Raw genomic sequence first — 112300 nt, 5'->3', positions numbered from 1 at the left:
GAGAGAGTGAGAGGGAAGCAGGCTCCCATCAGAGCAGAGAGCCGGACGTGGGACTCGATCCCAGGACCCTGAGATCATGACCTGAGCGGAAGGTAGTGGCTTAAACCACTGAGCCACCCAGGCGCCCTTAAGGTGATTTTTTGATGGTGGTTCTTCAGGTCAACTCCTGGGGCCCAGCACCACACGTCCACCAGCGTGGAGCTAGCGGAGTCCAGGAGACAAATGTTGGCCGAGAAGTGGTGAAACTGGAGCCTTCCCCCAGCCCTGTCCTCTCCCCACCAGAGACCAGCTGGTTTCCCACGTCCCTCCCCTCGCTGGCCCAGGGAAGATGCCGGAAGGAGGGGATGGAGCCGTGGCCGGTGCCAGGAGGAGGCCAGACCTCACGACCACCGGCAGGAATGTGAGATGGGGCAGGCGTCACGACAAGCGGGAAAACCGTTTGGCAGGTCTAAGAACTGAACAGAGCGCCTGGATGGATGGCTGTCAGTGAAGCGCCTGCCTTCGGCTAAGGTCACGATCCTGCCATCCTAGGATCAGGTCCTGAGTCAGGCTCCCTGCTCAGCGGGAGGTCTGTTTCTCCCTCTGCCCCTCCCCCTGCTCGCGCTGGCACTCGAATAAATGAAAATTTGAACGTAGAATTACCACGTGACCCAGCAATTCCACGTCGGGGGTATACCCAGACTTGAAAGCAGGAGCCGAGAATGGTCCTTGGGGGTCTGACCTGATAAGGTTAACACCTTTTCCTTTAGGTCTTTGTGTGGTTTCACTGACTGTAATAAACATCTTTTAACTATGGTTTTTTAATTTTTTATTATTGTATTATTAGCCCCGGGGGTACAGGGCTGTGAATCGCCAGGTTTAAACCCTTCATAGCACATACCTTCCCCATGTCCGTATGTGACTATAGTTTTTAAATGAAATAAAATCATACAAGCTGGAAATAGACAAGCCCAGTAGTGACCAGGATTGCCTTGCATAAAGGTCAGGGTCCTGAAGTCCTGGGCTCTGGCCTGAACCGTCCAGAGAGGAATCTAGCGTCCCAAGCCGGCTTTGTATGGTTCGGGTCAGGGGGCCCGCCGGCCCACTACTCCCTTCATCTGTGGGGCTGCGGGAGCGATCCTCTGGGCCTGAAGCCGTTAGAACAAGAAGTTACACCTGCGCTCCCGGCGGCGGATTGGGGTTCCCCGGCTAGGACCTGCCTCCTCGGACCGGCCTCCGACCGCAGCTGGGAAGACCCCTGCAGGGAGGCCAGCTTCTGCTTCCCCGCGGAGCCTGCCCCCGCCATCGCCGTGCCCCTCCGCCGCCCGCGACCGGACGCCAGGACAGGCCGCTCGGGGTCCGGCCGACCTTCCGGCACCGGCCGCAGCTCCCTCCCGCTCGCCCCGCCCTCGTCTCGCGAGCACCCGGCCTGCGCCGGCGAGGGCAGGGGCCGACGGCGGGGGAGCCGGCCTGTCCGGCTGGGGAGCGGCGTCGCTGAGGAAGGTCCTGGAGCCCAGGGCCGGAAGGCGGCCGGACCGCGGCGGCGCGGGGGGGTCGCCCCTCATTCCCAGGCTTCGGGAGGGATCTGGGGCGCGCAGGGCGGCGGGTAACCACGCCTGAAGGCTGGGAGACGGGGTCCGGAGCTGGCCGGGTGGGAGAAGGCCCGGCACTGGGCGGGCAACCCGAGATTCGAACGGGGACCCGCGGGCAACGGGACGGGAGGCAGGACGCCGGCAGCACAGCGGAGCAGCGAACCACGCAACAGACCCGCAGCTCGCGGCCCACCGGGCCCAGGGCGCAGGCGCGGGGCGGGCCGGCAGGCGGGCCGCGCGCCGCCACCAGCCCCGCCCCCTAGCCGCACGCTGATTGGAGCCGCCGCCGCGGGGCGGGGCCGCCGCCCACGGGGAGGGGCCCGCGCGGCGCCTGCGCAGCACGGGGCCCCGCGCGCGCGCGGGCGGGTGGGCGGAGCGGGCCCCCCGAGCGGGGGCTGGCGAGCGCGGGGAGGGGGCCGAAAGGGCGGCAAAGCCGGCGCGTGCCCGGCTGGGGGCGGAGGGCGGGGGCCCGAGGGCCGGAACAGCCGCGGCAAGTGGCGGCGGCGGCGGGGACGGAGGCAGCTGAGGCGGCGGCGGCGAGCGGGGGTCCGGGCGGCGGCGGCGGCGGCTGCGGCGGGCCGAGGAGCCGGGCGCGATGGAGCGGAAGAGGTGGGAGTGCCCGGCGCTCCCGCAGGGCTGGGAGAGGGAAGAAGTGCCCAGAAGGTCGGGGCTGTCGGCCGGCCACAGGGATGTCTTTTACTATAGGTGAATGAACGTGCCGGCCGGGCAGGGCCCCAACGGGCGCCTCCCAGCGGCCTCTGCGGCGGCCCGGGCGCCTCGACCCGGGCTGCGGCCTGGGCCCCGCGCGTGCGTCGTGCGTGCGTGCGTGCGTGCCGGCGCGCGGCGGCCCCGGGCCAGTGCGCGTGCGTGCCGCGGCCCCGGGCCAGTGCGCGTGCGTGCCCTCCCCCTCCCCCGCGGCCGCGTGGAGTGCGGGGCGGCGCGGGCCGGGCGGAGGCCTTTGTTCGGCGGCCGCGGCGCACCGGCCGGCGGGGCAAGGGGCGCTCGGCGCGGGCCAGACGCCGCTGGGAGGCGGGGGTGGGGGCTGGGCTGTCCCTTGGATCACGCGGGGCGCGCGCGCAGCCCGCGGCGGGGGCGGGGGGACCGCGGGCTCGTCGGTGGGACGAAGAGCTGGTGGGCGGCGGCGGGGGCCGCGGACAGTCGGCCACCTGCCGTCCGCCCTCCCCCTCCCCTTCCCTGCCTGAGCGCAGCCGGACGCCTTGTGTCCGAGCCCCCGCTGTAGCGGCCTGGGGCGCGCTCAGGTCGCGGACACCCGCCACGTGTTGAAGGGCCCCGAAACCGCCCCGGCGAGGCCGAGGCGGGGCGGGACTGCTGTCCCGCCCACCCCGCGCTCGGGTCCCTCCGGGGACTTTGCCGGTCCCCTGGGGGGAGGAGCGAGGCCGGCGGGAAGGGAAGGGCCGGCGCCTCGGCCACGACCCCGGTGCGGGTTCCGGTCCCCGGAAGATCGGGGACCCCGTAGCATCAGGCACTGAAGCAGTGTGACTGCGGCAGCGGCTCTCGGGGACACCGTCCTTCGCTGCTGGCCGTCGTGCCCTGCCGTGCCGGCTGCTGTGCTTCTGTGCTGCTGATCCCGCGCGTGCCCGCGTCTGTGTCCCCGTCAGAGCCGGGCCGAGGCAGGTCTCCGGCTCCGGCGCTTCGCTGCGCCTGCTGGGGTCTGGCCCAGGTCCTTGCTGTGCCCCTGGGAGTCGGACCCGCACCTTCCTGACCTGGGCGGCGGCGGCAGCTGGCTGCCCGTTGCTCCCATGGTTGCAGGTGGTGACATGCGCTGAGAAGTGCAGGGCTCTGTGAGGGCCAGCCATGGGGTGCCGGGGGCGGCTGCGGCCGGTCAGGGAGGGCTTCTCGGCGGAGGCGGCGGTGGAGCTGGGAGGGGCTGTCCTGGCAGCCCGCGCGCTGTGCAGAGGCCCCAGGAGGCTGAGCCAAGGGCAGCGGGGTGGAAGCTCCTTGAGAACGTTCCTCCGCCTCCCGTCCCCACCTGTGTGTGCGTCTCTTGGGGCCTCAGCCCAGTGGGGTCTTCCTCTGAGGCCCTGACCTGAGCATGAGGGTCTGGCAAGGGGGGAAAGCCCTAGACGGGGGACAGATACACTGCCAGGTTCCCCTGGCCACTGAGCAGGAGGAAGTGTCGGGAGGGTTCCCTCCCATTCCTGAGTCTTTGAGCTGGATGACCCACCAGGCAGGTGGGTGTCGCCATCACTCCCATAGGGTGGGGGGTTGGGGGTGTGATCTGGAACCCATGGTGTTTTCCGGAACGTGGGTCTCTGGCCTCTCCACCTACTGGAGCTGCGGCTGAGCCAGGTGGCTGGGGGGGAGCGTGGATGGATTCTCCTCGTTCTCTCAGTGCAGGGGGAGGGAGGGCACGAGGGCCTTGAGTCCAGCAGACCTGGCGTGGGGTCCAGGCCTTGGCCCTGGGAACACGTGGGCCTCAATTTCCTCGTCCCTAGAGCGAGTGGGGGAAGGGGGTGTGTTCTTGGCAAGACTGTCATGCAGGAGGGGCGGAGCGACCCCCCAGATCGTTTCCGGGGGTGGAACAGCGGTCTGCAGCCGTGAGTTTCCTTTGTGAAAGTCGCGTCTGACGTCTTCTGTCCAGCAGGAGGTTGAGGGGCTGTGGCAGGTCAGTACCCCAACCTCAGGGATAGCTCTTTGGAGGGGTACGGAGTAGGGAGCGCTTCTCCAGGGGCCCTCACGTTAGAGGTAGAGCCACACTCAGGAAAGGCAGGAGGGACTTAGCATAGCGGCCCCCTTCCTTGGGGCAGCAGGCTGAGGTTGCACCTTGCTGCTGGGGTATCGTGGGTGCCCGCGCACTGCTCCTGGCCACCCTCGCAGCAGCCCTTCCCGTGATGGGAGGCCAGGCTGCGCGTCTGCGGCTGGGGCTCAAGGCTGGGGCGCAGCTCCTCACGCCTCAACCGGCCACCCGACGGGCCACCTGCGTCCCCCCGCCTCTGGCTGCTGGTGTGTGCCCTGCAGCTTCGGCCCCGCTCCCAGAGAGGCCACGGTGCTCTTGCTTCCACGTGCGCTTTCAGAGCCACGCGGGGTGGTGGTTCTCCATGAACCAGCAGCGGCGTTCTCGGGGTCAGAGCTGGTCCGCAGAGCCGCTTTCGCGAGCTGAGATGCGGCAGCGTGCGCCGTGGAGTGCTGTTCTTGGCACACCCTCAGAGTCGTGCAGCCGTGACACGTCTAGCTCCAGAACATTCCATCACCCCCAAAAGAGCTTTTTGTCCATTGGCATCACTGCCCCTGCCCCCGGGAGCCACTCTCTCTCTCGAACGGCTTCATTGAGGAAACGATTCACGTGCGTACGGTTCTCCCGTTTGAAGAGCACAACTGACGGTTTCTGGCACATTCATAGACGGGCATGGCCACATTTCCCTCACCCCGAAAGCCCTGGACCCTTAACCGCCAGTGCCCATTACCCGCAGCCCCTTAACCTGTGCTCTGTGTCCATTTGCTGTTCTCACGTACCGTTGCGGGGGTGGGGACTGGAGGCAGAGAAAGGCTAGTGCGTTCCGGGGGGTCCTTTCCTTCCTCCGTGGCCCTGACCCCGGTGCCTTCCTGCTGTCCTGGGCATGTAGGCCCAGTGTGCCCGCGAGCCAGCACAGTGTGATGGAGCAGTCCATCGTCCCGAAGCCAGGAGTCTGAGGCCCTGTGCGCTGGGCTCCCGGTCCTGGCAGAGGCGCCCGGGCCCTGGGGAATCGCCCAGCCTGCAGCCACGGCCCTGCTCGTCCAGAGGCCCCAGTGGGGGTGCCAGAGCCGAGTGCTGCTGGCTGCCGCGTGGCTCCTGATGCCGGAGGGGAGGGGGTTTCCGTCTGCTGCGCCTCCACGCTGCCGTCCAGGTCCCTGGGAGGCTCGGGGACAGGCGTGCTGTTGTGTGGATTAGAGGCACCCGGCCTGCCGGGTTCTTTCTGGGACGGCTCGGCAGAGATGCCCCCCGCGTGCTGCGGTTTACCCGCTGGAAGTGCACAAGTTGGCCGAGCCTTGTGTCAAAGTCCTGCAGTCCTCACCAGGGTTAACCTTAAGACAGTCCTTCTCCCCAGGTGGGGCCCCGTCCCTGTTAGTGGTGACCAGCCCCCTCCCCAGCCCCTGGCCCCCACGGGCCCCCTTCCTGTCCGTGGACGTGTCACACACGTGGACTCACCCCCTGCGTGGCCTGTGTCTGGTTCCCTCCCTGTATCTCGTGGGCCTGGGGTCTGTCCTTGCTCCCGCTCGCGGCCAGGGACGCTCCTGTGCGTGGGGGACCGTGTGTGCAGCTGTTTTCCCATCCCAGTGTGCATTTCGGCCGTTGTCATCTCACGCCCTCACCGAGTTCTGCTGCTCTGAGCACCGGTGTCTGTGCCGTCAGGTCGCTGGGCGAGCGGGACTGCCATGCCGTCCGGGTCCCAAGCGGCAGGCGGCGCGCCCAGTGGTTACTGATGCCCACTGGTGCTGTTGGTGCGTTGGGCAGGGCCCCAGAGGGTCAGCGCTCATCTGCTACAGACGGGGGCCCACACCGTCTGCGAGCTGAGTGGGGTTTTCGAGCGTCCCCGCTTCAGAGCACCTGGCCTTGAACTTCCCAGCAGGTCCCGCTGAGCAGCTCTTGGGGTGCTGGCCCAGAAGCCTGAGATTTGACCGCGCCCCCAGGATGCCCTAGTTCCTCCGTGGTACCCACGGGGAGGAGACTGTGGTTGGGGGTTGTTCCTCAGCCACCTGCGATCCTGGGTTCTTTCCCAAGAACATGGCCTAGTTGTGTTTCTGGAATGTTCTGAAATGGGAGCCAGGCTCCTGGGGCCGGGCCCCACCCTTCTGCACCAGGGCGTTGAGCCCCACTCTCAGCATTGAGGTCTGTTGGGGGCTCCGGCTGGGAGGCAGCCCTGGGGACGGGGCAGGGGTCAGCTCAGCGCGCCCTGCCTGCCACTGACCGCCTGTCCGTCCGCAGCCCCAGTGGGAAGAAGTTCCGGAGCAAGCCCCAGCTGGCGCGGTACCTAGGGGGCTCCATGGACCTGAGCACCTTCGACTTCCGGACGGGCAAGATGCTGATGAGCAAGGTGAACCGGAGCCGGCAGAGGGTCCGCTACGACTCGGCCAGCCAGGCCAAGGTGAGCTGCGGGGGCGCGGGGTGGCCGGCTGGCTCTGCCCGGCATGGCCCTCCTCGTGGGCTCACGCGCTCAGGCACACTTGGGGCGCACGGGTTGCTTTAACAAACGATCCACGAATGAAGGCACCTGGGGGGCTCTGTCAGTGGAGGGTCCGACTACTGGTTTCGGCTCAGGTCGTGATCCCGGGGCTCTGGGATCGAGTCCCGACGCAGGCTCTGTGCTCAGTGCGGGAGTCTGCTTCTCCCTCTCCCCCTGCCCAGGCTCTCCCTCGTAAATCAGTAAATGGGGCGCCTAGGTGACTTAGTGGTTGGTTGTCTGCCTCCGGCTCAGGTCATGATCTCAGGGTCCTGGGATCGAGCCTCGCATCGGGCTCCCTGCTCGATGGGGAGCCTGCTTCCCCCCCTCCTTCTGCTCCTCCCTCCTGCTCTCGCTTGCACAAGCTTTCAAATGAATAAATTTAAAATCTTTTTAAAAATCTTGGGGCACCTGGGTGGCTCTGTGGGTTGAGATTTCTGCCTTCAGCTCAGGTCATGATCTCAGAGTCCTGGGATTGAGCCCCACGTCGGGCTCTCTGCTGAGCGGGGAGCCTGCTTCCCCCTGTCTCTCTGCCTGCCTCTCTGCCTACTTGTGATCTCTCTCTCTCTCTGTCAAATAAATAAATATAAAATCTTTAAAAAAAAAAAATCTTGGGGTACCTGGGTGGCTCAGTGGGTTGGGCAGCTGCCTTCGGCTCAGGTCATGATCTCAGGGTCCTGGGATCGAGTCCCGCGTTGGGCTCTCTGCTCAGCAGGGAGCCTGCTTCCCTCTCTCTCTCTCTGCCTGCCTCTCTGCCTACTTGTGATCTCTCTGTGTCAAATAAATAAATAAATATTAAAAAAAAATCTTAGGGGCGCCTGGGTGGCTCAGTGGGTTGAGCCTCTGCCTTCGGCTCAGGTCATGATCCTAAAGTCTTGGGATCGAGCCCCGCGTCGGGCTCTCTGCTTGGCAGGGAGCCTGCTTCCTCCTCTCGCGCTCTCTCTGCCTGCCTCTCTGCCTACCTCTCTGCCTACTTGTGATCTCTGTCTGTCAAATAAATTTAAAAAAAAAAAAAAAATCTTAAGAAAAAAAAAGCTACTCTTGGGTGGAGAGAGAGGTTTCCACACTCAGTTCGTCGTGGTACTGAAGTCGTCTCTTTTGTCTGCTGAGAGGAATCTGGAAACTACAGGAAAGTAGAAGGAAGGAGAGAACCCACCATCACTCTGTCCTTGGGAGAGGCCACAGGTCCGAGGCCCCTGGCCATCCCCGGTGTGCCTGTTCCTCTGTCCCCCCAAACCTGGCCGTGCTGGTGTCCCTGCAGGGACTGGAGGGCAGTGGCTGGTGGGCCACACGCAGTTGCCCGGGGATCCTGTGTCTCTGATGGACGTGTGTGCTGCGGGACAGTCACAGCAGGGCCCCCTCTGCACCGTGCTCCAGGGAGAACATGGTACCGGAGGGTGCGTGGGGTCCACCCGGAGCCCCAGCACGCCCCTGCTGTAGGCAGCGCGGAGACTGGGCTGGGCTTGCTGTCACCCCGGCTCTGGGGACGCTGCGGGGTCCGCTGGTGACCGAGGGGCACGGGGTCTGTTCGCCAAAGCCCACAAGGAGGGGTCTCCCCACTGGGAGAGCCCGCTGAGGCCCAGGGCCGCCGCGCCAGCTTCCGTGTCTCCGTAGGGCAAGCCGGACCTGAACACAGCCCTCCCCGTCAGACAGACGGCGTCCATCTTCAAACAGCCAGTGACCAAGATCACCAACCACCCCAGCAACAAGGTGAAGAGTGACCCGCAGAAGGCCGTGGAGCAGCCTCGGCAGGTGAGCCCCCCGGCCCCGCGCATGGCCCCAGGCCGGGTCCTTGTGGACAGCAGGGCGGCGGGGGACCCGTGTGTCTGCCCCCACACCTTGGACCGTGCCTCTCCGCACACTGTCCCCAGAGTCCCGCGGTCCCGCCTGCGGGCGTGAGCTCCTCGCTCTGTGGGGCCACGGGATTCTCTGCCTCGCAGGCGGTGCCGGGCCGTGGTGGGGGCTCTGGGAGGCCTCGCAGCCCTGGGCGGACAGTGGACTGAGAAGCGAGGTTTCAGGCCGAAGGGGGTTCTGCCTCCCTGGGGTTGCCCCGTGGTGTGGGAACCGTAGATGGTCGGCATCGATGGCAGGGCCGACACCGTGGGTTGCGGTTTCCGTGGCCTTGGAGGACGGGCCTGGCGGGAAATCCTGCGGGTCCCGCCGCACCCTCACTCCCAGGCAGGTGCCTCTGGCATGTGGGGGTCAGAGGTCGTGCTGAGACCGCTGTCCCACGTGTGGAGGCTCCACTCTGGTCGGGGCTGGCCAGGGCTGCCGCTAGTGGGGACACGCCCCTCAGCCCTGTGTCTCTGCGTCTGGGGACAGCTTTTCTGGGAGAAGAAGCTGAGTGGTCTCAATGCCTTCGACATCGCCGAGGAGCTCGTCAAGACCATGGACCTCCCCAAGGGCCTGCAGGGTAACCGCAGGGGGCGAGCATGCCAGGCACAAGGGCTCCTGCAGGCAGGGGGGTGGGGGGCCCAGTGGCCCCGCAGGGGTGAGGCTCCCTCTGTGCCGGACAGGGCTGGTCCGGGCCCTGGGCCCCTGATCCTGGCGGCCAGCTGGCGGGCCTGCCGCAGCACCGGCGGGAGTCGGCTCACGAGCCGTGGAGGGCGGGCGGCCGACAGAGACGGGGCGCCTGTGGTTTTGTTTCTGCGCCGTGGAAACGCTGCTGCGCTGTCACGGGCGGGTGCGCCTCTGCTGCAGTCGCGAGGGGGCCTGAGCGTCTTTGAGGGCAGATCGGGGTCAAAGCCCGAGGCTCTGGGAGAGGGGCCTCAGGTGCCTGGCGGTGACCACCCGGCTGTGCCCGGCAGGCGTGGGGCCAGGCTGCACGGACGAGACCCTGCTGTCGGCCATCGCCAGCGCCCTGCACACCAGCACCATGCCCATCACCGGGCAGCTCTCCGCCGCCGTGGAGAAGAACCCTGGGGTGTGGCTGAACACGGCCCAGCCCCTCTGCAAGGCCTTCATGGTGACCGACGAGGACATCAGGTACTGCTGTGCGCGCGTCCCCCGCAGTCACGCGTCTGTGCCGGCGCGCCCCAGGGCTCGAGCGAAAGTGGCCGCGGTGAGGGCGGATTTGAAAAGCACCAGCAGACGCTTTCTCACGAGTCTTGAGTTCAGGGCAGGCCAGAGGCAAGGCGGCCAGCGGAGGGGAATGGGAAGCGTGCGTGTTCTCTCGGGACGTTCTTGGGAAGAGAAAGGGGTTGTTGACTTGTGCGGACAGGCTCGCGGCGTGGCCTGCCCGTCCTTGGGCTCATGAGGCCTTGCAGGTGCCTGCTGGGTGGGTTCCAGGGAGCAGTGGGGAGAGGGGTGCCACCAGACACGCCACAGGCCCCGAATGCCAGCCCAGGTTTATGCTGGACCCTGCGGCTGCTGGGGCTCGGCGGGGCTTCCCAGCCAAGCCGGGTGCAGGTGGGCTCCGGGCAGGAGGCCCCCACGTGCCGGAGCCATCTGGGAAGGCGTCCTGGGGAGGAGATAGTGTGAGTCGGCAGCAGGGCCAGAAACCACTAGAAGCTCCAGACGAGAGGGACCTGTGTTCTTGCAACTAAAGTATCGACACGCCGCTGAGTTCAGAGCAAGTTCATGGCTCTCTGGAGCCCACGCGCTGACGGGCTGGGAGCGCCGGCGCCGTGGCCGGGAGTGGCTCACCGCTGGGGTCGTTGTGAATGTGTCTCCCGTGTCCGTGTGGGGAAGACACGGAGTCCCCCACCAGCCCGTAGAGGAGCTCGTCTCCAGGGAGTGGAGAGTGTAAGAAAAGAACACAACCACCTGCAAAGACTAGCGGATTTTTATTTTTTTATTTTATTTTTTTTTTTTTTTATTTTAAAATATTTTATTTATTTATTTGACAGAGAGAGAGGTCACAAGCAGGCAGAGAGGCAGGCAGAGAGAGAGGGAGAAACAGGCTCGCCACTGAGCAGAGAGCCCGATGCGGGGCTCGATCCCAGGACCCTGAGATCACGACCTGAGCCGAAGGCAGAGGCTTAAACCACTGAGCCACCCAGGCGCCCCGACTAGCGGATTTTTAAAGCCAAGCCGAGTGTCTAGAAATAGGAAAAGCCACAGAAAGGAGAACGTCACGTCACGGGTTAGGTAGTGGACCTGGGCCCGTCTGGAGAGGAGATGGGGGGCTGCCGGAACATGGAGCCGGCATCGGCCCAGCTTGAAGCCAGACAGCGTGCTGGCCCCTATTCTGCTGAGGGTCCCGGCCACAGGGAGGGAACGCGAAGGGTCTCATGGCCTAGGCTGGCGGTCTTCTAGACAGCCGTGACAAGGCAAAAGACCCAAGAAAGTCGTGCTCCATCTAGAATTCTCCAGCAAAACTCTGGCACTCTCTGGACGAGTGGCCCTGGCTAGCCACGGTGACCGAGCACCGTTGTCCCTTTTCTCTTTGCAAACCGCGCTCGAGCGACAGTGAGGGGAGTCACGCGCACCCAGGCACTGGGCCCGGGGCGGAAGGCAGACGGGTGTGCCTGGGCAGCCGCTGCCTGCAGGGCGTGCCGGTGGGGGGCAGCCGGGGGGGGGACCCCTGCCCCCGGTGTCCACCAGTGGAGGCGGAGTGTAGGGCCCAGGAGCCCAGCCAGAGGGCTCCGTTGTGCAGCCAGGAGGAGGGGGCGAGGGCGGAGGACGCTGCGGGGTGGCGGGGCCCCGGCCAGCGCAGCCTGCGTGTCCCCAGGAAGCAGGAGGAGCTCGTGCAGCAGGTGCGCAAGCGACTGGAGGAGGCGCTGGCGGCCGACATGCTGGCCCACGTGGAGGAGCTGGCCCGGGGCGGCGCGGGGCCGCTGGACAAGGCCGGCGCCGACGAGGACGACGACGAGGACGACGACGAGGACGAGGACGAGCCCGACCAGGACCAGGAGATGGAGCGCGTGTAAAGCAGGTGTGGGCTGGCGCTTGGACGGGGCCACGGGGAGGAAGGCCGTGCCCCGTGCGGGGGGCGGCTCCCAGCCAGGGCGCTGACGGTGCCCTCTCCCCGTCCTTCCAGAGGCCCCGTGGAGCCCTGCGTGCGGGGAGCCCCCTGCAGACTCCGCTGTCTCTACACTCGGACCAGGCTGGCCGGGGATGATGCAGTCCCTCCTAGGCCTTCCCAGGCGTGTCCCCTCCCCTGGGGCCACGGGGACACGGCTGGAGGACAGTTCCTGCCTGACGGGCCCCCCACGTTTGCTCTCCTCGGAAGGGTCTGGGTCCAGAAGCGCCCGTCGGCCCTGGGCCTGGCTGCAGGGAGCCCTCCTTGGAGCCCTCGCTCCGCCCTGGACTCGGGGCCGGCCTCGTCCCCAAGGCCACGTCACACAGGACAGCTGCTGCGGGGCGGCCTGCGAGGGTCCCCAAGGGGTAGAGAAATATTTTTTGGAACAGTCTTGCTCCCTGCTCCCGGCATGTGACAGACGCTGCTCCAGGGTCCGCACGTCAGCCCTCCAGGAAGGGGGTGCGGGACGGCTGCCGTGTGCCCCACTGGCGGGCGGGACCGTGGCCGCTCTGAGCTCATCGGAAGGCGCACGCACAGCCCAGACGGTTTCCTTCAGTAAACCCATGTTCGAACGAGGCTGGATGTCCGCTCGCCTGCTCAGCCCGTGTGTCTGCTGCCCGTGGAGGCGAACTTTGCCTTTGTGTCGGGGAAGCTCACCGTCGACGGCGCAGCCGACCCTGCCCATGGTCAGCCAGCCACCGGCGCCAACCAACTCCCAGCCGACGTCCCGGGCCGGGGCTCGGAGGCAGCCGTGCCACCAGCCAGGGCTCCACGTCCCCCTTACCCCTGTGGTGGGGACGGTGACGCCCGGCGCTCAGCCAGAGCTGGTGCTGGGGCCACGGCATCTCCGGGGTCCTGTCCTGGGGTGTGTTCTGTGGGCCCAGCGTTTCCAGCACCCAGTGCCCAGAGCAGCGGCCTCGGAGGAGCTCGGGGTGCGGAGGCTGTTGGAACCATGTCACTCCGGACGCCGCCTCCTAGCCGGGGTGCCTTGGGCGAGGGGAGCCCTCCTGTCCCCGCTCAGCCCGGGCCCACGGCCTGAGACCGTCGGGCGGGACCTGGGCTGTTGCGTGTGTGCCTGTCACCCTGGCTGATGCGGAGAGCCTCGGAGGTGGCGGGAGGCCCTGGCGGTCCGAGGACGCGGGCCAGCACACAGCAGCGTCGTGCCCGGCCCATCAAAGCACAAATCCTCTGGGACCGGCGTGGGAGCGAGTGCAGGCCTGCGGGGGGGCCCGGGCCACCACTGGCCCCGGGGAGGGCCCCTCCCCTGCGGCCACGTGGCCTACTGCCCTTCAGAGGCCGCAGCTGTTGAGGGAGCTCTGTCTGGGGCTGGCCCCTGCGTGGGCCTGAGGTCCAGGTGCTGGGAGCCCCTGCCCAGTGGGGGGGGCTGCGGGGCCCGGGAGGCACCGTGTCCGGTGGGCGACTGTTGAATAAAGCCGTCTCGGTGAGTGTGGTTCGGAGCTTTCACTGTGCAGACCCGCGGCCCTGTGTCCGGGGAGACGGACTCCAGGCCAGGCCTTCAGCACCCGGTTTCATGTTGGTTGCCTTATTGTGAGCTGGTGAAGGGGGACCCGGGGGATCGATTGGCCTTTCCCAGGGAGGACAGGGTTCGGCTCCCAGCACCAGACTCAGAGCCCCCAGGGTGCGCGTGCGCTCCATCCCGAGTGTACAGTGGGGGGTCTGCCCCAGGAACTCGGGGCGGGGGTCCCTGGGGCCGGCACTGGCAGGATGCCCGGGAAGGGTGCCCGTAGGGAAGTGACCCTCCCGGCCCCAGTGCCTGGCCGCCACCTGCCCACGCGCAGGCCGCAGAGGGTCTGCCCTGCTGCCTGCAGGTCTTCTGTCCCCGTCTCGCAGCCAGTCAGAGCCTGGGCCTGAGCCCCGGCCACCGCACACTCCTCCCAGGCTTGGGCTCTAGCCTGCGGTCGGCCCCGCTCTCCCGGAGGGGCGCGGCTCCCAGAAGGGACACAGGCGCAGGGTGTACCAGGCTTGCCCAGGGGCCCCAGCTGGAGGGACCATCCTGGCTGAGAACTTGGGTCTTCCTGAGTCCCCAAGTCCAGACCCAGAGAGGCCTATGAGGGGCCATGAGTCCCGGGAACCTCAGAAGCTAGCCCGGGCCCAGGGTCCCAGGCCAAACGTCCAGCCACACAGCGGACAGGACAGTGGTCTGGGGTTCCCCACCCCCACAACAGGGCCCTCCTCACCCCAGAGCCCATGCTGACCCTCAGCCGGGGCCCCCACACAAACTCTTCCCAGAGAGACCCCCGGCGGCCTGGTCCCCAGCCGCGTCCAGCTTCAGCGTCTGCCAGCGCGGCATGCTGGGGGCCGGGACCACAGACCAGAACGACCGCCGGTCTCCGCCCGGTCCGCCCAGCTGCCCCCACTCCCAGGGCAGGCACAGAGCTCTCCCTCCGGGCCATGTTTCCCCCCGCCCGACACTGCTTGAGGGTCCCGGGACACCTCACCCATGTGAGCCTCCCGCGGCTGCAGCGACAAGCCTCCAGCAACTTGGCCGCTTGAGACCACACGGGTGGATTCTCACAGTTCTGGGCTCGGAAGTCCTAGTGGTGCAGGCAGGGCTGGTCGCCTCACCCAGGCCCCAGGGAGACCCGGCTCCTGCCCTTTCCTAGCCCGCGGCCCCCTCCATCCTCCCTGCCAGCAGCGCAGGGTCTACCCGTCTCCGGGACCCCCGCCCTCTGCCTCCCTCTGGTGAGGACGCCAGCCCCCCAGGAACCCGGGGTCACCCCCACCTCGGGGCGGTGATGAGGTCCCCTCTGCCACAGGAGGGGACATGTCCTGGGTCCCAGGACAACTATAGTTGTTCAACCACATTACCCAGAAGATGAGATTCCTTATCTCTGGGCAGCCTGTGGCCTGGCACGGCCCCCCAGCCTCAGCCTCGACCATGTCTCCCTTCCAAGCTCCCTCTAGCCCCAGCCTCTGTCCGCGCTGGCCCCTGGAGGGCGTGAGCACTGGCTTCAGAAGCCCAGGAACCGCTCGGCTCAGGATCCACCGAGTTTGCGGAGGAAGGGATCCTAGGGGTGACAGGAGGCAGTGACATGAACAGAGCAGGCTGCGAGTTTACTGGTCCAGACCTGGCCCGGCGGGCTGGAGCAGAGGGACCAGCTTGCTCTGGTTTCTAGAATAGTCGGACAGGATGGCTACCGCGGCAAGAGGACTCCGTTTCAGTTGGTTACAACCAGAACACCCCACTCCCACCCAGGCACCTGGAGAACGTTCCGTCACCTGGGACTGTGTGCGGCCCAGTGCGGCTCCAGACCAGGGACTCTCGGCCTTGGCCGGGGCCGGGAGGTGGGGGTGTCGCTCAGACGCTGCCTGGAAGACCCCGTAGGGCTTGCTCCAGATTCAGGCCCTCAGAAGGCGGAAACAGCCCCAGGGTCTTTCAACAAACAAACGGAAACTCCAGCTGGGAGTAGGAGTGAGGCCCCCATGCGCTGTCCTGGGGGCGGACCCCGAGCCCACGACGCCTGGGGAGGGAACCAGACACAGACCACCACCATGATTTCTTTTTTCCAGTGTGGTGTTAATTTTACGTCACTTGCCGCGACTGAGGGACACCCAGACATCTGGTGAACGTGAGTTCTGTGGGAGCCCGTGGCTGTTTCTGGAAAAGATGAGCATTTCTTTTTTTCTTTTTCTTTCTTTTTTTTTTTTTAAGATTTTATTTATTTGACAGACAGAGATCGCAAGTAGGCAGAGAGGCAGCCAGAGAGAGAGGAGGAAGCAGGCTCCCTGCCGAGCAGAGAGCCCGATGTGGGACTCGATCCCAGGACCCTGGGATCACGACTTGAGCCGAAGGCAGAGGCTCAACCCACTGAGCCCCCCAGTGCCCAAGAGATGAGCATTTCTTCAGCAGAGGGACTGAAGACCTCTCCTGTCCACGCGGGCACCCATTCCAGCCACCGGGGGCCTGAATGCGACCCGGGGTGGAGGGAGGGCGGACTGCTTCCTTCCCAAGCTGAGCCGAACGCCTGCTCCTGCCTTGGACGGCCCTGGCCACGGACGAGGACTGATCACGCCTCAGACCCTCTCGGGTCTCCAGCATGACTCCATAACCGTGGGAGCCAGTGTCCTTGTCTCCCCTTGGAGATCTCGCTTTCCAGTCTACTGCTCTGTTTCCCTGGGGACGCCCCCCACCCCGTGCGTGAGAGGTGAGGACAGGTCAATCCACCGAGCCAGAAAGCAGGCTCGGGGCCCCAGGGCTCAGGGATTAGGAGGGGGGCGCTGCCCATGGGGACGGGGTTTCTTGTTTGCATAACGATAATGTTCTAAAGTCGACAGTCTGACGATCACACAAGTTCTCGAATTTACTGTAAAGTAAATTCAACTGTCTACTTAAAAAGGCCAAGCCATGGGGCGCCTGGGTGGCTCAGTGGATTAAGCCGCTGCCTTCGGCTCAGGTCATGATCTCAGGGTCCTGGGATCGAGCCCCGCATCGGGCTCTCTGCTCAGCAGGGAGCCTGCTTCCTCCTCTCTCTCTGCCTGTCTCTCTGCCTACTTGTGATCTCTCTCTGTGTCAAATAAATAAATAAAAATCTTTAAAAAAAAAAAAAAAAAAAAAAAGGCCAAGCCGTGATGCACACGAATTATCTCTCGATTCTAGCGACAGGAAGATGTCAGGGTCTCGGGGGCCTGAAGCGAGTGCAGAGACCCAGCCGCTTAGGAAGGAGACGGAGGGTCCCCCGCCACGGCTACAGGGGGAGCCAGCGGCCTGCAGCGTGGACACACAGCTGCCTGGCCAGGGATCTTTAAAAAAAGACAAAAATGAACTTGGGCTGAGTTTAAGAAACGTGCCGGCCGTGCCCCAGGAGGCCCGACAGAGCCAGCCTGTCACCGCAAAGCCCCGGAAGGAGGCCAACCTGGTCCCGGGGGCTGGCGGCGCGGGGCGGCCAGACACGGGGGCTGCCAGAACCGTCCAGGGTGTCGACCGGGGAGAGTGGAGCTGGTCACTCGGACAGTAGGAACAGGTGTGTTTTCTGGAACAAACACAACACTGTTAACTGGAATTCAGACACACACTTGGAACGGAAGAAGACAGAGGTCTGCTTGCGCGGGGACGGTCTCAACGCGCCTGGTCTGCCAGGCTGAGCTCGCGTCCGCCCCAGACAGCCCCGGCGTGCGCTCCGGTCAGCGATGAGGCTGAAAATAGACACTGTCCAGGGAAGACAGTTCTGTGGTTTTATATTCTTCGGCGATTTTTCTCCCCTTGACTGTTTCTTATTCTTTCAGAATGTGCCCACGGAGGAGGAGGGCGCTGCTGACCCCCTGCCCCCAGCTCAGGCAGCATGGACACAAGCCTGGGCTCCCCCGCGGGCATCCTGGACCTGGGGGCCCAACCACGGCATTTCCCCAGCAACGTTTGAAGAACTGTTTTTTAAAAAAAAGCTGGGGCTCCTGGGTGGCTCCGTGGGTTCAGCCTCTGCCTTCCGCTCAGGTCATGAGCTCAGGGTCCTGGGATCGAGCCCCGCATCGGGCTCTCTGCTCAGCAGGGAGCCTGCTTCCCCCTCTCTCTGCCTGCCTCTCTGCCTGCTTGTGATCTCTGTCTGTCAATAAATAGAATCTTTAAAAAAGAAAAGTTAAAACCGAAGAGGCCAACCCTCACTAGAACCCTCCTGGGGAAAACCACCAGGCCCCCAGAGCAGACCCCCTGTTGCTGTTTTGGTGGTTTCTTTCCGCATTTTCCTTCATGCTGCTCTTTATCCTTGTTCCCCAGCCCCCGGCCGCCGGGAGCCCCCTTCCCATCCGTGGAGGGGCTTGGTCTGGGCGTGTCACACGCGTGGACTCACACCCCGTGTGGCCTTCTGTGTCTGGTCCCCTCCCTACACACCGTGGGCTTGGGGTCCGTACCTGGGGCCGTGCGTGGGGGCTTCGCTCCTGCTGGTGGCCGGGGACGATCCCATGCATGGGGGATGCGTGTGTGTCCGTGGACGCACGGACGGATGCCTGGGTTGTCTACAGCTTCCAGCCGCGGTGAACGCGGGGCTGTGCCCACTTCAGTCCGTTCCCCGTTCTGTGGGTTCGTGGCGGGCAGAGCGGCTCTGACATCCTGCCCCCCCAAGGGTCTGTCACCAGCCCAAGGGCAGCCCCAGCGGGGGTCCCGTCGCCGAGTCCCCACACGTTCACCAGTGCCTCCGTCGTGTAGGACACAGTAGAGAGGAGGGTGCCCGCCCCACCTCGCCCGGCTGTCGCGCCGTTCTCATTTACAGGCACTTGCAAACGCGTCTCTCAAAGGACACTTTTAAAACTTAAAGATATTCTTTTTTTTTTTTTTTGGTCACGGAAGGTTCTGAAATACAGCGAACAGACAGGTGCAGTCCAGGGGCCGACCCCCGGGCTGGTGGAGGCCGCCCAGGGCGCACGCCGCCTCCCAGATCCAGCCCTCTGCCAGAGGGGTCTCGGACGCAGAGCAGCGTTTGCAGGATCTGACCGTGACCTTTGTCTGCACCATCTGCCCTGGTCGCACACGGGCTGGCACGGAAGGGTGAGCAGTCCTCAGCCGCAGCGACTGTGCGCCCAGGGACCCTGTCCCAGGACGGTTTGGGTCGTCAGGCCCCGGGAGGTACTGTGGGCTGCACTGTGTCTCCCCAGAGAACACTGTTCCCGTCCCAACCCCTCAACCTGCGAATGGGAGCTTCCTTGGAAATAGGATCTTGGCAGATGTCGTTGGCTAAACTGAGGTCCCGCTGGGGCAGAGCGGTCCCGAATCCTCATGAGACAGAGACGGGGACGCAGACGCACGGGGAGAAGCCGCATGACCGTGGAGGCAAACCTGGGCGATGTGTCCACAGCCGGGGGACGCCAAAGACGGCTGGCCACGCAGGAGCCGGGAGAGGCAAGAAGGGACCCTCCTAGAGCCTTCAGACACCAGAGGGTCCTGCCGCACCTTGACCTGGGACTTCTGGGCCCCAGGACTTGGAGAGAATACACGGGTGTTTAAAGCCACCCAGTTTGGGGTAATTTGCTGAGACCACAGGAAAGTCACGTGCAGGGGGTGGCGCTGGTGGTTCCAGGGATCATGGAGGGGGTCCGGGGCCGCTGGTGGGCACACACCATCCCCACCCGAGAATGACCCGCGGGAGTGTCCGCAGTGCGGGGCAGAGCGCCTGTCCTCCATCACCGCCCACCAGCCTCAGCCCATGCCCCACCCCACCATTTCTGCTGTTTCGAACCACACCAGGGACACCACCCTCTGCCTCAAACTGCTCACCGGTCAACGGTTTACAGATTTTTTTTTATGATTTTATTTATTTATTTGATAGAGAGCGAGTGAGCACACACAAGGAGAAGCAGGTTCCCCACCGAGCAGAGTGCCAACATGGGGCTCGATCCCAGGACCCTGAGTACATCACCTGAGCCAAAGGCAGACGCTGAACCAAATGAACCCCCCAGGCGTCCCTAACACGTGCCACCACAGGGCCATTCCTGCCCAATCCCTACGGACACCAAACCGGCCAGCACTCGCCCGTCCTGACCATGTGGAGCGCTGGTTCCCCTCTCCTCCTCTGACTCCTAATCTCCTTGTCCAACGGCCTCCTTTGGAATTGGCCATAATCTCTGCTCCTGATGGCTGGCGGTCCACAGCTGAGCACTCGACAGCGCCCCAGCCCCACGTGCCAGTGCCCCTGTGCACACCGCCCGGCACCATTCCCTTCCACTCGCCCTCCCGAGGCACCACTCACTTCCTCCCTCGTTCTGCCGGAGTGCATCCTGTGGGATGCTGAGCGGATTGGTGAAGACTTCGCCAGCCGGAAGCAGCTTGCTCCAGCCATCCCTTTCCCCTGGAACCCAGGCCTTCTTTTTCCTGATCGTTCGGGATATGGCCTGGAAGCACTTGGGAGTCCCAGTTCCGCTAACTCACCTTCCCAGGACAAGCGGCAGGGTCCTGGCTATCCCCTTCTGTGATTTCCAACTTCCCTCCATTTCCCCCCTGCTCTCTCTGGGGTTCTTGGACTGTTCTTCTGTTTTCTCCCTCCTCTCCCAGTTCCCACTTGTCTTTGTGCCTGACTTTCTAGATTTCTCCAACTTCCAGTCGAACGACCTACTGTGCTAGCTGCCAAGCTCTCTCGTTCTGTCCTCCTCTGTCACCTTCCCGTTGGCTGGATGCCTGCAGTGTGAGCCAAGCCGCCCACCTGCCCCCCAAGGACACTGGTGTCTGGCTCCAACTTGGGGCAGGTCCCTTAGGTCACTGTTCCTGTTTCTCCCCCATCAATAGATGCTGCCTCCCCTCCCAAGACCCCCAGAGGCAGGCACATGTGTATGGGGCCCGGGAGCAGAAACCGGAAAGCAGAAAGGCACCCAGCTCGTCTGAAGACCTCCCCATGGGGACTGCTGGGGTCAGGGGGTGCTCTAAGGTACATATACGTGGGTGCATGACCTCCAGAGTGCACCCCGGAGCAAACCATGCTGTCTCTCCCTTCCCGTCTGACTTCTCCCAACCCCACCCCCAACCCCACCCCCCCCACCCCGCTCCCTCCTGAGCCCCCTTCTCAGCACTTACCCCCTTGCTTCCCTTTGTTTCTCCCTCACCAAAAGGGCAGCCCACCAGCTTCCACCCTGGCTGGGACGCCAGGAAGGGCCAAGGCCTGGCCCTGAGGAAAGGCACTGATGGTGTGTGCTGGGGGTAGCAGGGAAGAAGGGCCTGAGGTTGGCCAAGTGGGCCTGACCCAGCTGGGCCCTGTTTCTCAGGGACAGGGACAAGGTCTGTGGCTGGGGAAACAAGGAGCAGGAGCCCAGGTGCCAACCGATCACAGGAGCACCCAGATCTGGAGGTCGCTCCAGGTCCTCTGGGAACTTGGTCCCATGGGCAGGGGACGGGACATAAGTTATTATGAAGGAATTAAGATTCATGAGTGTTTAAGTGCCCAAAAGAGAAGCCTGGGACCCCAGGAGAGGAACTTGGGCTGGGTGTGACTTGGGGGTTCAGGATAGGGCGGGGGAAGGGTTCCAGGCACGGGCAAGTTGGCAGGAAGGCACGAGGGCCAGTCTGAGCGGGTGGGGGCAATTCGCACGGTGGCTCAGGCGCCACTCCGGGCAGGGGATGGGGACCCCGGGTCGCGGGGAGAGCCGCCGGCAGGCAGAAGGGGCAGGCCGCTCCCGCTCCCACCTGGGGAGCTGGTGTCCTCTGCCCAAGGCTCCCCAGACGGGCCCGGGGTCCGCCGGGAGGCTGCGGGAGGACGCACCGGCGGCGGGCCAGCCTGCTCCCAGCCCGGCGACCGGGAGAGCCCGCCCAGGGAGCAGCCGGGGCGCTGCTTCCCCCACCGCGGGCTGGCGCCGGCGCCGGACACGCAGGACAGGGGGCGCCCCGGGAGCGGGAGGGTCCTCCGGCCGCCGGAAACCAGCCCCTGCGGGGGAGCAACGCCGCCCACGTGGCGAAGGCTCGGGCTCCGGGGCGCCCACCGGGGGTCGGGCGCGCGCGCGCGTGGGGGGCGCTCGGGCCGCCGGCGGGGCCGCGCGCGGTGGTTGGGGCGGGGGGCGCGCCGGGGGCCCCGCGGGCACCTACCTGCGGCCGCGCCCGCGCCCCGCCACGTGACCGCGCCCCGCCCCGCGCGCGCGTGCGCCCTGCCGGCGCCCCATTGTTGGCCGCGCGCGCGTCACGGGGCGGGGCGGGGCGGCCGGAGGAGGGCGGCGGGCGGGCGGGCGGGAGGGAAGCAGCGTCCGCGCCGCCGCCGCCGCCGCCGAGCCCCGCCGCCGAGGAGCAAGCAGAGTCGCGCCGCCGCCCCGCCGCCCGCGGCCCGAGCAGCCCCGCGCCGCCGCCCCGCCCCGCCGCGCCCGCCCCGCCGCTGGATGCCGGCGGCCGGCGGCCCAGCTCTCAGAGGCGGAGCGCGGCGGCGCGGGCGGCGGCGGCGCGGGCGGCCGGCGGCCGAGAGGCGGGGGCGCGGGCCCGAGCGCTAGCGCCGCCATGCCCGGCTCCACCGGCCAGCCCGACGGCGGCGGCGGCGACCCCAGCCCGCGCCCCCCGCCCCCGCCGCCGCCGCCGCCGCCGCCGCCCCTGCCCGAGAGCGCAGAGGAGGAGGCCGCGCCCGACGACGCGGCCGCCGCCGCCGCGCTGCGCCTGGCGCTGGACCAGCTCTCGGGGCTGGGGCTGGGGGGCGCGGGCGGCCCGGACGAGGAGGGGGCGGCCGCGGGCGGCGGGGACGGCGCGGTGGCGGCGGCGGCGGGCGGCGCGGACGGCGGGGCGGCGGCGGAGTCCGCGCCCCCCGACGGGCCGGAGGCGGGCGCGCCCGCGGTGGCCGAGGCCGTGGCGCCGGGCTCGCTGGCGCGGCTGGAGCCCGACGTGAGCCCGCCGCCGCCGCCCCGGCAGTCGCCGCCGGACGTGTTCGCCGGCTTCGCGCCCCACCCCGCGGCCCTGGGCCCCCCGACGCTGCTGGCCGAGCAGATGAGCGTGATCGGCAGCCGCAAGAAGAGCGTGAACATGACCGAGTGCGTGCCCGTGCCCAGCTCCGAGCACGTCGCCGAGATCGTGGGTCGCCAGGGTGAGTGGCCGCCGTCTGGGGCGCCGCCCCCGGGGTCCCCGCGCCGCGCGCCCTGGGGAGGGGGACGCCGCAGCCCAGCCCTGCCCGCGGCCGGACGCCAGACCCTGGCCACGCCCCGCGTGGGCCCGGGCCTCAGTGGCCGCCTGTGCGCCTTTGTCCTGCCGCGGGCCGCGCGAGAAAGTTAGGCGCAGCCCGCGCTCCTCCCCTCCACGCTCCGGCCCGCCGCTGCCTTTGTCTGGGCGCCTCCGGCCGGGTCAGGCCCCTCTGTGCGGCGCCTCTGCCCAGGCCCTGGGCCGCCTGCGGTGGGATCCCAAGAACCTGGGGGCCCGGCTGGGCGGTGGGCGCTCCACACCCGAAGCAGGCACGGGGCGGGGCTCGCTAGGGCTTGGGGGTGGCTCCGGGCCGGGGCGGGGCGGGGGGTGGGGGGAGCTGCTGAGGCAGGTCAGGAGAGAAGTTTGGCGTACAGAGAGGGTGCCCATCTCCACTTGCCAGCCTCGGGGCCCTGCCCGGGGGTGGGGGGAGCACAGGACGAGGGAGGACCCCCACCCCGCTCGAGGATTTCGGGACATGTTTTGCTTAAGGAGCAGCCGGGAAAGCCGTCCGGAGGTCCAGACTCCTAGCCGTCCCTCTGGCAGGCGGGGGCAGCAGGCCTGGGGCGCGAGTGTCCCGCCAGCCGCATTGTCAAGAGTCCCTGTGGCCGCCCCATTGTTCTCTTTGTTAGAGAGCCAGTCTGAGATTTGCAGGGTGACATCAGGCCGGCCGCTGCTCATTGGCCCTGGAGCTGGAGCGCGGGGCGGGCTGGCCGAGGGTGGTGGGCAGTGCTCCCCGCCCACCCTCTTAGTCGCTGGCCCCCGGCCCCAACTTTCTCCTGCCTTCTGCCTGTAGCCCCCTGTTCCCACTCCCTGCTTGCAGGCTAGGTTCTAGAACTTGGGGTGGGGTCTGGGCGGGGCTTGAGGTGGAGCTCCAGGATACTGGGGCTGGCCTTTGGGGGCTCGGTAGCAGGAGCCAGAGACAGGTGGGGGGATTGAATTGCAAGGTGGCTTGTCTCCCTTGCCACCGGGGGCCAGAGAACCGCTGGGAGGCTCCAGACCCTGCCTTCTCCGAGTTCCGAGTGGGAGGGGGTGGTTTGGCCAGTGAGTCCTCTGGCTTTGGGTGCAGGTGCGGCCGATCACGTGTCATACCCCCCATCTGGACACCAGGAGGGCCAGGTGTGGTGCTGGGCTAAGGAACTAGGGCTTGGGGACCGGGGAGGGGGACAGGTGGTCCTCGGAGCCCTGTCAGCTGCCTCCCGCGAGCCAGCGCAGCAGGACTGCAGGCCTGACCGCTCCCTTCCACCGCCCCGCCACGGGCCCCTTCCCTGTCCTGGTCACCAGCACCTGCGCCGGGCCCTGTGCAGGACCGCTGCTGTGTGCTGACTGTCCAGGCACCGGTGAGGACGGGGGGGACGGCCGTGGGAACCCAGCCTGGGAGCTGTTGTCGGGAGTCTCTAGGCCAATCTGCCAGCCGGGGGAGCACGGGGGGGGGGGGGGGCGTGTTCCCTGTGAACGCAAGTGTTCTGGTGCGCCCCAGGGTCCTCCAGGGAGGCTGAGTCTGCCCCAGTGGAGGCAGGAGCCACGCAGGGGCCTCCGCCCCTCTGCCTGGGGCTGGGGAATCGGCCCCGCCCGACCTCCCAGGTGTGCACTTCGGTGCTTTGTTACTGGGTGCTGGCCCGGGGCTTGCTGGTAGCAGAGAGGAAGGCAGGCCCTGGGGGGTGCAGATGGTGCCGGCTCTGTGTCCCTGGGCAGATGAGCTCTCCTCTCCGTGATGGGGGGACAGCATCTCCCTCGGGGGTTTTTGTGAGGATCCTCCAGTAAGAGGGCCCTAATCCCAGCCCCGGGCTGCTGCACAGTGGCCCCCCCGAGTGGGGTGTGGGGTCCAGGGGAGGGAAGCACCAGAGAGCCGGGACACGGTGGCCCCTTTGCCAGCCCTTGACTCTCCCAGCTCAGGACCATCTGTGGCTCCCATCTTCTCCCAGCAGGTGTCAAGCACAGCCTGGACGAGTCATGTGACCCAGTCCTGACCCCTCCCTCCGGTCACCTGTCCAGTCTCCCCTTTGGGGGTTCCTGGACACGAAGCCTATCCCGTCTCTCCGTCCTGGCTCTCACTGGGCCAGAAGGCCCTCCTCCTCTCTCAAACCCCGGGTCCGCGGCCACTCCATCCCATAGAGGGGAGGCCGGAGTCACCCAGACCTGGGGTCTTACCTTTCCGGGATGCTCAGTCCCTCTTCTCTGAGCTGGTTTTTCCATCCTAGAAGGGTCCCTGCGGCCCCTGGGAACAGGACAGGTGGTCACAGCCCCAAGAGTTCTCTCCTCCCTAGGGCTGAGTGGCCCAGAAGGCGCCCTGTGTGGGAATCTCAACCTGCCCCTCCTCCCGGAGCCTCTAGAGACCCCCCGGAGAAGAGCCTCCGTAGCCCACGGTCACAGGAGGCAGCGATGCAGGCCGAGCCGGAATTTGAGCCTCAGTTGCTCCAGCTCTGTGCGCTCTGCAGGGGCCAGAGGAGGCCGGGAGAGAACCTTCTCCCTCCCAGGACTCTGGGCCCGGGGGGTGGGGGGTGCGGCGGGGAGCGGCCCCGTTGTATAGACAGGGAAAACGGAGACTGAAAAGAGTCCGCAGCGGTCACCTGGGGGCTGACGCCCACTTGCCCCAGGTGTGACTTTGGGCCGGGTGTTGTGGAGAGCCTCCCGCTAGGGGCGTGTGTGCGTGTGGGGCAGGGCTGGGTTGTGAGCACCTGCCTCGTGCCTGGAGGGCTGGGTCAGGAGTGAGTGAGGGAAAGATGCCCGTGGGGGGCCCGTGCGGCAGTCCCCAGGGTGCTTCGTGTCTGCTGCTGTCAGGAGGGGGCTGGGACTGGCCCCGCTCCGCTGGAGAAAGCCAGCGGCCCTCAGGGCTTGCCCTTGCTGACCCCCATGCCTGGCCCCCCTCCCACGGGTCTGGGGTGCTCTTTCTGGAGGCTGGGGACGGCATAGGGCTGTCAGTGGGCCGCTGTGCGTCTGGCTTGGGGGCCCCTTGTGTCGGCAAGCGTAGACCTTCTGTGCGTCTGGGGGGGTCCTCTGGGCTCCAGCTCCCCCCATGGACCCACCCTGCTGTGATTGGGGCCAGCGGCCCACTGGGCTTGGGGCGCCGGTCATTGTGAGGCTTTGTCTCCATGCTGTCCTCCAGATTTCTGCCTTGGCCGGGAGCCCTCCCCTGGCGTGCATCCTTCCAGGGGGGAGCCCTTGTGCTCCCCCTCACGGCCTTGAGGTGTCATTGATAAGTGTGTGGCCCCCCTAGGCAGTGCCTGGAGCTCCCGAGTTCCTCAACACCCAGCATGCAGGGGGGTCCGGACCCCAGAATGAGGTCACATGAGTGATGAGACCAGGCTCCACGTGGGGACCCGAGGCGCCCCTGTTTGGAGGCAGGGCCCCACTGCAGTGAGGAGGGAGTTGACCGAACAGGGGGCAGTCACCCCCATTTCCAGGCATACCTGCTTGTGTCCGTGGCCAGGCCAGGGGTCGGCCTTCAGCCTGTCGCAGCGATCCGTGGTAGCCAAAGGTCCCTGTGGGGCTTGGCCGCTGAGCTCGCCCGCTGTTGCCCATCCAGCTCGTCCCTGCCAGGGCCGGTGTGGGTCTGGTCCACTCTCACTGCCCCAATTTCTCGGACCTGGCAGCCCCCCCTGCCCCCCAAACTCTGCCACTTCTTAGGGTCGTGGCTTGGCTGGGGCTTGGGTCGATGGGCGTCACAGCCGAAATGCAGCCAGTGAATTGGTGTCCTCTGGGCCCCCGAAGGCTCCAGTCGGGGCCACCCTCTGGAAGGGGCACTCAGGACGGGGCCAGTTCGTGTGCCAGGGGACAAAGGCTGCTTCTCTGCGCAGAGGCCGTCCCGCACACACCTGGCTTCATCCCTGCTCTCTCTCCTGGCCTTGCCTCCCTGTCATGCACATGGACCTGCGGGGAGTGGACGCTTGGGCAGAGGCTAGGGTCCCCCGCCAGCCACCTTTAAGGCTCATGAAGGCCGGGTATCTGCCTGGGGTGCTGGGTCTGGGCCCTTCTCTTCCTGGGGAGGAAATGGAGGCACAGGACAGCCCCTCGAGAGGCCGCTGTCATCCCAGGGCCGAGGCCCTTCCTTACGGCGCTCCAGCCCAGGGGAGTTGGGGAAGCCGCACAGGAGGAACTGAGAAGCGTGTGCTGGGGCCGCGGTGTGGTCCACGTGGGCTTCTTGGAGGAAGGGGCGCTGGGCTGTGACTCGATGCAGAGAAGGGGGTGCAGGCACTGTTGCAGAAGGGAAAGGTCGTGGGGAGCACCCAGGGCTGGGGAGCAGCAGGAGAGGGGAGGACTGAGGCGTGGGGTGGGAAAGCTCCCCCGCCCCCAGCTACCAGGTGGGGAGGGAACCGCCCGATCCCAAGTGGAGGCAGAGGCTAGAGCTGCGGGTCAGGGTAGGTTTGGGAGTTGCCGATGAGAAGACGCTGCCCACGAGAGGGAGGACCCCGGGCGGCGGGGGCGGGCGGTGGCTCTGGACCCTGGACGTGGGATGGAAGCCGGCGCGCCCACGGCCCGCCCTCCCTGGGGGTTTCTCACCCGCTCACTTGGCTCTGCTTTGGCTCAAAGCCCTGGATGGGGCTGCTGTCTCGGCCCGGGGTGAGGCCACCCTCCACCCCCAGACGCCGGTGCTCGTCTCCCAGTGCTCCCTGAGGCCGAGCGGCGGAGCTGGGCCCACTAACTTTGTATCTTCTGTGCTGGGAAAAGTTAGCAACACTGTTCTCTCTGTGGGGCCTCTGTATTGAAACAATGTCCCTGTGTCCCTCCAGCCGCCCCAGAGCCCTAAGGGGGGTCTTCCAGACTCGAGGGCCGGGACTCAGGATGTCTCAAAAGGCCCCGGGGGTGAGCGTATCAGACGCCCCAGCCTGCGTGCAGACCCCCCTGCACCCCCCAGGGGTCAGGCCCCCAGTCGGAGCAGTGACAGCACAGTGCTGTGTCCGTGGGCGTCCCCTCAGAAGCTGGGTCCGTGGGTCAGGAGAAAATCCTGGGTGGTTTCCACAGTCTGACTCTGGGCTGTCCCGCCCGTCGGCCAGGGAGCCGGTGTCGCGTGCATTTGTGTCCTCGGACTGCGTGGCCACAGCGGACGGCTGCGAACGACAGGAACGAGTGTTCAGCGTGTTACCGGGCCGCAGTACAAAATCCGGGTGTCGGCGGCCGCGTTCCCTCCAGCAGCCCTGGACACCACCCGGGGCCGTCTCGCTCTCCCGGCTTCTGGGGGCAGAGCTGGTGTCCAGGCTTGTGACTGCCTCATGCGGATCTCTGTCCCCGTGCTCCCAGCTTTCCCCATCTTCTCTGTGCCTTTGTGTCCCCCCCATAAGGACACCTGTCCCTGGGTTCAGGGTGACCCTATTCCAGTACAACCTTGCGTTAACCTGTTACACCTGCAAGACATTGCCAAGTGAGGTCCTGTCCATGAGTACCAGGGGCCCATGAACTCAGGGGAGACGCTCTTCAGTCCGCGGTGGGGTCCTCATTATCTCGCCTTTGTGCCAAACCCACCATGACCTTGAGGTCTGGGACGGGAAGGGAAACGGAGAGCTGAGTGTCTGAGGAGACAGGGTGGGGAGGACCCTGAGGAGGGGCCCGTCCTCACTGTGTCCCCCGCCCCCACCGTCCCAGGCTGCAAGATCAAGGCTCTGCGCGCGAAGACGAACACGTACATCAAGACGCCCGTGCGCGGGGAGGAGCCGGTGTTTATCGTGACCGGCCGCAAGGAGGACGTGGAGATGGCCAAGCGGGAGATCCTGTCCGCCGCCGAGCACTTCTCCGTGATCCGCGCCACGCGCAGCAAGGCTGGCGGGCTGCCGGGCGCCGCGCAGGGGCCGCCCAACCTGCCGGGACAGACCACCATCCAGGTGCGCGTGCCCTACCGCGTGGTGGGGCTGGTGGTGGGGCCCAAGGGCGCCACGATCAAGCGCATCCAGCAGCGGACGCACACGTACATCGTGACGCCCGGGCGCGACAAGGAGCCGGTGTTCGCCGTGACCGGCATGCCCGAGAACGTGGACCGCGCGCGCGAGGAGATCGAGGCGCACATCACGCTGCGCACCGGCGCCTTCACCGACGCGGGCCCCGACAGTGACTTCCACGCCAACGGCACCGACGTCTGTCTGGACCTGCTCGGAACGGCCGCCGGGCTCTGGGCCAAGGCCCCCAACCCCGGGCGGCGGCCCCCCGCGCCCGCAGCCGGCCTCCGGGGGGACGGGGCCCTGGGCGCCTCCGGGGGCCCCGAGGCCTTCTACGCGGGGGGCCGCGGAGGGCCACCGGTGCCCGATGCGGGCCCCGCCAGCCCCTACGGAGGCTCGGGCAACGGGGGCTTCACCTTCGGTGGGGACGGCCCCGGGGCCCCTTCGGGTCCGCCCGCCCCCGAGGACTGTGACTTTGGCTTCGACTTCCTGGCGCTGGACCTGACCGTGCCCGCCGCCACCATCTGGGCGCCCTTCGAGCGCGCCGCGCCGCTGCCCGCCTTCAGCAGCTGCTCGGCCGTCAACGGGGCCCCCGCGCCCCCCGCCCCCGGCGCCCGACGCAGCAGCGGAGCGGGCACGCCGCGCCACTCGCCCACGCTGCCCGAGCCCGGGGGCCTGGCCCTGGAGCTCCCGCTGGCCCGCCGTGGCGCGCCCGACCCGGTGGGCGCCCTGGCCTGGCGGCCGGCGCAGGGCGCCCTGTCGTCCTTCTCCGGCGGCGCCGCGGGCTTCCCCGCTGCCACCTCGCTGCCCAGCGGCTCCTCCGCCTCCGCGTGCCCCGCCCTGGACTCCGGCGTCCCCGAGGGCGGCCGCAAGCCCCCCGCGGCCGCGCCATCGGCCGCCCAGACCCCGAGCCCGGCCGCGTCCGCCCCGGCCTTGGCGCGGGAGTGCGTGGTGTGCGCCGAGGGCGAGGTGATGGCCGCGCTGGTCCCCTGCGGCCACAACCTCTTCTGCATGGACTGCGCCGTCCGCATCTGCGGCAAGAGCGAGCCCGAGTGCCCGGCCTGCCGCACGCCCGCCACCCAGGCCATTCATATCTTTTCGTAGCGGTCGGGCTGGCCGCCGCAGGCCGGGGGGCGGCGCGGAGGGGGCGGCGGGCGCGGCGGGGCGGGGCGGGGCCAGCCTTCGCAGACCAGCTTTAACTCGGTCCCAGGCGTGGAGACGGCTGCGCGGCGGCATCTCAGTTCCTAACGAATAAACAGTATTGAATCGACAGGTTAAAATAAAACAGAGAAAAGGTCTGTTTGCACTTTTTATTTAAGACTCCCCGCCCGCCAGGGTGATCTTTTTAAGGGGTAAAAAAAGATAGATAGATAGATACGATTTTTACAACTCTCGGTTGTCCGTCTTTGGGACCTGGGTTTCTGACTCGCCGGCGCTGGCTTCGGAGGCCGCCGCAGCCTCTGCGGATCCCCTCGAGGACAAGGGCCACGTTTTTACTCCTCTGCGGGCTGACCGGCGGCCTTTCCGAGTGTCGGCCTTTCCGAGTGTCGCAGGGGACGGGCCGGAGGGGTCGGGGTGGGGGCGGGGCCGGCCAGAAATTTCTAACTTTGTGTTTTTAATTATTAATCTCCTTCTGCTGTGGTTTCTGTTGTCAGTTTTTAAATTTTTTTAAATTGTGTTTTTTTTTAAGCTTTTACTTTTTACCTCTGTGTATATGTAGGGAATTTATAGGGAAATATGTACTTTATGGAATAAATTTTAAGAACTAAAAATATATTTTATTTTAAATAAAGTAACGGACCTTTAATCTTACACAGCTAAATTACTGATTATATATTTGCTGAGCTGACTTAAGGGTTCAGAAAATTGTATCAAGAGTTTTATTTTTTGACTTCAAAGCCTTCTTAATAAAGTCTTTTTACTACACGTGAGCCCTTGGCATGGTGTGGGGTGGGCGGGCTCGGGAAAGGGAGATTCGGGGTGCCCAGAGCCAGCCCCTTTGTCCCCTAGTCTTGCAGATAAAGGAATTTGGCCCAAGGATATACCCCATGTCCAAACCCAGGCTTTTCTTTGGAAAGCCCAGCACTGTGCCTGGCTCCAGATGAGGGCCCTGGGTCTGGAGGGGAAGGCGGTGCAGCCCGGCCCCTCTTTCCCTGAGAGCCAGCCACCGGCCGGTATGACCGCTGTGGAGAGAGGGGGTGCGGAGCTCTGTGGTGTGTGGCGGGGGGGCGCAACTCCCAGTCCTGTTGTGCAGAATGGGAAACAGGTTTGGATCGGAAATCCCACTCCCAGAATGAGTTCTAACACCTCCCGGTCCCCAAAGGACATCTGAGGGTTGGCCACACGTGCCATCCCTCGCTCACTGGGTCTAGTTGGGAGCAGAGGACCATGCCCGTGGGGCCACTGGACAACTCGCGGTGGGGCTTACCCCAGACTCAGGGCTGTGGGATTGTGGGTTGAACCACCTGCAGCCGGTGGGTGCCACCAGAGTGAGCGGACGGTGGCTCTGAGGCACAGAACGGCTCCAGGGACAACCTCGGGGCCTGGGGGCTGCTGGCTTGAGCGGGCGCGGAGGAGGGGTGTGCAGAACAGCCTGCTGGGGAAGCTGGGAAGGCGTGGTGGCGCAACCCGGAGGGCCTCCAAGAGGAGGCGAGGGGCTCAAGAAGACAGGTCAGGTGGGGCAGCAGGAGGGGTGCCCCGGCGGGCCTCGTCTCCAGTGAATGGAGGCTGCAGCCGCCCCCTCCAGCTGAGGGTCAGCCCCTGGAGCCTGCAGGACCTGGGGTCGGTCTTGAAGAGCCATGCACACCCGGGAGTTCCAACCCACTCTGACTGGAGTGTCCCCATCTGTGAAGCGGGGACGCGCCACGCTCCCAACACTGGTGGGGATTGTGGGTGAAGCGGTTGCATCACGGGCCTGGAACCCGTGAATGGACCTTATTCACAAAAAGGGTCTTTGCAGATAGAAGGACCTTGAGGTGAGCTCCCCCAAATGAGGACGGGCCCAAAGTCTAATGACGAGTGTCCTTAGAAAGGACATACAGAGGGGGAGTCAAGGCTCAGACACAGAAATAAACCGTGCGAAGACAGAGGCGAGCCCAGGGGTGCCTGGAGCCCCCAGAAGCTGGAAGAGGCAGGGAGGACCTTCTCCCAGAGCCCCCAGAGGAAGCCAACAGTGAGGGAACAGATGCCTATTGTTGGAAGCCACCGACTTCGCAGCAATACGGTACAGCAGCCGCGGGAACCAGGACAGGGGAGTGGGGGACACGGAGCCTGGGGTCTGGGGTCTGGCCCACACTTCAGCGGGGTGGTTGGACACGGCTGGTGTGGCACCTGGTGAGCCGGGGTGAAGTTAGACCACAGCCACCATCCTGCAGGAGGCCATGGAGGCTGAGGCAGGCGAGAGTGCAGAGACCGCTCCCCCTGATGTTTTGGACACAGAGAGAAAGCAAACAGCCCCTCAAGGGGCTGAGGGGTCAAGGGAAAGACAGGACATCATGGGTGTTGAGAGTCAGTCCTTGGAAAGGAGGTGGTGGCTGGAGCCCAAGCAAGGGATTTTTGAAAGATGCAACGGGGGAGGACCTGATCTGAGGACGTTCTGTCCTAGAACTGTCCAGAGATGTCTGAGGGCTGTGCTCGCTCCCTACTGAGGGGCTGTGAAGCTGATCACTGGGAGGCCGGAGTCACTGCGGCCCTTGGGGAAAGCTGAGAGTTGGCCAGAGGAGGATGCTGGAGCTTGCCGTTTGAGGCCCTGGATCCAGCTGTGCCTGAAGGCAGCCCATCCTGACCTCTCAGTTATGAGTGCCAGTAAAGTCTCCTGCTTTGCTTAAGCCACTGTAAGCTGGAGTAACTCAAACACAAAACCACCTGCAGGGGCCATATTCCTCCCGGAAAGCTGGGGAGCATTTCCTGGGGTGAGGGGTACTCGGCCAAAGCAAAGCAAACACGCTATGCATTCGGCTTCTGCACCAACGGCCACACTCAGGGAAGCCAAAGTGAGAGTCAAGCTTCCATTGCCCTTGTGACTCACCTCTCTTGGTTCTTGGGCTCAGCCCGGCGAGGTGACCCTGGTCCAGTGTCTTCCGAGAAGGCGTCCCTTCTGGGTCTTACCAGATTTCAGGGAGACGATGAAGGATAAGCCTGTGGGTCCCCCGTCTGTGAGCCTGAGCCATCTACAAAGTGGGCTCAGTGTGGGAGTGACATGTCACCTGCATAAGCATGTGTGTCCCCGGCATGTCCCTGGGACAGAATTCATGTCACCCCGTGCCCACCACGTGTAGGGAAAAACAGAAGCTCCAGAGGCGGACATCTGAGTCCCATCCTGGCCTCCCACTGTCCCGCTTCCTGCCCCTGGGCACGGGATCTCCCTGACCTCAGTTTTCTTATCTGTAAAATGGGGGCTTAATCCCCTGCAGCTGAGTCCCCCGCAGCCAGCTCTGTGCTCACACGAGCACGCTGTGGCGGGGGCAGCTCGGACATAACCCCCAGGCCGGGAGCCGCTGCGCGAGCGGAGCAGGAAACGAGCAGGCAGGGCCTGAAACCCGGAGGCGCTCGGTACTTGCCGGCCGGTCGGACGAGTACATGGATGGCGGGGGAGTGGAGGGAGGGATGGATGGGTGGTGGACGGACCGACGGACAGACGGAAGGGTGGGTGGTGGGTGGATTGGATGTGTGATGTGTGGCTAAGTCGGCACTTCCGAGGAGGAGAGACGAGTACTGCTTGGGAATCCGGGGGAGGCTAGATAGAGCGGTTTGCTCGTCGGGGGAGACCTGCGGCAAAGGCTTGGAAGGGGTGTGGGATCGCTGGTCACCTTCAGGGAACAGAGTCGTCCGAGGGGCAGGTTCAGCTAATGGGAGACAAGGTGGAAGTGTTGAACTGGAACATGGGGCTCCTTGCATCCCATCCACCCCAGTCAGGCCTTCCCAGGCGGCCCCCACTTTTGCCACAGCCTACCTCACCCCGGGAGCCTCCCCGTTACAAGGAGAACGAAGGCCGTGCAGCCCACGCTGGACGTCAGTGGCCAACGGGATGTCCGTGTGAACGGCTGCATGCGGCTGAGGGCTCGCCCACCGGGCAGCGCTGGCCTGGAATGCTCCAGTCCAGCACCGTCTAACGATGGGACCACGATGGGAATGTTCTAGACCTGTGCTCTCCCTCACAAGAGCCACCGTCCGCACCGAGTGACTGAACATCGGAAATGTGGCCCGGGCAATTCAGAAAACAAACCTTTCCTTTTGCTCTAATTCAATTTTTTACAAATATTTTATTTATTTGACAGACAGAGATCACAAGTAGGCAGAGAGGCAGGCAGAGAGAGAGGAGGAAGCAGGCTCCCCGCGGAGCAGAGAGCCCGATGCGGGACTCGATCCCAGGACCCTGAGATCATGACCTGAGCCAAAGGCCGAGGCTTTAACCCACTGAGCCACCCCGGCGCCCCCTGTTCTAATTCAACTTAAACAGCCACAGACAGAACAGGGAAAGCATCTGGGGAAAGTACTTTGTTCTGCAGATTCTCAACTACTTTTAATCCGGGAAGCAGGAAGGCCAGAAGGCCTGGACGCTGCGGTGCCTGCGCGCGGCGCGGAGGTCCTGATCAGAGAGTGTCTCTAAAACAACCAAGGCCGCCGGTGGGGTGACCCTGCGCTCCCCGGCCGGCGTCCTCACCAGTCCTCACGCGAGGGAGACAGAGGGCGGGGGTCCGGAGACGGGCAGACCCCGCGCTGCCGGGGGGGAAGACGAGGGGGCCGCGGGCCAGGAAGAGTCCGGAGCCGGGTCTCCTCGGGGCGCTGGGGACCAGCCCTGCCCGCGCCGGGGTTTGGGGACTTCCAGCCCCCGACTGCCTTAGGGTCGGTGTGAGCCGAGCTTGCCGAGTCGGGAGGTGGTCCCAGGAGCCTCGCACAGCCCGGCGCAGGGTCACCCCGAAGCACTCTGGACGCGGCTGAGCCCGCGCGCCCTGCGCAGGGAAAGTACAAAAGGCGCCCCACCCCGGGGACCTCAGGGAGCAAGGACACGCTCAAGAAGCCCCGAGGCTAGGGGCACCCCAGGGGCACCGGGAGCCGCTCGGAAGAGAAGGGGCGCTCGGGGGCCGCGGCTGCAGCAAGTCCCCCCGAAGGCGCAGGGCGCACGGCGCGGTCGGACGCGCCCCCGGACCTTCGCGGGACACGCTCCCCGCGGGCACGGGCGGCGGCTGTCGCGGCGGCTGGGGCTGGGCTGGAACCAGACCGAACCCGAGATCGTGTGTTCGCTGACTTGGGCGCGGAGCGCGGCGGCCGGAGGGCCCGAGCCCCGGACTCGCAGGGACGCCCGCGCCGCAGAGCGCGCCGGTGCCTCGGGAGCTGCGCCCGGTGAGGCGAGGCCGCCGGGCCGCGGGCCGCGGAGCTTGACCCAGACCCGAGCCGCGCCTCCCGGATACGCGCCGAGGCCCGTTGCTCGCCGTAAGCAGCCGCGGGCGGGCGCGAAGCCGAAGCCCCAGCGCGCCCGCCCCGGCCCCGCACCTGCCCCGGCCCGGCCCGCCCCGCCCAGGAGCGCAGCCGCGTCCTCTGTCGCCACCGCGCGGCCGGGCCCGCGCATGACGCCCTCGCGCGGAGCGGGGCGCGGCGGTCGGTGAGTGGACGCCCCGGCCCTTCCTCCCCGGCCCCGCAGGGCTCAGACAGGCCCGCCTGGCTCCCCTTTCTCCGCTGCCCGGCCCGGCCCAGCGGCTCAGCGCGGCCACACGGCGGGCGGGCCCTGCGTGTTTGTTGATTGACTCAACGACAGGCGCCGCCCAGCGCCCACGGTTCCCTTTGCTCACACCAGATCTGGCCGCGTCCAGGGCTGGAGGGGTGACCCAGGGCAACCCCAACACCCCCTGTTAAAACTGTTCCCAGTAGCACAAAGGATTCCAGGTCGTTGCCCCCCCCCCCCATTAAATAGCATTTTTCTTCTCAGTGTTGGGGAGCGTCCTGAATGTCGTGGAGGCCGGGCTGCGGAGGCAGGCGATCAGGGGAGGAGGCCGAACGAGGTCCCGTGCTGAAGGACGCAGGCGGCCAGGCCCCGAAGTTCTGGGCGCCAGGCAATACAGTGCGTGTCTGATCCTAAAAGTGCATCTCATTGGGGCGCCTGGGGGCTCAGGCGGTGAAGCGTCTGCCTTTGGTTCCGGTCTTGACCTCGGGGTCCTGGGATGGAGCCCCGAGTTGGGCTCCCGGCGCAGTGGGGACTCAGCTTCTCCTCCTGCTCCTCCCGCTTGTTCATATTCTGTCCCTCCGTCAAATAAATAAATAAAATATTTAGAAAAATACATCTCATTTTTCTCCCATCTGGACAGAGAAGTTGAGATTTGTCAGTGGAGAAAATCGCACCTATTTACGCGGTTTGAGAGCTGGAAAGCAGATGAAGGTCAACCCGTTTGTTTTGTTTCCTAAATTCCACATATGAGTGAAATCACATGATAATTCTGATTGACTTATTTCACTCAGCAGAGTACCCCCTAGTTCCATCCGTGCTGTTATAAATGGCAAGTTTTCATTCTTTTTGATGGCCGAGTAATATTCCACTGTATATATGACCCACATCTTTTTTTTTTTTTTCAGATTTTTTTATATATTTGACAGAGAGAGAGAGAGAGATCACAAGTAGGCGGAAAGGCAGGCAGAGAGAGGGGGAGAAGCAGGCTCCCCGCCAAGCAGAGAGCCCGATGCAGGGCTCAATCCCAGGACCCTGAGATCATGACCCGAGCCGAAGGCAGAAGCTCAACCCGCTGCGCCACCCAGGCGCCCCTGAACCACATCTTCTTTATCCCACTCATCTGTCGGTGGACATCTGGGGTCTTTCCATAGTGCGGCTATTGTGGATGTTGCTGCCACAAACATTACGGCGCAGGTGCCCCCTTCGAACTAGTGTTTTTGTATCTTTGGGGTAAATACCCAGCAGTGCGATTGCTGGGCTGGAGCGCAGCTCTATTTGCAACTTCTTGAGGAACCTCCGTGCTGTTTTCCAGGGTGCCCGCACCAGCTTGCCTTCCCACCAACAGGGCAGGAGGCTCCCCTTTCTCCGCGTCCTCGCCAGCATCTGTGGTTTCCTGACTGGTTAATTTTAGCCATTCTGACCCGTGTGAGGTGGGATCTCATTGTGGTGTCTTTTTTTTTTAATTTATTTTTAAAAAAGATTTTATTTATTTGACAGAGATCACAAGAAGGCAGTGAGGCAGGCGGGGGGGGGGGGGGGGGGGGGGCGGGGCGGAGGGAGGAAGCAGGCTCCCGGCAGAGCAGAGAGCCCGATGCGGGGCTCGATCCCAGGACCCTGAGATCATGACCTGAGCGGAAGGCAGAGACTTTAACCCACTGAGCCACCCAGGCGCCCCATGATTTTCCTTCTTTTTGAGGCTGAATAACACTCCGGTGCATGGATGGACACATTTTGCTTAGCCATTCCTCGGTTGGTGGACTCTGGGGATGTCCCAGTATTGGAAAGCAGATGGAGCGAGGGGCTCACTGTGTCACTGGATTCGTTGCAGCTGGGAGAGCCTCTCTCTCTTGCTGAGCACGGTCTCCTGTGACTGACGGCGGCCTGGAGAGGCGGGTCTGCTTGCACCCCGGGTCCGGATACTCTTGCTGCCGTGCTGGTGGCTGCCAATGGGCCCAGTGTCTGTGGGGGACTCACAGCTGAGGCTGCACCCACACCTGCCGTCCCTCTGGCCGGGGGATTTCTGTGCTGGGGGTGGGGGTCAAGGTCACTGCAGCCCAGCAGGACCACTGAATGCAATGTCCTGCTCTATGGGTTTGTCTTTTTTCCCCTAACCTGTTAGACCACGGTCTTCCCCACTCACACCAAAGTCACTGGGGCCAGTCACTGCGGGGGTCCCAGACACTGGGGGTGCTGAGCAGCACCCCAGCCCCACCCCCCATGCCAAGATGCTCCCTTTCTCCTGACAGCGTCTCTGAAGTCTCCCCGGGGTACATCCCCCCCACCACCAGAACACCGTCCCCCTTCACCCCCATTTCTGTTCCCGCCGCTGGGTTGTCCCTCAAAGGACACAGGAGTGAAGACTCACCTGCAGGACCCATGGACCCAGGGAAGACCAGTCCTCGGCGGGGTCGGCTGGGCGAACTCCTGAAGCTGTCCCACCGGCCCACCCGCCCGGAGGGCTCCACGCAGCGACACTCAATTCCGCCTTATTCCAAGTAGCCCTTCCGAGGGACTATGTCCCGCCTAACACAGCTCATAGTTGATTCGTAAAACTCTTTGGTGTGGGAAATCCAAGCAGGGAGGAGAGGACAGGCGACCCACAGGACCTGCGCCGGTGACCAGTGGCTCCGAATCGCAGACATTTGCCTGCAGCCCACCCGCACCTGCGTGCTGCCCACCCGCACCTGCGTGCTGCCCGGGGATCTGAGTTCCAATGGGATAAGGATGCTCAGCAGAGCACATTAGAGACCTCCATTACGAACATTTTTTTTTTTTTTTTTAGATTTTACTTATTTCAGAGAGAGACAGAGAGCATGAGAGGGGAGTGGTCAGAGGGAGCAACAGACTCCCCACCACACAGGGAGGCTGATGTGGGACTTGATCCCGGGACTCCAGGATCATGACCTGAGCTGAAGGCAGATGCTTCACCGACTGAGCCTCCCAGGCGCCCTGAACATGAATTTCTCAATAGTAACTATTTGTCCCCATTCAGACTTCCCAGGGGGGTTACTGTGATCACCTAGCATCGGCTCCTTTCCGTGTCTGCACACACACTCCTTGCTGGCCGCTCCCGTCACCCCCGCAGTGGCTGAAGCCTCGTCCGCTCCTTGGGGGGGGGGCGCTTTAAGAAACAGCAAAGCCCAAGCCCCCAGTTCTGCTGTAATGGGCCTGGGTGTCATATGGGCAGCGAGGACTTTTTGTGGTACCACACATGTAAGATATGATTGACCATGTTAAGGGGTGCCTGGCTGGCCCCGTCGGTGGAGCCCGTGACTCTTGATCTCAGGGCTGAGTTCCAGCCCGTTGGGTGTACAGATTACGTAAATAAAAACAGAAATTTACCATTTTAATCATTTTAGAGAGTATAATTCAATGGTATTGAGTGTATTCCCAAAATTGTCCAACAGTCGCTTCTATCTCATTCCAGAACGTTCCATCAGCCCCAAAGAAGCTCCATCCCCACCAGCCTACCCCTATCCCTCCCCCAGCCTGTCCCTCCCCAGACCCCAGTCCCCACCACCCCTTCCCGCGCGTGGAGCGGCCTGGTCAGGGCGTGTCCTCGCGTGTCCTCGCACCCCGCGCGGCCTCCTGCGTCTGGTCCCCGCGCGTCGTGGGCTCGGTCCGCCCGGGGACGCCTGGCTCCTGCACCTGCGGTGGCCGGGGATGCTCTGCGGCCCGGGGACCCGCCGTGGGGGCCCGTTCATCCGTCGGCGGACACTCGGGCTGTTTCCACTCGGGGCGGCCGCGAACGCCGTTTCTCCGGCGACGGCGAAGTTTCTCGGCGCCGCGGACTAACCGCAGCCCGGCGCGCGGTCGCACGGGGCAGCGCCCGCCTCGGCCACGTGGCGGCCCTTCCGCGCAGGCCTCGCCGTCCTGTCGCCGGTGCAGCCGGACGTTGGTGCCGCGACCCCGGCCCCGTCCGCCCCCCCGCGCTCCGGGTCGCGCGCAGCACCGGTTCCCGCTCCCGCGGCCGGGACTCGAACCCACCGCCGCCCGGCCCGACCCGGGCTCCCGTCCGTCGGTGCGCTCGCGCCGCGGTGCGCGGGGCCGCACGCACCTGCCGAGGGCCGCGCTTTCCTTCCCGCAGCGACACGTGCCGCGGCGTCCTCGTCGGTCACGCGCGGAGACCCGACCGCGCGCGGGTGGGGACCCGGACCCCGCCCCTCTTTGTGACGTCACACACGCTGGCCGCGGCCGCAGCCAACCAGGCCCGCGCGGCGGGCCGCCTGGCCCCGCCCTGCTCGCTGGTGATTGGAGGAGGCGCTGCACCACGCGCCGCACAGACCAATGGGGACGTGGTCGCGGCGCCGGGCGCGGAGGACGCCGAGTGCCCCGCAGCCCGCAGCCCCCCTCCGTTAGCCGGGCGCCCCGCGGCCCGCTCTCGAGCAGCAGCTCGGGCCTGGGGCGCGGTGGCTGCCATTTCTTGTTCCGGCGTGTGCAAACACCCACAAGTGGGCGGTTAATGATTTTAATTCTCGAGGTGCACAGTTGCCCTGAAGAAGATTCCAGAAACTCGCAGCCGGGCGGGGTGGACAGCTCGCCCCCTCCTGAAGTTCTCACCCTCAAATAAGCTGGCCTGGGAGGTCGCCCAGTTACTACGTCCTGTGGGCGGGCTATTTGCTGCGCCGGCGCCGCTGGCTGCTCCGTGCCTGCAGGCAGGCGGGTACGGGTGCTTCGGGTGGGCACTGCGCAAGCGGGCAGGTACACATGCTGAGGGCGCTCGGTCGTTTCCCCCGGAAACAACCGTCTGGGCAGAAATGGGGCGGGTGCTCTGCGTGTCTGGCAAGTGTACTAGCTAGCGCTTGCTGGGTGGTAACGAATCAGCCCAAACCAACAGACTCAAAGCAGCAATACATACTTGTCTTTTTTGTTCATCGTTTCTGCAGGTAAGGAGTCCAGAAGCGGTTGGGCTGCCTGGTTCTGGCTCGGGGTCTCTCATGGGGTTCCTGTTCCACACATGGGCCAGCTGGGGCAGCCTGCTCTGAAGGCTCGGGGGGCTGGAGGACCCACTTGTGGGCGGCCCACAGAGGCTGTTGGCGGGAGGCTCAGGCCCTCGCCCCATGGAGCCCTGCCCAGTACTACCTGAACACCAGCAGGAGACAGCAGTGCAAACCGCCCCCCCCGTGGCCTGCAACCCCGAAGACCGCCGGGCAGAAACCTACAGCTTTTATGACTGAGTTTCTGAAGCCACAGACTGTCACTGCTGATATCCTACTGGTTACACCAGCCGGCGCTAGTCCCTGTAGAGGGTCTACACAGGGGTCTGACTACCAGGACAGGGCGACTGCTGGGGGCCCTCTCGGAGGCCGCCCACAGAAGACCATCTGTTGAGAGGAAGCACAGCAGGGCAAAGCAACGTGGCCACGGGACGCCAGCTTCCCTCGCCCTCCTCCGGACCCACTCTCTCCTTCGAGGTGACTCAGCTGGCCCGAGGAGGTCGTGGAGCCCAGGCCAGGCCAACAGGCCTTAATCTGGGACTTTTGGCAGCACTAAGCGGAGAGTCTGGCCGCTCCTGTCTCCCCAGTTTGCTGAGCTGGTCGCTCCAGCCTGTGCCAGGGGTCACCTTGTCACCAAGCCACAAGAGCCCACTAACAAATGAAGCCCTAACCACAGATGGTAGCAGAAAAGATGGAGAGAGGGGAAGAGAGAGGCAGAGGGAGACCCTAGCCTTCACCTGAGCCCCACATCCAGCCTTGCCTGCAAGCAGCTCTTCTGACCATTTCAGGGGTAGAGACCCGTCCGTCACGTCGCGCCTAACAGTTAGGAGGGGCTTCTGTCCTTTGCAACACAATGTGGTCAACAGATGAAGGGCACGTTCGCAACATGTCCACCCGCACACGGGAACATCCCCGGCCCCAGCAGGAGCGAGGCACTCCCACCCGCTGCTGGGGGGATGGACCCGAGCCCACGACACGCAGGGAGGGGACCAGACACAGGAGGCCACACGGGGTGTGAGTCCACGCGTGCGACACGCCCAGACCAGGCTCCTCCCCGGACGGGAAGGGGCTCGTGGGGTCCGGGGATGGGGGAGGGGATGGCTGCCAGGGACAGGGTTGTCTGGGGGTGATGGAATGTTCTGGAACTAGGGTGATGGCTGCACAACATGGTGAATACACTCAGTGCCCCACGTCGTGCAGTTTAAAGACGGCCCACTGCGTGTCATGCGAGTCGCACATCAATAATGACGACGACGACGACGACAGGAGGACGGGAAGACCAGGGTGGGGGGGCCATGTTTGCTCCTCCCACCCACACCCCTTCCTCTCACAGTCTCAAGGGCTCCAAGATTCCTGCCTCTTCTACACAAAACAATCTCTCGTCCCGTGTCAGGCCACACCGAAGCATGCGGCCTCCCGGACCCATCCCCCCGGCTCCCTCTGTCTGCCTCCCGGCCCTGACCTTCACGCCGTCCTTGCACCGGCAGCCCAGAGGCCGACCTTTACACGCCCGCGCAGAAACACACCCAGGCTGAGGGGAGAAGCAAGGTCACACTGACGGCGTCCTCGCTTTCCAGGGGAACACAAGCATGCGTAAACAGAAAGAGCCGGGTGACCCGCGACCTCCCCACGAAGGTTGTCGCTCTGTCCCCGACGGTCTGTCGCAAATAGAGCTTGTCCACGCTTTACTTTTGGAATTGGTCGTGAGTGGGCGAAGAGGAAAAGCCCTGTGTGGAGGGCCTCCGGGGCCCGAGTTCTGGTTCCGGCCCGAGGTGGTCACATCCCACAGCCAGCTGTCCCCCTCCGCCGGCCGCAGGCGCGCCCACGGGACGTGAGCTCCTCAGCGGGGCAGCGCCGGGCACGGGGTGGCACAGCGGCTCTGTCCCAGCCTCCCCTCTCCCCCACCGTGCGGGGCCTCTGACGGACACGGTGTGGGCCCAGCAGAGGGACAATGACAGGGACAGTTACGGTCACACTGTGTGTGAGGCTGTGCGCGGCACCCGATTCCCCGCTTCTCCCAAAACTGGGCGTTTGCGTCTTTGTTGCCTTTTTCCCTGATTATAAAGGAAACGTGCTTTGAGAGATGTAGCCTCGGGCATGGAAATTCTTCGGTTTCTCTCTCTGAAGCAGGGTCTCTCTCCGGCCCCGCAGACATCGGGGTGCCCCGGGCGCTGGCGGAGATTGGCCCATCTGTCTGCCACCAGGGGCAGCGGGCTCAGAGCCTGCAGGGCCGAAGCGTCACCTCCCCGAAGCGTGTCAGACCCCGCCACAGAAGCAGACAGCAGGCGAGACAGTCCACTTCTCTTTAATGATAAAAGAACAAAGCCAAACAGGAGTCTGGGTTGCATAGTCACAACCCGAGGCAGGGACCCTCACCTCCCACGGTCCCGGAGCGGCCCCCAGGGGCTCCGCGGTTGGAGCCAAGGGGCCGGTGCCCTTGCTGGGGGATCCTAGATGCTCTGTAGCATGTGCAGGGCGTGCACAAGGAGTGGCCGGGCGGCCAGGGCGGGGCTGGGGCTCTGCAGGGCGCCCGGGGAGTCAGGGGTGCCAGGCCGGCTGCCTTCGCAGACCATGAGCCGTAGCTCGTCGCCCCGGCCACCCAGCACCAGGTGAGTCCGGTCGCCACTGCCGCTTATCTGCCAGGGGTGAGGCAGCGGGGTCAGGGAGAGGGGCCCCCACACCGACCCCCAGCCCTGGCACTCCAGGGAGCAGGACAGGCAGACCCCCTGACCTGGGTCTCAGCACTGCCCCACCCTGCAGGAGCTCAGGGAGCCGGGGCCGAGGGCTCTACCCACGGGGAAAGGGAGCTCAGACGGGGCCTCCCCAACCCAGGGCCACCCCGAATCCTGTGGCCTGGGTCAGCCAGCTTCCCTGGCGGACGTCCTCGCCGGCTGAGACCCAGTCCGGCTCAGGGCAAGGGTGCTCACCCTGTTCTAATCTGGACACAGAGGGAGGCTTTACTGTAACCCAGTAATAGTGCTTTGGGGCAACAAGGAGAGCGTCGCACACCACTGCTTCGGCAGTCTGGGTCAGGCCCGGCTGTGCTCAGTCAGCGATCGCCAGGACCGCCGGGGCAAACCTCAGTCTAGACACGACTGTCCTCTGAAATGACATTTGGGCGGCTGCAAAGGGCAGCCCCGTGAGGACGGCCCGGGGGACATGCTGCCAGGACCGAAACCTTTCTGACTGCGTATTTTGTACTTAGAGGCCCCTATCCCCAGCCCCACCAAAGCTGTCTGTGCCCCCCGACCCCGCCGCAGAGGGCACCACACAGCCGGAGGACGCGGGCGCCCGCGCTCACCTGCAGCGTCCCGTCGCTGAACAGCAGCAGCAAAGCGCGCTCCGAGGCCAGGAAGCGCAGCAGGCAGAGGCCGGGGGCCGTGGGCGGGGCAGGTGTGGGCCGGCCCCCCTCCTGCAGACGGATGCAGCCCTGCAGCTCTGGCTCTCCCGGCCAGCCAGGGGCTGTCCCCACTTGCCCAGCCCCGCCCGGCCCTGCCCGGCCCTTACCTCGCGCAGCCGCTGCTGCATGCAGCGGGCAAACAGCCGGAGGACGGCCAGCTTGGCGCCCAGCGGGCTGGGCACGTCCCTGGGGGCGAACGTTTCCAGCTTCCCGCGGCCAAGCACATAGCTCACTCGGCTGGGGGTGGGATACAGGGCTGTCGCAGTCTCTCCCCGGGGCTCTTGGTGCCCAAGGATGCCTTCCCGCCAGCCACGCCCCTGGGATGGGGGTTTGGAGACCAGCTCCGCACTGACCCGCCTCTGTCCTACCTCTGGCCCCCGCCCCTCCCCAGAACTCCAGCCCCCTGGAGCCATGTCTGACCTGAGATCCCCGCCTGCCCCAAACCCATCCCTTTGCCACCTTCCCATCTGGCCCTAGTGGCCGCTCCGACCTTCCTGCGGGCAGCAGAAGTCCGGATTCCAACCCCGTGGCGTTTCGCCGAGGCCACCACCCCAGGCCACGGCCACTCCCTGCCTGACTAGTCCAACCACCCACCTGCGGGCTCCCTGGGTCTCTCCTGCCAACCAGGTCACGTGGAAAGTGTGACCTGGACCCATCCTTCCTGTTCCAACCACCACAGCAGCTTTCGGGGCCGCTGACTTCACATCCTCCCTGTGTCCCCACGTCACTCGGTTTCCTCACACCCACCAGGCTGGGTCCCATGTCCGAAGCTTTGCACATGCTGTTCCCTGTGCCTCCCATGCTGTTCCTGATGGCTCCTTCTCAGCCTTCGCGTCTCACCTGAACGTCACCTCCTCAGAAGGGCCCTCTACAGCCCTTACCCTGCAGCCCCCGAGCCCATCACCTCACCCAGTCCATCTGCTCCAGAAAACTGCAATCCTGCAATCACCCGAGTTACTGGCGTGGCACTGTTTCCCCTCCAGCAGGCAGTGAGCGCCCAGGGCATGTACAGTAGGCACTACTTTAATAAATACTTGAGGAACGACTGAAGAAAGATGGGCGGTGGGCCAGAGGCCTGTGACTTACTCCCCTGGGGGGCGCAGGGCCATGTGTGTGCCGTCCCGAAGCAGGACACCGCTGCCCCCGTCCGACAGGTGATAGCCGAAGCCGTACTTGCTGAAATAATCCACCCACTTGGGGGCCCAGAGGGTGGGCCGCTGCTCCCCTGGGGGGTCCGGCGTGGCTGGGCATAAAAATGAAGTGAACTGAGCAAGGGGTCCGGGAGGCCTGGAGAAGGAACAGTGGAGACGTGGGGGTAGGGAGCCCAGCCTTGCCTTACAGGGGGAGGGAGCCCCAGTTGCCTCTGGAGAGGAGCCCTTCCGAAGTGGAGTGGAGCTTCCGGAGTGGAGCGCTCCACCCCGCAGGCTTTGCGGGGTTGCATTTAAAAAAAAGCGTGTGTTAAGAGCAAATCAATCAGTGGCCTCTGGAATCCTGGGTCGGATCCTGGGAGAGCAAAAGGGGCATGTGCGGAAAACCGGGCGACCGGCGGCCCGGGAAGCTGCGGAGCGGCAGGCAGAGCTCTTGGGCTGCCCTCGCTCTAAATCTCCAGTGTCTTTCACTGTTGCTTCGGGATTTCTGAGCAATTCAGCGTTGGTTCCAGCTGAGGAAAGAGCCTCAGTGTCCAGGGTCTTTTTGTGCTACAGGAACTGAAGAGTAAGAAGAACCTGCCACTCGGGGCGCCTGGGTGGCTCAGAGAGTTAAGCCTCTGCCTTCCGCTCAGGTCATGATCTCAGGGTCCTGGGATCGAGTCCCGCATCGGGCTCTCTGCTCAGCGGGGAGCCTGCTTCCCCCTCTCTCTCTGCCTGCCTCCCTGCCTACTTGTGATCTCTCTCTGTCAAATAAGTAAATAAGTAAATCTTTAAAAAAAAAAAAAAAAGGAAAGGCTCTTGGGACAGTGAGCCAGGAGGGGCAGGACATGGGGGGCTGCGGGTTCCCGAACCCTGGGATGGAGGATGGACATCCCTGTGCCCTGAAGCCTCCCTCAGCTCTACCCCGCAGGGGAGCCCCAGAAATACCCAGGGGCCCCTGGGCAGAGCCGGGCACTTTTCCTGGGATGTTAAGGGACAGGTGGCCCCTATGGGCCGGGCTGGGTTCCTACCTGGGAGGCCATGGTCCAGGCAGAGTAACAGGTTTCTGATGGCCACCTCGACCTCCTGCCTCTGGCTCCCCTTGGGCCCTGAGGAGACAGATCTCTGCAGGGGCAGACCTGTCTGTCGCCCACTGCGAGGGGCCTGCCCCAAACTACAGAATCTGGGAGCATCTTATTTAAAACCCAGAAGCATTCTGGCCATCGCCCATTTCACAGGTGGGAAAGTTGAAGCCAGGAACAGGGTTCCCACCCGGGCAAGGCCCAGTGGTTTCCCCGACCTCCATACTCTCACTCCCCACCAGCGTGCGGGGCCTGGGAGGGGCCTGGGATGGAGTGTCCGCTCACCCGCTGGGTCACTCCTGAGGGTCCCTTGGGTGAGTAGGCGGACGGGGACCTCGGGGTGGAGAGCCCCTCTGTCCAACAGGGAGGCCTGGGGAAGAAGCAGCCGGGGTGAGGGGAGGCAGGCCCCGCCCCCAGGAGAGGCCTAAGGCGGGTGAGGGGCTCCACGCTCCTCACCTGAAGACGGCGCCCCCCAACTTTTCCCTCTGCCCAGTCCGCCGGCCTCCGCACGTCCCCTGCCCTGAGCCCTCACCTCGCTGCCGCACCCCACGGAGTCCGGGTCTGAAGCACCTCCTTGCGGACCCGACGCCTCGCTGGGGGTCAAGGGGCCTGAGGGAAGCATGAGGAGTTTGGGGGGCAGAGCCTGGGCCCACGCGGCGGACGGCCCCGCCTCCCGCGTCCACCCCGCGCAGGTGCGGAGGAGCCGAGCAGGTGGGCGGCAGGACAGGGGTGGGAGACGCCAGCCCGCCCAGCAGGCGGGGCGGGGGCGCCACTCACCGGGCCGGCGCTGGGTCAGCAGCAGCGCGCCCACCTTCCGGAAGAGCCTGCCCAGAGGCTGGGGCGCGGTGAAGAGGGGCGCGCTGTGGCAGGAGCGGGCCGGCAGCCGGGCTGGAGTGAAGCCCTTCGGAGCGGGCGCCGCGGGTCAGTGCGGGCTCCCCGGCCTCGACGCCCGCCCCCCCGCCCCCCGCCCCCCGACCCCAGGCGGGCCCCGCTGGGGACAGCACACACTTGTGTGAAGAAGTCGTCCTGGAGCAGGTGGTCCAGACCGGGCCGCTCCGCCGGGTTGGGCGCCAGCAGGCGGGCGATGAGGCGGCGGGCGTGGGGCGACAGGTGGGCCGGCTCGGGGTAGCGGCCGGCCCGGATGTTCTGGTACATCTCCGACAGGGGAGCCCCGGTGAAGGGAGGGGCACCGGTCAGCACCGTGTACCTGACCCGGGGGGTGGGGGAGGCAGGAAGCCGAGTGCCTGCTTGGATCTGATCCGCGGGTCCAAGGTTGGCGCACCCCGGCCTGCGCACCCGCCGCCCAAACTCCCCGCCTCTGGGCAGGCTCTGCGTCCGCCTTCCCATACCCGCCCTACAGCGGCACACACCTGTCCACATCTGTCCTAGGCTCCCGCCTGCCCGTCCCCCATCCGGCCTCCTGTCTCTAAGCTTCTGCCTGCCCCTACCAGGCCCTGCCGGGGTCCTCCTGCCCCTCACCCAGGCCCGGGGGCTCCCCACGCCCGCTCACATGACGCAGCCCAGAGCCCAGATGTCTGACTGGCAGGAGTGCCCATTCCTGGCGATGACCTCTGGAGCCAGAAAGTTTGGGGTCCCGCAGAGCACTCTGCAAGGGGATAAGGGGGGCTCAGGAAGGCTGGGGCCCCCATGCCAAGCGGGTCCCACGTGTGCCTCCGCAGAGGGACGGTTCAGAGCCTCGCACTTACCGGTGGCCATGGCCCCCGGGCCCCACCCTGGCAGCCAGCCCCAGGTCTCCAATCTTCACCTCCATGTTCTTGCTCAGGAAGAAGTTACCTGCCAGAGGGGGCCGGGCCCACAGTCTGCGAGGGCGGAAGCCCCGCCCCCAGCTCCCCGGCCCGCCCCGGCCTCCCCACGGCCTCCCCCCTGCGCTCGTCCCCGCTCACTGGGCTTCAGGTCCCGGTGCACGATCCGCCGCTGGTGCAGGTAGCGCAGGCCGCTGACCAGGCCCCGCAGGTAGTAGCGCACCTCTGGCTCCGTCAGAGTCCGCCGCGCCTCCAGGACGTGCGCCAGCGACTGCGGGTGCCCGCGGGCGGCAAAGGCAGCGCCGGGGACACAGGGAACACAGGTGAGCTCGGATGCGCCCCGCAGAAGTACAGGAGGCGGCCCGGCGGCCGCGGGGGAGTCTGAGCGGCTCGGAGGCTCCGTGCAGTGGGTACATGCGGGGCACGGGTGACCCCCGGTGTGCTCAGGAGGGCTAAGGTGGGCTCGATGGGGGGGTGCAAGGTGGTCCCCATGGCCACGACGAAGAGGAGATGGGCACAGGTGTGTATGATGAGCACAGATGGGCCTGGTGCGGACACTGCGGGGACAGGTAAGTACGGAGAGACATAGGGGCGGCCACAGATGAGCACAGCAGATGGGGGGGGCTCCCTGTTCCCTGAGCACAGCAGACCCGGGGTGGGGGGCTCCCTCCCCGCCCAGCCCCTGGGGCACCTGGTGGCCACAGTACTCCAACACCAGGTACACGTGCTCTCGGTCAGCGAAGTGTCCGTGGAGGGCTACGATGTTCCGGTGTTTCAGGCGGCTGTGCAGGGCGATCTCCCGTTCCACCTGCAGCCATGGCCCCACGTGTCCACGCCCCGCCGTACTCCGGCCCAGAGCGTAACCCCATCCCCCCAGGGCCGGGACCTCTCTGGGGACCCCCTGCGAAGTGTGGAGCCCCGGGGCACGGAAGGACTGGGCCTACCTTGCCGTGGGGGCGCAGTCGCCCGGCCGCGCCCCCGGCACGAGGCACCACCTTGAGGGCAAACACGGCCCTGGTGGCCACGTCCACCAGCTCGTAGCAGCGGCTGAAGGCCCCCTGCGTGGAGAGGGGTGCGCCGCTCAGCCGCCGCGGGGGCACAGGGGAGCAGACGGGTAGCCAGGCCTCGTCATACACACACACGAGGTGCACGGACACACAGCTCACACCCTCACACCCGCAGCCGTAACCACAGGAACCCAGGGAAAACGCAGGCACACGCACACAGACGTATCCATCTCCGGATACATCCAGCCGCCGGACCACAATACGGCAAGTGCGCGGACACGCGACGCGGTTCCACTCCCGGAGATGGAGAGCGCGTTCCGACACGGGCCTGGAGACAGCCCGACGGAGTTTCTGCAAAGGTCGGATACCTGTAACACGCGAGTGCGCGTCCACACCCCTGGACGCACAACCCATGGGCACAGCACAGGGCGCCAAGGACCGGCTCCCGCCGCACAAGGTACACTGTGCGACGGGCACTACACAGACCCCGGCGCCCGACCGCGCCCGCAGACACCAGACCCCGCAGTCGCGCCGACACACACGGGCTCGCAGAAGTCCAGCCTCGGGCGCCCGCGGCTCGCCGGGGCTCGAGACCGCGCGCGCACGCCCCTCCCCGCCACCGGAGACCCTCCCGCGGACTCGCGCAGCCGGGGGTCCGCACCTCGCCGATCAGCTTCCCGCGCCTGTAGACGCGCCCCGAGCTCGGGTCGCGCAGGAAGGCGGAGACCGGCGGGCGGCAAGCGCGCCGCCGCCGCGGCCCGGGCTCCATGCCGCCGGGGACCCCGCGGGCGCTCGGCGCTGTCCCTGGCGCAGCCTCCGCCCGAGCCCCGCGCCGCGGCTCTGGGGGTTGCGCGCCGCTGGGGCGCGTCTTATTGGCTGAGGGGGCGGGGCGGGGCCGGGGCGGGGCCGGGGCCAGACGCTGGAGGGGGCCGGTGTGCGGGGAGGGCGGGCGGCGGGCGCGGGCGTGCCGGGACACCGGGCTGGCAGGTGTTCCAGGGACCGCGGAGCTCGCCCCCCCGCGCGCCGGCCCTGCACCACCGCGGCGCGCCCGGCCCGGCTCGCTCTTCGGATCCTGCGCCTCCTGCTCTGCTGTGAGGTGTCAACGTGCCCATTTCCCCGGGAGGGAAACTGAGGTCAGAGAGCTTGTCTCCTCCTCTCAGAGACCGAGGGAGAGGCGAGTGGGAGCGGGGGCCTGACAGGGCTCTCGTGGCACTGGGAAGTCGTGGCCGGATCCGGAGGACAGAGAAAGAAGACCGGTACCTCCAGCGCCGGGGCTGCTTAGGAAGGGAGTGAGGCCGGGCTCAGGCAGCGAGCAGGGGCACAGCTGGGGTTTGGGGGTATCATATATGCAGGCGCTGAACCGCGAGAAGTAGCAGAATCTGGGGACCGCAGGGCAGAGGTGGGAGTGTGATCTCTGGCCTGCAGGGCCAAGGAGAGGCGGTGGGATGAAAGGACCGGCGGGCTGTCCTGGACCCTCCGGGGAGCCATGGCCCAGACTCAGTTCCAGGCTCCTGGTGTTCTCTCATGTCACTCTGACATCAGTTCTGGGACACAGGGACTGGCCTCGTCCCCATTTTACAGGTGAGCACCGTGAGGCCTAGGGAGACCGTGGCCTCCGCAGCCTGGAAGGGTCCGTGCCGGATTTGACTCCGGGCAGCGGCTTCTGGGTGTCACAGTATTAATCCCCGAATGTTACATAACATGAGGAGTGGGGAGGGATTAGCCGGGCTCCCTGTGGCTGGAATCAGGCCTTGGAATTTTCCAGAGACCAGATTTCGGAGTCTGGCCGGTCATGCTGCCAGGGACGGGAAACACCTTCTGAATGGTCACACGCCCAGCTGGTGTGTCAAGCAGGGGCACCCAGGGCATGGGGGCCTCTCGGGGCCCCCAGCGCAGGGCAGAGAGGATGACTCTGGTACCTTTGTGGGGGACCGGCCTCAGCAACAGGGTCGAGGCTTCTGGGGCACCTGTGGGGGCAGCTGGCTGCAGCCGGGAGCCCAAGTGCCATGCTAATGGGGACCAGGAGCCTTGTGGCAGGAGGAGGCTGGGGGGGTCATGGGCCGTCATATGACTGTCACCTCGCCATCTGCCGGCTCTCAGTCGCACCCTCCCTCTGGGCGTTAACTCAGGCATCAGCAGCAGCGCGCGGACCTGCCCCGGTCCCTGCCCCAGACGGACACTTCTGGCCGCCCTGGAATGACCGCCAGGAGACCACCAGACTGAACCACAGCCCGTCTGGGCGGCCTCCAGAGCTGAGCAGCAGCCGATCCCTGTTCTCAGCCCCATTTACAGACGGGAAAACTGAGACTCAGGAAGGCGTATTGAAGCCGGGGGTCACTGGACTGCAAGTGGCTGAGTCCCACCCGGAGTCCAGAGCCGCTGTCCACACCCCCATACCACCACCTTGGGCTTCTGGACCCTTCTTCCTAGGGGCCCTCGGAGCTCTGACAGGGACAGGTGGCGGGGCCCAGGGGACCCCTATAAGGTCCTGGCCGGGGCCTCACGGCTGGCCTGTCAGCGGCACAGACCCCTGCTCTGCCCACGCTCGGGCCGCCCGTTGTGTTTTCCTGGCTGAGCCTCTACCACAGGGCCAGGGAGACCTGCTGTTCTCAGCCTGCCCCTCAGCGGGGACCCTCTCCCTAACCACTCTAGAATGAAAAACCTTCCAGTAGAACAAACACAGTGTCCGCAGCAGCATAATTCACAACAGCCGGAAAGCGGACGGACACCCCCAGTGCACACTCACACACAATGCGCACATCACTTGGCATCGTCCGTCCCCCGCGGGAACACGGTGCAGCCTCAGGAAGGGGGACCCTGACCCCTGCCATGACGCGGAGGGACCCCAAGGACACGGGGCTCAGGGAGAGGAACCAGACCCAGAAGGACCCGTCCCGCAGGCCCCCACTCCCAGGAGGTCCCCAGAGGAGTCCCGTCCCCACAGAGAGGAGAGGGTGGGAGCTGGTGCTGGGGCAGGGGTGGGGAGTCCGTGCGTGCTTCGTGGGGACAGAGTCTCTGTGTGGGGGATGGAAGGTTCTGGAGACGGAGGGCGGGGTGACGGCAGGAGGGGGCGTGTGCTCGGAGACCGTGAGGTGGTGAATTGATGTTGTGCTCACTAGAACAACCACCGATGAAGGACACATCAGCTTCCCCGTCCTCCCCCAAAAGAAATCACAGCGTTAGGAGCATAACAATTCCTCCAGTTTTCCAGATGGGCAAACTGAGGCTGTTTGCCCGGCAAGCGAAGGTCGGCCGTATGGCAAGGGGGCTTGGTGAGCTCCCTGACGCTCCCGCGCCGACCGTGCCAGCTTCCAGAGGCGGGGGTGGGCTCTCGAGCTAGCGCCTGGCCTGGCCGCCCACCGCATGCCGCCGGAGCCCCGCCCGGAGCCCCAGGCTCCAGGCCACAGGCTCGCTTTGCCTTGGTCTCTTCCTTCACTGACCTGAGATGACTCCCCAGACTCAGCACATTTCCTGGGAGAAATTCTGGGAAGCTTCTCTCAAAATACCTGTGCAGGTGGACTGGTGGCTGCTGAGCCCGCCCCAGCGGGAACACTCCAGGAGGACTCCCTGGGGAGGTCAGAGGGACCACGCGTGGGCCTCGTCTGTGGGCATGTGGGCAGCACATTCGCCCTTTCAGGAAGGCCCGGGAGTGGGAGTGGGAGACTCTGGGCCCCTTCCCGGCCTCCCGGCCTCTGGAATGCCGTGGACTCCTTCATGCCTGTGTTGGTGACCCGTCACCCCACCTGGCAGCTCCCTGGGGACAGCTGGGAGCGGAGCAGCCACCATACTCCGGAAACCCCGTGACTGCGGCCACGCACTGCCTCCAGACCAGCTCAGCACTGTGGGGGGGCTAGACTTGTCTCGCCGTCACCCCAGGACCAAACTTGGCCCTTGCCTTTCCCAGCCCTGTGTGCTCGCTGGCTCCTTCCAGAAGCACTGTCCTCTGCTGTCCTTCCAGACGCCACTCTGCAGCCTCCTCCCCGTCCTTCCTTCAACCTCCTCAGTACCCTTTGTGGCTGTTCTTCCTTGTCCCACTCCCAGGGCCAGCAGCGTGGGTCTCAGGCCCATGTCCCTTATCTTCACTCCCTTTTGGTGACATGGTGCAGACCAGCAGGACACTGAAGTGGGAGGTTTGTTTCTCTACCCTTATCTCCATCTGAGCTCTGCCAAAAACAGAGCCTGAAGCAAGGGTTTGGTGCAGAGCAGGAGGGCTGGGAAGGAAGGGGCATGGGGCAGTGTGGGCCCCGGGGAACGCCTGTGGGTCCCTAAGGAACTGTGCACAACATTCTTCAGGACTGTCTACCCAATGGGGGATAAGGGGAGCGTCAACCCCCTGGCTAAGTCAGGAGACACAGAGTGTTGGGCCCTTGGAGACTCACACAACCAGGGGGTGGCTGGGAGGTGGGGACCCAGGGGCAGGAAGTTCAAGAAGACTTCCAGGGGTGCCTGGGTGGCTCAGTGGGTTAAAGCCTCTGCCTTCAGCTCAGGTCATGATCCCAGGGTCCTGGGATCGAGCCCCGCATTGGGCTCTTTGCTCAGCAGGGAGCCTGCTTCCTCCTCTCTCTCTGCCTGCCTCTCTGCCTACTTGTGGTCTCTGTCGTCAAATAAATAAATAAAAATCTTAAAAAAAAAAAAAAAAGAAGAAGAAGACTTCCAGAACCAAAATCACATTCAACCAAAGGTACGCTGATTCGCTCCCATGGCCGTCCACCCCGACCTGCTCACTCACCCCAGTCCAGCCACCCTGGCCTCTCTGCCGGTCCAAGATCCCATACCAACCTCAGGGCCTTTGCACATGCCCTTCTCTCTGCTCATGATGCTCCCCATCCCCAAGTCTCCTCCCAGCCTCCATTTCTCCATGTCTCCAGTCTCCATTTCGAGGACCTAGGCAAGGGCCATCCTTGTCCAGGAGGCCACCTCCGCCCTGCAACTGCCTCTGCTGCCCCTCACAACCTGAATTATGTCGTTCCCTTGCAGGTCTGCTGGTTTCCATCCCACTAGGCTGGGCATGCCACATGCAGACACAGGTCTGTGCTTGTTGCTTCTGTGTTTCCCATAGGTGCTGACTTGCTGGGTGGCCTCACATAAGCCTGCAGAGAGGACCTCCTCAGCGTCCTGAGTGGGCGCCGCCACTCCAGGAGGGGCCCCTAATCTGACTCCTCTCCAGGGACACCGGCTGATGCTGGCAGAGCACAGGGCAGCGTGAGCATCACTCCGGCCGGATTTGCACATGACTAATCTGCATTTCATCTGCTTGGGCCTTTTTGCCAACTGTGAGAAAAATAGCTCAATGTCATGGGAGATCCTGGAACAGAAACAAGGAAATTAGCTAAAAACACACACGGTAAAATCCATATAAAACTTGGAGTTTGGGGGCGCCTGGGTGGCTCAGTGGGTTAAGCCGCTGCCTTCGGCTCAGGTCATGAGCTCAGGGTCCTGGGATCGAGCCCCGCATCGGGCTCTCTGCTCAGCGGGGAGCCTGCTTCCTCCTCTCTCTCTGCCTGCCTCTCTGCCTGCTCGTGATCTCTCTCTCTCTCTCTGTCAAATTTAAAAAAAACTCGGAGTTTGGTTGGTATTACTATAGTAATGGCTAATATTATTAATATTATTACTATAGCAATGGCTAATATTAATATTATTATTATAGTAATGGCTAATATTAATATTATTACTATAGTAATGGCTAATATTATTAATTAGTAACAGTAATGTGCCAATATCAATTCCTGAGTTGTGATAAAAAGTATTTGTTTCCTAGTGCTATTGTAACAAATCACCACAAATATTGGTATATTAAAAAAAAAAGTCACCCATTTATCAACCTAATGTTGTGAAGTCAGGAGTCCTAAAACCCCAGCGTGGGCAGGGCTGGTCCCCCCCGAGCCCCAGGGAGTCCCGGCTCCTGCCCTTCCCTGGCCTGCAGCCCCCTCCATCCTCCCCGCCAGCAGCGCGGGGTCCGCCCGCCTCCGGGACCCCCGCCCTCTGCCTCCCTCTCGTGAGGACCTGGGGAAGACGCCGGGTGGCCCAGGAACCCAGGGTCACCCCCAGCTCGGGGCCCTGACAAGGTCCCCTCTGCTGCTCCCAGGACAAGGATCTGGACATCTTGGTGGGCGCAGATGACTCCACTAGCAACCAAGGGTAGTTGGAAACTCTCTAAGATCTTTGCAACTTTCTGTAAATCTAAAATTATTCCAAAATAAAATTTTTCTTTAAAAAATCAGAATTAGAAGGTCCTTACAAGAAATTCACATAGAGGGGCGCCTGGGTGGCTCAGTGGGTTAAAGCCTCTGCCTTCGGCTCAGGTCATGATCTCAGGGTCCTGGGATCGAGCCCCGCATCGGGCTCTCTGCTCAGCAGGGAGCCTGCTTCCTCCTCTCTCTGCCTGCCTCTCTGCCTACTTGCGATCTCTGCCTGTCAAATAAATAAATAAAATCTTAAAAAAAAGAAATTCACATAGAACCTATAAGGCAGTCGGTTGGTCCCCCCAGGACCCTCGTGGGCAACACGAGGGGTGTCCCCTGCACTTCCCGTCTGACTTTACAGAACACACATCCGTCTCTGTATACATGGCACCATGTCACGCCGAACTTTCTTGACGTTTCCACCTGACCGTGTACCTGAGATGACCTGCGTGTGCAGGGAGCCCCCGCCCCGCCCCTGTCTGCTCCCAGCCTTGCCCCTTTCCCCCCCAGCCCCGCCCTGCCCTCACCTGGGCCTCCAGCCACCTGGCCTTTGCCCAAGCTGTGTCCCCTGCCCCCCTTCTGAGAAGGGCCTGTCCCTCACACCCTCTCCTCGCCGCTCCCCTCCTCCCCTGGGTCCTGCCTGGAGCATCCCCAACTCGGGCAGGAGCCCCCAACTCCCTCCACAAAGGAACTCAGACGGCCATTCAGATGTGGGGGAGAAGCCTTCCAGGCCCTCCGGGTCCCGGGGGTCCTCAGTGTCGCTCCGAAGTGGGAGTGAGGATTCCTCTGTGGGCAGCTCCAGAGACCCCGGGTTCTGGGACGGGGGTCAGAGCCCCCCACCCCAATCCGGTCTCCTCAGGAGGCTGAAGTATCCCGAGGACCACGCGGCCAGGCCTGAGGCATCACAGGACCCGCAGGGAGTTGGGGGTTGGGGGGGACACGCGGAGGCCACGGGATCTCCTCGTGGGTGTTCCCTGAGCCCCAAGGACGCAAGACCACAGAGGCGGCAGGAGCCCAGCTGACGGCGCATCCACAGGGACCGCGTGGACGGGTGCCCCCTCAGGGACGGTCCGGGCTGGAGCTCAGAGTGGGGGACCACACTGACCCCCTGTCCGGCGTCTAAGCCAGGGCCCAGGAGGGTGGGGGAGGGGCCGAGATGCTGCCGCACTTGCAGAGGGACCCTCCTGCGCGCCCTCCGCCTGCGCACGTCTCCCAGCTGAGCGCTCCGCCTCCTTCTCCGCGAGTCCGCTGAGTCCAGCTCGGCTGCGGCCAGCGGCCAGGGGACAGGGCAGGAGACGGGGGCCCGAGGGGGGGGCAGGGCCCGGGGCACCAGACCTTCCCCCCATTCCCATTTGCCACGACAAGCTGTCCCCCCCCCCCTCCCCCCCCCCCCGCGCTAGGACCCCATGCAGGCCGCAGCGCCTGCTGGATGCACTTTCCACAGCACTCACGCCTGCCGTAGTTTACTCACTGCACTGCACAGTGCCTGCTGGATGCACGCCCTGCAGGCCGCAGCGCCTGCTGCATACCCTCCTGGCAGTGTGCAGTGACTCTGCAGGCCGCAGCGCCTGCCCGACGCACTCCTTGGAAGGCTCAGCCCCTGCAGGGCGCAGCGTCCACTGTGTACACGCCCTGCCGAGGTGAGCGTCTGCTGACGCATCTGTGTGCTTGCTGTTTGCACTCCCTGCAGAGCTCTTTGGACGGGACTCCCGCGGCGGAGGGAAGGAGATTGTCCACTTGGTGGCGCCCCTGAGCCAAGCCTGATTTCCTTCCGATGCCCCCCCAGGCCCCAGGCCCCCGCCAGGACACAGTTGGTGCTCAGCACGTGCTGCCTCGCCCTCCCGCCTGCTGCCTTTCTCAGCCTCTGTCCAACCAGGCTTCCCCTCATCGAGGTCCCGGGCCGCCTCTGCCAATGCCCACCACCGGCGCGCTCTCCCTCCTCCCCGAAGCCCAACCTCCCGGGGCCTCTGGGACCCCACGCACTGGGCCCCCACCCCCACCGCTGGTGCCGGGTCCCCACTCCCTCCACGCTCACACTCCACTCCGAACACCCCCGCGCGGCGGGACACCCACCGTCTCTGTCCACCAGACACGGCCCTGCTCTCCCAGCCTCTCCCCGCGGCCCACCAACGTCTCACCGCAGACCCCCCCAGGAGCGACCTGCGGATGCGCCCTCCCACGCGGGCCCTCCGCCGCCCTTCCAGCAGCTCGGGCTGCCCAGCTGCCTCCTACCACACAGGCCCAAGGCCACCCCCCATGGAGGTCCTACGTGCTCTGCTCCCCAACGGCCGGGGAGCCGCCGGGGCTCCTTGCCCCCCAACTCCAGAGGGTATCCCCCAGGATGGTGCCGCCTCTTCACTGCCTTCCTGGCCCCCCACCCCTGGCAGCCAGGTGTGGCTTTCCCACCTCCCATGGCTCCCACTCCTCGGCCTGTTCCCGCTCTGACCCCAACACTGCCCCCCACCCTGACCCCCTGACTGTCTCTTACCCTCACCTCTGGGGCTTCACCTTCCTCCTGGTGGCGATCGCCTCTTCGGCGAGGACCTTGCTGACCCCCAGCCCTGTCTGCGGTGGGCCTGGGCGACTGCCTCTGAGTGTCCCCATCGAAAGGGCCTCTCCCCGGGCTGCCTCCCCCAGCCTGGTGAGCGTCTTCACCGCTGTCCTTGCACACAGTAGGTGCTCAGTAAAGTCTGTGTGCCTCAGTGGCACTGAGGGGCCTTCCCCTGAGCTGCTCTGGGCGGGAAGGCAGACAGAGCTGGACTGGTAACCCTCTCCCCGCGGTCTGGGCTGGACAACCCTCAGCGGGCTTCCAGGAGGATTAGGCCGTCCGCTGACCTAATGACCAGAGGAGCAGTCCACGCCTCGTCCCCTGTGTCCCCATCCCTTCGGCCCGGCCGTCAGGGAGCCCTCACCGTGGGCAGCAAGGAGCCGGGCGCGGGGTGGGGAGAGCAGAAGGTGCCTCCTGCTTGCCCGCGTGGGCAGGGGCCCGCGGCTCAGAAGCCAAGCTGGGAAGTGTGGGTCGCTGGGGAGCCCTGCCCACCCCTCTGCCTGGGCCGGGAAATTGACATCCGAGGGAGAGGGATCCTCTGCGCCCTGGTCTGGCCACAAAGCCGCTGCTCGCAGCCCGTGTCAGGCAGGGAGTGTGGGAGGCAGGGTGGGGCTTGGCCTCCAGTGACAGCAGTGCCCCGGAATGCTCCTGGCAGGGGTGGAAGGGGGGGGTCTCCGCCCCACCCAGCCTCTGCAGCTGAGCCTCTCCCAGTGCGCTGGGGCCCTGCTCCGGGGGTGGCCGGGACCTGGAGGGGGAACCCCAGGGCTACAACCCAGGCGAGAGGGGTTCCTCAGTAGGATGACCTTGCGGGCGGGCTGGGGGAAAGACCAGGGGAGAGGGCTGCTGGCCGGAAAGGGGACCCTCGCGGGGAGGCTATCTGGGCGTCGGTGGAAAGGACGCAGCGGCCCGGCCTCCCGGAAAACCATGGCAGGGCCACCTCGGTTCTCCCACATTCCCTGGCCCTGAGCGCCGGAGCCCGGAATAGCAGCCCTGGGGTGGGGAGTAGGGGCGGCCAGTTCCCGCACGGCTCCCCCGCCCTGGGCTTTCCAAGGTCACGGGGATACGGAGGCTGGAACACCAGGCCGCGGCTCCTGGGGACCGGGAGCGCGCGGGGCAGTCCCCTGCCATAGACCCGCGCCGAGGCGCGCAACGGCCGCGCGAGGGCGCACGGGGCTACCGTCCCCGCGGACCCCGGCCTGGGCGCGCCCTGGGAGGCTTGGTGGGAGGGGCTGCCCCTGGCTCCCCCACCCCCTGGCTCCCCCCGCCCTCCCCGCGGGCCCCGCCGCTTCCGCTCGTGCTGGGGCCGCCCGGGGAACCAGGACGTGCTGCCGGGGCTCTACGTAGCCGGTAAGTCCCTCTGCTTATCCTCCCACTATCCCGGTCCGCGCCTCCTCCCCGTCCCGGGGCCCGGTCCGCCTAGGGGCTGGCCTGGCAGCAGTCCCCAGGGTGGGAGAAAGCTCATCACCACTTCCTCCTGGGGAAACTGAGGCCTAAGAGGCGTGGCTCGCCCTGGGATCCCTCTTGCCGTCAGGAGGGCCGCCAGAACGAGGTGCGACTGCGCGTCCGGAAGGTCTCCGGGAGCGGAAGGATGGTGCTTCTAAGCCCTCTGTCCCCCCCACCTAGACCCCCACCCCTCAAGCCAGCGCGGAGTGTGGGGGGGAAAGACTGGGTGTCAGAAGGCCAAGCCCTCTCGCCCTCCAGACACCTTCTTCCCAGCGGGCTAGGGCTCTGGGTTCAGAGAGGCGCAGAGACGCAGCTGCTGCAGGGCTCCGGGCAGAGGAGGGGACCTGCCCAGTGGTCCCCAAGGTTCTCAGTCCCTGGAGCCACCGTGGACCCCAGACCCTGATGTCCCAGGCAGGATGTCAGAGCCAGGGCCTGAGAACCAGGGAAACTGGGGCTCCAGGGGGCCCAAAGGCTCCGCTGGTACAGGACCCGTGCCCAGGACCTCGGGACTGGAGACCTCCAGCTTGTCCTTCGCGTCTTCTCGGCTCTGCTGACCGCCAGGCAGCCTGGCTGTGGCCTGAGAAAGGACTCACAAGGTGGCCACTCCCCCCCCCTTTGTCCGGCAATGTCACGGTCATGAGGGTACAGACGGCAAGTGATTTCATCCTTCCCCGAACAGATGGGGAAACTGAGGCCCGGGGGGGCAAAGTCTGCCCCCCCAGATGCCTCCCTCTTTTCCTGCGCCATCCTCATCAGCGGCCCCTTTCCCTCTGCAGGCCGCCCTTGGTGGGGCCCACAGCGTCTGCACATGAGGTCACGAGTCGGCGACTGGACTGGGGCCAGGTCACCCCCCTTGTTATCCCTCAATCCAGGGGCTCCCTGCTGCTGCGGGTCTGGGAGCTGAGGTGGCCCTGGAGGCCCAGGTCCAGCTTCTGCCAGGGACTCGGGCCCTGACCCGGTCCCCACCAGCCGCACCTCTGCAAAGTCCCTCGTAGAGCCCTGGACTGAGTCCAGCTGGTCCTCCTGGCACGGATGGGGAAACTGAGGCCCAGGGACGTGGAGTGGCCGGCCCTTGGCCACACAGGGAGGTAGAAACGATGATGGTGGGGTGAGCGGTGATGGGCCCCGACCCTGGAGACACCCATGCTCTGTCCTGGAATGAGCGAACACAGATCGAGCACCTACTGTGTACATTAACAGACGGCACAGTCAGTAAGAATAAGCGATGATATTCTCTGAGCTCGGCCTCTCCACGACCAGGCTCTGTGTCTCCCGTCTTTCTTCCCTGATTCGATGGACCCCTGCAACTTTTCTGTAACGGGGGCTCTGCTGTTACCCTACTTTTCAGAGACGAGAACAGAAGCCCGGAGAGGTTAAGTTATTGCCCCAAATCACACAGCCCGTTGGGGCCGAGCTGGGGTTCAGACCCTGACCTGCTGGCGCCCCCACGGCAGCGCCCTCCGTGCCCCCCCACGCCCCGCCCCCTCCAGAACCTCCTTCTGCTGTGGACCTTCCTGAACTGTGGTTTAGGAGGCGGTGCTCAGGTGAGCGGGGGCATTCCAGGCAGCCAGTGGACTTAGAGACCTGGCCGTGGTCTGGGGGCCACCAGGCTCCTCTCCAGGCTGATGGTGCCTCTCCCTCCCCAAGTAGGGTCCAGGTGAGTGGACCCCGTGGGGTTCCTGGAGTCGCTGTTCCAGCTCCTGTGGGCAGGGTCTCTCCGTGCGCAGCAGGCGCTGCGTCTGGTGAGCGCCCAGCTGGGGTTTGACCGGTGGGGTGGGGTGAGGGGGGGTGTCCCGCCCCACTCCCGGCCGCGCCCTCAGCCTGCCCACACATGCTGTGCCTTTTAATCCCAATGATCCAACTGGAATGTGGGTGGGGTTGGCCAGGCCAAAGGGGGGGTCGGGCCGGTTCTGGAGAGAAGGTTACTGGGGGTCCTGAGCACACTCTGGCCATCTTGCTCCTTGTAGGTTCCCTGGGGAAGAGCCGTGCTGGGGAGACTCCCACGAGTACCGTCTCTGCCGTTTGCCAGTGAGTGGTGTCTGCCTCCCAGACCCTTAGCTGGGCCTCGAAGACCTTCCGTCTCCCGGGTTGGGCCCCCAGATACACTTGCCACCCTGCCAGGTTCTCTAGGCTGTCCTGGGGCTCTCCCAGCCTCGGACCTCTGTTTGTCCTCAGGACTGTCCCCTAGGGGCCATTCCCTTCCGAGACCTCCAGTGTGCCGTCTACAATGCTCACCCTGTCCTTGGCACCCAGAAGACTTACCAGTGGGTGCCCTTCTATGGTGGTGAGTCACCTTCCCTCCTGTTGGTCCAGAAGAGGCAGGGGGAGCTGGCAGGGAGAAGGGGCTGCTAAGAAAGCAAAAGGCCTGGAGGACTGCGGGAAGAGAACATGAGCGCTGGGGCTTTGAAGGGCATGTAGGAGTTCAAGCGACGCGGGGGTAGGGGGAGCAACGTGACCTGTGAAACAGGAGCAGGGGAGGCAGGGTCTGTCCTGCTCAGCATCGAGCGCCAGGCTGAGGATTTGCCTGGAGCTGTACCCAGAGGCCAAGGGTTCTCCAGCTTAGCCCGTAGCAGGAGATGTTCCTGCATTTAGCTGATGCAGCAAGTTACGTAACTGTGTGCCCGGGGCAGCGTGCCTCCAGATTTAAGGGAAACAGCAGCTTTAGACATAGTGGAAGCAGACACAGATATGGAGAACGTTCCATCTGTCGAACTCTGGGTTTTTTTGGGGGGGGTTCCCCTAAGAATTAGAGGAAATTTGCCGTGATCCCACCCCTGCAGAGGCCTGCCAAGGCCAGTTCAGGCTCTGTCCTGGGCAGGGTCTGCCAGCCAGGCTCAGGGCGGGGCAGGAGCCCAGGAAGAGCAGGGATCAGGGCTACCCATTTGGCCCCACTGCCAGGCAGAGGGTGAAACTGAGTCCTGGGGAGGGCCAGCGACACACCCAGGCTACACAGAATTCGGTCCGCACTGAACGCTTTCTGTTGGGCACATGCTGGGTGCAGGACCCAGTGCTGAGTGGCCTCTGCCCACGGCTGTACCCGAGAGCCTGGAACAGTGTTGGGAAGGTCGTAGGTGCTCTGTGTTTGTGGAACTAAAGAATGAATGAAGAATGGGTAAGGGTGTTAGCAGTGGATAACACGAGGGACCCCCTGACCCGAGGGCTTCCCCTGAATGAATGAGCGCGCGGGACGTCAGAATGCTTGTCCGGGGCGGCCCCGGGGGGCTGGGGGAGGAATGCCTAGGTTCGCGCCCTGGCTCTGCCTCAGCCTCCGTGTGCGGCTTTGGCTGAATCTCTGGGCCTCACTGCCTGAGGAGGAGGAGGCCGGGACTCCGACCGCGACCGTGGCACGAGGTGCTCCACGGGCCCCGCATTCCTCCCGCCCCCAGCGCCCAACCAGTGCGACCTCAACTGCCTGGCCGAGGGCCACGCCTTCTACCACAGCTTTGGCCGCGTCCTGGACGGCACGCCCTGCAGCCCGGGGACGCAGGGGCTCTGCGTGGCTGGCCGCTGCCTCGTAAGGCCTCGCGGGACCCCGCAAAGACCCCTCTCACATCCCAGCCCTGACCTCGACCCCATCCCGTTCAGTCCCAGGTCCCTCCCTCTTCACTAATCCCCGCCCCCTCCCAGGTCCCGCCCACCCTAGGCTCCGGAGCCCGCCCCTTTACCCCGGGCCCCGCCCCCAGGACGGACCCCGCCCCCAGGACGGACCCCGCCCCCAGGACGGACCCCGCCCCCAGGACGGACCCCGCCCCCAGGACGGACCCCGCCCCCAGGACGGACCCCGCCCCCAGGACGGACGGGGGCAGGGGGCTGTGGCTGAAGCCGCGCTCGCCGTCTCCGTCCCCGTAGAGCGTCGGCTGTGACGGTTTGCTGGGCTCGGACGCCCGCGAAGACCACTGCGGCCGCTGCGGCGGCGCCAACGAGTCGTGCCTTCTGGTGCAGCGCGTGTTCCGAGACTCCGGTGACCGCCCGCGCCGTCCTCCCCGCTAACCAGAGCGGTCCCTTTAACGCGCCTCGGGCCGGAAGCGAAGTCCCGAGCTGATTGGGCAGTCTGTGGCCCAGCCCCCCTCTCACTCTTCATTCTGATTGGTTATTCCCAGATGGCTCCGCCCTTCCCGGAGCGGACGGGGTTCTAACCCTTTCCCTGCTGTACTTAAGCGAGAATAACCCTAACTCCAAAAGTTAACCCATCGTTTGGGGTTGCCAGGACCCCCTGGTACCTTCTTGCCGCAGTATCGCATTTAATCCTCAAATCGTCCCTCGAATACGCTCCCACCTGCGCCCCAACCCCCTCCTTTCCTCCCACCCAGGTGCCTTTGCCGGGTACTGGAACGTGACCCTGATCCCCGAGGGTGCCAGACACATCCGTGTAGCCCACCGGAGCCGCAACCACCTGGGTATCGCGGGGTCCAAGGGGGGAAGCGCCCTGTTGGCCGTCTGGGAGCAGCGGGGGTAGCCTGAGGCGGGGGCGGAGGACGCAGGGGGTCGGGAGGCGGACGGGGCCGGTCCGGGAGCCCGACGGGGCCGGTCCGGGAGCCCGGGCTGACCTTTCCCTTGCAGCGCTGATGGGGGGCGACGGGCGCTACGTGCTCAACGGGAACTGGGCGGTCAGTCCACCCGGGACCTACGAGGCGGCGGGCACCCGTGTGGTCTACACCCGCGAGGCAGGGCCAGAGGAGATGCTGAGCGCGGCTGGGCCCACCTCCCAAGATCTGCTCCTGCAGGTGCGGGCCAACCTCCGCGGTGGCGTGGGGAGATGCGGGGGTTGGTTGGGTTACAGGAGGGGGCGGGGGGGCGGCGTGGGGAGATGCGGGGGTTGGTTGGGTTACAGGAGGGGGCGGGGGGGGGGGTGCGGAGAGGGGAAGCCCAGCCGCGAGGTCCTAGTGTGGCACCCCTCCAGGTTCTCCTGCAGGAGCCCAACCCCGGCATCGAGTTCGAGTTCTGGCTCCCTCGGGAGCGCTACAGCCCCTTCCAGGCCCAGGCGCAGGCCTTGGGCTGGTCTCTGCGGCAGCAGCAGCCTCGGCAGGCAGACGGGCAGCCCTCTGAGTCCCCAGCTGCGGCCGCTACTGTTGTCCCACGGATCCCAACCCCCGCCCCAGGTGAGGCGCCCGCCAGGGAGGGAGCAAGCAGGGAGGGGAGGCCTGTGCCCCTTACGTCCCCCCCACCCCACCGCAGACCACTGCACACCCTGCCCTGACACCCGAGGTCGCGCCCACCGGCTGCTTCACTATTGCGGGAGTGACTTCGGTGAGAGACCCCTCGCCCCAACCCTCACCTGCCTCCTAACTGACCCGAACTTGACCTGTCTTGCTCACCCTTGACTGCTGACTTTACCCTTGACTCCCTGACCTGACTCCAACTTGACTCCTTCTGACCCTTTGCCCTAATCTGCCCTTTGACTTCTCATTGATCCCTGACCTCTCCTGACCCAGCCCCTCCCGGCCCCATCCCACCCCAGCTCCTTTCTCTGGCAGTGGGGTGTGGGTGGACGGGCGCCCGGGACAGAGCGGCCGCCAGCCTCCGCATGGCCCTGCCCGCAGTGTTCAGGGCCCGAGTGCTGAGCCGCCGGCATCAGGCCCAGGAGACCCGCTACGAGGTTCAAGTGCAGCTCGTCTACAAGTACCGCTCGCCGCTGCAAGCCCTTGAGTACGTGTGGGCCCTGGGTCGCTGCCCCTGCCCCCGGCTGGCCCTCGACCGCGAGTACCTGCTGGCGGCCCAGCGCCTCATCAGCCCGGATGGCACTCAGGACCGACTACTGCTGCCCCACACGGGCTATGCCCGGGCCTGGAGCCCTGCAGAGGACAGCCGTGTGCGCCTGGCCACGCGCCACTGCCCCAGCTGAGCCCCTCGACGAGGCCCCTGCCACGTGCCGCAAGAAAGACACGCCGGACCAGGAAGCCAGGAGATATCTTACACCTCGAAACTGTGTGTCTGCTTTGATTCCCTTTGCCTCACACTCACGTTCTGAGAGACACTGTCACAAACAAGCAAGGCCCAAAGGAAGACATTGTAATACATGTTTCCCCTCTTGCCCTTGCTACCAGGAAGCTCACGGCTGTTTAACGACCTGATGCCCTGTGCTTTCTCTTCGCACGGACACACACAGGCTGTGTATGGTCAAAGAGGCTCTAACGAAACAGGCCCACTCCCCAGAAGACATGCCTGACAAAACTATAAAGTCCCCACTTCCCGCTTTCCTGGCTACCAGCAAGTCCAGAGATAATCTTGAGGGCCTTAGTAGGTCTGGCTGGGTTTCTTTCTCTCCTTCCCTCTTTCTCTTTTAAAGCTTTTATTTTTTAAGCTTTTATTTATTTATCTTTGAAAATGATTTTGACAGAGAGAAAGCACAAGCAGGCAGAGAGGCAGGCAGAGAGAGAGGAGGAAGCAGGCTCCCCGCGGAGCAGAGAGCCCGATGTGGGGCTCGATCCCAGGACCCTGAGACCATGACCTGAGCCAAAGGCAGAGGCTCAACCCGCGGAGCCCCCCAGGCGCCCGAGGCTTTCATTTATTTCACAAGCCTCTGCACCCAGCGTGGGGTCCAAACCCACAGCCTGGAGGTCAAGAGCCCCACGCTCCACAGACTCAGCCGGCCGGGAGCCCCCGGCCGGGTTCCTTTCAGGCCACACCGCTGTCCATCCCGCTTGTTTGTATTTAATTTTTCAAGGCGCCCTGGTTAAGCCTACTGGGCCGCAGACACCCCAGGATGTCCCCGTACCCAGACCCACAGCTGCGCTTGTCCCTGTGTGTACCCCAGCCCCGCCCTCCTCCCGGTCCACGCCCCCTTGGAGGCCATGCCCTCCTCGCGCGCCATCCCGGGCAGCTCCCCAGGAGAGGAGGCCGGGACAGCTCTCGGCCTGTCCCCTACTGTCACGCGTCCTCCTGGGGATTTGCTGCTCCTCTACTCTTCTGGGGCCAGGAGGGCGGACCTCGCTCCTGTGTGCATTGAGGGTACCTGGGGGGTGTCACTCAGCAAACCTTCTCCTTGGCCTCCCTGGAAGGGCCCCCCTTTCCCTTCCCGGCCTGCTGGGACGGCTCCCACGCTGCCATTTGGGCCAGTCTAACTCCTGTACCGTCCATGGTTGTGTTTTCCTCCGAGACGAGGGCTGCTCTACTGGGAGGTCTCAGGTTCAGCCCCCACCGACCTTGCAGGTGACCTGCAGCCAGACCTGGCCCCTCTCTGGGCCTCAGTTTCCCCATCTGAGCGTATCTTTCCAGCCCCTCGCAGCTCTGAGCATGGGCACCATGCTCTTCCTGCTCCGCCCAGTCCCTGCACCCCGGTCCCTGCACCCCGGCCTCTCCGTCCAGGCCTGGCCCTGGTGCTGAAGGTGGGGCACCCCTCCAGTCCCTCCACGGAAAAGCAGGGCCCAGTTCTGGAGGCGGCGCGGTGTCCGGGCGACCCCTGGTGGCAAGATGGGACAGGACGGGATTCAAGGCTCCTGGAATTGCGTGCCGCCCCCAAGGGCCCCACGCCTGCCGCCCACCGGGGCCCACTTCTCTCCTGGGTGCTTGCCTTCCTCAGGAACACCTCCTCCCACACACCCGCCTCCTCACACGGCACCCACGCCCAGGGTGCCCCTGTGCCGCGCTGCTGTCCTGTGGGTGTGTTGGGGTGTGGGGTCCGCGGGGCAGCCCTGCCAGGAGCTCCCAAACCTGCTGGCCCGGCTGACGAGGAAAGGCCAGTGTGGGGCGCAGACGGGATGGCCTGTGGGCCCCCTCCTCCCTGCCCCCTCCCTGCCCCCTGCCCGGCAACATTGTATCCAGGGACAGTCACGGACAACCGCAGCAGACATTCCCTTGCTTCCTGGATGTGCTCTTCAGCTTTAAAACCAACACTACAAGGAGAAGAGAGAAGACGTCCCAATTCTGAAGACAGTCAAGTCCATCCCAAGGGCAATCAAGTCCTGCACAGGGATTAAAGCCACAAGTGGGTCAGGCAGAGCGACAGGAGCGGCTGCCCGAGCTCTGCATCTTCCTCTACGTCACCGGCTCTCGGCTCTTGCTAGTTACCGTGTCCCCGGGAACACGCGGTGCCCGTCGGGGTAAGGCTGAAACGGCGCCCAAGCGGGCCCAGGGGGCACAGTCCGGAAGGTCTGCCTGCAGCCCGCTCCCTTGGCCGAGGCCTGGTGGCTCACAGCTGCGAATTCTCTGAACCCATTTCCCACGGGAGGCCGTGTTTCGTCGAGGAGAAAGAACAAAGGCAGGCACATTTGGGGACGCCTGGGTGGCTCAGTTGGTTAAGCGACTGCCTTCGGCTCAGGTCATGATCCCAGAGTCCTAGGATCGAGTCCCACGTCGGGCTCCTGGCTTGGCGGGGAGCCTGCTTCTCTGCTGACCTCTCTCTTCTCATGCTCTCTCTCTCTCTCTCTCTCTCTCCAATAAATAAATAAATCATTAAAAAATATCAGGCACGTTTGGAACACATCCTATTAGGAGAAGGATGAAAACCGCAACAACGATCAGTGCCCCCGGGAGGGTTCTCCCCGCAGCCCAGCGGGAGGCGGGCTCTGGAGTTCCCGTGCGTTTCTTACCATTTTTTAACTCCCTGCAGCCAGCATCCCCACCCGCCCGGGCCCGTTCTCCCTTCCTTCTGACCTGGAACTAGAATTTGGCCCCAACAGCCGCTGAGAGTCCCCCGGGGGCCCCACAGCCCCCCGGGGTTACATGCGGCCCATGCTGGGAACGAGCATAGCCACCGGGGGCACGGCTTGGCCGCGTCTGCTCCGGGTGAAGGGGTCCTCCCGTGACAGGCTGACCCCCATCCAAGTCCTAGTCTCCAGACCTATGAACGGAGCTTATTTGGGAAAAAAAAGTCTTTGCCGAAGCAGTTAAGAGTCTCAAGATGAGATCATCCTGGATTGTCCGGGCGGGCCCTAAACCCCGTGACAGGTGTCCTCAGAGAGAGGAGACAGCTGCGAGGCCACAGCGGCGGAACTGGAAGGCCACGGCCACAAGTGCAAGGATGCCTGGAGCCGCCTGGCGCCGAACAGGTGGAAAGGACCTTCCCCTGGAGCCTCCGGAGGGAGCTTGGTCCTGCCACGACCTGACCTCAGGCTCAGGCCTCCAGAACACGGGAGAGCGGATCTCTAGCTGGAACCCCCAGTGTGTGGTTATTTGCGTCTGGCCCCCCAGGAACTGGAGTGCTCACCTGCGATCTCCGACAGGTGCGTGCCCCAGGAAACAAGAGCTCTGGTCACCAAAGGCCGGTTCTAGAATGTTCCTAGCAGCTTTCATCACAATAGCCACACACGGGAATCCAGTCCAACAACAGAGGAATGGTGTAGCTACACTGAATGAAATACTGTCCTTACCACTCAGGATGGAAGTGCGGCTCACTCCTGCTGCGGGGGCGAATCTGACAGGCACGGCTCCGAGTCGCACCGGCGAGGGCCGGACACAGCGACGTGAGTGACACGCAAGGACAAAGTGAACACAGGATGGGGGCCACCCCTGGGGGTGGCAAGTGACTGGGAGGGACTGGCTGGGTTGCCCCACCAGCTCTGAGTTTCTGGTTACACCCTTCTGTATGTTTAAATTAAAAACAAAACAGGGCGCCTGGGTGGTCCAGTTGGTTGAGCCTTTGGCTCAGGTCATGATCTCAGGGTCCTGGGTCGAGTCCCTGCTCCGCGGGGAGCCTGCTTCCCCCGCACTCGTGCTCTCTCTCGCTCTCACTCTGCCATCTCTTTCTCTCCAATAAATAAATAAAACCTTAAAAACCGAAACAAGCCAGGTCCGAGGGGCTAGAGGTCATCGTTTCCACCTGGTAAGACGGGTGTGTTCTCCCACCTGTGCCCCCTGGCGAGCTGATCCCTGGAGGCCCGGGGAAAATCTTGGAGGGACACAGCTAGAGCCTATTTTGCGGCCCCTTGGATGGCGGCAGTCAGTGCCAGGTGCAGAGCGAGCCTGGTGCCTCCTCCTCCCAGCCTGGACTACGGCCACACCATGTTCTTCAAACAGCTCGGCCAGTGACAGGCAGGTTCCGAGATGCCCGTCCCCCACACTCGTGTGGACTTCTCAGCATGCGGCGGAGGCAGGGGAGGCTCATTAATGATGACGCTCAGTCCTGCCCTCGCTCCCAGCAAAGCCTGCATCCCCAAGCGAAGGCAAAGTCCTCACCCCACCTTCCAGGTATCTGCGAGGTCCGCCTCACCCACTCACCTCCTCTCTCCCCGTCACTCATTCAGCTCCAGCCACCCTGCCCACGGCACTCTTCCTCTAACCTGCCAGGCATAGTCCCGCCCCAGGACCTTTGCGTGTGCTTTTCTCTCTGCCCAGCCATGTTTGCCCTGGCTTTCACGAGCCCCAGGCCCCTGACCTGACTTTCCTGTCTCCTTCACGCCTCCACTCAAATGCCACTTCTGCAGACGCGTCTTTCTCGGGCCGTTCACGCCACGGCTGCCACCGACTCCCAACTCTGCGTCGCGGCCCCCAACGCTCACCTTCCTCTGACATAAGTATCTTTCACACTTGCCACCTCCCCTTATCCTCAGGAGCAGCGATTCTTCTCTCTGGGCCATTACTGTACCGGTGACTGTTGCAGCAGGGCCTGGCATACAGTGGGCGCTCAATATTTGCTGAATGAGCTCATGAATGCATTGGACCACTGGCAGCCCTCAGTGCTCCCTCCTCCTTCACTGGCATTCTCAAGGGTGAGGACGCAGGCAGGGGACAGGTGGCCACCACCAGCTGCAGACAAGCCGGGCCTGCTCTGGCAGGAACGGGGAGGACGTGTCCATGCCCATGGGAGGCAGCGCGGCCACGGACAGTGTCTTTGCACGCCGTCCAGTGTCCCTGGGGCGAGGTTATCCCCGGTTGAGAACCACGGAGTTACAGCCTTGCCAGCGCCCTGCTAACGCTCCCCCGTGTGTTTCCACCAGAAGCTGTGACCGGGGCGCCCGCGGGCTCGGTCGGTTAAGTGTCCGAATCCTGATTTGGGCTCAGGCCGTGATCTCAGGGTGGCGCCCAGCAGGGAGTCTGCCTGAGACTCTCTCCCGCTCCCTCTGCCCCTGCTTCTGCACAACCTCACTCTCTAGCAAAGAAATAAATCTTAAAAAAAAAAGAAGTCGTGATCACCCGGAGTCTTGGAGAAGCAGCCCTTGTCGGGGAGGGGCAGACCGTGGCGGACACTGCGGGGCCCCAGGTCCTTCCTCGCTGTGACTGCAGATGTCCGGCTAGGGACTTGCCTCTGTGCGATGGGAGGTGCCCCAGGGTTACAGACCCTCTTGGGGGTGCTGGGACTCAGGACTGGCAGAGGCTGGGGACCAGCCACCCGGCCCCCTACAGGTCCCGCACTCCAGGTCCTGCGCCCCCAGCTGAGACCACCTCCCAGCTCGGCTCCTCTCACTCACCCCCCACAGCTTCCCGGCTCTGCCTCCAGGAGCCTGACCCCAAATAGGGGGTGTTCCATCTTGCTAACAGGCCGCTGGGCTGAGTTTGCTTTCCGCATCTGTAGCCGTGCAGCGGGATCCGCACCCTCCTTGGGTGTTGGCCTGGTTTTAGGACGAGGGCCACGCCGGTGTCAAAGCAGAGACCAACTGTGGGCCGTCCGTGCCACCCGTCGCCCTCCTCCCCGCTTCCGTGAACCCCCTCTGATGGTAACCGCCAGCACCCCCCTTTACCGAAGGCTTCCTCCGCCCCAGGCCCCACACCGCTTGCAGGGGGCACAGGCCGAAGCGAATGGCCACGGCCACCCCCGGGAGCCAGCTGGGGAGGTGGGCGGGAGAGGCCTCCGGTGCGCAGAGGACACAGGCTCCCAGAGGTCCCGTGGGAGCGGCTCCAGGCCGCCGCAGCAGCTAAAGGCTTGGCGAGTCTCCTCCTTCGTCCCCCTGCGCACCCCCAACCCTGACCGGCCCAGATCCCCTGCCCCAAGTGATGGCTTGTCCCATTGTCCTCTGGGAGCCTCCTTGGCCCCAGGCAGGTGGGCGTAGCTGTCCCACCTCCGGTTCCTCAAGCGGAGCCCCGGCCACCCTGCATCCCTCCTCCCTGGCCCAGGCCTCCACCGGCCCCAACGGCGCACAGGCGGGACCAACGGCCAGACCAGGTGGGTCCCGGGAGCTTTATTGAGCCCTCGCTAGCAGGCTAGGCGTCTCAGCCGCCAGCAATGTTGCAGGCACCGCAGCGGGTGTCCGGGGTGGGTCCAGTGGCAGGTGACCTCCGTGCTGGACTCAGAGGTGGGCTCCAGGGAGGACTCGGACGGGCCGGAGACGGGCAGCTCGGTGTCCGAGCTGCTGCTGTTGGACTGCGTCGAGGGCCCCTTCTCCTGCTGTCCGCCAGACTGGGAGGCCTCGGGGGCCGGGTCCTCGGGCCCATCCGAGGCTTTGTTGGGGGGCTGCACGATGGGGGGGGCCTGGCTGGAGGAGGGGCTGGGGCGCAGCGCGGTGGAGCCTGAGGCCTCAGGGGCCGGCGGGAGGTGGCCCGAGGAGGTGACAGGTGGCGGGGGCTGCTGCTGGCCAGCAGCCAGGGGCCGCTGGCTGGAGGAGCTGGCCCGCGACCGAGGCTGGCCCCGGGACTTGCCAGGCAGCCGGGAGGTCAGGGACGGGCCGAAGGTGGTACGTGAGGCGGCCGGCTTGCTCCCGGACGAGGGGCTGCTGGAGGGCCCCACCCGGGAGTGCGCCGAGGAATCCGTGGACGACTTGGGCTGGCGTGTGCCCCCCAGCTCACCAGCCGGCAGCTGTGTGGACACGCTGGGCGAGGCCTTCAGTTGTCCTTCTGGAGCAGACTCACGCTTGCTTTGGCTGCGAAGAGACCGGCCGCGGGGGTGAGGCGGGCCTGGCTGCACCTGCAGGCCCGGGGCAGGGGGCGGGGACACAGGCCGGTTCCCCCATCCTCCATGGGGCCAGCTAGCTACGCCGCACGCCATGTGGCCCATGCATAGGCCCGACCTCCCGGGGGGTGGCGGCTACGTACGCTCAGCTCCCAGGGCAGCCGTGGGGGTGACGAGAGCCCGGCCACGGGCCAGGGTCTGCAGGACTGGTTCCCGAAAGCGAAGGAGAGAGAGGCTGACAGTGAGGGGCCCAGCCGGAGGGAGGCCGGTCAGGGCGAGGGCAGAGGAGGCAGCAGTGAGAGCGAGCAGCGGCTGGCGGGCTGGGACACGGGCAAACGGCGCTGGGAGAGCCGGACAGCCCCGCGCCCAGGGAGTACACACCGTCCCGCGTGATTCCCGCTGCCACGTCCAGAGCTCGCCCGCTGAACTCTCTCACGACGCTGTCCACGGCCTCGTGATGCTTTAGAAAGAGTGGACGAATGGCGCGATGATACAGCATGTGCGCCCCGTTCCAAGGTCCCGGGATCATGCAGAACAACAGGAAGGCGCACTGTGGGTGCAGGGCGAGCGTTACACTCTGTGACCCTCAGGCACGGGCCTGGACCTCCCCCACCAGACACCCCTCGGGGACGGCCTGGACCTCCCCCACCAGACACCCCTCGGGGACGGCCTGGACCTCCCCCACCAGACACCCCTTGGGGACGGCCTGGACCTCCCCCATCAGACACCCCTCGGGTAGGGGCCTGGACCTCTCCCATCGGTCGGGCCTGCTTCCTCAGACAGGGGCTGAGTCTCCCCCTCGCATCCCAGCAGGCAGCCCAGTCCTGTGTGTGTCCGGGGCCCCCACCTTGCCCACGTAGTAGAAAGGGAACCAGGACAGGAGTAGATCGCTGAAGAACTCGGCCAGCCCGAACAGGCCGTACACCACCCAGTAGGTGAGCCACACAGTGTCGTCCTCTTTGCTTGGGCTCTCGATTGCTTTGATTCTGGGGGACGTGGGCAGAGTCAGGGGCCGCCCACAGCCCCCAGATGCGCCCTCCCCCCCCCGCACCGGCCGGCCAGCAGGAACTCACGAAGCATATGCTGGGTACACAAAGCCGATTACATTGCACAGTAGAGACGCCCCGAAACCGAAGAGAAGATACAGGCTTAGGAGAGTTGCAGCCCCTGCGGAAGAGAGGGTGTGGGCGGGCGGCGCCTCCGAGCCGGGCCGTGGTGCCCCCAGCCGCCTCCTGGCCCCACAGGCTCAGACTGCAACAACCACGCCCCCAGAAGCCTCGGGGCCCCTCCAGCATGTGTCTGCTGCCCCTGCAGCCCGCGGACGACCCCCGCCACGCCCTGAGCCCCATGTTCTGTGTCTGTAACCAGTTATCCCGGTCAGTCTGTCCCCAACCTCCAGACTATGAGCTCCCCCAAGGGCAGGCGGGGATCTTGGCCCTGACAGGTAGAATGGCCGACCAGTAAACGTTTGTTGAATGAGTGCGTGACCACCTGCAAGCGTGGCTGCTTACTCCAGGTCCTGTGGGACGGGTGGGCACAAGGGCCGAGCATGCGAATGTAGGGATCGGAGGAAAACCTAAAAGAAAGGCCGCTCTGCCGGTAAGGCTTGGTTCCCAGGGAGCAGAGAAAGGCAACGTTCGTTCGTAACTCTGATCTCAACGGAGCTTTTCATCCTCACCCCTTCAGACAGTCCGGGCGGGGTCATCTGTGGGGGCGTCCTGGGCGCTGGGGGGCTGAGCAACGCGCCTGGCCCCACCCCACCGGTGCCAGGAGCAGCCCGAGTCGTGACAACCACCCACGTCATGTCCCCAGACATCGCCCAGTGTCCGGAGGGGGACCGCTTGGCCCCGTGTGAGGACCCTTTTCTGAGTACGAGACAGCTAGGCACAGCAGAGTGCCCCAGACCCCGGAGAGCCCTCTGCTTTTCGATTAGCAATAATCGCGCCTCGGATAAACCTCATTGGCTACGATACTGCCACTGCGCAAAGCTTGCCCTCTGCTTTTCCACCCACCACGTGACACCACGCAAGTCTCACGGCCTGGAGCCTCAGTTTCCCCATCTGTCAAAGGGGCAGTAATGGCCCTGCCTCCCGAGGTTGCCATGGGGATAGCTAAATACCATTCCACAGAGGGGTGGCCCCTGTCTACATGTTTACTGAGCACCTCTAGGCACACACGCACGTTCCCAGCGATGAGGGCTTCGAGAAAACACTGTTAGGGGAGCCGGGGGCCAGGAGCGCGACCTGCTCTGAAGGCAGTAATGGTACACACCGCGCTGATTAAGTGATTCGTGGGGCAGGTCCTGGCAGTTCCCCGCTGGGGCTCATGGGCCAGAACAACATGGGAAGCGGGGAAGTAAGGCCTAAGGTCACTCACAGAGCCTGCCCCCTCCCCCAGGCTGTTATCTGCAGAGACAGAGGTCACTTGGGTAGCAAAGGCCAGAGTCCCCCCGCCTTCCTTCCACCTGCATTAGTCTTTATCCCCGGGGCCTGGGGTCAGAAGCAGGAGGGAAGCCTCCCCAGTTGAGGAGTCGCTGGTCACTGCCTCCTCTGGGTTTCCTCCTTTGTGATCTGGGCTGGGGATTTGATCGTTTGGGGCGGCTGCGGTTCAAGAGTTCCCACACCTGGGTGAGGGGGAAATGGCTAGGCGGGGGGAGCGGCTTTCCTAGGGCACCTCTCCCCTCGATCCCTATTCCTGCAGCCTCAGCAAAGGGCAGGTGACCTTGGACACGGGGGAGGGCACAGCCCCAGAGTTCAGCAACAGATGGGGCTTGGGGGTGGGGCGGTTAGGGAGGGCGGGATGCTCCAGACTGGGCAGGTGGCAAAGGCGGCCTACCGCAAAGCCTCAAACCCTCTCGCCTCAGTTTCCTCCCTGTGACTCCCGGCCTCCCCACAGGCCCCTCCCCGGTGTTCTATGACCTAAATTTCCTGCCCACGGGTACCAAGGGTGTGGAAAGTCGGCAGAGAAGTCAGGGCCTGCTCCCAGGGTCAGGTTCCTGGCTGCACCAACCTGGTTGGGAACAGGAAGCCTGGGGCAGTAAATCAGTAAATGCGGACCTTTCCCCGGCTGCTGCGGGGCACGGGAATACCCCGGCTGAGGGAAACGGAAGGAAAGAGGCCGCTGCGGATCTGCGCACATAAGGTGCCCCAAATATATACCCCCGTCGTCACCCAAAGCCCCCTGCCAGGTCTGGACAAAGTGTCCCTGTGGCCCATTCCAGGGGGCTTCCTGGAAGAGGTCGCAGTGCTGATGGGCCTGGGATGCGGAAGAAGAGGGGGGAAGGCACTTAAGGAGTGCTCGCCAGACAGTCGGGGAGCCTGCCAGGGGCCACCCAAGGTCACTGAGGAAGAAAGGAAGAGGCTTTACTGGGCTGGAGAAGCTGGACCATCAGCCAGGCTACTCCATCCCAGGATGGTCCCTCACAGGCCGGAGCAGCCGGACCTCGTCTCTAGGGTCCCCCCTCCGGTATTTCTCCAACTCCACCACCGCCGTCAAACAACCCAGCGCAACCATTCATGCACAGTGGGCCGAAGCCGTTGGGGAGGAGAGGGAGAGGGCAGGCCAAGGGAGGGTACTGGCAGGAAAACAACGGAGAGAGGAGAGATGGGAATGACCCTTCCCCTCCTGGCCTGGAGCAGCATCGTTGGCGAAAAAATGGAAAAGCCGTAAGATCTCTACACTTGCTTCCAGGCAGGGCTCCACGAGGGACCGGGGTGTGGCAAGACTTCCAGGGCACTGGCTGCCTCCCCCAGGGCACACAGAGCAACTGGAAGAACCGGACTTTGGCCTGGCGGTCACCCAGGGCCACCAGGTAAGAGGCAGCGACGGCCTCCGGACCCGAGGACGGGAGTGGAGGTAATTCAGGGGTGACACTCGCCCGATATCGCACCGCGGGGCAGGGGAGAGGCCGCAGGCAGATGCGAAGGGGTCCACGACCCCTCCCCAGGATCTCCGTCTCCCTGCGGGGACAGTGGGGTGCGCCCCGCCGTCGGAGCCCGGACCCCGCAGAAGGCGCCGGCCGGAAAGGGTCAGGTCCTGGACCCAGGCGCCCCAGGACCTCGATGTGCCCGATGGCGAAATGGGGCAACGGCCCCCAGCGCCCCGGACGGCTCACCCGCGGCCAAGTACCGCTTGTCGACACCTGTCTTGGCTTCGAGAGCCCCTAGCGCTTCGGTGGCCAAGTTCCTCTGTTCCAGAAGGCGCTCGAAGCGCTGGCGCAGGCCGTCCATGGCACCGGCGGGCCCGGGGCTGGCAGCCCGAGCTCGACCGCTGCCCCGCGCACCGGCCCCGCAGCGCGCGTGCCGCCTTCCCCAGGCGCGAGCAGCTCGGCTCCGCCCCCGGGCTGGTCTCCGCCCCCGGGCTGGTCTCCGCCCCCGAGATGGTCTCCGCCCCCTGCCCCCCGCTCTGGCCAATGGGAGGGCAGGGCGGACAAAGGAGGTGGGGCCTGCCCCGTCTCCCCTGCCGCATGGCCCTCTGGCGGGCCGCGGCCGCCGCAGCCGCGACTCCGGGAGAAGGGGGCGGGGCGCGGAGGCAGAGGATGCCGATTGGCGGAGCGGGGGCGGGACGTAGAGGATTGGAGGGGCGGGGTCATGGCCGGGGATTATTGGCTGAGCTGGTGTGGGGGCGGAGCTGGTGGGAGGACCCAGAGAAAGACCAGAGCTGATTGGCGAGAACAGGGGAGGGGCGGGGCTGATCATAAAGGAAGAGGACCAGAATCTCAGGGCAGGGGGATGGGACGGAGCTAAATTCAGGAGGCGGGACTTACTGGGAAGAACAAGTCCGGTTGGACGGGGCAGGAGGCAGGGCTGATTCAAGAGGGAGGGGTGTGCACGAAAGTGGGCGGGGCCAGACAAAGGGCGGGGCCACGGCTAGCAACGGGGAAGCAGCTTCTCTTGGTCGGAGGATTTGGTCACTGTCCAAATCGGGGAGACCGAGGCTCCAGAGGATTTGGGTCCGCGGGAGACCGGGGCAGGCGTAGGTCCCCCCCAACCTCGGCCGGATCTTCGCGCTCCTCAAGGGAGAGCCGCAAGGCCCTCTGGGAGTTGAAGCCTTCCAGGGGTTGCTATGGCCTCGGGGGCGGGGCGGGCGCCTGGGCTGACTCGGCGGTTTGGCCAGGGGGAGGGGCTTTCGGAGGCCCCGGCCCGGCCCCGCCCCCGCCGCCATGCGGCCCGCCCGGACTGCGCTCTGGCTGCGCCTCGCAGTGGCCCTGGCCCTGGCCCTCGTCGGCCCACTGCCTGTGGGGTGGTCCTCGGCCCGGGCCCCCATCTATGTCAGCAGCTGGGCCGTGCGGGTGTCCCAGGGTTACCGGGAGGCCGAGCGCCTGGCGCGCAAATTTGGCTTCGTCAACCTGGGGCAGGTGGGTAGGGCCCCAAAGGACAGGAGGGCGGGGGACGGGGCTGGACCACCCCAGAGCCCGGAGACGGGAGGGCTATCAAGAACCCCCCCCCCCCCCCCAGCCCCTCGCCTCGACCAGCTTTAGATCCTGGGACCTCCAGAGGGCACCTGGCTGGGGGAGGACGCAAGCAAGAGGTGTGGGCCACTGTCCTGGGGGGCTCCCTCTCGGAGCCGGGCGCCATGGTTGCGGATGCTTCCCCACGTTCCCAGATCTTTCCTGACGGGCTCTACTACCACCTGCGGCACCGGGGCGTGGCCCAGCAGTCCCTGACCCCACACTGGGGCCATCGCCTGCGCCTAAAGAAAGACCCCAAGGTGAGCCTGGCCTGGGGGCCTTGGCCTCCTGTTATTCAAGTCACCTGCTCTCTGGGTTTCCACTTGGTGTCCCCTTCCCGCCTGTGGAGAGCAACGGGCTCCCAAGGGGTGCTGCGCTCACCTCGGGGCCGGCCTGCTGTCCACATTCCTTGTTGCCCCCCAACTCCCCTCCTCTATCTCACCCCGAAAGATCAGGATTCCTCTGTACTCCATAAAGACGGCGGGTACCATGGGAAGGGAAGTGGCCTTTTTTAGGACAGAAGCAATGGCTCCAGAGTGGGAATCCTGCCTGAAGTCACCCAGTGAGACTGTGAGAGGCTCAGAGGGGTGCCAAGTTGGGGAGTTGGGGGTCGAGGCTGAGTCTCAAGGCCTCAGGAGGCTTGCTGGGGTGTGGGCTGGGCCCCAGGACTGATCAGCAGGAGGCAAGAGGCTCCGTACTTGAAACCCACTGGGAGCACTGGGGACAGAAGTTGCTGTTTCCTGATGGGGTTTGCCAATGCACTGGATTTGGGGGACAGAGAGAAATCAGGGCCAGCTTCCAAGTCTGAAGCTGGACAGATGGAGAGACGATTACCCCATTACTGAGATGGGGGCGTGGGCACGTGAACTGGTTTTGGGGGGTGGCAGAGGTCTGAGGAAGAACAGTCTGGGCCAGGCAGAACAGCATGTGCAAAGGTCCCGGGGTGAGGGAGCCGCTGTGGCTGTAGCAGAGGGAAGCTGGTGAGGGCCAGATAAAGCAGAGCTTTGTGGTCCCTGGAGAGGGGGGCAGCATGGGAGGGTCTCAGCAGGGGTGATGCTACGGTGTTGTAGAGAGGGATGAGGGCAGAGGGGGAACCAGGGAGGAGGCAGGTATGGTCATCCAGGGATGTCTTGCAAGCGGTGGGGAGGAGGAGTAGAAATGGCCTCTACATAGGTGGGGGGAGATGGGCAGGTCTTGGGCAGAAGGATCTAGAACAGGGACTAGGAAAGGGGCAGGCTTGGACTTAAAGAGCAGTAGCCACATGTCAGTGGGCCCAGGGGACTGGTGATCTGAGGACCTTGGTCCCCTCTGCAGGCAGAGCCCCAGGCACGTGGGGACCCCAGAGAGTAGCCTCAGCAGACACAAGGTCCCGGGTCCTGTCCCACACCTTGAGGGACCCAGAACAGGCAGCAGGCAACCGGGACACATCCCACCAAGCTGTGACCCTACCAGAGATCTCCCCTTGGAGGACCTGGGGGCGAGGCCCGTCCACCGTAGAAGCAGCCCCAGGCCCTTTGGCCGGGCATCGGTGGGGCAGACGGGGAGGGGCCGGCCCCGGGAGAGGCGTGGGTGGAGGGGGCCGGCTTGTGGGCCCGGCGGCGCCTGCAGTGTGCGTCTGCCTCCAGGTGCAGTGGTTCGAGCAGCAGACGCTGCGGCGGCGGGTGAAGCGCTCAGTGGTGGTGCCCACGGACCCCTGGTTCCCCAAGCAGTGGTACATGGTGAGGCGGCTGGGCTGGGGGGGACGGGTGGGGGGGGCGGCCAGAGCGCCCTTGACCCCGGCGCTCCTGCCTCGCACAGAACAACAAGGTGCAGCCGGACCTGAACATTCTACAGGCCTGGAGCCAGGGGCTGTCGGGCCAGGGCGTTGTGGTCTCTGTCCTGGACGACGGCATCGAGAAGGACCACCCGGACCTCTGGGCCAACTACGTGAGGCTGTGGGGTCCCGTGTGCAGGGGTGGAGGCTGCCCCGGGTCCCACGGCCGGCCCCCACCCCTCACGTCCCCCCTGCGCCCCCAGGACCCCCTGGCCAGCTACGACTTCAACGACTACGACCCAGACCCCCAGCCGCGATACACGCCCAGTGATGAGAACCGGTGAGCCTGGCACCCTCCGGGGTGTGAGGGCAGGCAGTGCCTGGCGGGAGCCGGCGAGGGGCTCTAACGGGCTCCCCTCTCGCCTTGGCCCCAGGCATGGGACCCGCTGTGCTGGGGAGGTGGCGGCCACAGCAAACAACGGGTTCTGCGGCGCGGGCGTCGCCTACAATGCCCGCATCGGAGGTACGCGGGGTCTGGCTCGTGCACCCCGGGGAGGCACCTCTGGGGGATCCAGGCCCACGGGGGTGGGGGTGCAGTGGGACCGTCCCCGAGGCCTGACGCCCCCTGCCGCCGCCTCCCGCGCAGGCGTGCGCATGCTGGACGGCACCATCACGGACGTCATCGAGGCGCAGTCACTGAGCCTGCAGCCGCAGCACATTCACATCTACAGCGCCAGCTGGGGCCCCGAGGACGACGGCCGCACCGTGGACGGCCCAGGCATCCTCACCCGGGAGGCCTTCAGGCGCGGCGTGACCAAGGTGAGCGCACCCCGGGGCCTCGGGGCCTCGGAGGGCCTGGGCGGGCCTGGGCCTGCTCTCCAGGCCGACGCCCCCAGCCCGGTCCCCCTGTCCCTGTGTGCAGGGCCGTGGTGGGCTGGGCACGCTCTTCGTCTGGGCGTCGGGCAACGGCGGCCTGCACTATGACAACTGCAACTGTGACGGCTACACCAACAGCATCCACACGCTCTCGGTGGGCAGCACCACCCGGCACGGCCGCGTGCCCTGGTACAGCGAGGCCTGCGCCTCCACGCTCACCACCACCTACAGCAGCGGCGTGGCCGCCGACCCGCAGATCGTGAGTGCCCTGCTGGGTCTGCTCCCTCCCTGCCTAGCCCCTGCCCCTTCCCGACTGTCCCCTGTCCCCTCCGCACCTGTCCCCTGCCCTCTTCCTGCCTGTCCCCGCCTATCCCCTGCCCTCCTCCCCAAATGTCCCCTGCCCCCTCCCCAACTGTCCCGTCCTCCTTCCTGCATGTTTTTCTCTCCTCCCATTCTACCTGTCCCCTCTCCCCACCTTCCCTCCTGCTCCACCTTCCCTCCTGCCCCCCACTTCCCCTCCTCCCAGGGCTGTCCCGTGACAGCCCCTCACACGCTCTCCTGTCTTCCAGGCAGGGCCGGCTCCCCCGGTGTGTGACCTGGGGGGCCCTCAGGGCCCTATTCTTGGCGGGATCTCCGCGGTACCTTCTCGAACCCAGCCTGGGTTTTCACGGGTACCAGGCCCCCAAGTGCCCGTGTCTGCCCCCCCCATAGGTCACCACAGACCTGCACCACCAATGCACGGACAAACACACGGGCACCTCGGCGTCGGCGCCGCTGGCTGCGGGCATGATCGCCCTGGCTCTGGAGGCCAAGTAGGTGACGGAGGGGCGCCCGCTTCCCGCCCTCTTCCGCCACACGGCCCCGGCTCACCTGCCCCGCCTGCCCCCAGCCCGTTCTTGACCTGGAGGGACATGCAGCACCTGGTGGTCCGGGCGTCCAGGCCAGCACAGCTCCAGGCTGAGGACTGGAGGACCAACGGCGTCGGGCGCCAAGGTGAGGCAGGGCCGGCCGGAGGGACCGGGGGGCCCCGTCCGCGGAGAGTGATGACCGCCCCTCCACGCAGTGAGCCACCACTACGGCTACGGGCTGCTGGACGCCAGGCTGCTGGTGGACATGGCTCGGACGTGGCTGCCCACGCGGCCCCAGCAGAAATGCGTCATCCGGGTTGTACACACCCCCACGTGAGCGCCCTCCTCAGCCGCACCCCCCCCCCCCCCGCCGGCTCCCCGGCACCTCCCCGCACCCTTCGTTGCCATGGGGGGGGCGGGTCCCGAGGCCTCGGCTTCCCCATCTCTCAGAGGAGAGATTGGGCCCCCCGAACTGAGCCCAGACCCCGCCTGCTGGCTGCCCATCCCCCCAGCAGGCCCGCAGGAGGGGCCCTCACCCCCCACGCCGCCCCCAGCCCCATCCTGCCGCTGATGCGAGTGCGGAAGAAGGTGTCGGCCTGCGCGGGCCGCGCCAACTACATCCGCTCGCTGGAGCACGTGCAGGTGCGGCTGTCGCTGTCCTACAGCCGCCGCGGGGACCTGGAGATCTCGCTCACCAGCCCCATGGGCACCCGCTCCACACTCGTGGCCATCAGGTACCGGCGGAGGGCCGGGCTGGTGGCGGGTGCGCACCGCGGGGTCCGGCCGGTCTGGGCGGGTCCGCGCTGGCTGGGCGCCCGGCTCAGCTCCCCGCCCGCTGTGGGAGCCCCCCCAGGCACCAGCACGTGACCCGCCTCCACCCCACTCCCTGCCGCCCGTCCCAGACCCTTGGATGTCAGCGGCCAAGGCTACAACAACTGGATCTTCATGTCCACCCACTTCTGGGATGAGGACCCGCAGGGCTTGTGGACTCTGGGCCTGGAAAACAAGGGCTACTATTTCAACACGGGTGAGAGCTATAGGCAGGCTGCGGCCTCGGGCTCGGGGGGACCTCCCGGGCACCCCACTGCCAAGGGGCTCCTGGCAGTCTCCCTGGGAGACTGGGCGGGTGCGTCTGGCGCCGAGTGCGCCCAGTCAGTGATGCTCAGCCCGGGCGCCTTCGGGGTCAGGGACTCCAGCTCGGGGTGGGCTGGGGAGAGGGGCCCAAAAGGGCAGGACCAGGCGGCTAACAGCCTCTCCCCCTCCTCCCCGTGCCCACCGCAACCCCTGCCCAGGGACACTGTACCGCTACACGCTGCTGCTCTACGGGACGGCCGAGGACATGACCGCGCGGCCCTCCGGCCCCCAGGTGACCAGCAGCGCGTGTGTGCAGCGGGACACGGAGGGGCTGTGCCAGGGTGAGTGCCTGGCAGGGCCCGGCCTGCCCGCTGGGCGGCGGCAGCAGCGGGCAGTGTGCGTGTGCAGCCTGGGGCGGGATGGCAGCGGGGCGATGGGCCTCGGCCTCACGCCCAGGCGGATGTGTCCCCCGTACAGAATGCCACAGCCCCGCCTACATCCTGGGCCACCTCTGCCTGGCCTACTGCCCTCCGAGGTACTTCAGCCACACCCAGCAGGCAGTGACCCCCGGGCCTGGGCGCTCGGCGACACCCACCCTACGCATCTGCTCCAGCTGCCACGCCTCCTGCTACACCTGCCGCGGGGGGTCCCCGCTCAACTGCACCACCTGCCCCCCGTCGTACACGCTGGACGAGCTTCGGGGCTCCTGCTCAGGACCCGTGCCTCCCAACAGCACCCCCCAGCCCACCGCAGTGGCCCAGCCCAGCTGCCACCGTGGCCCAGCCCAGGCTGTGGTGCTGGCCTTGTTGGCCATGGCCTTGGGGAGCCCCTTCCTCCGCAGCGTCCTGTGTGGAAGCTGCCTGCCGCCGTGTGGGAGCCTCCTCCGGGCCGGGCCCCCCCCATCGCCACCCCAGGGCCGGCTGCTGGCGGGAACCTAGAGCCATCTGACGAGGGGGCAGACACAGGCCTGGGCAGGCACCGCTGTCCTGCTCCTTTGCTTCGGACTGGAACCCGGGCTGGGGATGCCAGAGCCTACCCCGAGAAGGCCTTGGGTGACCACCGAGGCCTCGGGCCAGGGGCGGCCTGCACAGAATCCTGGACCCGAAATGGGCAGGTCCAGGTGAAAGAGAGAGAGAGAAAAGTCTAGTTACGCAGTTTGGGGTTGGGGTTGGGGGTGGGGTGGGGCAGGGCCGAGGTCGTGCTGTGACCACCCTCCCTTCCCAGCCCCCTCAGTGGGTGGGAGGGGCCAGGGGATCCCATGACGCCATCCGGAGTCTCAGGCACCACATCCGACGTCGGAGTTTGCAAATAAAGGTTGAATAGGAGGTACCAAGTCTGCAGTCTCCTTTGGGGCAGGGGCAGCCCCCCTACCCACCCCGCCCCCATGGCAGGGTCCCGGTTTCCTCTGTGCCCGAGCGGAAACCGTCTTCTCGCAGACGTCAGGCCCTGGAGGACCCAGCGGTCTGCAGGGGCAAGGGGGCGCGCCCGGCTCGGGGAGGGCCAGCTGTGGTGGACTCCACGGCGGGCGACCTGCCGCCTCCCTAGCTCCCCTGGAGGCCCCTCCAGCCTGCGGGCGGGCTGCTCTTTAAGGCCAAAGCGGGCTTTCAGGGACGGTCCCCCACGGAGGGCTGGGTTAGAGATTATCCTCCTTTTCAGCTCCCCCAGGGTCGTGCGGAGGCTGGGGAGGTCGCGGCTGCAGGTATGTTGCTTTCGCTCACCCCAAGCTGGATTTTCCCCGCTCCCTGTCCATGCACGAGCCTGGGCTGGGCGTGTCGCACGCGTGGACGCCCACGGTGTGGCGCCTCCTGGGTCCGCTTCCCGCCCTGAGCGTCGTGGACTCGGGGTCCGTCCCCGCGGCGGCGCGTGGCGCCTCGCTCGTGTTCTTGGCCGAGTGGACGGAGGTATTGGGCCAGTCCGTCCATCCGTGGAGGCCTGTCGGGGCTGTGTCGTGACGCCCGCCCCTCTGAGCGTGCGTGTCCGGGAGTGCTGGGCCTCGCGTCACCTGCACAGCAGTCCTAAGCCTGGCACCTGCTTCGCCGAACGTAAGAGCGAGAGGGAGTTTTCCCCCCGGGCACACGGTGAGTGCCCAAAATGTGCCCACGGAGCCACACGAGATTTAAGCGGTCCTTCTCGGTGGCAGGATTCAGGTGGGAACAACCCCAGCGCTCGTTAGCTTGTGGGTGGCCCGACAGGACATGGTCCACGCTCACGCGGAAACAGTACTCGGCCACGAGCGTGGGGGCGAGGCCCCCAAGCGCAGCCCCGGGACGGACTGGAGCCCACGACGCGCGGGGAGGGGACCAGACACAGAAGGGCACGCGGGGTGTGAGTCCACGTGTGCGACACGCCCAGACCAGGCTCCTCCGGGGACAGGAAGGGGGCTCGTGGGGGCCGGCGGGAGGCAGGGAATGACTACTGATGGGGACATGGCTTCTTTTTGGGGTGACGGAAGGTTCTGGAACTAGACTGTGGTGATGGTTGTGCGTCTCTCTCAAAACCACGACTGTACGCTTCAAATGGTGGACTGTAGGGCACGTAGATGACCACGTCCAGAAAAGCTGTCAAAAGGCACAGACACCCTCTGATCTGAGCTTGTCTCCCACCCTAGCTCTCAGGGCAGGAGCCCAGGCGGGAAGTTTTAGGGACCAGAGGGGCGACCGTGACGGGATCTAGCAGGCGAGGCGACGCCGACCCGCGCCCAGCGTCCCTGGCCACCTCCCGGTAACCCGCACAGCGGGGGCAGTAACTGGTTCCCACGACAGCCCACGTGGGTTGTGCGCCCCGTACCCTTTCGGCAGAAAACCGGGACCGGTGTTTTGTGACGCTGCGAGGGGGGCCAGGACAGGATCCCACGCCCACCCCCATGCTCTTCCAGGACCCGCGAGCTGGGGAGGCTGAGGTCCCGTACTGCTCGGTCCGGTAGGACAGGACGAAGGCCCTCTCGTGCGCTCTCCCTTTAAGAGGGGGCGTGGCCTCGCGCCGAGAGGCGGGCCCGAGCCCGAGGAGGCAGGAAGTGCGCGGCGTGCGCCCTGCGGCGGGGCCCGCGCGGCGACCGGAAGCGGAAGTGTCTTTTCAGCGGCGCGGGCGGCTCGGTAGGTGCGCCGGGGTGAGGCGGTAGCAGCGCTCGGAGCTTTCGCAGGGAAACTGAGGCAGCGAGGGAGCCGGGAGCTGAGACCCCTGGCCCCCTGTCGTCGGTCGTTGGGAGGGCCGAGGCGAAGCGAGTCCGAAGGGGCGGGGCGGGTTCCCCGGGAACGGGGCTCCGGCGGGCGTGTAGGAGTTCGCCGGGCGGGAGGAAGGGCCCGGGAAAAGGCGGGGAGGCGGCCGTCCCCGTCATCGCCCTCTTCTCTCGCCTCCAGGGATGGGTTCTAAGGCCAAGAAGCGAGTGGTGCTGCCCACGCGCCCGGCGCCCCCCACGGTGGAGCAGATCCTGGAGGACGTGCAGGGTGCGCCCTCCGACGACCCGGTTTTCACCGCGCTGGCCCCGGAAGGTACGGGGAGGGGAGGGGAGGGGCGCCCCCGAGACCCCGGCGCAGGGGCAAGGGCGGCGCGGCCCGGCTGCAGGCCGAGCCGCAGCTCCAGCCCCGCACCCCCGGCCAGATCGCGCTCGCCGCCTCCTGCGGCCTGGCAGCCAGGGGCGCGCCCGGCGGGCTCGGGGGGCGGAGCCGGCTCTGGATGCCGCGCGGCGCGTGGACGTTCAAGGGAAAAGAGGGGACTTTCCTTTTTCACCCGCGGGGGCGAGAAGGCGTGGTGACAAGGGACATGGCAGGACGTTGGGGTCTCGGGGCCACGAGGGCAAGTGGGCACAGAGCCGGTGGCCGCGGCGGAGGCCTGCGGGAGGAGCATGCGTCGGCCAGCCGGGCAGCCCAGATGTCGCCAGGGGCTTCACACGGCCCTGGCTTGGGGCGGCCCTGGCTCCGGGCTGCCCCACTCAGACCGCGGTGAGCTTTGTGTTCTGCCCCGTGGCTTCGTGCATTCCTTGGTGAAACCCTCCCGGAGCCGGTGTTCTGCCGGGCCGGGGCCAGGCCAGCCGCGGGCGGGGGCGCCCTCGCCTTCCTCTGGCGGAGACTGTCCCCAGGCGTCTGGGAAGCCGCGGAGGCGGAGAAATGCCCGGGGAGCTGAAACAGGACGGCTGCGTGCTAGGAAGGACGGGCTGCTTTGCTCCAGGCCGTGGTGCTTCGCGAGCACCAGCCACCCACGGCCCGGGCTGGCTCCGGCTCGGACCATCCACGTGTTCTGTCGCGGGGGGAAATCCCGGGCTGCGCGAGGGCCCTCCGAGTTGCAGCTGCGTGTGCTGTGTGGCCTGTGTCCCTCCCTAGTCCCGACACAGGTGGTGAAGTGACTTGGTCAAATCCCGGGTCTGCGCCTGTCCCCAGACCGGGCGTCAGGCAAGGAGAGCATCGCGGCGTGTCTCTGGGAGGCCTGCAGCCCTCGCCGCGTGTGCGCTTCCCGCTGGGCCGTGCTCTTCTCGGAAGCGGGGTTGGGGGGGGGTGAGAAATGCGCCGCCTCCCTGACTGTGGGGTTTCACCAGGTCGCTGGCTGGGGAGGAGGTTTGGGGCCGCGACACGGTGTCTGGCTTCCAGACCGGGTTGGGAGCCGGCCTGCTCTGTGGTTCCCTCGTGGGGTCGCTTTGCAGGAGTGGAGGCCAATTCCCGGGGCAGGCTTGTTCTGTGATCGGTTCTCTCCAGTGGCTTTGCTGAGAGGTGAGCTGTGCCCTCTTCCTGCCCATCCCTGACCTGTGCGCATGTCCTGTCCCAGACGCCGCAGGCCTCCCCGGGAGGGTGGAGGACACGGAAGCCCGGCAGGAGCAGCTCTACCAGCAGAGCCAGGCCTATGTGGCCATGAATCAGCGGCTGCAGCAGGCGGGCGACGGGCTGAAGCGGAGGTGCGAGGAGCTGCGGGGAGCGGGGCAGGAGCTGGAGCGCGAGGTCGGCCAGGTGAAGCAGGCGGCGCTGCCCGGAGCCGTGGCCGCCTCCTCGGGCTGAGTGGTCCACCCTCTTGCCCGAGCACCTGCACCCTGGGCAGGGCGCCCCCCGGCTCCCCGTGCCCCCTGACCTGCCACAGCTTAGACCCCCGGCTCCCGTGGTCTGGGCGTGTCCCAGTACCCAGAGAGCCCCGGGGGGACAGCTGGGCATGGGCCCCTCCCTGGGGGTCAGGCCTGGGGCGGTGAGGACGCTGCTCACCCCGGGGCCGTGGAGCCCAGACTGGACTTCGCGTGGGGTCCCCCGCACCCAAGGCCAGGCCGTCCAGCCTCCTCTCCTTCCTTCTGGGGTCCCAGCTCCCCGTAGACGGAGCCGGTGGGACCCGCTCTGCTGTCTGCCTTCTCCACCTGAGCCGCAGGGCCGCCCGGATTCTGGAAGAGGCCGGGGTTCGGGTTCTGTTCCGTCCAGCACCGTGGCCGCGGCTGTGCGCGGAGCCCTTGCCCGGCAGGGCCCAGATGTGAGATGGAGCCTCGGGTGGGTGCCGGCCCTGAGGCCCCTGAGCTAAGGTGTGGGCGCTCCCGCGGGGCAGGGTCCCGGTCGGGGTGCGGGACCGGCCTGGGAGCTGCGGGCCTGCATCACATGGGGCTTCTGGCCTGGGCCCCGTGAGGACAAGCTGGCCCGGGCCAGCCCTCAACGGCTGCTTCCGTCCCGGTAAGCTTTGCCTGTGTGTGGGTGTGGGGGCCGTGGGGCGGAAGCAGATCTTGAAAAGGGCTTTTCGCCCCAAAAGACATACTTTCGGGAGACCAGAGCGGCAGTGGCTGTACGAGGCATCACAGAAGCCATCCGCTTGTGGGTGTCCCCCCAGAGCCCCCCGGTGCAGTCTGCTCTGCCCGGCCCCCTGTGCAGGTCCTCCGGGAGCAGCCACTCTCCTGAGGTCTGCGGGAGCTCGGGAGCAGCACGGCGGGGCCTGACGCCACGACGTTGAGTGTCCCAGAGGGGTTTCTCTCTCCCTGAAGAAGGGGAGCCTGCTTCAGCCCAAGAGTCCCCCAGAACTGGGCGCCAGAACGTACGCCTGGGGGCACAGGTGTACAGAGAACCCGGGCACGGCCCCAGCGTTGGCAGTGGACGTCGGTACCGCCCAGCCCAGGGCCCCTCACCCTCCGACCGCCTCCCGCAGCTGCTGACAGCCTCGGCCCTGGTCTCCAGCCGCTGCCGGACTCCGGGGTCCTGTCTGCTCTGCGGAGCCCCCTCTGGGGTCAGGCCGGGACATATGCGCTGACCTCCCTGTGCTGCCGTCCTGAGGCCCGGGCCACGCTCCAGCTCTGCCTCCAGGGACCTGTCCAGGGAGGACTCCTGAAAGCTTGTCTGCTGGCGCCTGGCGGAGGCCGGTTGGTGGCAGAGTCCAGACGCCGACTCCAGGGGGAGGCCCCTCCCACCGCCCCCTGCTCACCCTGGGGAAGGGAGCCAGAGGCCATGGGTGCGGTTCAACAGCTTCGTTTTATTAAAGGTGCGTGTGAGCCGCCTCGTTCCACGGCTTGCTCCCGCCAGACGACGGCTGTGTGGTTCGTGGGTTTGTGGGGGCAGACGGGGCTGTATTTACACGGGTCCTGTACGCTGCGCAGACCGGGCAGAGATGCAAGGGGCAGACCCGGACAGCCAGGCTTGGGCTGGAGTGTTGGCGCCCGCCGGATGATGAGAGGGGGCAGCAGGGGTGAGGTAATGCCGCGCCAGCGGGTGTCCCCGAATTCACCCAGCTAGCGGTGGTGTCCATCTGGCCCCGGGGCCTACGGTCACAGGCTGGGGGTCCCAGTCATTCCCCTCGGGCTCGCCCCAGGAGTGCTGAAGAGGCACACGGGTCCTTCACGGTCCCCCCGGCCGGTGGCTGGGTTGGTCCTTTGGGTCCTGAGACCTTAGGCCTTCAGCTCTCCACTCAGGTTGATTGTCGGTGACCGCCACCTGCTGCCTCCTCCGGGAAGCATGTACCAGGGCGCCCGCTCCCTGCCCAGGCTGGATGCTGAGGTGTGGCTGTGTCCCCGTGCAGGGGTGGGGTGGGTGGGGGGAAGGCAAAGTGGCTGCCAGGCAGGGGCGGGCGCAGGCTCCCCAGGTGCTGGCGGAGAGGCAGGCAGAGGGCGGCAGCGAGGGAGGGTCCCGAAGCGCGGGTCTCCCGCAGGCGGGGTGGGCTGTCCGCTCGCCCGGGGAGCCAGGCACAGAGCGGTGGCGGCACTGGCCTGGGTCTCACAGTGCACGGGCGCTCAGAGCCGTGGGCCCTTGGGGCCGGACGAGCTAGTGGTGGGCCCACCGCCACGTCCTCCCAGCAGGCCACCGCGGGGAGCAGCCGTCTTACGGGGATGCGAGCGCGACGTGCGGCAGTGCCCAGGTCCAGAAGGGAACTCGGAAGACCCTCAGTCCCAGCCCTTCAGGGTACAGTGGGGACTGGGACTGGCAGTTTCTGAACTGTGTCCCCAGGGGCAGGCCGTGGCTGTTTGCAGCTGGCTCCGCCACCAACGCCATCCCCACTGCTTGCCGCCCTGGCTCCTGCCGCACAGGACTGGGTGCTTGGCGGGGCGGGGTGGGGGGTGTGATGCAGCATGACGTCCTGGGGTCTGGAATCGGCACGGCTCACAAGGGTTCCCCTCGAGGACGGTGACCCACAGGAAACTTCCGGGTGATGGGGAGGGACCGTGGTGTCTGCGGGCGGGGGCTCGCCGGTGTGCTCCCCCTTCAGAGGTGGCGCTCTGGCGGCGGTCACAGCAGGTCTGCGAGCCGGGAGCAGCTTCTCCCCAGAGCCTCCGTGTGCAGGAAAGAGGTCGCTGGCTCTTTGGGCAAAGAGGCGCCCTTGGAGTGGACACCAAGCCCAGGCGCACACGGTCCCTGGGCGGGCTGGCAGGGGAGGGGGAAGAAGTGAGGCCTCCAGGCTCGCTGTCCCTCGGTCTGTCTGCCTCCAGGGCAGCGACACTCTAGCACCCGGCCGCCGGCCGGCGTCCTCCAGTGGCCAAGCCCGGCTCCCGCTGCTGCTGCTGTGCTGTCCCGAGAAGACGGTGCACCTGGCGCGGAGCCCGAGGACCCCAGGGCTTCCGTGGCTCGGAAAGGAGAATGGAATTGAAAAGCGGGGCTGCCGCAGGGACGTCCCTCCACGCACTTCCTCCCACAGGGTGTGCTCGCAGACCCCGGCAGCGTCCCAGCTCCCCCACACCCTCCGGACAGTCGCCTGGGTCTCTTTCCTGCTGCTCCGTGCCCACCTCTAGGGCCCCCTTCCCCCAACCAGGGTTCTGTCTTTGCCAGAGACAGCTCCCACCTCTGCTGTCCGCGCACCGGCCTCTCCCTGTCCTTCCAGGCTGCTCCATGTGCCACCCCTGGGGCGCTCCTGACTCCCTAGGCAGCAATGTCTGGGGTGGGGCGGGGGCTTTGAGTTGGGCTCAGCCACTCCCTGCCCCCACACTCCCCAGCTGGGGCTGAGAAGGCAAACAAACCCGCAGAGCCATCATTAACCAATTACCGGGCTCCCAAAATTACAGGCTTCCTCCCAGTGTAGGCTGGGACAGATGCCGAGGCCCCCAGCTGGCAGGCGCTTGCTGGATGGGGCCACCCTCCCCCGCCCTGCCCCCCACCTCCCTGCGGCTCCTGACACGGGACGGTCTTGCTGAGGCTTGGCCCAGCAGAGCGGGCCGGGGGGGGACCTGGAGCCTTGCTGCTGAGGCCGGGAGGGTGGTCCCCGCGTGGAGGCCAGCCTGGGGCCAGACCACCTCGCTGCTCGCCCCAGGCTGGGACAAGAGACGGTGCCGGCAGCCTGTTCCCCCCAGAGGCCCCGCAGCATGAAGCAAGCGTCTGTGCGTGAGATGTGAGGCCAATCCAGGCTGCAGTGGGGCTCCAAGGGCGGAGGCTCTGATGGGTAGATGGACCCTAGGACCACCCTCCAGGCAGCCAGACCAGCCCTTGGCCAGGAGAGGATGTTCTAGAAGGCCAGCACTGGCCATTATTCCAGGCGGCTGCTGGGGGCAGCGGTAGGGGCTTTCTCTGTGGCCAAGTCAGTGGGGGCTGCCACCATGGGGCTGGGCACATAGTTGAAGGGGGGGACCCGGGCCGAGCGGCTGGGGGAGCCATGCCGGCTGGCGGGAAAGCCCCCTGCAGCCACCCCCAGGCCCTCATGGACAAAGGGAGCAGAGGTGGGCACTTTGGTGGGGCCGAGCCCATCCACATCACTGCCGGTGAGTGTGGTGGGGCCGCTGACGGGGGCCTGGGGGGGCCCCCTGCTTTCCAGACTCGGAGACGTGCTGGAGTTGGTCTTAGTGGCAGCAAAGTCCTCCGTCTGGACCACGGCGTCGCTGGTCTTGCGCTGTGGGGGACCGCTGGGGCCCTCCTCGGTCGGGGCGCCCATCAGCGGCAGGGCCGAGGCAGGCAGCGTACTCCGCAGGATGTGTGGAACGTCCTCGTCCCGGATGCGGCGCCACGTGGTGCCTGGTGCGGCCACCCTCGGCAGCGGCCGGGCCTCTCCATCGCTGCTGCGGCGGGCAGCGTCGGTGCTGGGCCCGGGGGTGGCCCCGTCGGGCCTGCGGGCCACGCTGATGTGGGGCAGGGAGGCGTACCGCTTGACCGCCTCCGGGGGGGCGGTGGCGGTGCGGACGGGCAGGCGGGACGGGCTCTCGGAGCTGGGGCGCCGGGCGGGCCGCTCGCTGGGACTGGGCCTGGCCGCGGGGGCTCGCTGGGGCGCTGGAACCTGCCTGGGGGCTGCCCGCAGCTCGTCGCAGCGCGAGGAGCAGAGGAAGACGGCGGGAAGCGCAGGTCGACTGCGGCGGGGTGAGCCGCCCTGGGAGGCGGGCGGCGCAGCCTCTGGGGTGGACAGTTCCGAACGGCGGCGGCGCAGCAGGCCCGGGGACTCCTTGATAAAGGTCAGCTGCCGCCGGAAACCCGAGCGGTCGGACGACGCGCTGCCGCTGGAGCGGGCAGAGGCCACACGCACGAGGCCCAGGCGGCCCCCTCGGGCGCCAGGGCTTCCCTCCGCTGCCGCCCGGCCCCGGGGACCCGGCTCTGGGGCTGCCCTGGCCAGGGCTGGCGGTCCCCGCCTGGCTGGCCTCTGCATGAAGGGGATCCGCACAGGTGACTTCTGCGTCTTCTGCTGCTTAGACAGCAGGGCCCGCGTGGGTGTCTGGGGCACCAGAGATGCCCCGGGGCCGGGGAGGGGCCCTGCGGCCTGAGCGCCTGGGGGCGGCCTCCTTGTAGGGGGCTGGGAGGCCGGAGAGGCGGGGGAGGACCCCGAGGAGGGGGCCTTGGCCAGGCGGGCGGGCGGTGTGGTGCTCCTCTGGGGAGGGCTCAGCGCCGCCAGCTCCGAGATCTTGCCCGGCCGGTGCAGGCTTCGAGACCGTGGCTGCCCAGGGCTGGGGGTCTTGGAGGGGGCTCCTGGCTGCGCAGGACTCGGGGGTCCCATCTTCCTCGGTGCCACGCGGGTGCCAGGGTGGCCTTTGGGTTGGGGCCGGGGGGCCGGGCTGGGCACATAGATCACGGTCCTTCCCCGGAGCACGGCCGGCACCCTGCACGTGGTCTTCTGAGCCCCGCGCAGCTTCTCGGGGCCACTGGTGCTGCGCTGGGCCACGGCCGAGTCCCGTTTCTCCGGCCTCGTGGTGCTACGCACCTGGCCCCCCGCCGGTAGCCGCCGTCCCTTCCTGTGCAGTGTGGGTTGCAGGGTGGAGCTCCCCGACAGCCCCGACCCGGACAGGACGGAGTCAGACCCAGACGAGGCCCCATGGGCTGCCGCCGCTGCCGCCTGGTGCAGCCACGTAACAACGGAGTTGGCGCCCTCCTGGATGGCACGCCACTCGACGCTGTCAAGGTCTGAGGCATGGTCAGAGCTGGCCGCCTCGTCCCCGCGCTCCCGCGGCCCCTCTGCAGGCCGCCTGTCTGGCTGGGTGGCTTGGGGCTTCCGGCGCCGAGGGCCTGACGCTTGGAGCCGGCGCCTGGGCCCCGCGGAGTTGACACCGCGCCGGAGCAGCCCTGTCTCCACCCGCGAGCTCGGGGGGCCATGACGACCCCCTGCAGCGCCTGGCCCCTTGGTGACAGCTGGCTCCAGAGCCTGCGGCCGGCCTGCTGGGTGCTCAGGGGCGTCGGGCTCACTAAGGGAGCTGGCGGAGGAGCTCAGGGAGTAGCACGGCGGCGTCTCGTCAGCGATGAGGCTGGGCTGGGCACGGGCAGCTTGCGTGGTCTTGGGCGGAGCCTTGGGTGTGGCCTGCACCTCCTTCCTGCCAGCCGGGCGCTCTCTCTTGACCGCCCGGGGGACGGCAGATGCCCGCCGCGGGGGCACCACCTCGGAGGGCTCCTCGTCTGAGTCGTCGTCGTAGAAGCAGTACACGGCTTCCTCCGTGGGCGTCGTGAGGCACAGGGACTGCAGCGCCCCGTCCCCGCGGCCAGGGCTGGGGCGGGAGACATCCTGGTCCTTGCAGGCGCTCGACGGCCGGCGGAGGGGAAGGTCCAGCCCCTCCCTGCTCCTGCCCATGCCCCGGGCCTGCTCCGTGCTCCGGCCCGCACCCCACGCCCTGTGCCTGTTCCCTGTGGCCTGCCTGGCCGGGGCCTCGCAACCCGCAGGCTTCTGCCTGTCCGAGTGCCCGCCGGGCGGGTCCCTGGGAGGTCCCTGCAGTGTCTCGTCACTGAGCGAGGTGGCGCTGGAGAAGGTGACGGGCGTGCCATCAGCGGAGTCTGCGCAGGAGTCGTCCCCCCGGGCGGGGGCCGGCACCAGCATGTAGACGGGCACGGGCAGTGCGCGACGACCAGGCACCAGCGCCGAGGCCACCTTGCGGAGCCGGGCGGGGACCGCCGCCCCCAGGCATTCACGCAGCAGCTCCAGCTCCTGGTCAGCGGCTGCCGGGCCCTCGAGGCAGCCACCAGCCTCGTCCCGCCGGCGGTGCCCTGCAAAGTGCAGGCCGGGGCCGCCGCCGCCACCGCCGCGCTCGGGGCAGGCTGGGGGCAGCAGCCGCAGCTCCACGTCCTTCTGCACATAGAGCTCGTGCAGGGCCAGGGCGCTGAGGCTGGAAGCACAGGAGAAGTTCTCATCCGGCTTCTCCACGGTGAAGCGCACGCTGCCCGCGTCCAGCTCGGATGGCAGCCGGCAGCGCTCGCGGCGGTCGGCGATGTCCAGGAAGCGCTTCACGTAGCTCTCCCACTGCAGGCTGAACTGGGTGCTCTCCCGCTCGCCGGGCAGTGCGGGGGCCGGCGGGGGCGTCTTGCTGCGGCTGGGTGGCATGGTCTGCCCAGGGCTGTCGGGCAGCTCGCTGGGGCTGACCGTGCCGCTGCCCAGCCCGCTGCACGGGTCACTGGGGACAGAGCTGGCGATGGACGGGCTCTCGAAGCTGCTCAGGGAGCTCACCGAACTGCAGCGGCTGAGCACCAGCGGCGTCTCCTGCACGCAGTTCTCCGAGGAGCTGGACGGGGTGGTGTCCTCCACCCCCAGGCCCCGGCCCCGCTGGGGAGCCGGGATGGCCACGGGCAGGGAGGCAGCCCCAGGCCCGAGCCAGGCCCCGTCCAGGTCAGCTTTGCTGGGTCCTGCCTCCTCCAGCCCTTCCAGGGATGAGTCACTGTCCAGGTCCCCGGCCTCACTAGGGCCTGGGCGGCCCGCCGAGGACAGCGAGGACAGGGAGCTGCAACGCGACAGGCACAGTGGCACGGTCTCTGCCGCCAGCTTCTCCGGCACCTTGCTCAGGCCGTCCGTGGGCAGCCAGGCCTGCTTCCGGGCTCCGGGGGCCAGGGACCCCATGCTCGCCCTGGGGTTGCCCTCAAAGAGTGGTACGTGCTGGTAGATGGGCGACAGCTTGATGGTGCGCACACAGGCGTCGGCGGCAGAGCCGTCCCGTGACGCCGGCTCCTGGCTGTCCGGCAGGTGGAGGTCAAGCCGGCTGGGCCGCACCTGGCTGCTGGAGGACCCCTCGCGGTGCTCAGCCAGCACGGCCAGTGGGCAGGACCGGGTGTGCTCGCGGGGACAGCGCCCGTCACCGGTGCTGCCGCTGTTGAGACTGTCATTGGAGAGGCTGGCGTGGGCAGCCTTGAGCCGCAGCAGTGGGTGGGCCCGACTGCCAGCCTCTGGCCGCCTGCCCTCCGGCCGCCGGCAAGGAGAGCAGGACTGGGCCCGGCCTTCACGCGGCGCTTCCTGCCCAGGGTCCCCAGAGCTGAGGCTGAAGCTGTCGTCCGACGAGGTGTGCAGGGCGGAGATGTCCTCCACCAGCCTGTCGATTCGCGCCACCGCCAGCGCCAGCTTGGCCTTGGCCCTGGCCGCCATGCCCACCTCCCCGCCGGCCTCCTTCTCTGCCTCTGGGCCACTGCGGCGGGCCGGTGGGGCCCGGGCCAGCGCCTGCCCCTGCAGGAAGGGGCTCCCCAGGAAGAGGGACAGCACCGCGGGGCTGGCAGGCTCCGCAGTGGCGGCTGCAGCGGCCAGGGAGGGCGCCTCGTCGTCGTCGAAGCAGCCCGAGTCCGAGGCGTAGTCCCGGGCCAGCCCGTCCAGGTGCCGCAGGGGCGGCAGGGGCTTCTTGCAGGCTGCGTCGGCCTCCGCCTCCGGCAGGCCCTGCTTCCCTAGGTGGTCGAGCGCCTGCGCCAGGTGCCGCGTGTCCAGCTCGGCCTCCAGCGCCCGCTGCTTCCGCACGTACAGGCTGGGAGCGCATGCGCCGGGGGAGATGGCCGTGGCCGTGGCCTGGTACTTGGCAGGGCGGTGGGCCAGCAGGTTGCGCAGGGCGGCGGCGCTGCCCATGGCGATCATCTTGTGCTTGGAGTGCACCAGGTTGCGCAGCATGCCCACGGCGCCCAGGTCCCACAGCAGCTCTTGGTCCCGCGGGCTGCGGGCCGACAGGTTCCAGAGCGTGCCGCAGGCGTTGCTCACGATGGTCAGGCTGTGCGACGTCAGGTGCTGGAGCAGCGTCTGCAGGCAGTTGTGGTCCCGCAGCACCTGCCTGCGGGCGGGGCGGGGGCGGGGCGAGGGAAGCGTCAGGCCCGCGCGGCCCCGCCCCCGGCTGCGCCCCGCCCCCGGCTGCGCCCCGCCCATCGCTGCGCTCCACCCAGGGCTCGCCCCGCCCCTTCCCGCCAGACCCCGTCCCTCCCCTCGCCCCACTGCGCCCCTCTCGCCCCGCCCTGCCGGGTGGGACGGCAGTGGGGGAGCCGGTCTTAGCAAACGCTGAGTAAGGTAACTGAGTTTCAGAAAACGGAATAAATGTTTACTAAAATGCATATACTAGGGGCGCCCGGGGGGCTCGGTGGGTTAAGCCTCTGCCTTCCGCTCAGGTCATGATCCCATCGGGCTGTCTGCTCCGCGGGGGAGCCTGCTTCCCCCCCTCTCTCTGCCTGCCTCTCTGCCTGCTTGTGATCTCTGTCAAATAAATAAATAAAATCTTTAAAAAAATAAAATAAAATCTTTAGCACAAGTATAGCCTATGCCATATTTGGGATATACTTACACTAAACATAAATATTACATATTTTCCTACGTCAAAAACATTAGTGATTATTGTCTCATAAATATTTTGATAAGGGATGAATATTTCTTAACAGTATTTATAAAATTTTCAGTAAAGAACAAGTATTTGTTAATATTTAGAAAGGAATACATATTTTTATTTTAATAATTTAGTTTAATTTTTAGTCTAAGTATACCCCCACACAAGATCTGACGTATACTTGCACTAAAAAATGTAGTCCCTGGGGACCAGTTGGGACCGTCCATTCTCAGCACAGAACAAGGCTTGTCCTCAGTTCCCAGCCAAGCGGGCTCTGCCATCCCCAAGCCCAAACTGCGCGGGGGCTACCTCCTTCTCCCAGTGCACCGGCCCGCGCCCTCCACCCCCAGTGGCCGTGGGCTGGGAGGGGCCGACCTGTAGTCCTCCCGGGTGGCGATGAGGCTGGACACGTTGCGCAGGATGCCGCCGCCACTCTCGATGATGGCCAGGGAGTTGCTCTGGCACTTGTGGGTCAGTGTGCTCACCAGGAAGCCCAGGGCACCGTCCACCTGGCAGATGGCCGCCTTGTTCTCCGTGCTGTGTGCCGACAGGTTCCACAGGGCACTGAGCACGCTCTTCAGGGTGGACTCCTGGACACAGATCGGGTGAGGAGGGGGTCAGTGTGGGGGCGGAGAGCAGGGACCAGGCCAGCCCTGCCCACTCGGCTGTTCCTGTCAGGGTGTGGACAAAAGGCTGGGAGGAAAGATGCCCAGACACATTCTCCCACACAAGTAACAGCGCAAGGATCTTGGGATACAGGGTTGGAAGCCCCAGGTGTGGACCGGCTGCTCTCCAGTGCACTATTTGGCTTGATTTCCCCCCAGAGATGGGGAACTCACCCCTCTCACAGGTCTCCCCACGCTGTGGCTGGCACTGAACAGCCCTGGCCGGCCCCTCTTCCTGAGGCCTGGGGTGAGGTCTCCCTGTCCCCAGCCCCCCACTCCATCTGGTGCCCACCTTGGAGGCTCGCAAAACACACTGCATCAGGGCGGTCATGCTGCCGACCTCCCTCAGCACCTTCTTGCTGTTGATGTCAGCCCGCCAGGACAGGTTGCGCAGGATGCTGGACACCACCTGGGCCGGGGCAGAGAAGGGGCAATGTGGACCTAAGGCCACCCGAGCCTCCACCCCTGTGCCAGGGGGGGCTGAGCAGAGACTGGAGGGGATGCCCCTCACTGGACACCCTCCATACCCAGGGGAGAGGGAGCCTGGCCAGCAGAAAGGCCTCAGGCAGTGGGACACCCTGCAGGGCCCTCCTGGGGCCACACTGCCCAGGTACCTGGTGGAGCTCCTCGCTCTCAGAAGCCAGCTGGGCCACGATGGCCTCCATGCAGCCCCGGCGGGCACACAGCGTGGCCTGTTGGTGTGAAGAGGGAAGTCGCGCTGTGCCGGGCGGGGCACGGGCGTGAAGTAGAACCACCCCACCTTCAGGATCCCTCCTCTGCTCACTGAGCACCTACTGTGTGCTAGAGCTTGAGCCCAGCCCCCATCCTCACTGCTGCGTGCCGCAGGGGAGGGGCGGCACTTACCTGTTGCTGCAGTGAGGAAACTGAGGCCCAGACCAGCACGGACACCCAGCCCCCTAGTCCGGAGGCCCCACTCTCGGCAGAGCTGGCCCCAGAGCAGCCAGCAGGATGGTGGCCTGGCTGATCGCATGCAGACACCAGCCCTCTCTGGGCCTCAGTCTACCCGCCTGCAAATTGGGGACAACCGTCTCCATCTCGCAGGGCTGTTTCGAAGCTGTGGTGAGGTTGAGGGCTCCGATCTGGAGAGCGCTGACCCCGCCCAGCCTCCGGCGGCCCCACGCACCTTGTTGGCGACATCCCCAAAGGTGAGGTTGGTGAGGGTCATGCCGGCGTAGCGGCGCAGGGCGAGGTTGAGTGGGTCCCGCGTCATCTTGTGCATCTCGTAGTCGACCTGCAGCAAGTCTGCGACGGCCGGCAGCCCACCTGCAGGGGCGCGCGCAGGGGCGTGGGGCACCTGCGGGGTGCCCGCCCCCCGCCGGACACCCCAAACCACCCCCCTGCCCTCTCCCGGGCCTCAGATGCCCTCTGCTCCCTCCCACCCCACACTGGCCCCGCTCAGGTCCCCCTCCCCCGCCCCCCAGGGCTACTCCCCAGCCTCCGGGTCTTTGCACGGCTGTTCCCTCCGCCTGCAGTGCTCTTCCCTGCTGTTTGCCCAGGCGACTGGCTCTGCTCCCAGGTCCAGTCACTTTCTCAGGGAAGCCCCCCAACATTCCCCACGAGAATCCTCTCCAGACCTCGTTAGACCACGAGCCACGGAGGGCCGGCTATGGATGGCCCGTGCCCAGGAGCTACTATGGGGAAAACGAGTCAGGGGATGTGGTCAGTATGGAGCAAGGGAAAGAAGCAGCAGCGCAAGCATGAGGAGCCCCATCTCCGTCTCCCCGTGGCAGAGATGATGGGGCAAATGCCAGTGTCCCTCGGGCAGGAAACGAGCAGCGCATCAAAAACCTCCAATGTGGGGTGTCTGGGGGGCTTGGTGGTTGAGCCTCTGCCTTCGGCTCGGGTCACGATCTCAGGGTCCTGGGATCAAGCCTCGCATCGGGCTCTCGGCTCAGCGGGGAGCCTGCTTCCCCCCCCCCCACCGCCTGCCTCTCTGCCTGCTTGTGATCTCTCTCTCTCTCTGTGTCAAATAAATAAATAAAATCTTAAAGGAAAAAAAAAGCATATTGCCGGCCATGTAATTAGTGGTAAGTCACTGTTATAAAAACCTCCAACACAAGCTTGCAACGTGTTCACAGTGGCCGAGAGGGGGACACAACCCAAATGTCCATCAGCGGACGTGGACGGAGGGTGGACACTGTGTCTGTCCACAACGCAGCATTCCTCAGCCACGGAAAGGCGGGCGCTCGGACACCTGCTACCGCATGGGCAGACCCCAAAGACGTTCTGCTCGAGGACATTTATATCAAATAAGCCAGACCCAGAAGGACCTGCAGGCCCCCACTCCCAGGAGGGCCCAGAGGAGTCCCGTCCACACAGAGAGGAGAGGGTGGGGGCCGGCGCTGGGGCGGGGCTGGGCAGTCCGTGCTTCACGGGGACAGAGTCTCCGTGCGGGGGTGGAAGGTTCTGGAGACGGAGGGCAGAGCTGTGCGCTCAGAGACGGTTACGAGAGCGGAACTTGCCTGTGGTCTATACCACAAGGTGATTCTCTTAAGGAGGCTCCAGGCCGACGTGGGACCGGAGCTCACAGCGCTCAAGCTGCTGTCACGGCATCCACCGACGGAGCCGGCCAGGCGCCTCTGCGACTTCAGTACGTGATTATGAGTTATTTCGGGGGATGCTCCCAAGGCCCTCGCCCTCCTGAACGTGGAGACCCACAGGAAGGACTCGGCCAAGAACAGGCAGCAAGTGCTGTGAATTCAGCTGCGGGAGGGCCGCCGGCTAGGGGCTCCTGGCAGACACCGGCGGCATGCACGCGTTTGGCCCTCAGGACCGCTGTATCCTCTGACGTTTGTGAGGTTTGTGACCCCAAAGAGAGACTGTGCCTGTGGGCGAGAGCCGTGCGTACGCACCTGCTGAAAATGAAAATGCAGCCTCTCAGCCCTTGGAGCGCGCAGCCCAGCGGTCCTCAGAGGGAAACGCGGGGAGAAGCCGGGTGGGGGTGGCCAGTCACATCTCCGTGTCCTTATCAAAACAATGTGACCCTGGGGACCTCGTAGGAGGGCGTCAGGACCCCAGGGGTCCTGGGCCACACTCAGAACCAGTCCCATATGACAGTCTACACGTTCCTAGTCTGAGCGTTCAAGGTCAGAGGGGACGCGGTGCCAACGGAAATTCTCTGTTCTGGCCTCGCGCCGGTCGTCTCCTGCGTTTAGACGACGTTCTGGGGCACACGCGTGCAGGTGTCTTGTGTATGGAGCAGACTGGACCCCCTCCTCTGCCCCCTATGACTGGGGGCTGCAGAGGGAGGGTAAGACACCTGCCTGCTGGGCACACAAGGCTTCCAGATTTGGGGTTTTCTCTGGGTTGCCTGCTTCCTTGTTTTCCTGTGTCTTCCTTTGTAAATCCAGCGTCTCGGGGGGAGCCCTCCCCCGGGGCTGGGCGCCTGCCTCCCACACAGCCAACCTGCACGGGGTCTACCCTTTGCGCGTTTTGACCCCCTGCTAGGCGAGAAGCGGCATCTCCGGACAGTGAAATTGAGCATATGTGGGTGATGTTTGAGCTTTGCTCTTTGTCTTTCCTGGGTTCCGACGACTTGTATGTGGAAAGAGACATAACACTTGTGATGCTCGCAACCCTAGGATTTCACAAGGTCGACCCCCACCGCCCCCCGCCACGCTCCCGGAGTAGAGTCGCTTCCCTGTTCTCTGAGCCCCAGCGTCCTGGTGGCTACCAAGCCGGCCCTGGCCGGGATGAGGCCCAGCAGCCCCCCGGGGCCAGTCAGGGGATGGTGTGGAGTCCTGGAGGAAGCCGGGAGCACTCACCCAGCTCGTTCATGGCACGGCGGTACTCCTCATCAAAGGACAGCTTCATCACGGCACAGGTGGCCTGGCAGATCTGAGGCTCAATGGGGACAGGGGCTGCGGGCCAGGGCGCCGGGTCAGAGCCATCCTGCTGCTGGTGCGCCCGGCCCTTCCCTGCCTTCTCCACCCACAGGCCTGCCGGAACCCCAGAGCTTTTCAAATCTCAGTTCGCGGGCGCATGAGGGGGGTGCTCCCAGAGCAGGGAGGCCTTACCACGCCTGTCTAAAGGCAAGACACAGCGCGCGGCAACGCCCCCGCATCGCAAAGGCCGATGAGGTAGTGCCTGGCGCTAAGGACCTGTGGCAGTGTTTTTGCCACATATTAACTTCGCGAAGACCTGCGGACACTAGGGGTTCCAGACTGCACCCCGCTTGCAAAGGTTACGGGCTCTAGCCGGAGTCCACGAGGCCTGGACGGCTCTCCCCGCTCGCTGCCCCACACCGAAGCTCCCACGTGCTCACCGCCGCCGTGGCCGCCTCCGTCGGCGCCGTCCCTGCCCTGCAGCCAGTCCCAGCAGGTCTCGCAGTAGGCCCGGATCTGCTCCAACACATGCAGGACCCGCATCTCCTTGCGCGCCAGGCCCTGGTCCGGCTGCGAGAAGACTATGTTGTGCAGCGCCGCGTTGGCGCGCATGCGTGCGTCCTTGGCTCCCGGCGCCCCGGGGCTCCCGGTCCGACCGCCCGCCTCGGCGCCGTGCAGGATCTGCAGCAGCAGCGGCAGACACCCCGAGCGGCGCATCGCCACGCAGCTCTCGGGCGAGCTGGACATGGCCAGCAGGGTGCGGGCTGTGTCCTCCTGGTCCCGCGTGGCCAGCATGGACAGCAACCAGAAGACCACCTCCACCTGGAAGGGCGGGGATGGAGTCAAGGTGGGGAACCCCGCCCAGCTCACTGGGCCCCAGCCAGCGCTAGCCGCGGCCCCCCAGTGCGCCGCCCAAACACAGCGAGAGTCCTGTGACCCCAGCCCCGGAGAATCGCTGGCTCACCCTGACCCCCCGCCTGCCCTGCATCCTCCTGGGGGCCAGCGCGCACACCTGGGAGGGGATGGGAGGCGTCAGCCAGCACCGAGTACCCCCAGTTCTGGAGGGCCAAAAGCCCACCCTGTGGCCCCTCACTGGGTACTCCTGTGGGTGCCCTCCTATGTCGGAGACTAGGTTGACCCCCCAGGACAGCTATCCCCCCCACCATCCTAACCCCTGAGCACATGCGGCCAGCCTCACCGCACCCCCCCACCCAGGTGGCCCTTCCACACCTGAGGACACGTTATGGAGACAGAGGAGAGAGGGTCCCCCACGTCTGACAGCGACGCGGCACCCACCCCACCAGGCACCTCAACCCAGCCGGCCGCCCTCACCCCTCGCCGCTCAGGCCAGCCGCCGGCCCCGCCACGAACCTGGATACCCCTCACCTTGCTGTTGCCCGGCTGAGGGACACCGTCGTCAGGGTGCGTGGGGACCTCAGTCTCCGGGTCCTCCTCTACCGGCACTGACTTCACCGCCAGCAGGGCCTGTGCGGAGAACGCCGGGCCTGGGGGTTCGGTTGGGGGGCGCCCCACAAAGCGCCCAGACTGCGGATGCGGGCCCCAGCCCCATGACGATGTGGGTGGGGGCTGCGGGCCCGTTCCTGCGCCCCGGGCAGGGCCCTGGCTCCACCCCTCCCGGTACCTGGGGCTCGGTCTGCGGCACGCGGTCCTGCGCGGACAGCAGCTCCTGATCGATCTGCTCCAGGCGCGAAGCGCGGATCTGAGCGCAGAGAAAGGCGCTCGCGGGGCTGTGCCGCTGGCCCCGCCCCGGCGCTGGCCCCGCCCGGCCCCGCCCACTCCCGGCTAGGACCCCACCCACGGCCCAACCCCAACCCGGACGGACTGCACCCACTCCCTGATCCGGTCCCGTCCACGCACCGGGGCCCGGGGCCCGGGGCCCGCCCCGCTCCGTTCCGCCCACCGCCCGCCCCCTGCCCCCGCTGTTCTCGGACTCCGCCCCCGCCGGCCCCGGCCCCGCCCTCAGCCCCCGCCGGCCCCACCCACAAAGGGCTCCGGCCCCGCCCCCGAGCCAGGCCCCGCCTCACCTGCGCGCGCTGCACCATCTCGTCCGAGGTGCCGAAGCGCTCCTCCATCAGCGCGCGGATGTGCTGCGCCTCGAACTCCAGCTGCTGCCGGATCAGGTCCATCTGCATCGAGAACTGCTGGGAGGGGCGGGCGGCCGCGGTGAGGGCGCGCCCCGGCCCGGGCGCCCCGCGCGCCCCGCGCGCCCCCCGCGCCGCGGCCGCTCACCGTCTCCACGTGCGGGAGCTCGTCCAGGCGCTTGGACAGGCCCTGCAGCTGCGAGTAGTACCAGAGCTTCTCCTTCTCCTCCTTCTCGATCTCGTTCAACAGGAAGCACCTGAGGGGGCAGTCGGAGGGCGCGGGCTGCGGACGGGGGCCGCCGAGGCGCGGCGCAGGCCTGCTCCCTGGAAGCCTCGCTCCCCGGCGGGGCACCAGCCCCGGTGCTCGCGGGGCTGGGCGGCGCGGGGCGTTCCCGCCAAGGGGAGAGGCGACTCCTTGGTAAGGTCTGGCCTCCGGAGACAGGCTCCGAGGGGGCTGCTGTGCCCCTGACGCCTCTCCCGCACCGGCTAGTCTCCCTCTAGCCTGCGAAGACCACGTCAGGCTCGGGTTGATCCAGGCCCAACAGCCTCCCTCGGAACGACGCTGTGGGGACGCCCTGCTGTTCCCATGGTACAGAGCTCCGTGTTTCGGCTCTTTTCTTTTCTTTAAATAGAAACTTATTGCCTGGGGCGCCTGGGGGGCTCAGGGGGTTAAGCCTCTGCCTTCGGCTCGGGTCACGATCTCAGGGTCCTGGGATCGAGCCCCATTGGGTTCTGTGTTCAGCGGGAAGCCTGCTTCCCTTCCTCTCTCTCTGCCTGCCTCTGTGCCTCCTTGTGATCTCTGTCAAGTAAATAAAAAATCTTAAAAAGAAAAAAGTTACTAACTTTATCTTATTATTTTTTAGAAGATTTTATTTATTTATTTATTTGACAGAGACCACAAGTAGGCAGAGAGACAGGCAGGGAGAGAGGAGGAAGCAGGCTCCCTGCTGAGCAGAGAGCCCAACGGGGCTCGATCCCAGGACCCTGAGATCATGACCTGAGCTGAAGGCAGAGACTTTAACCTACGGAGCCCCCAGGTGCCTCAAAAACTTAATGACTTTCAAATAATTTGGCCTATGTTCCGTATAATTACAGGGCAGAAGTCTGAGGCTGGGAGGAGTTAAGAGATTAGCTTGAGGTCCCAGAGCAGGGCATGGACATGACTCCAAGCCGCTCCTGAACTGCCCCGTCCGGCCCCACACAACCCAGCTGAGCTGAGCTGGGCGCCCTGACACTGCTTTCCTCTGCTGGCCATGGGCCCGGGTTTCCTGGGCCACAGGCCCTCTCGCCACAAAGGCTGCCTTGAGCCCTTCTGGCTCCAGTCCTGACCCTGGCAATGGACACAGCCCTGTCCCTGGGGAGGCCTGCATGCTGGGGACCCCTGAGGACATCTCCCAGGAGCCCTCCTCTTTGTCCTCCAGAGGTCCTCGGACAGAGAAAGGGGGGGGGGGGGAAGAGGAGCCACAGCGAGCCGGGTCCCCTCAGGAGGTGGGTGGGGCACTTGCCGGTGGGCCAATCGGGGGTCAGGGACAGCTGGGGCGGAGCTGGCTGGGGGTGGGGCTTCCCGCCACGTGCTGTCTCTCACCGTTCCCGGTCCAGCTCCTCCAGCAGCCGGACGGTAGCCCTGCTCAGCTCCCCAAAACTGTCCTTAGAGGGCCCAGAGCCGTGGACGGGACTTTCTTCGGGGGTCCGCGCCGCGGGCTCCGGGCTTAGGGCCGGGGGTTGGAACTTGAGGTTGTACAGGCTGGTGATGTCCATCTGCAGGGCTGTATGGACACGGAAGAGAGGGAGAGCTCAGTGCCCCTTCGTGCCCCTCCGCCGCCTTCTCCCAGCTCCCTCTGGAGTAAGGCTGGAGATTGCCCCAGTGTGCAGAGCCCCCCACCCCCCGCAGGGCCCTCACCTTTCAGCTGCTCCAGCACGTCCGTCTGCCCCAAGGACACCAGCACTCCCGCCTCCTGCTCCAGCTTGCCCTGTAAGTGCTTCAGGACTTCCTGCGGCGGGGGCGGGAGAGTGCGCCAGCAGGTAAGCCGGCTGCCCTGCTCCCCTGAGCCAGCCCCACCAGAAGATGCCCAGCCTGGCCTGCCAGCCTCCTGGTCCAGCACCCTGGTGTCTGTGCCTCCGACCTCCGCCCAGCCCCGCCGCACCTTCATGCCGGACGTCTCCGTCTCTAGCTTGGACAGGTGGCTGGAATTGTCTCGCAGCTCCTGCCTCAGATGACTGTTCTCGGCCTTCAAGGCCTCCACCTGCCGCACCAGCTGCTCGTAGGGTGCCACGGAGCTCGCCATCTTCAGCTCCTGGAGCGCCTGGGGCCACAGGTCAGAAGGTTCACCCAAGGGTCTAGGGAGGGGCGGCCCCTGAGTCCCAGCCCGCCCATCCAGTCCCGGGGGTGAGCCCCCCAGGAGTGCCTGGTGTGGACCGCTGCAGCGCTGGCCCCGAGGACATGCAGCATGGCCAGCAGAGTGACAGACAGCGACAGATGTGGGCAGAGCCATGGGATGGACGTCGAGACACACGACCCAAACGAGCAGCTGGCCAGCGGACACCAGTCCTCACTGCTGGGTTCCCAGACGCACCTGCTGATGGCCACGGGCCTCCCCCACAGAGAGCGGCCGCCCGGAGGTGAGGGGAAGAGGCCACTGGCCGGCCCAGCCAAGGGGCGAGAACAAGGCCGTGCCCGCCAACAAAAAGCAGCGCGGAGAGCGACGGCCAGGCCGGTGTGGCGACCCCTCAACTGGACAGACCCAAGCCCATCGCGGTCCCCCTGGAGGTCTCAAATCTGGAGCCCCAGCAGCTGTCCGCCCAGCCTGACTCCCCTCTGGTCAGCGCCCCGGCAGTCCCGGCGGCCCCATGCCCCATCTCCTGGCCTCCGTCCTCTGTCCAGCGGGCTGGCGGCCCCTCCTCTCTCGGCTAGGCCCTCCCTGAGCTGTCCCGCCTCCTCCCCCCCCTCCCCCTCTCCCCTTCCCTCTTTGTTCCCTTCCCATCAGCTCTCGCCCCCTCCCTCCGCCTTTGTCTGAGACGACCAATGGCAGCCCAGCCTCTTCCCCACCTCCTCCCTGGGAGCCCCCTCCCCAGACCAGCCCCCCTGCCCCCTGCCCACAGCCGGGTGCTTACCCCGCCGCCACCTGGCCACCCGCCTTCATCCGCTGGTCCGCCCTTGCCCCTCTGCTCCTACCCACAGAACCCCCCACCCCACCCCCCCTGTGGCTCACCAAGGGCATGCTGGACCGGTTGTAAAGGTGCAGAGACGAGGTCAGGCCATCCGAACCCACTGGGAAGACCTACTGTATGCCTGACCCTGTCTTCTGAGTTCCCGGTCACAGTCCTGAGCCTCAGGGACCACCAACAGGCTGTGCTCAGAGGAAGAAGGTGAGGCCAGGGGGGGCAGACAAGGCATGACTGGAACCCGGTCCTGGAAGGACTCAGGAGTCCAGGTGGTGCGCTCTGGCCTCGGTTTGCCCATCTGAGCCATGGAAAGGCAGATGCCCGGCCCATCCTGCAGGCTGACGCAAGGGTCAGGCATGGCCGTGGTCATGCAGCAAACCAGAGATCACAGGGCAGCCGGGGGAGTTGGAATGGCAGATGGAGTGCCAGGCAGGGAAGGCTGCCTGGGACCACAGCCTTCGCCTCCCACCCCAACAGTGGTCCCAACCGAGGCTCAGTGAGGGGTTGCACAGCTGGGACCTAGGCCTGGGGTTGCGGCAAATTCCCTGGGCTGGAGCTGTGTCCTGGCTGAGGCTCCCAGGCCCTGCCCCACCCGAAGGAAGCACTCGGCCAGGCGCGACACCCCCCTCCACCAGCCTAGGCCCCCTCCCTGAGCCCCACCCAGGCTAGCCTCCCAGCCCCCGTTTCCCTCACGGGTGTCTGCGTGGATGTTCCAGGCCGAGCCTGGGATACCTTCGTTCCCCCGGCATCCTCGTCAGCCTGAGCTTGGCTGCAGGGCCCCCACCAGACCCCCCCTTTCCCAGCCTGAGTCCCCAACTCCACACTCCCACCAGCCCCTCAAGCTTTGCCCAGCTGGACCCTCTCTCGCCCAACTCCCCACAGCCCTCCCACCAGGGCAGCCTCGCTGGCCTCCTACAGTCCACTCCTCACGCACCGCCAGAAGGAAGCCCTGAGAGTCACTGGTTGGACTCCTTCCCTTGCTCCAATACTTCCCATGGCTCCCCAGTGCCCTTGAGATAAGACCTGACCCCTCCACATCCCCTGGTAGCCGCACAGCCGTGCTCTTCCACCAGGCCTCTGCGGGTGCGGTTTTCCACCTGGAGCACCTTCCCCGAATCCCGCCATCCCTCAAGGTGCAACTTCCTCCAGGAAGCCCTCCTGCCTGCCCCTCAGCTCCAGGTTGCTCCAGGGGACTCGCAGGAACCTCCCCCGGAGATCTCCTTTGCAGAAGGGAAAGCACCAGTAGCAGGGGCTCATCTGGTTGAGCAGGGAGGGGTGGTACAGATGAGGCCCAAAGAGGCCCTTCTCTTCCCTTCAATCCATGTCCCGCCTCACAGAGAGGGAAACTGATGTCAGAGAGGTGGGGCGCGGTCCCCAAGCACACACAGGCCTGCAGACTGGGGGAGGTCCGAGCGGCAAACCCCGTGAGTGGGTGTGTGCGTGGGGATAGCAGCAGCGGCGCGGGCGCCCACCTTCCCGGGGCTCAGTTTCCCTTCTGGCTCCACCCTGGAGAAGCGGAGGCTCCCGAGAGTGTGCCCAGAGCTGAAGCAGAGACAAGGGGACGGAGACCCCCAGCAGAAGCGGAGGACGCGCCCCCTGCCCTCCACCCAGGGAAGCGCGCCGCTTACTTTATCTCACTCGGGCTGGGCTGGCGGGGGCGCCGCGGGGCGTGGGCTCCGGGTCTCCGGGGTCTCGGCGGCGCAGGCAGAGGGTTGCGGGGCGGACAAAGCCCGGTCCCGGCCTGGCCAGGCGGCGCCGCCGCTCCTGGGGCTGGGCGAGACCACCGCGAGCGGGGGAGGATGAGGGATGCGGGATGCAGCCGCCGCGGCCAATTGCGGCGCGGGAAGAAGGCCTGGTGCCATGGCAACAGCCAATGGCGGCCCCAGGGCGGGGACCGGCGGCGGCAGCGGGACGTCGCGCCTCCGGGCGGGTTCAGGGACTGCGCGTGCAGAGAAGGGGGGTAAACCCCCTCCAAGGGGTTTCCTTTCCCCCCTTCCCTTGGAGGGGGTCGCCCCATGGTCTAGGGCTCCGTGTCCCCCACACGTTCCGCAGTAAAGCGGCCTTAAGAACCTCCTGCGGCGGGATCCGGAGAATTGGGGAGTGAAACATCCAGTCCTGGAAGTTACATCAGAATTTGGGGGGGGGGGGGGTGGGCAGGAGCCAGGTCAGCCCCTCCCCACGGATCCAGCCAGGCCTTGAGCAGATGGGTGAGAGCGGGGCAGGGCCGAGGACCCAGGCTGGACCCCCCAGCCCCTGCCAGCAGGGAGGGCCGTGGCTGGCATGAGGAACCCAGCATGGGGGATGGGCGGGCATGCTGAGAAGCACTTGCGACCCCGGCATTTCTGTCTCCCCGGCAGAGCTCCGCCGTGGGCATCTGCCCTGACTCCTGTCCTCCCGCATGTCGCTCGGTGTCTTTCAATCTCTGTCTCCCTGTGTCTCTGTCTCTCGTCACACTTCTATTTCACCCTCACAGAAGGGGAGGTCGAAGAGGGAGGGGCCTGGGGTCCCAGCTTTCTCAGTTCCTCCCTGGGTCCCAGAGCCACTCAAGGGTTTAAAACCCAGAGCCAGGATCTTGCAGCTGCGGCCAGTCCTTCCCGCCTCAGACACACCCATACACGAGGACAAAGGGGGCTCTGGGCCAGGAGACGGGGTTTAGGGGGGCGGGCTCTGTCTTTCCTGGCTGGGAGGCCAGGGTAAATCGTTTGCCCCAAGAACTGATTCCCCTGGGTAAAATGGGGAGGCGGCTGCAGCCTCGGTTAGGGCTGGTGCAGGGAACAACGGGACGACAGGGAGCCAAGGGCACGGGGCCACCCTGTTTTCTGTTGGGTTTGCTGCAGGAGGCCCCAGGTTCCCGTCCTGGGCTGGCAATGCCGGGCACCGAGAGGCCCCTCGAGAGCCAGACACAGCAGTCCCCAGCCCGCGGGGCTGGAGGACAGGGTGCAGTGGGCAAGGGGGCTCTTTCTGGAAGCTGGGAAGGCTGCCCAGAGAAAGAGACATGGTGCTTGGCCTCTTCAGGCTGAAGAAGAGCTGGCCGTGGAAGCAAGGAGGGGAACAGCGTTCCGGCCTAAAGGAACAGCGTGTGCAGTTTCTGGAGCTGGGATCAATGCCCTCTCGAGGGATGTGGGTTTGGGCCTGGGTCAGGTCCTTATGACGGGTTTGGAGCAGGGGCAGTCCCCTGGAGGGGTCATGGGCTGAACTGGCCACAGAGCAGGACAGAGGGGGAGGGGAAAGGACAGGGCTCAGGACCCCAGCATTAGCTCTTCCTTGATTCCCCGGCATGACCTTGGGCCTGTCTCTCTCCGACCTCGGGTTTCTTGTTTTGTTGACTAGGAGGTGGTTGGGGAATCCTTGCCCGCACAGAACTAAGTCTTACCTCCCCCACCCAGTCTCAGAGGTCGCTGACTCCCAGGTCCCTCTCAGCCAAAAATCTTAAGAGTGGCCTAAAGGCCGGCCATGTCCTCATAGGTATGAGGACACAGAGGCTTAAGCCAGGGAGTGCCCTGCTGGAGTTCACTCATGAGCCTCAGCAGCCCTGGGGCCTGGAGGGGTGAGGGCACCTGGGACTGAGACCCCCCAGGTCTCTTGTCCCCAGGCCTCTGCAACATTGTATCTCTGAAGCCCCTGCTCCTCCTCCTCCTCCTCAAGAATCCCTGACCCTGTCAATTCTTGAGCCACAGACTCAGGCATCACTGGAAATTCGAGAACCACAGAACCTTGGGAAATACAGCACCCAGGACCCCAGTCCCAGTCTTGGGGGAATGGAAGAGACCTCCCCCCAATGTACAGCACCCAGGCCTCGTGTGGGGACCCTGCCCAGGGACCCTCCTGGGACCCTCCGCGCTCCGTTCCGCTGCCGTGGAACCATGGGGCTCGCTCAGCCCCACCCTCACCCCGAGACCCGTCCCTCCCCCTCCACCGCCATCCCAGCATCTGGCCCCCACGCAACACGGTCACTCAGAGTGTCTGCGTCTTCCGATCCTGACCTCAGCGCCCATTCCCACTTGATACCCCGCCCTTTTCACTGACCCTCCGCGGTGCCAGGGGCGGGGGGTAGGACCCGGGGCGCCCCCCCGCCACTCAGCTGGGGCGGGGCTGAAGGAAGCAGGAAGCCACCGGGTTGGTCATGCGGCCAGAGATGGGACCGGGTGATGGAGCAGGGCCCTGACGGGGGAGGAAGGACGGGCACCGGAGATGGGGGAGTGGTGAGGCCGCGCCCCTGAAACCCGATCGGGGTGGGTCGCCCGACAGGGCTCTAGGCCTCAGTTTCCCCCGGCGGGGAGGGGGCGAGCGAGCTCCCGTCAGCACCGCGGACAGCTCCCCCGTCGGCCTCCGGCCCGGGTGCTCTGCCGACGCCTCCGCCCGACGCTCTGGCCCCAGCCCCGCCGAGGCCGTGACCTTGGGCTCCCCGCTGCGCCCCCAGCCTCAGTTTCCTCTTCAGTTGCGGATGTTAGAGCCGCAGGGTTCCGGACGACTAGAGGCCCGCAAAGCGCTCGGGCCTCGGCGGGATACATTTTAGGAACCTCAGCCTCGGCGAAAGGCGGAATAGGCCCTCCGCCCTCCGAGGGGAAACCGAGGCTGGAAAGGTGCAGGGCGTGGCCCGGCCTCACCCTCCTGGATGTGACGGACCCTTGGCAGGGCGGTCCCCCGTCGCGGTCCCGCCGCCCCAGGTGCTCTCTGTGCCCGCGCAGTGGGGGGGGGGGGGGGGTCCGGGGGGGTCTCCCTCGGAGACCGGGAGCTGGGCCCGGCGAGGCCGCGCTTGCGCAGACCCTGGGTGGGGGGATCGCTGCGACGCGGGGGGAGGGGCTCCCAGCCAGGCGAGCAGCCTGAGGCAGTTTCCCTGGCAACGGTCTCCGCGGCGACGGCGCGAGACCCCAGACCCGTCCAGCCTCGTGCGCGTGGAGCGCCCCCACGCCCTACCTGGTCCCCGAAGAAGGCCGAGTGTAGCAGGCTCAGCAGCCCCCAGAGCCCCATGGAGCCGCGGCCGCCCGGACCAGCCCGCGCCCCGCCCCCGGCCGCTCGGGTAGGAGGGGTGGAGGCACCGCCGACACTCCCTGCGCCTGCGCGGCGGGACTGCGGGGACGGCTCGCTCTGCGGGGCGGGGGCGGGGCCTCCTGGGGAGGGGGCGACCCACGAGCGGGTCTGCGAGACCTCGCAGGAGCCGGGGGGAGGGAGCCTCACGGGACTGAGGACTCGGAAGCAGAAGATGGGAGCCTGGAGAGGGGTCGTCGGAGGAAGAGCGGGCTGGGAACCCGGAGCGCGAGGGGTCCGGAGGAGGGCGGCGCTGCCCGGCGGCCGCTGTCGGCTGCCCGCTGGGACAGGGGGCCCGCAGCAGCCGGGCTCGAGCTGCGCGCTCAGTCCATTGTCATTCGGCAAACGTGCGCCGCGAGCCTCCTGTTTGCGGGACTCCGAGCTGGGCGCTGCGTACGGACGGGGCGTGCTGGCCGACGCCACACGGAAACAGACATCCGGTCACTTAACCAACATCCACCAAACACCTGCTGTGTGCAGCCAACAGTCCAGACCCTGCTCGTGGGAAACGGGCACCCTGGGAGGAGGGGGAAGGATAGTCAGTCGGCTCGCCGTGAGCGCGGGAAACAGCCCGGAGGTGGGGGCGTGGGAGGCCGCGGGAAGGGCACTTAATAGACCCCACGAAGAGCATCCCGGCACAAGGGGCAGCCAGCGCCAAGGGAGGAGGCAGACGGGACGCAGCGTGTAGGGGTAGGTGTCGTGCAGGGTCCCGTGGACGCGGGAGGACTGGGGCCTTTCGGTCGTGGGGAGCCCTGGAGGTATGCCGGCCAACTCTGTGCTCGCCGCCCCCCACCCCGGGCGGCAGCGGGGGGAACAGGACGGAGGGCACCGTGCGGGGCTGCGAGGTGGGAGGTAGAGGGTTGTCATTAGGAACTGCGCTAAGTCCTGGAAAAGCAAGGAGCAAGCAAGAGGAGGGCCTCCGCAAGCAGGTGCCGTGAGCCCGTGGCAGGGTGCTCGCGTAGAGGGCACAGCTCCTGCGAAGGCTAGAAAGTGAGAACTGGCAGGAGAGCGAGGGATGCAGGCCGGTGTTGTCCTGCGCCCGCGGAAGCGAGGGGGTGAACACCCGCTTATTTAGGTTGACCGGCAGGTGAGAAGTGGCGCAGAAAGGGCCAGATCTAGAACAGGCTCTGACCCAGCTGGCCAACCGGACGGGGAGATGTGGAGCTGCCGGGTGGGAGCCGCCTCCAGAGGGGCAGGGAGTGACCGCTGGGTCCGGATGTGGGGGTGCAGCCCGGCAGAGCTGGAGCAGAGGCTCAGATTCAGAAGGGCCCAGAGCCAGAACAGAGCGGCCGGGGAGTGAGAAAGCCCTGATGCCGCAGGGTCCCGCTCCGGAGCCTGAGCTGTTAGGTCCTTCCTGGCCCGGAGTACCACGTGCCGGCTGGGCCGTCTCTGTAGGACACAATTCTTTTCGCTTGTAACACTAGCAGGCACTGTCCCCCGTCACACCTAATTAGCTGATAGAAAGTCAAACTGCAGATTAACCATGCGACCACCGACCCCTCACCGAGCCCACTCAGGTGGCCTGTGGTGGCCGTGCTGGAAGCTCCCACAGGTGACACCGCCGCCGCCGTCACGGGGAGGTCGGTCCTTGTTTTATAGGACACGCAGAGAAACAGGGTCCGGGGTGTGAAAGCGCAGGCTGGCCTGCCCACCCCCTCCAGCTGAGCGGGCACGCCCCGGGCCAGTGTTCACTGCCATGCCCACGCCTCTGCACGTGCCTTTTCCCCTGCAACACAGACTCGATGGCCTAAAAAGTCCATTTGTACGTTTTCGTGCTCAGTCGAGTCACTTTGCACTGAAGGCGCACCTTCGCCCTGAGCAATCCTCTCGCCTGCCAGTCTCATTCTGAGAACACTGCTTCTAGTCAAGTGCCTTTAATATGGACATTCCAGAAAGACAGGGTGCCTGGGTAGCTCAGCAGTGCCTCGGCTCAGGTCATGGTCGCAGGGTCCTGGGATGGAGCCCCGCATCGGGCTCTCTGCTCAGCACGGAGGCTGCCTCTCCCCAACAAATAAAATCTTGAAAGAAAAACAAAACCAAACCCCTAAGTTAAAAAAAAAAAAAAAATCCCA

At 65.9% G+C, this 112300-nt stretch overlaps 8 protein-coding genes and 1 non-coding gene across 52 annotated transcripts; 5 read left to right on the top strand and 4 right to left on the bottom strand.

Annotated features, from left to right (window-relative positions):
* Window positions 1-1960: 1960 nt before the first annotated feature.
* MBD3 (methyl-CpG binding domain protein 3) lies at window positions 1961-13143 on the top strand. 7 transcript variants are annotated; one of them, XM_045990016.1, is made up of 7 exons: window positions 1961-2276; window positions 6496-6655; window positions 8345-8482; window positions 9053-9143; window positions 9538-9715; window positions 11403-11606; window positions 11712-13143. In XM_045990016.1, the coding sequence occupies exons 1-6, from the start codon at window positions 2167-2169 to the stop codon at window positions 11599-11601; spliced, it is 876 nt and encodes a 291-aa protein (XP_045845972.1). In that variant the 5' UTR covers window positions 1961-2166; the 3' UTR covers window positions 11602-11606; window positions 11712-13143. The 7 variants fall into 7 exon arrangements, with proteins under 7 accessions (XP_045845972.1, XP_045845973.1, XP_045845976.1 ...); XM_045990017.1 differs by having other exon boundaries at window positions 1966-2180; XM_045990020.1 differs by lacking the exon at window positions 1961-2276 and adding an exon at window positions 3364-3763.
* Window positions 13144-21591: 8448 nt separating this feature from the next.
* Window positions 21592-30067, top strand: MEX3D (mex-3 RNA binding family member D). The gene is made up of 2 exons (XM_045991924.1): window positions 21592-22180; window positions 27850-30067. Exons 1-2 carry the CDS (start codon window positions 21607-21609, stop codon window positions 29238-29240), a joined length of 1965 nt encoding a protein of 654 aa, XP_045847880.1. The 5' UTR covers window positions 21592-21606; the 3' UTR covers window positions 29241-30067.
* An 11957-nt stretch (window positions 30068-42024) lies between these two features.
* PLK5 (polo like kinase 5 (inactive)) lies at window positions 42025-48939 on the bottom strand. Of its 12 annotated transcripts, none has more exons than XM_045991571.1 (15): window positions 48775-48939; window positions 48330-48464; window positions 48051-48164; window positions 47248-47914; window positions 47050-47137; window positions 46854-46949; window positions 46352-46550; window positions 46121-46244; window positions 45876-45952; window positions 45629-45713; window positions 45293-45370; window positions 44221-44377; window positions 43242-43371; window positions 43036-43146; window positions 42025-42370 (listed from the first exon to the last, which is right to left on the bottom strand). In XM_045991571.1, the coding sequence occupies exons 1-15, from the start codon at window positions 48880-48882 to the stop codon at window positions 42185-42187; spliced, it is 2355 nt and encodes a 784-aa protein (XP_045847527.1). In that variant the 5' UTR covers window positions 48883-48939; the 3' UTR covers window positions 42025-42184. The 12 variants fall into 12 exon arrangements, 11 of the variants coding, with proteins under 11 accessions (XP_045847527.1, XP_045847530.1, XP_045847534.1 ...); XM_045991574.1 differs by having other exon boundaries at window positions 45876-46244; window positions 47248-47377; window positions 47798-47914; XM_045991578.1 differs by lacking the exon at window positions 48330-48464 and having other exon boundaries at window positions 47248-47377; window positions 47798-47914.
* A 9145-nt stretch (window positions 48940-58084) lies between these two features.
* On the top strand, window positions 58085-64647 carry ADAMTSL5 (ADAMTS like 5). Of its 4 annotated transcripts, none has more exons than XM_045990853.1 (13): window positions 58085-58190; window positions 59063-59129; window positions 59635-59830; window positions 59937-60028; window positions 60254-60314; window positions 60462-60570; window positions 61673-61800; window positions 62136-62247; window positions 62597-62683; window positions 62847-63010; window positions 63187-63385; window positions 63462-63533; window positions 63827-64647. In XM_045990853.1, the coding sequence occupies exons 2-13, from the start codon at window positions 59095-59097 to the stop codon at window positions 64126-64128; spliced, it is 1557 nt and encodes a 518-aa protein (XP_045846809.1). In that variant the 5' UTR covers window positions 58085-58190; window positions 59063-59094; the 3' UTR covers window positions 64129-64647. The 4 variants fall into 4 exon arrangements, with proteins under 4 accessions (XP_045846809.1, XP_045846808.1, XP_045846807.1 ...); XM_045990852.1 differs by having other exon boundaries at window positions 58125-58190; window positions 59063-59374; window positions 63827-64646; XM_045990851.1 differs by lacking the exon at window positions 58085-58190 and adding an exon at window positions 58225-58882 and having other exon boundaries at window positions 59063-59374; window positions 63827-64646.
* A 6200-nt stretch (window positions 64648-70847) lies between these two features.
* On the bottom strand, window positions 70848-75374 carry REEP6 (receptor accessory protein 6). The gene is made up of 5 exons (XM_045990849.1): window positions 75161-75374; window positions 72120-72213; window positions 71894-72032; window positions 71428-71596; window positions 70848-71017 (listed from the first exon to the last, which is right to left on the bottom strand). The coding sequence occupies exons 1-5, from the start codon at window positions 75273-75275 to the stop codon at window positions 70980-70982; spliced, it is 555 nt and encodes a 184-aa protein (XP_045846805.1). The 5' UTR covers window positions 75276-75374; the 3' UTR covers window positions 70848-70979.
* On the bottom strand, window positions 72892-73036 carry LOC123933331. Its single transcript, XR_006816563.1, has one exon. It is a non-coding gene; the product is annotated as a U4 spliceosomal RNA (small nuclear RNA).
* Window positions 73044-82373, top strand: PCSK4 (proprotein convertase subtilisin/kexin type 4). 17 transcript variants are annotated; one of them, XM_045990847.1, is made up of 16 exons: window positions 73044-73673; window positions 74737-74857; window positions 76651-76755; window positions 78121-78213; window positions 78293-78421; window positions 78512-78588; window positions 78683-78771; window positions 78895-79067; window positions 79171-79383; window positions 79836-79936; window positions 80014-80117; window positions 80188-80305; window positions 80485-80706; window positions 80875-80999; window positions 81265-81387; window positions 81524-82373. In XM_045990847.1, the coding sequence occupies exons 4-16, from the start codon at window positions 78211-78213 to the stop codon at window positions 81982-81984; spliced, it is 1938 nt and encodes a 645-aa protein (XP_045846803.1). In that variant the 5' UTR covers window positions 73044-73673; window positions 74737-74857; window positions 76651-76755; window positions 78121-78210; the 3' UTR covers window positions 81985-82373. The 17 variants fall into 17 exon arrangements, 16 of the variants coding, with proteins under 16 accessions (XP_045846803.1, XP_045846796.1, XP_045846793.1 ...); XM_045990840.1 differs by having other exon boundaries at window positions 73044-74187; window positions 74737-74901; XM_045990837.1 differs by having other exon boundaries at window positions 73044-74511; window positions 74737-74901; window positions 78127-78213; window positions 78329-78421.
* Window positions 82374-84015: 1642 nt separating this feature from the next.
* Window positions 84016-87517, top strand: C20H19orf25 (chromosome 20 C19orf25 homolog). The gene is made up of 3 exons (XM_045990850.1): window positions 84016-84138; window positions 84403-84534; window positions 85802-87517. The coding sequence occupies exons 2-3, from the start codon at window positions 84405-84407 to the stop codon at window positions 86026-86028; spliced, it is 357 nt and encodes a 118-aa protein (XP_045846806.1). The 5' UTR covers window positions 84016-84138; window positions 84403-84404; the 3' UTR covers window positions 86029-87517.
* On the bottom strand, window positions 87444-110224 carry APC2 (APC regulator of WNT signaling pathway 2). 8 transcript variants are annotated; one of them, XM_045990827.1, is made up of 17 exons: window positions 110118-110137; window positions 106829-107315; window positions 105248-105385; window positions 104183-104341; window positions 103939-104029; window positions 103624-103804; window positions 102187-102295; window positions 101982-102098; window positions 101579-101656; window positions 101323-101421; window positions 100377-100758; window positions 99877-99972; window positions 97236-97375; window positions 96706-96783; window positions 96384-96500; window positions 95802-96016; window positions 87444-94886 (listed from the first exon to the last, which is right to left on the bottom strand). In XM_045990827.1, the coding sequence occupies exons 3-17, from the start codon at window positions 105254-105256 to the stop codon at window positions 89939-89941; spliced, it is 6819 nt and encodes a 2272-aa protein (XP_045846783.1). In that variant the 5' UTR covers window positions 105257-105385; window positions 106829-107315; window positions 110118-110137; the 3' UTR covers window positions 87444-89938. The 8 variants fall into 8 exon arrangements, with proteins under 8 accessions (XP_045846783.1, XP_045846784.1, XP_045846782.1 ...); XM_045990828.1 differs by lacking the exon at window positions 106829-107315 and having other exon boundaries at window positions 110118-110200; XM_045990826.1 differs by lacking the exons at window positions 105248-105385; window positions 106829-107315 and having other exon boundaries at window positions 110118-110224.
* Window positions 110225-112300: the final 2076 nt, after the last annotated feature.

This window comes from Meles meles, chromosome 20, assembly GCF_922984935.1.
Source record: "Meles meles chromosome 20, mMelMel3.1 paternal haplotype, whole genome shotgun sequence".
Lineage (NCBI taxonomy): Eukaryota > Metazoa > Chordata > Mammalia > Carnivora > Mustelidae > Meles > Meles meles.
This window is presented reverse-complemented; position numbering and strand designations above follow the sequence as displayed.

Coding starts and splice junctions, on each gene's coding strand:
- MBD3 (XM_045990015.1), top strand. CDS start 5,505: ATGCCCCCCGCGTGCTGCGGTTTACCCGCTGGAAGTGCACAAGTTGGC. Junction 6,656..8,344: donor ACTCGGCCAGCCAGGCCAAG/GTGAGCTGCGGG, acceptor GTGTCTCCGTAG/GGCAAGCCGGACCTGAACAC. Junction 9,716..11,402: donor GTGACCGACGAGGACATCAG/GTACTGCTGTGC, acceptor GCGTGTCCCCAG/GAAGCAGGAGGAGCTCGTGC.
- MEX3D (XM_045991924.1), top strand. CDS start 21,607: ATGCCCGGCTCCACCGGCCAGCCCGACGGCGGCGGCGGCGACCCCAGC. Junction 22,181..27,849: donor CGAGATCGTGGGTCGCCAGG/GTGAGTGGCCGC, acceptor CCACCGTCCCAG/GCTGCAAGATCAAGGCTCTG.
- PLK5 (XM_045991566.1), bottom strand. CDS start 48,882: ATGGAGCCCGGGCCGCGGCGGCGGCGCGCTTGCCGCCCGCCGGTCTCC. Junction 48,165..48,329: donor CCGGAGATGGATACGTCTGT/GTGCGTGTGCCT, acceptor CTCTCCACGCAG/GGGGCCTTCAGCCGCTGCTA. Junction 47,138..47,247: donor GCACCGGGACCTGAAGCCCA/GTGAGCGGGGAC, acceptor CCCCTCTGGCAG/GTAACTTCTTCCTGAGCAAG.
- ADAMTSL5 (XM_045990852.1), top strand. CDS start 59,319: ATGGGGAAACTGAGGCCCAGGGACGTGGAGTGGCCGGCCCTTGGCCAC. Junction 59,375..59,634: donor GCCCTTGGCCACACAGGGAG/GTAGAAACGATG, acceptor CCTACTTTTCAG/AGACGAGAACAGAAGCCCGG. Junction 59,831..59,936: donor GTTTAGGAGGCGGTGCTCAG/GTGAGCGGGGGC, acceptor CTCCCCAAGTAG/GGTCCAGGTGAGTGGACCCC.
- PCSK4 (XM_045990832.1), top strand. CDS start 74,095: ATGCGGACCTTTCCCCGGCTGCTGCGGGGCACGGGAATACCCCGGCTG. Junction 79,937..80,013: donor GCCCTGGCTCTGGAGGCCAA/GTAGGTGACGGA, acceptor GCCTGCCCCCAG/CCCGTTCTTGACCTGGAGGG. Junction 81,388..81,523: donor CACGGAGGGGCTGTGCCAGG/GTGAGTGCCTGG, acceptor TCCCCCGTACAG/AATGCCACAGCCCCGCCTAC.
- REEP6 (XM_045990849.1), bottom strand. CDS start 75,275: ATGGACGGCCTGCGCCAGCGCTTCGAGCGCCTTCTGGAACAGAGGAAC. Junction 72,033..72,119: donor GTGTACCCAGCATATGCTTC/GTGAGTTCCTGC, acceptor CACGTCCCCCAG/AATCAAAGCAATCGAGAGCC. Junction 71,597..71,893: donor CTTTCTACTACGTGGGCAAG/GTGGGGGCCCCG, acceptor CTGCACCCACAG/TGCGCCTTCCTGTTGTTCTG.
- C20H19orf25 (XM_045990850.1), top strand. CDS start 84,405: ATGGGTTCTAAGGCCAAGAAGCGAGTGGTGCTGCCCACGCGCCCGGCG. Junction 84,535..85,801: donor CACCGCGCTGGCCCCGGAAG/GTACGGGGAGGG, acceptor GTCCTGTCCCAG/ACGCCGCAGGCCTCCCCGGG.
- APC2 (XM_045990824.1), bottom strand. CDS start 104,530: ATGGCTCTGCCCACATCTGTCGCTGTCTGTCACTCTGCTGGCCATGCT. Junction 104,030..104,182: donor CGGAGACGTCCGGCATGAAG/GTGCGGCGGGGC, acceptor CCCCCGCCGCAG/GAAGTCCTGAAGCACTTACA. Junction 96,784..97,235: donor TTGGGGATGTCGCCAACAAG/GTGCGTGGGGCC, acceptor TCACACCAACAG/GCCACGCTGTGTGCCCGCCG.